This window comes from Budorcas taxicolor, chromosome 15 (assembly GCF_023091745.1).
Source record: "Budorcas taxicolor isolate Tak-1 chromosome 15, Takin1.1, whole genome shotgun sequence".
NCBI classification, from domain to species: Eukaryota; Metazoa; Chordata; class Mammalia; order Artiodactyla; family Bovidae; genus Budorcas; species Budorcas taxicolor.
Window position 1 is genome coordinate 15,352,838 of NC_068924.1, and position 144,179 is coordinate 15,497,016.

The following is a 144,179-nucleotide window of genomic DNA, read 5'->3' on the forward strand; positions in this document are numbered from 1 at the left end:
AGGACATGAGTTTGGGTAAACTCCGGAAGTTCGTGATGGACAGGGAAGCCTGGTGCGCTGCAGTCCATGGGGTTGCAAAGAGTCAGACACAACTGAGTGACTGAACTGAACACTCCATTTATAGTTATTATAAGATATTGGCTATATTCCCCATGTTGTACAACATATTTTTATAGTTAACTTTATATCTGTATTGCTTTTGAATTCATTGTCTTACTTTACATAATAACCTGAGACATAGAGGGGTTTTTTTATCACCATTCGTGATACAGAGAAGTGCGTTAGTCACTTAGTTGTGTCTGACTCTTTGCAACCCCACAGACTGTAGCACGCCGAGCTCCTCTGTCCATGGGGATTCTCCCAGCAAAAATACTGGAGTGGGTTGCCATTTCTTCCTCCAGGGGATCTTCCCAACCCAAGGAATCTGTGATACAGAAAGGGTAACATTTATTCAACATTATGCAGCTCAGAAATGAAAGAAGCAGAATGTGAACCAAACTCAGTATTTTCTACTACATCACTCTTTAATAGACACAAACTGGAAGGTTCTCCCTTGGTCATCCAGTGGTTAAGAATCCCCCTTGCAATGCAAGGGACGCAGGCTCAATTTGGGGAACTAAGATCCAACATGCCACGTAGCAACTAAGCCTGAACACCACAGCTGGAGAGTCCGAGTGTCCCAACGAAAGAGCCTGCGTGACTCGAAGATGGCATGTGCCGCAGCCTAAATAAAATACATTAATAAATGTCCTTAAAAACAGACATAGACTTAATGTCCCCCAAATCCTTTCTTTCCACTTTTTCAGTCTCAATGGTGCCCTGATTCTTATTTCAAACTGTCCCTTCTAACCTCGACTTTTGATTAGAAAATGTAAGGACAATTTTTTTTCTAATTCCAAATAATTCTCTTATCATTGCCAAACCCAGCCCCCTTGGGCTTCAGAAACTGTGCTAAGCCCAATGGGTTCACATCAATCTAGTGTTTTGAACATGTTATATAACGTGACATTTACCCCTTCATGTTGTCTAACAAGTTATTTCTTTTTCCTCCCTAGGGAGAAATTCAATGCCTTTTTCAAAGACTCTGATTAAACAGGTGAGCATCAAGGGGAAACACTGTGCCTCCTCTCTGGATACTGTGGGCATCCCTAACAATGGGGTATTTGGAGAGGTTTTCTGAGACTAAATTAAAGCCTGACTGGATTGCCTTTGTCTTCCAGCTGCTGTGTGGATGGGCTTGGTTTTGTCTTTGTTCTGTAAGAAGGGAAAGCAAACACAAGAAGCCTCGCCTGGGAGATAACACCCAGAGAGCGGGAAATCTTTGATGGTGTGTCTCCCTCTCCACTGTAGTCAGTCTGGGAGCCCATGTGCTTCCCTGCATCCCTTTTGCCGTCATCCTCAGCACACCCTTTGCCTGGACTATGGCAGCAGCTCCTCATTTGTCTCCCATTTCCGCTCTTGCCATCCTCTACCCCCACGCAGCTTCCTACATAGGAGTCAGAGCGATATTTTCAGAACACAAATCTGTATGCGTAACTCTTCTAGTTAAACCCATCAAAGCTTCTCACTGCTTTTTTTTTTTTAAAAAACTAACATTTTATTGGAGCAAGGTTGATTTACAGTGTTGTGTTAGTTTCTGCTGTACAGCAAAGTGAATCAGCCATACGTATACATATGCTGTTTAGCCGCTAAGTGTCCAACTCTTTGAACCTGTGTATCCTACATTACAGGCAGATTCTTTCAGCTCTGAGACATTAGGCAAGCCCAGGTATATGTATGCTGCTGCTGCTGCTAAGTCACTTCAGTTGTGTCCAACTCTGTGCGACCCCATAGACGGAAGCACACCAGGCTCCCTCGTCCCCGGGATTCTCCAGGCAAGAACACTGAAGTGGGTTGCCATTTCCTTCTCCAATGCATGAAAGTGAAAAGTGAAAGGGAAGTCGCTCAGTTGTGTCCGACTCTTATCGACCCCTCTTTTTTTGGATTTCCTTCCTATTTAGGTCACCACAGAGCACTGAGTAGAGTTTCCTGTGCTATGCAGTAGATCCCTATTAGTTATCTTTTATACATGTTCCCATTGCTTTTTGAAAGCAAAAGCCTTCAATCAGTATTTAGGCACTTTGTGGTCCGGCCCCTGCCCACGTCCCCATTCTCGCCTTGCCCAACTCTTTCCTACTTTTGCCTTGCAGCCACATTAGCATAATTTACGCTTTCATGAAGAAGCCAGACTATTCCCTCTGTCAGGAATTCTGTCCCCAGGGCCAATCTTCTCCCGGATAACAATCGGTGACTCTTGGATCTCAGCTTAAATATTACCTCCTAAGAAACCTTCCCAGATCTGCAAACTAGGCTAGGGAGCCCCCTAATAACCCTCACAGAACCTTATACATCTCCTCTGTGATCACATTTTAACTAATCATTTCTGTGGTTGTTTATTTGATGGCTTAGGACCATCCATGCCTGTCCTTTTACAGTTGACTTGAGCTTTCCAGGTGGCACTAGTGCTAAAGAACATGTTTGCCAATGCAGGAGATATAAGAAATGCGGGTTCCATCCCGGGTCAGGAAGATCCCCTAGAGGAGGGTATGGCAACCCACTCCAGTACTCATGCCTGGAGAATCCCATCTATAGGGGAGCCTGGAGGGCTAGGGTCCATAGGGTCGCAAAGAGTCTAACACAACTGAAATGACTCAGCACACACTCATGCACAGTTGGGCTGGTTTCTAGAGGATTCAACAGCCCCAACACCCAAATCTCAAACCTCTTAGGCTTCATGGTTTCTGGAAAGTTCTGAATGGCCAGGATCCTGCTGGTGTCCATAACTTCTGAATTCAGACCAATGCGGGGAAAAGAGGTGGGCAATGAACCAGGATTCTTCCCGAGAAAGCAGAATCTCTGCCCAGTTTCCCCAGAGAACTCTATGTCACAAAGAAATGAGGGAAGGCTCATCAGTAAGCCTCGGGCCTGAGTTTTGTGTCAGCGGAGCACCGTGTTCTGCGGGTTTTTGTCCAGGGACCAGGCATTCCTAAAAATCTCCATCTCCCACTCTCTTCACTGCTGCCAGCGGCAGAGCTGTTCTGTATGACAAGCCATCAGTTCTGGGACAGCCAGAGCCAAGTAAGATCTTCATAAGATTTTGTTGAAGTAGAAGGCTAAAAAAATATATAAAAAATAGGAGCTAGGAATATAGCTAATCTGACCTTTTAGGGCCCATCTAGACAATTACAGATCATTATTTAAAGGAGAAAGTGCTGGTCATTATTTAAAGCAGAAAGTGTGGGGAAAGGAGACAAGTATGAAAAACAAAAACAAAAACACAGTTGTTCATTCCCATTCTGTATTAGTTTTCTGTTTCTGTGTAACAAATTATCACAAACCAACAGCTTAAAACTTAAAATACTTTCCCTAGTTTAGAAGTCCAGGCATGATGTATCTGGGTCCTCTGCCCAAGGTCTCACAAGCCTGGGGTCTCATCTGAGGCTTGGGGTTTCTCTTCCAAGCTCATGTGATTGTGGTTGGTAGTTTCAGGGAGGAAAAAACTTTCCTCTATCCTTCTAGGCTTTTGTGGCTGGTTGAAGAATTAAAAAAATGAGGCACTCACCAAAATGGCTGAAACCCTCACCTTAAATACTACTTTCAGCTAAAGACCAAAGAGGATATTGAAGGTAGTGTTTTGGGACTTCGCAGGGAAGGAAAGCAATTCACATGAAGATGGAAAAGCAAATGTTTGGCAAATAAATGTTTGCTGGACCAGGCAGAGACAATGGGACACAGAATGGACTCTGATCTCTACACCCTGCCTAGAATTTCCCCTGCTAGCACAGAGTCGGACACAACTGAAGCGACTTAGCAGCAGCAGCAGCAGCAGCAGCCCTGACCCATATTCTTTGCAGATATCTGTGGTGATAACTCTATTCTGGGAGCAAACCCTCTAAATCCTTTAGGCAGTTAAGGGGGAAGGTCAAAATTTCTTTCTGAGTCTTTCAGGCTTTGATTGTTTTCAATTCAAAATAACCCACATGCCAAAGAGACATTGGAGGGTGGCCAATTTTGTTTCCCTAAAGTTGAATTCAGTTTTTTTGTAGCTATAGAACTCATTCATTTTTTTAAGGCCAGCAAGGAACAATGAGTCTCTGATTTGTAGACCCGCTTTCATGGACATGGGGAGGGGGGAGGAGAGGGTGAGACGTTTGGAAACAGTAACATGGAAACTCATATTACTATATGTAAAATAGATAGCCAACAGGAATTTACTGTATGTCTCAGGGAACCCAAACAGGGGCTCTGTATCAACCTAGAGGGGTGGGATGGGAAGAAAGATGGGAGGGAGGTTCAAAAGGGAGGGGACATACGTGTACCTATGGCTGATTCATGTTGAGGTTTGTCAGAAAACAAAATTCTGTAAAGCAATTATCCTTCAATAAAAAATTAATTAAAAAGAAAAGAATCCACCTGCCAATGCAGGGACATGGGTTCAATCCCAGGAAAATCCCACATGGCAAGAGGTAACTAAGCTGCTGCACCCCACTTACTGAGTTCATGCCCTAGAGCCCATGCTCCACAACAGAAATCACTGCAAGAGGAAGCCTGTGCACCCCAGCTAGAGGGTAGCCCCCACTCGCTGGAACCAGAGAAAGTCCATGCGCATCAGTGAAGACCCAGCACAGCCAAAAATAAATAAATGTGTGTGTGAAAATGTTTAAAAAAGAAAAAAGAATTTACCTGGTTAGGTCAGACATACCCAGCATAAGCTCTTATTTGATTAACTTAAAATCAGCTTATTAGGGACTGCAAAATTCCCTCAATCTGTGGTTTATAGGTTAGAACCAAGTTACAGCTCCCTGCTTCCCACAACTCAAGGTGAGGGGATTACACAGAAGTGTAGATACCAAGGATAGACATCAAAGGAGGTCATATTAAAGTTCTACCAACCACATCTTTCATTCACTGAGCTTCTGTGGTGTGTGTGTGCACATACACACACGCGCGCTCACAGAAATCAACTTGCTCCAACTCACTTCAACAAACTCAGGGAAATTTGTCTTAAGGAAATAAAGATGCCTTGTGGACCAAGGGAAGTAACGCAGCTTGGCCTGGACAAAAACAGGGATTAGGCTGTGGAATGTTGTAAGGAAAGCTGTGTTTCTCTGTACATTTGCTTCATCATTGTCACTCTCTGTGGACCGACTTTATCTGATCCCCACTTGACTCTGCAGTTCCAAGCCCATGCTGTCTCTGGTGTCCAGTGGAATCCATCTCTCTCTCTCTCTCTCCCTCTCTCCCTGCTGCCCTCTAGTTCTAACGTCTGCTCACCTTCAGAGCAGTCATCTCTGGCCACAGTGGGTATATACATCCCGACCATAGCCGCCATCCATGGTGACCATGTAGCGGGAGAAGAGGGGGTTAGTCCTCAAAGAGGCTGAGGCCCCACTGCGTGGTGTAAGGAATTGTCAGTGGCCAGTCTGCACATTCCCCCATCTTCCTGTACGTGATTTAGTAGCAAGGCTCCTCAGGTCGCAGTGGAGGAGGCAAGAGAGGTTATGTTTAATTGCTAATGTGTTTAAAATGACACTCCCAAGACCACAGCACTTAGAGGAAAAGTCATCCCACGGCAAGAACGCGGGAGCACAGAGGACGTAGGTGCAGGCTCGGAGGGCCCAAGTTAGGGACAGAGCCACAGTCACGTCTGACAAAACCTTTCCTAGAAATGGCTGAGAAAGCGCATGCTTTGAGTAAGTGCACAGAGCAAAAAAGATCTGAGTAACGAAAGCCCTGGAGGAGGAAGGGGATGTTCCAGCACAGACTATACAGCTCAAGTTCTGCTAACAGAGTGAGACTCAGAGAGGGTAATCCAGATGGGGCCTATTGTTTAAACCCAGCCGTGCTGCTTGAGAGCTCTCATCAACTCTTACTTATGAGAAATCAGTATCAGAATCTCTGTGCATCTTACAGCTGGCTTATACTCAGGTACACAGTGATGTGTAAACTGGGGGTGGTCCTTACCTTCGGGTGTGGGTGCATTACCATCGAATCCTCTGTGATTTTCCTATAGTTCCAAGTTAAAGGATCATTCCCAATGTTGTCATACTTGTGTAGACGAGCATTTGATGATCACAACTGATGATCACAATCAAGATTCTGAAGCTCAGAGTGGGCCCAACTAATTAAATACTCCCCAGTTCCATGCTGTTAAAGACCTTAGTTTCAGTGAGGTTTATTTATATCCGGATGTTCTTCCCAGGTGGTACTAGTTGTAAAGAACCCAGTTGCTAATGCAAGTAGACATAAGTAGGTTCAATCCCTGGGTCAGGAAGATCCCCTGCAGAAGGGCACAGCAACCCACTCCAGTATTCTTGCCTGGAGAATTCCTTGGATAGATGAGCCTGGAAGGCTACAGTCCATAGAGTCGCAAAGAGTTGGACATGACTGAAGTGACTTAGCATGCACACAGTGTTCTACATGTTACAAAAAGATTCTCAAAGTTGGAGATTGAACCTGGCTAGTGTTTAAGTTCCACGAGGTGACAGAGGCCAAAACCAAATTATCTCTGTCTTGTGGTGCCAGCACAAATCAATCACATCCTCAAGAAATGTTGGGTTTAAAAAAAAATTATTGTAGTTGATTGACAATGTTGTGTTAATTTTTCATGTACAACAAAGTGACTCAGTTATACATATGTATCTATATATATTCTTGTTCATATTCTTTTCCATTAAGGTTTATCACAGGATATTGAATATAGTTCCCTGTGCTATACAGTAGGACCTTGTTGTTTATCTCTGTTATATACAAAAGCTTGCATCTCCTAATCCCAAACTTCCAATCCTTCTCTCTCCCGCCACCCTCCACCTTGGTGATAAATGTTTATTGAATGAAAAAAAAATTATTCTGGATTTTTGTATCATATAATCATTATAATTATAACCTGCTCTTTGTCCTGGTAGACTGTGATTTTTTTAGAACTGCACAGTCTAGGATGGTCACCATGAGCCACATACAGAATTTTAAATTTAAATTAAATAAAGTTTTAAAATTCAATTTCTTCATTGTAATAGCCACATTTCAAGTGCTTAGTAAGCGCATGTGGCAAGTGGTTCCAAATAGTACTTTCGCATCAGTACAGAGTTTTATTGGCCAGCACTGCTCTCGAAGGCAGAGACTTCCTCAGTTTCCCTCACAGAATCTGTATCAGGGTGCATACATAGTGTTCAACCATCATTTCTTGAACTAATGGCCATTAGACTCTCCTGGTAATCTCAGCCTAGCCTTCATTTCTGCAGGAAGACCCCATTGAGTTCTATGCTGTGCTTCCCCCAAGACTGAGGTGAATCCCTAGTGTGTCAGATTCTGACTCTGACCTCACACAGTACACAAAAATCAACTCGAAATGGATTAAAGACTTAACCCGCAACTGTAAAAGTTCTGAAAGAAAACACTAGGGAAAATCTTCATGCCATTAATACTGGCAATGATTTCATGAATATGACTCCAAAAGCACAGGCAATAAAACCAAAAATAAACAAGTGAGACTACATCGAGCTAAAGCTTCTGCATGGCAAAGGAACCATCAACCAACCATCGACAGTGAAAAGGCAACCTATGGAATGGGAGGAAATATTTGCAAATCATATGCATGGTTTGCAACTATATATAATATGATAAGGGTTAATCTCCAAAATATACAAGGAATTCTTACAGTTCAACAGCAAAGGAAAAAAAAACTCTAATAACCCCAATAAGAACTCAAACAGACGTTTCTCCAAAGAAGATATACAAATGCCCAAAAAGTGCATGAAAAGTGCTCAAAGTCACCAATTATCGGGGAAATGCACATCAAAATCAAGATGAGATATCACTTCACACCTGTCAGAATGCTATAATTGAGAAAACAAAAGATAATGAGTGTTGTCAAGGATGTGAAGAATTGGAACAAAGCACACCTTTTTATGGGAATGCAAAATGGTGCACAGCTGTGTAAAACATTATGGAAGTCCTTTAAAAAAATTAAAAATAGAACCACCATATGTTCCAATAATCCCACTTGTGTGTATTTATCCAAAATAATTGAGATCAGAATCTTGAAGAGCTATTAGTCTCCTAAGTTCATTGCAGCCTTTTTCACAACAGTCAAGATGTGGAAGCAACCTAAATGTCCATCAACAAGCGAATAAATATGATATATACTTACAATGGAAATACTGTTTGGTTTTAAAAAGAGGAAAAGTCTGCATATGCAGCCGTATGGATAAGCCTTGAGGATATTATGCTAATTGAAATAGGCCAATCACAGATAGACAAATATTGCACAATTCCACTTACATGAGGTCTCTAAAACACTCACATATACAGAATAAAAGAGTGGAATGGTGCTCACTCGGCTGGAGAGAGGGGAAAGTGGGGAATTACTGATCAATGGACATCGTTTCAGTTAAGCAAGATTACCTGCTGTTCAACATTGTGCCTATCGTCAAAAATTATTTATTGTACACTTAAACGTTTGTTGAGGGTACATTAACAAATGTGTTCTTGCCACAATAAAATAAAATAACAAGTTTCTGCTTCCTAGAAAAATAGCCCATCCTGTGCAGCCCTGTCCAGCTTCCAGGCTGTAAAGCCCTTGAGAGGTAGGCTGGTGCTAATGACTGTACCTCCAGCCTTTGGCTGAATGGTTGACAGAGCAGAGACACTCAGGCAAATTTATCAAACAAAATTGAGTAGGGAGCGTAAACTGACGGCTTCGAGCAATGTCTTTGCTACTTGCCAAGTTGATAACAGGGTGGGGGCGAGTGCTGCAGGCTGCATCTCTACAGGAGGATGGGACAGCTGTGAGAGGAGAAGCAAGGAACACAATTCACATATAATACCAGTGTGAAGGTCCTCATTTACCAAACGCCTAGATCTCCAAAGCATCCCAGTTTCTTGAGAAGATTTTCCTACCTTTTTGACTTCTTCCCTCTCAACTCCTTACATCTCTAATATTTCTTTTTTTCCCTGTTTGCTTAGGTTTAAAAATACAAAGATTGCAGAAAAATAGCAAACACTTTATATACCTATATTAAGAAGGGTCCTGATAGGAAATACATGGCAAAGGAGTAAGTGAGGTGCAAGAAAACCACAAGAAATGCTGCTGTACCCCAAGCATTCAGGAAACCTTAGCATCTTAAAGGCACAAGATGGGGTGCTGTTACCAGAGCCTGATAAGAGAAGGCTTCCTAATAGGAGCTTTCATTTCTGCAGAGAGGGACGGCGTAGAGGAATGAATACCCAGACTCCTTCCCTCCCATCTCTGCCCCTGTTCCCAGCAGGATGCACCCAGCGGGGGCCAGAGGGCTGGGAAGTCAAGCAGAGGGACCAGCCTCCTGGATCATCAGGGTGGAGAAGGGTAAAGTGTGGATGCAGAGGGCGACAGGGAATAACCCCCACACCCCTCCATCTGGAAGTAACAAGTGGGAACAGTTTGTTATTTTTGCTCCTCATTTTAAAAAAAGAACTTAACAAGATAGAGTTAGGCCTCTTATTTGTTCACCTCAGTATTCCATTCTCCCCTCATCAGAGACAATTTTGTGAATTTGGTGTATGCTCTTTGTGCATATTTTTAACCTTTTTTACCTAAATATAAATAAGTACCGAATAGCATTATTTTGGTTTTTTGAGATTTTTATATATGTTTTCATGTTTTTCATATAATTCTGTGACTTACTTTTTTCATTCAATGGTGTGTGTGCTTCAGAGAGATTTGTACACTAGTATATATGAGTATGGGCTTCCCAGGTGGCTTGGTGGTAAAGAATCTACCTGCCAAGCAGGAGGCATATATTTGATTCCTGGCTCAGGTAGACACCCTGGAGAAGCAAATGGCAACCCACTCTAGTTTTCTTGCCAAGGATATCCTGTGGACAAGGAACCTGGCAGGCTACAGTCCATGCAGTCCCAAAGAGACACAATTTAGCGACTAAACAACAGCATATATCAATATATTTCATCATCTTAATTGTTGAATAGTATTTCACTCTATTTATCTATTATTCTACTGATGGATATTTACCTTGTTTACAATATTCACTCTTCAAATAGTACGGTACCAGGGCTCATAGAATCTGAACATGCTCAACTTTAACAGAAATTGCCAAATTACTCTCCAGAATAGTTGTGTTAATCTATATTCTCACCAGCAACATATGAAGGCCCTGTTTCCCCACATTCTCACTAACTCTCTGCATTTCAGATTTTAATTTTTGCCTACATAATGGCATGAAATGGTATCCCACTGTTGCTTTAATTGGCATTTTCCTGATCATTAGTGACGGTGAGCAACTTTTTCAGATATTTACTAGCCATCTGCATTTCCTCTTCTGTTAATTGCCTGCCTCTATCCTTTGCCTACATTTTACTAAACTAGAAAACTTTTACAACTTTCTTTGTGAGTTGGAAGCCTTTAAGTCTATCTTGGATGTTAAATCTTTGTGTAAAATGTGATGTGCAACCCAAGACACTTCTAATTAGCTCAGGATGAGATTTTATAAAAATTGGAATCAAGAGCTTAACAGGTGAAAACATTCTCAAGGGATAAAAAAAAAGGCAAGGTGGTATTTACTCACATTGCTTCAGGAATTTTTCCCCAACATACTGGATAGTAACAAAGTCTCTAAAAGTCAAAGGGAATGACTGCATTAAATTAAGCCTTGATTATCTTTTCTCCACGGAGTTGCTATTGCCATGTTCCCTGGTTCCAGATGTATGGCATCAAGGGGGGAAATGAAATTGTGACTGTGTTTTCAGAGTGGGCTGTTCTGACTTGACGATATACTTCATGATGACTCGATGCTGCCAGGGAGACATAACTTAAACCACTAAGGTACGTGAACTAAATCCTCCAATTCATCTCGCAGGAACAACTGCTCGAGGACAGGGCTCTCTCTGAAGACTCTGGTGTCAAATTTAATTCAACCGATTCCTGCATCTTGTTCTAGAAGCTGCTTCTTCAGCCAGCAAAATAACTCACATCAGGATGCATTAAGCGGCACCTCTGTTTGAGAAAGGACTGTGCACAGCATTGTGGGGCCATAGGAGTTAGCTCCTTCTAGACTCACTTTGGGAACCTTCTTACCGCATTCCTGTACCTCCCCTCTTTCACTTCCCCCATTATACTGGCATTGTCTGCTCGTGGGTCCCTCTCCCCAGCAAGGCTTTGAGCCAGGGTTTCTCAGCTTCAATACTATTGACAGTTGGGGCCAGATAAATGTTTGACCAGGGGAGGGAGGGGCTGTACTGGTATTTGCAGAATGTTCAGCAGGATTCCTGACTCCTACTCACTACATGCCAGTATCTCTCTCACACACACACAGAGTCACACACACATTGATTGTGTGTGTGCTCAGTCATGTCTGACTCTTTGCAATCCCCTGGACTGTAGCCCATCAGGCTTCTCTGTCCATGGAATTTTCCAGTCAAGAATACTGGAGGGGGTTGCTCTTTCGTACTCCAGGAAATCTTCCCAGGGATTGAACCTGTATCTCTTGAGTTTCCTGCCAAATGTCCTCTGGCAGCCAAATTGCCCTAGTTGAGAAGCCTGTTGTCAGCTCTAGCAAAGCAGCGGCCACATTTTCTTTTCCTCTCTGATTCTTAGCGCCCCAGACATGCCTGGCACCCTGAACCAGACAGAGCTTTGCTTGGAGGGATGAGAAAAGGCTTTGTGTTAGAGAACTACTGGATTTTGATTTTGAAGAATGGGGAGGAATAATATATGTCAGCTGTCTCCTGCACAACTTTCTGCGATCATGGAGATACTCTATATACTTAATAATACAATAAACATTAACACATGTGGCCTTTGAGCACTTGAAATGTGTGACAAGAAACTGGCTTTTAAATTTCATTTAGTTTTAATTACTTTAAATTTCCAAAGCTACATGCCGGGAGCCCGCGTGAGGAGCTCTACCCTTGGCAAAGTCATGAGGAAGGAGGCTCGGCATTACGCAAAGGCGAGATCGAGCCTCAGGAAACTCCCTGTTCCTGAGCATCTACCCCCAAAACCAGGGTCTGCCTACTGTACTGTTTTATGCTCTCACCTATACCTCTGACTCTACGGGGGGCTGACCCCCATTACCTCTCTCGGAGAAGGAGTTAACTTACAGCTCCAAGTCAATAAAAATTCCTGGGTGTGACAAGAGTGTTTCAACTTACAACTCCTCTGAAGGTTATCTAGCCTGCTTGTACAGGTTCGTCCGGCCACATGTGATTGTTTGCAGCCTCCCAGCTGTGAGATGCACGAGATGTTTTGGACTTACTGAAGGCAGATTCTTTTGGGAAGCTGGAAACTGTTAGTATAGTGGGTTGGTTAGGAATTATATTGGTGAAGGGTTTTTCATTTGTTTTGCCAATAATTGCTGCTAATTCCCTGCCCTGGGTGTGACAAGGGTGTCTCAGGTCAAACCTCTCTGCCTGCAGACTACCTTGTGTGACAGGATTATCCATACTCCTGCCACTACGCACATGATTGTTTACTATCTCTCAACCATAAACAGCACAGAGAGTTTGGAGTATTTTGAAAGTCTTAATTAGCATAGGGCTTTTCTCATTGTTGAGTCAATGATTGCCGCCAGGCCTCCATATCCTTAGGCACCTGGGAATATATTAATCAATGTATTTGGAATATAGAAAAGGAAATATAGTAGTTTTTGATGTTAGCAATACTAGACTTTTTAAGTTAATGAATTTTCTCTTTTGTTATAGATCACTGTACTTTGTTATAAGTCACTGTGTCCTTGCTATGTAAAAATGTAACTTTATCACCATCTTAAGACTAAATAGGTCTTAAGGGGAACATTGGTGAAGGGTTTTCATTTGTTGGGCTGATGTTTGCTGCTAAATCTCCATATTCCCTGCCCTTATAATGAATATAACTAGCATATAGGAGAAATAAGTATTAACCTTTAAAATTAATCATGTTGACCTTAGGTTAAATAAATTCTTTTCTTGATTGTAACCCACTACACCCTCACCCTATAGGAATGTAGCTTTATTTGCAGGGTGGTGCCTGGTTTAAGAAAAAACACCCTTGGAAAAAATAAGTTTTTTGGTTATCAGAAAGAAAGGATCATAAAATGTCAGCAGGCCTTATGGCCAGAAGATGATGTAAAACCCCTAAGACCTTTTTTTATACATTTACAAGTGTCAGGTCTGCTGACCCCCACGTGACTCTGTATTCATCCCTATGTATAACAAAAGGTATATAAGCAAACCTAAAAAATAAAGAAATCAGATCAGTTTCTGGAAAGACTGATTCTCCCATGTCGTTCTTTCTTGCTCCCCGTTTTTCTGGCTGAATTCCCATCTGGAGTGTGGGTGCCCGCCATGTCTACTTACTTGCCCCGGTTTTTAAGTTCCATGCGAGAAGGAGCCCAAGGAGGGGCGCCTTCCGATATTCAAGTGGCACCGGTGGCCCAAAGTAGATGGTGCAAATTCCTTGTCTTGGAATTTTATTGGTATCCCATGTAAACCAAGTTATTCAGCCTCTTTTTCTCCTCTAATATTTCCTACTACACTATCCATTTCTAATCTCTCTCTATATGTAATTAAATAAGTTTTTTCCTAGGACGCTGATTCTGTCCCCACCTTCGAATTACCCTGGATCCACCGGGGCTGGACCCTGGCAGCTACATTTGACTAGAAGCTCTCATACTGAACATTGGGTGGGCTTCCCCAGTGGCTCAGACAGTAAAGAATCAGCATGTGATGCAGGAGACCGGGTTCAATCCCTGGGTTAGAAAGATCCCTGGAGAAGGGCATGGCTACCCACTCCAATATTCTCGCCTGGGAAACCCCATGGACAGAGGAGCCTGGCTACAGTTCATGGAGTTGCAGAGAGTCAGATGTGACTGAGTGACTTACATGCACACATACAAGCCCCACTGTAAACACAATTCACCAAATATGAGTTTGGGCTTAGACAGTTCCCCAAATATTCAGTAACATATTTACACTTTGTTTCTCTGATAATTATCCAAGCCTACATCAATATATTGGGTTAGCCAACATTTTTGTTCAAGTTTTCTGTAATAGCTTGTGCAACTCACTTTTTGGCCAATTCAATAGTTTGGAATAAAATGAATATTATCATGCTTCACTCTACAGAGGTGATAAAAGAGCTCACCCCACCCATCACAAAGCAACCAGGGACACCATTCTTGAGGGGCTTGAATGCTGGTAGACTTCTCAGAATCATTCTGTTAATGTAAAAGCAGCCCATCCTTCTATCTGTTCTTTCACACATATTTACCCAAGGAACATGTATTGAGAACCAACCTCATGCCCTCACTGAGATCACAAAAAATATGCAGAACAGTTAGGCAAAGTGTAAACAACTAACTAGAATATATTACAAGGAAAGTGGTGATGGAGTTCTATGTGTGTGCTCCTAAGCGCCTGACATAGATAGAGAAAGGTTAACAGTGGAGCTCATGCTGAGCTGAGTCTTAGAGTTAGAGAACTAGCTGAGTCAGTTTTCTAAACTTAAAGGAACAATATTTTAAAAAAAATGATCCCCTGGAGGCTTCTTAAAAAATAAATTCTCAGGCTTCTTCCTTGGAAATTCCTGGTACAGATCTTAGAGTTTTCCACTGTTAGCAAGTACCTGTGGCAAATCTAGGAAAAAGATGTTAGGAGGATGGAGTCAATAACTCCAATGTGCAGGTAGGAAAATTGTCAAGTCTTGATGCTCCTAATATCTGATAGTGAAAGTGTGAAAGTCACTCAGTCGTGTCCAGCTCTTTGAGACCCCATGGACTGTATAGTCCATGGAATTCTCCAGGCCGGAATACTGGAGTGGGTAGCCTTTTTCTTCTCCACGGGATCTTCCCAGCCCAGGGATTGAATCCAGGTCTCCCACATTGCAGGAGGATTCTTTACCAGCTGAGTCACAAGGGAAGCCCAAGAATACTGGAGTGGGTAGTCTATCCCTTCTCCAGTGGAGCTTCCTGACCCAGGAATCCAACCGGGGTCTCCTGCATTGTAGAACAATTCTTTACAACTGAGCTATCAGGGAAACCCCTGGTATCTGATATGTATCAACACATCATCTGCCATTGAATAAGTGGTAGGAGCTTGAAAACTATGAATTTTTTCTGATATCAAAGCTAATTAGGAAAGTGAGAAATTAAGAAAAGTGAAAGAATGAAAGAGAAAATGAAAGGCCATACCTAAGCCCACTATCTAGACTTAATTACTGTCTGATACTTCTGACAAATATCTCACTTGTCTTTTTCTTTTTTTACACATATACACACAAAATTGGAATAATACTGTACCCATCCTTCTTTTAAAAATGTTGACAGGATGGTACAAAGAGTTCTCATATACCGCCCCCCTAGTACATGGATTGTGACAAATCTTACATCAGTATCATGCATTTGTCATGATTCATGTACTAGTTTGTGTGTGTGTGTATGTGGGTGCACGTGCACTCAATTGTGTCGACTCTTTGTGACTCCATGGACTGTAGCCTGCCAGCCTCCTCTGTCCATGGAATTCTCGAGGCAAGCATACTGGAATGGGTTATCATTTCCTTCTCATGGGGATCTTCCCAAATGTACCAGTCTTGATACATTCAGTCCAGTTCAGTTGCTCAGTTGTGTCCAACTCTTTGTGACCCCATGAACTGCAGCACACCAGGCCTCCCTGTCCATCACCAACTCCGAGAGTCCACCCAAACCCATGTCCATTGAGTCAGTGATGCCATCCAACCATCTCATCCTCTGTCGTCCCCTTCTCCTCCTGCCCTCAATCTTTCCCAGCATCAGGGTCTGTTCAAATGAGTCAGCTCTTTGCATCAGGTGGCCAAAACATGGGAGTTTCAGCTTCAACATCAGTCCTTCCAATGAACACCCAGGACTGATCTCTTGTAGGATGGACTGGTTGGGTCTCCTTGCAGTCCAAGGGACTCTCAAGAGTCTTCTCCAACACTACAGTTCAAAAGCATCAATTCTTTGGTGCTCAGCTTTCTTCACAGTCCAACTCTCACATCCATACATGACCACTGGAAAAACCATAGCTTTGACTAGACGGACCTTTGTTGGCAAAGTAATATCTCTGCTTTTTAATATGCTGTCTAGGTTGGTCATAACTCTCCTTTCAAGGAGTAAGCGTCTTTTAATTTCATTACTTCAGTCACCATCTGCAGTGATTTTGGAGCCCAGAAAAATAAAGTCAGCCACTGTTTCCACTGTTTCCCCATCTATTTACCATGAAGTGATGGGACCAGATTCCATGATCTTAGTTTTCTGAATGTTGAGTTTTAAGCCAACTTTTTCACTCTTCTCTTTCACTTTCATCAAGAGGCTCTTTAGTTCTTCTTCACTTTCTGTCATAAGGGTGGTGTCATCTGCATATCTGAGGTTATTAATATTTCTCCTGGCAATCTTGATTCCAGCTTGTGCTTCTTCCAGCCCAGTGTTTCTCATGATGTACTCTGCATATAAGTTAAATAAGCAGGGTGACAATATACAGCCTTGATGCACTCCTTTTCCTATTTGGAACCAGTCTGTTGTTCTGTGTCCAGTTCTAGCTGTTGCTTCCTGAACTGCATGTAGGTTTCTCAAGAGGCAGGTCAGGTGCTCTGGTATTCCCATCTCTTTCAGAATTGTCCACAGTTTATTGTGATCCACACAGTCAAAGGCTTTGGCATAGTCTATAAAGCAGAAATAGATGTTTTTCTGGAACTCTCTTACTTTTTCCATGATCCAGTGGATGTTGGCAATTTGATCTCTGGTTCCTCTGCCTTTTCTAAAACCAGCTTGAATATCTGGAAGTTCATGGTTCACATATTGCTGAAGCCTGGCTTGGAGAATTTTGATTACTTTACTAGCATGTGAGATGAGTGCAACTGTGCAGTAGTTTGAGCATTCTTTGGCATTGCCTTTCTTTGGGATTGGAATGAAAACTAACCTTTATCATTAACAAAAATCCATATTTCTTTCAAATTTCCCTCATTATTTCCTAATGTTCTTGTGTTGTCCATGATCAGATCTAAGATACCATATTATACTTGGTTATTAGATTCTGTCAGGCTCCTCTTGACTACTACAATATCTTAGACTTTTCTTGTTTTTGATGACCTTGACAGTTTTGAGAAGTACTGTCAGACATTTTTTAGAATTTCCTTCAACTGGGATTTATCTTATATTTTTCTCATTATCAACCTGGGATCTACATACACAGGTATCCTCAACCCAGAATTGACAGCTGTTAGTTACCATTTTATGATATTTGATTCATTTTTAAGAAAAAATAGAATGGAAATTAGATTTTCTTCAGTCAATACCATTTGCAGCAATTTGGATGGATCTAGAGATTATCATACTAAGTGAAGTAAGTCAGATAGAGAGAGATAAATACCATATGATATCCCTTATATATGGAACCTACAATATGACACAAATGAATTTACTTGCAAAGCAGAAATAGACTCACAGACACAGAAAACAACCTTACAGTTATCAAAAAGGAAAGAAGTTGGGGAAAGATAAAATAGAAGTTTGGGATGAAAATATACATACTACTCCTCATGAGAAGAGTTGACTCATTGGAGAAAACTCTGATGCTGGGAGGGACTGGGGGCAGGAGGAGAAGGGGACGACCGAGGATGAGATGGTTGGATGGCATCATGGACTCAATGGACGAGTCTGAGTGAACTCCGGGACATGGTGATGAAAAGGGAGACCTGGCGTGCTGCGATTCATGGGGTCGCGAAGAGTCGGACGCAACTGAGCGACTGAACTGAACTGAACTGATACATAAAATGTAAAATAGACAACCAACAAGGACCTACTGCACAGCACAGGAAACTATATTCAATATCTTGTAAAAACCTATAATGGAGAAGAATCTAAAAAAAGATATAACTCCATCACTTATCTCTACACCGGAAACTAACACAACACTGTGAATCAACTATATTTCAATAAAAATATTTTTTAAAGATGATTTCTGTCATTCAACATGCACAGCTTCAGTCTCACAATCCTCCCAGCCTCAGAGATGTCTTCAATTTAACGTGTAATCTCCCATCTCCACTTTTCCCTTTTATATGTCTGTATGCTCACACCTATACAAGCGGGAAAATATATGGCATTTCACCATATTGAAAATATTTTCCAAGAGTGGCATCATACACATATCATTGTATGTCTTGATTTCTGTTGCTTTCTCTCAAAAAGATTGTTTTTGAGAAAAGATAAGAATTTAAGGTGATGAAAGTGATACTTAATTACATGGTGAGAATCCCTTCACAATGTATACACTTAAGAAACCACCTCAGTGTACATTTTAAGTATCTTATAATTATATTTGTCAGTTATACTTCAATGAAGTTGAACAAAAAAACCTAAATTATTTTGAGAACGATTTATGTAAATTTAGCCTGGTGGGCAGCCGTCTATGGGGTCGCACAGAGTCGGACACGACTGAAGCGACTTAGCAGCAGCAGCAGCAGCAGCAGCAGCAGCAGCAGCAGCAGCTATTGCCTTTAACTGCTGCATGGTATTCTATGGTCTGATGAAGTATATTTTATACATTCTCTTCCTTTAAGGAGACTCTCAAATACAATTACTGGTTTGTAGGGTATAGGCCTTCCAATATGGTTGTATGACTTTACACTCTAAAATAAAAACAATGTTTGTTTCCTTACATTCTCAACAGCAGTTAGTATGAGCAGACTTTTGAATTTTTCCAAACATATAAACTTGAAATTAAACCTCATTAACATTTTATTTCAAATTTTCCTGACTGCTGGTGAGCTTGAGAATCATCTCATATCTTCATTAGTCATTTGGCTCCTTTTACCATGAATTTCTTGTTCACCTTTTTTCTCATTTTTCTATTGAGTGCTTTTTTCTTTTTTTTTTTTAAATTAGCTTGATAGCCTTTTGTTTTTTACATGTTTTGAGTAGTAATCTTTTTCTTATGAGTATTTTACTAATATATTGTTTCAATCTTCTGCTTGTCTTTTTAAATTAGCATCTCATTTGTCGTTAGGAATACATTTTGACATGCTAGAAGCTATAAATTTTTTCAATCTATGTTATTTTATATAATGCTTAAGAATGTATAAAATATATTTCCCTACCCTGTTGTTCAGTCACTCAGTCATGCTAACTCTTTGTGACCCCATGGACTGCAGCACGCCAGCCTTCCCTGTTCTTCACCATCTCCCAGAGCTTGTTCAGCTCATGTGCATTGATTTGGTGATGCCATCCAACCATCTCGTCCTTTGTCATCCCCTTCTCCTCCTGCCTTCAATCTTTCCAAGCATCAGGGTATTTTCCATGAGTTGGCTCTTTGTATCAGGTGGCCAAAGATTTGAAGCTTCAGCTTCAGCATCAGTCCTTCCAATGAATATTCAGGATTGATTTCCTTTAGGTTTGACTGCTTTGATCTCCTTGCAGTCCAAACAACTCTCAAGAGTCTTCTCCAGCACCACAGTTTGAAAGCATCAATTCTTTGGTGCTCAGACTTTTTTATGGTCCAACTCTCACATCCAGATATGACAACTGGAAAAAGCCATAGCTTTGACTAGACAGACCTTTGCCAGCAAAGTAATGTCTCTGCTTTTTAATATGCTGTCTAGGTTTGTCATAGCTTTTCTTCCAAGGAGCAAGAGTCTTTTAATTTCATGGCTGCAGTCACCATCTGCAGTGATTCTGGAGCTCAATAAAATAAAGTCTGTCACTGTTTCCATTGTTTCCCCATCTATTTACCATGAAGTGATGGGACCGGATGCCATGATCTTTGTTTTTTGAATGTTCAGTTTTAAGCCAGCTTTTCATGCTCCTCTTTCACCTTCCTCAAGAAGTTCTTTAGTTCCTCCTCACTTTCTGTCATAAGGGTGGTGTATTCTGCATATCTGAGGTTATTGATATTCCCTCTCCCACCCCCCACGATCTTGATTCCAACTTGGGCCTCATCCAGCCCGGCATTTCATGTGATGTACACTGCTTTGAAGTTAAATAAGCATGGTGACAATAAACAGCCTAGATGTAATGTTTTCCCAATTTTGAAACAGTCCATTGTTACATGTCTGGTTCTAACTGTTGCTTCTTGGCATACAGATTTCTCAGGAGGCAGTTCAGGTGGTTTGGTTTTCCTATCTCTTTAAGAATTTTCCAGTTTGTTGTGATCCACACAGTCAAAGGCTTTAACGTAGTCAATGAAGCAGAAATGGACGTTTTTCTGGAATTCTCTTGCTTTTTCTATGATCCAAAGAATATTGGCAATTTGATCTCTGGTTCCTCTGCCTTTTCTAAATCCAGCTTAAACATCTGGAATTTCACAGTTCACATACTGTTCAAGCCTAGCTTGGAGGATTTTGAGCACTACTTTGTTAATATGTGCAATGAGTGCAATTGTGCAGTAGTTTGAACGTTCTTTGGCATTGCCTTTCTTTGAGACTAGAATGAAAACAGACCTTTCCCAGTCCTGTGGCCACTGCTGAGTTTTCCAAATTTGCTGGCATGTTGAGTGCAGTACTTTCACAGGATCTTCTTTTTAAAATTTGAAATTGCTCAGCTGGAATTCCATCACCTCCACTAGTTTTGTTTGTAGTGATGCTTCCTAAGGCCCATTTCACATTCCAGAATGTCTGGCTCTAGGTGAGTGATCACACCATCATGGTTATCTGGGTCATTAAGTTCCTCTTTCTACACTTCTGCGTATTCTTGCCACCCCTTTTTAATATCTTCTGCTTCTTTTAGGTCCATACCATTTCTGTCCTTTATTGTGGCCATTTTTGCATGAAATGTTACTTTGCTATTTCTAATTTTCTTGAAGAGATCTCTAGTTTTTCACATCCTATTGTTTTTCTCTATTTCTTTGCATTGTTCACTTAAACAGGCTTAAAAAAAAAATCTCTCCTTGCTATTCTTTGGAACTCTGCATTCAGATGGGTATATCTTTCCTTTTTCCCTTTGCCTTTCACTTCTCTTCCTTTCTCAGCTATTTGTAAGGCCTCCTCAGACAGCCATTTACCTTTTTGCATTTCTTTTCTTGGGGATGGTCTTGATCACTGCCTCCTGTATGTTACAGACCTCCATCCACAGCTCTTCAGGCCCTCTGTCTATCAGATCTAATCCCATAAATCTACTTGTCACTTTCACTGTATAATCATAAGGGATTTGATTTAGGTCATACCTGAATGGCCTAGTGGTTTCCCCTACTTTCTTTAAGTCTGAATTTTGCAATAAGGAGTTCGTGATCTGAGCCACAGTCCGCTCCTGGTCTTTTTGCTGACTGTTAGAGTTTCTCCATCTTTGGCTGAAAAGAATATAATCAACCTGATTTTTGTATTGATCACCTGGTAATGTCCATGTGTAATGTCTTCATTTGTGTTGTTGAAAGAAGGTGCTTGCTATGACCAGTGTGTTCTCTTGGCAAAATTCTGTTAGCTTTTGCCCTGCTTCATTTCATACTCCAAGGCCAAACTTGCCTGTTACTTCAGGTATCACTTGACTTCCTACTTTTGCATTTCAGTCCCCTATAATGAAAAGGACATCTTTTTTCAGTGTTAGATCTAGAAGATTTTGTAGGTCTTCATGGATCCACTCAACTTCAGCTTCCTCAGGATTAGTGAATGGGGGATAGACTTGGATTACTGTGATATTGAATGGTTTGCCTTGGAAACGAAATGAGACCATTCTGTCGATTTTGAGATTGTACCCAAGTACTGCATTTTGGACTCTTTTGTTGACTATGAGGGCTACTCCATTTCTTCTAAGGGAAGAAATTTCCCAACTCTAATATCTTAAAGGGCTTCCCTCATAGCTCAGTTGGTAAAGAATCTGCCTACAATGAGGGAGACCTGGGTTAAATCCCTGGGTTGGAAAGATCCCCTGGAGAAGGGAAAGGCTACCCACTCCAGTATTCTGGCCTGGAGAATTCCATGGACTTTACAGTCCATGGGGTCAAAAAGAGTTGGACACGACTGAGCAGCTTTCACTTTGGACTTCCCTGGTGGATCAGATGGTAAAGCATCTGCCTACTATGTGGGAGACTTGGGTTTTATCCCTGGGTGAGGAAGATCCTCTGGAGAAGGAAATGTCAACCCACTCCAGTACTCTTGCCTGGAAAATCCCATGGACAGAGGAGCCTGGTAAGCTACAGTCCATGGGGTTGCAAAGAGTTGGATAAGACTGAGCAACTTCACTTCACTTCAATATCTTAAAAATATTCACTATGTTTTCTTCTGGTTGTTATAATTTTTGTTTTTAATTGTTAGATTTTTAATCTATTTGAAATTTATTTTTGTTTTTCATATAAGATGAAAATCCACTTTTGTTAATGTCAGAAGCCCATCCACCTGGTTCCTTTGATTGACTCCTTAATCCTTTTCTTTCAGACCTGTAATGCCAGCTCCATTAAATAAATGTCCATATATGTAGTGACTTGCTCTGGAATTTCTCATTTGCACAACTGACCTTTATCTATGACTCAACCAAAGCCATTCTGTTTTACTCATTTAGCTTCAAAATAAACTTTGATACAGGGTGGAATAAGCATTCCTTTCTTGTGATTCTTTTTTAGAATGGAATTGGATATATGGTGGCTTTTATTTTGTCACATGAATTTTGAAATAACTTTATAAGTTTTATGGAAAACTACATTAGGATTTTTACTAGAATCCTATTAAAATTTTATATTTATTTGGAAAACAGTTGCCATCTTTACCATACTGAATCTTCTGAATCATGAGTACTGTTTGTATACTTTTAAAAATCTTGTTATATTTTTTCAATACCATTCTTGAAATTTTCTCAGCAAAAAATTTTATGAAGTTTTTATTTTTTCTTAGACATCAAATCACTTTATTGTTAAACCAGAATTTTTTCAGTTTCTTTATGTAATGCTAGCCTGTGAAAATTGGAGAAGGAAATGGCAACCCACTCCAGTGTTCTTGCCTGGAGAATCCCATGGACGGGGGAGCCTGGTGGGCTGCCGTCTATGGGGTCACATAGAGTCGGACACGACTGAAGTGACTTAGCAGCAGCAGCAGCAGCCTGTGAAAATGCTATTTGTTTTTGAAAGTAGTTTTATATGACTTATCCTGTTGAATAATTTTATCAGTTCTGTAGAATTTCTTAGGTTTTCTAAAGAGACAATCATACCAAGCACAAATAACAAGAGCTTTGTCTCTTTTAGATCCATGTATTTCCATTGCTTTATTGGCTAGAAACTTTAATGCAGTACTGCTAAATGCTATATTATTATTACATATTATATAACATATATTGTTTTATATGTATATATATGTATGTATCTGTTATATATACGTATATATATGTTGGAAAAGATCCTGACACTGGGAGAGACTGAGGGCAGGGGGAGAAGGGGCTGACAGAGGATAAGATGGCTGGATGACATTGCTGACTCAATGGACATGAGTTTGAGCAAATTCAGGGAGATAGTGAAGGGTAGGGAAGCCGGAGTGCTGCAGTCCATAGAATCCTAAAAAGTCAGACATGATGTAGCACCTGAACAACAGCGTATGTTATATAATAAATAATAATTATATAGTATTATATATTGTATTTATATATTATATTAGGTGTAATATATAATACAATATTGATGATGTGGTAGTGGATACCTTTGTCTTTTTAACTCTAATAGAAAAGCTTCTAAGCACTTATTTTATATGATAAAATTTATTATGATATGATATATGATTTTGTTAGATGCCTTTTTCCAAGCCAAAGATGTTCAAGTTTTCTTCTGTCTATACTTCATTAAGAATGTCTTTTTAAATCACAAATTAGTTCTAAATTTTCTTAAAAGCTTAGTGGGCATCTTTTCAGTGATCATGTTGGTTGTCTCCTTTAGCTTGCTAATGTGGTAAATGACATGATAGATTTTCTTGAGTTAAAACTTCTAAATGTTCTAACCGTAAGATCAGAAACTATAAAACTCTTAGAGGAGAACATAGGCCAAACACTCTTTGACATAAATCACAGCAAGAACCTCTATGACCCACCTCCCAGAATATTGAAAATAAAAGCAAAAATAAATAAATGGGACCTAATTAAACTTAAAAGCTTTTGCACAAAGAAGAAAACTCTAAGCAAGGTGAAAAGACAGCCTTCTGAATGGGAGAAAACAATAGCAAATGAAGCAACTGACAAACAACTAATCTCAAAAATATACAAGCAACTCCTGCAGCTCAGTTCCAGAAAAATAAATGACCCAATCAAAAAACAGGCCAAAGAACTAAACAGACATTTCTCCAAAGAAGACATACAGATGGCTAACAAACACAAGAAAAGATGCTCAACATCACTCATTATCAGAGAAATGCAAATCAAAACCACAATGAAGTACCATTTCATGCCAGTCAGAATGGCTGTGATCCAAAAGTCTACAAGCAATAAATGCTGGAGAGGGTGTGGAGAAAAGGGAACCCTCTTACACTGTTGGTGGGAATGCAAACTAGTACAGCCACTATGGAAAACAGTGTGGAGATTCCTTAAAAAACTGGAAATAGAACTGCCTTATGACCCAGCAATCCCACTGCTGGGCATACACACCGAGGAAACCAGAATTGAAAGAGACACATGTACCCCAATGTTCACTGCAGCACTGTTTATAATAGCCAGGACATGGAAGCAACCTAGATGTCCATCAGCAGACAAATGGATAAGAAAGCAGTGGTACATATACACAATGGAGTATTACTCCGCCATTAAAAAGAATACATTTGAATCAGTTCTAATGAGGTGGATGAAACTGGAGCCTATTATACAGAGTGAAGTAAGTCGGAAAGAAAAACACCAATACAGTATACTAACACATATGTATGGAATTTAGAAAGATAGTAACGATAACCCTGTATGCGAGACAGCAAAAGAGACACAGATGTATAGAACAGTCTTTTGGACTCCATGGGAGAGGGAGAGGGTGGGATGATTTGGGGGAATATCATGGAAACATGTATAATATCATATAAGAAACGAATCGCCAGTCCAGGTTCGATACAGGATCCTTGGGGCTGGTGCACTGGGATGACCTGGAGGGATGGTACGGGGAGGGAGGTGGGAAGGGGGTTCAGGATGGGGAACACGTGTACGCCCGTGGCGGATTCATGTTGATGTGTGGCAGAACCAATACAATATTGTAAAGTAATTAGCTTCCAATTAAAATAAATAAATTTAAATTCAAAAAAACTTCAGTACATTCTGGGATAAATCATGCTGGGTTATATTTTTAAAATACATTCTACTCTGCTAACCTGGATCTGTTAATATTTTACTTAGACTTTTTACACCAATGTTTATGGTGAGTTTGGTATGTAGTCTGCTTTTTTATACTGTGACTCGCTTGGGAATGAAATTATATTGTCTCATAAAATAAACTGAATGGCTTTGTCTCTTTGTGTACCCTCTGGAACAGTTTGTATAAGATAGGAATTATCTGTTCCTTGACTGTAGCAAAATTCAGCTGTAAATCTTTCTGGCTCTGTTTCCTTTTTAGGGAGGACAGTGTTGGCTATTAATAGTAAGCTCTTGTTATTTTGTTACTACCATATTAGCAGTAGGTAATACTTATGCTGGAGAAGGAAATGACAGCCCACTCCATCATTCTTGCCTGGGAAATCTCATGGACAGAGGAGCCTGGCAGGCTACAGTCCATGGGGTCACAAAGAGTCGGATATGACTTAGCTACTAAACAACAACAAATACTTACGTGGTGCCAGGCCCTTGTTCTAATCTAAGCATTTCAATAGCAAATATAATTGACACAACAGTCTTATGACCTAAGTACAGTCTTTGGGCTTTGGCAGGGAAGAGGCAGAGGGAAGGGGTTGGCCATGTCCCTTGGCTTGTGGGATCTTAGTTCCCTGGCTAGGGAACCTAGGCCGTCAGCAGTGAGAGGGCCTACCTATCTCTGGTCCTAACTCTCTATCTCTGGGGTCCTAACCACTGGAGCACCAGGGAAGTCCTGACCTAGTGTAGTTATTATTCCCATTTACATGTGAAGAAACTTAGGCAAAAAGAGATTAGGTTATCTTGCTGAAGCTCACACAGTAACGGAAGAGCCAAAATCAAGCCCAAGCAGTCTGACTGCAAGATCTATGCTCTTAACCACCATACTATATTAAATTTTTCTATTTCTTTAGGAGTAAATTGTCTTACTTTTCATAGTCCTAGAAAATTACACCTTTCTTTCAAATTTTCAAAAGTATTGGCATAAAGGTATTAAAATAGTCATATTTTAAAATATCTATTGTGATTTTTTATCCCTAATATTGCTTTATTTCTGTCTTCTCTTTTTGTTTAAGTCTAAAACTTTTGTTTATGACTAAAACTTCTTTCTACCAGTCTTTCCAGGCAAAAAGCCAGGTTTTAATTGTAAGATGTCTTGATCTGCTTTAAGATATACAGTAAGTCGTGTAACAGTGACTCAGTATATTTGAAACAAGATTGAGAGTAGCATGATAATTGTTGAAGTTTGAGAAATGAAGGCTCTTTTTACCGTTCTCTACTTTTATCCATTTCTGAAAATTTCTGCAATAAAAAATAAAATAAGCTAAAGAATTAGATTTTGTTTTTCTCTAAAGAATTAGATTTGGTTTTTCTCATAATCCATTGAACTTTTAAATTTGTGCTATTTTTCATTAATATGTAATTTTATATTTATTTCCTAATTCATTCTTTGGGTTTTCTCTGTTCTTTAGCTTTCTCCAGTTATATGTTTACTCAAGTAATTTTTAGTCTTGTTTTCTAGTATGCACATTTAAGCCATACATTTCCTTATAAATATCAATTTGACTTTATCCTTCAGGTCTTTTATTATGTAGTACTCTTTTCTAATTAAAAATATTTTTCCAGTGTGATTTCCTTTAAATTCCAAACTGTTTAGAACAGTGTCCATAAGTGATATCAGCTGTTTGGAATTTGTACAGATTTGCTTTGTGCCTATTGTTAAATCATATGTGTCAATTTTTTTCAGTTAACCTATAAAATTTCTAATGATTTTGCCTTTTTGATCAGTTTTTGAGAGACACATGTTAGAGTCTCTTCATTTAGCTGAATAAAGAAATTGGTAAATTTTTTTCTGTAATTCTTTTACTTTTATTTTTATATTTCAAAATTATACTAATTCATGGCTACTCATTCATGATAATATCTACTTGGATATTTTATTTTGCTACTTTTATAAATATGCACCATCCTTACCTTTAACTTCAAATTCTGCTTTGTTTGATACCAATAGCTTTATTTTGGCTATTTAAATTAAAGTCATCTTTATTTTTTCACTTTCAAACTTTTTTTGTTGTTCCATTTTAGATGTACCTCTTATATATAATATATTGCTAGACTTTTTAGATAAAATCTCACCTTCCCCAGTAATAAACAGTTTTAATATATAGTATATTAAATTTATTTTTGAGTGTATATGTACCATATTTAGTGCTTCTGTACCACATTTTTTTTCTTTACTCTTCCTCTTTTCTTGTCCTCTAGTGAACTGAAGTATCCTGTTTTCTTCCCTTCTACTGATTCAAAGTAATGAACAATATTTTTTTTCCCCCTTTGGCCATGCCATGCGGGATGTGACTATGGGATCCCCATACTATAGTGTCACATCGCAGCCATGTGTGTTTGGCTGCACCGGATCTTAGTTTCTGCAAGAAACTACATTTCTGCAACATAAAGAATCTTTAGTTGCAGCATTCAGTATCTACTTCCCTGACCAGAGATAAAACTTGGGCCTCCTTCATGGGAGCATGGAATGTTAACCACTAGACCACCAGGGAAGTTCCTTTGGATGGTATTTTTATTCTTTTAGAATAAATCTGCATACATTTTAATGTTATTTTCTAATCATGTGTAAAGCTATTATCTCTAAAGAAAGAAAGAAGAAAGTGAAGTCGCTCAGTCGTGTCCGACTCTTTGCGACCCTGTGGACTGTAGCCTACCAGGCTTCTCCGCCCGTGGGATTCTTCAGGCAAGAATACTGGAGTGGGTTACCATGCCCTTCTCCAGGGGATCTTCCCAACCCAGGGATCGAACCTGGGTCTCCTGCATTGGAGGCAGACACTTTAACCTCTGAGCCACCAGGGAAGCGATTATCTCTAATTAGAAATTATCTCTAATCTCCTTCCTAATAAGATAAGGACTTGAGTAAAACCTAAGTGAAATCGCTCAGTCGTGTCCGACTCTTTGCAACCCCGTGGACTATAGTCTACCAGGCTCTTCCATCCATGGGATTCTCCAGGCAAGAATACTGGAGTGGGTTGCCATGAGTAAAACCTGACTTTCTCCTAAATGTTTTCATCTCATTTGGGTTCTTGTTGCCTATAATGGATTCCAACTTTTATTAACAGGAAATAAAATTGTGTTTTCATAGACAGCCAATATTAACTTAAATTTACAACATGTTTTACTAATATTCTTTACTCATCTTTGCTTTGCTCAATGGGTTTATTTTCTGTCATGCTGAGGTACATTCTTTAGTAGTTCTTTCAGCAAGGGTCTGTGGATCTATGAATTTTTTAATTCATCACTCATTCTTCAATGATCATTTAGCCGCACATAGAGTTCTAGCTTCATTAATCTTTTCTCTCAAGACTTTAAAGACACTATTCAATTTTTTCTCATCTATTCTTTCTTTTAATTAATTAATTTATTTTAATTGGAGGATAACTGGTTTACAATATTGTTATGATTTTTGTCATACTCATCTATTCTTAAAATATGAAGTCTACAGGAGGTGTCAGTCCTTCTTTGCAGGCAATTTGCATGTGTATACTTCTTCTCAGGAATGGTTTTAAGATTTTCCCTTTATATTTATAGTTGATGTTCTACAATTTCATCCCACTGCATGAGGTAGGAAGATTTGTGATTTTTTTTTTTTCACTCTAAGAATGTATATTTCGATTTTGGAACATCTGAAGGCATTATCTCTTGAAAATTGCCTCCACCTTCTACCTCATACTTTGTATTTCCTGTCTCTGGAACTTCTACCAAATGTGTGGTGCAGTATCTCATTTTACATTCCACATCTATCTCTCCGTACTCATTTGAAGTGATTTTCCTAAAGTCTGCTTTCCAATTTCTTCATCCTCTGTTCATCTATTTTTAGTCTACTGCTTAACAAGTCTATTAATATTTTTGTTTTGATGCTTCTATTTTTCATTTTTAGGATTTCTATTTGGTTCTCTTTTAATCCATCAATTTTTTTCCAGATTTGGGCAAAAACAGTTTAGATCCTCACTTTACACTAAAATAATCTAGATGGCTTTATAGCATTACAGAAAAAGAAATTAAAACAAAAAAAGTCATATTCATCAAATCTCTAGACAGAGATAGATTTTCTAGGTTTCAAAGCCCACTGTGCTTTCATAATCTTAAAGGAAAACAGTGATAATTTGAATACATAAACCTTAAATCTCTGAAGCTAAAAAAATGCATAAACAAAATTTAAAAGCACATAATAAATTAGAGGCATAGCTACAAAAGTATGCTGCTGCTGCTGCTGCTGCTAAGTTGCTTCAGTCGTGTCCGACTCTGTGCGACCCCATAGATGGCAACCCACCAGGCTCTGCCGTCCCTGGGATTCTCCAGGCAAGAACACTGGAGTGGGTTGCCATTTCCTTCTCCAGTGCATGAAAGTGAAAAGTGAAAGTGAAGTCACTCAGTCGTGTCCAACTCTTAGCAACCCCATGGACTGCAGCCTACCAGGCTTCTCCATCCATGGGATTTTCCAGGCAGGAATACTGGAGTGGGTTGCCATTGCCTTCTCCAACAAAAGTATGACAAAGTATTAATAACTTTAAAATATAAAAGCCTTATAGACATTAAGAAAAATATAAATGGAAAATATAAAAGGCTAATAATAAACATTTTCAAATTGCTTACCTATACCAGTAATCAAATAAATATTAAAAAAACAATCTGGCATCTACCATACTAACAAAGTATTAATATTTTGCCTCTAATAAGAATATATGAAGCTTATGAGCTATATGAGTGTAACATATGACATTTGGAGGAAAAATTGCAACATAAATCAAGCGCCTTGAAACTATTCTAACTTTGAATTTATAAATTTTGGCTTTTAGTAATCTAACCCAAGGAAGCAACCCAAAATACTGTGAATAAAAACTATGCTATCTTCTTATAGCAAAGAAAAATTGGAAACAACCTATCACTATAATAAAGAGAACTATACATAACAGTTTTGCATCTGGGATGAGCAGATGCAAACTATTCTATATAGACTGGATAAACAACAAGGTCCTACTATATAGCACAGGGAGCTATGTTCAATATCCTGAAAAGAATATGAAAAAGAATGTGTGTGTATACATAAATCACTTGTTGTTGAAGTAAATTTTTAAAAAGAGAGGGAAACAAGTAAATTGTTACACCTGTAAAATATTATTCAATTATTAAAACTTACGCTTACAAAATTTTTAACTGAATAGGAAAAAACTCATGTTATAATCTTATGTACAAATGAAGTATATAAAACTATACATATGGTATAGCTGAAGACTAGACAAAAAGCATATATCAAAGTGTTGACAGAATATACTTCAGAGTAGTAGCTGTATTGAAGATTTTTTCCACAACATTGTATTTTTTCCACCACAAATATTCCATAATGAACATCTATTATTTTTTATAATTTTAAAATTAATAATTAAGGGTTTTAAAAAAAAGCTTTCTCAAGGAACTTGATCTCATCTTTTGTTCTTCAGTTGTCCTCACTCTCTCCTTCAAAAGGAGTCCTTTCCTCATCATTCTTGTCTGGACTGTAGGATCTTCTTGGCTGGAAGCAGTGGGTCAAATTGAAGTGAAAAGTTCACGTTAATCCGAGCAATAAAACTCAGGCCTTTGACAGCACTTCTCAAAAGCAGTTTCTACTTCTTGTCTGACATGCTGAAGTTTGTTAGGAAGATTTAAGAGTAAACTGCCATGGAAAATCGCTAACTTGAAATCCAATATTTTTAAAATACGACATCTCAAGGTACATAGTTTTCTTTTAAATTTCAGGTTGTAGCCAGTGGATTCCTAACATTAAGGACCAGCTTATTTTTATTAAAAACTTAAAAACAACATAATGTTCATGGAAGTTGTGACAGTTTGTGTCCTTCAAGAGACAGGCACCAGGGCAGAGTTAGACTTCAGAGATTCATTGTGAGTAATCGGGAAAGGACTACGTCAACGCTGCATATTGTCACCCTGCTTATTTAACTTATATGCAGAGTGCATCATGTGACATGCCAGGCTGGATGAAGCACAAGCTGGAATCAAGATTGCCGGGAGAAATACCAACAACTTCAGACATGCAGATGACACCACTCTTATGGCAGAAAGCAAAGTGGAACTGAAGAGCTTTTTGATGAAAGTGAAAGAGGACAGTGAAAAAGCTGGCTTAAAACTCAGCATTCAAAAAACAAAGATCATAGCATCTGGTCCCATCACTTCATGGCATCTAGATGGGGAAACAATGGAAACAGTGACAGACTTTATTTTCTTGGGCTCCAAAGTCAGGAGGCTGGTGATTTTGCGAATGGTGGATGTGGACTGTGGATGGTGGCTGCAGCCATGAAATTAAATGATGCTTGCACCTTGGGAGAAAAGCTATGACCAACCTAGACAGCATATTAAAAAAAGTTATCACTTTGCCGACAAAGTTTTGAGTAATAAAAGCCATGTTTTTTTCCAGTAGTCATGTATGGATGTAAGAGTTGGACCATAAAGAAGGTTGATCACTGAAGAATTGATGCTTTTGAACTGCGGTGTTGGAGAAGACTCTTTTGAGAGTCCCTTGGACTGCAAGGACATTAAACCAGGCAATCCTAAAGGAAATCAACCTTGAGTATTTACTGGGAGGACTGATAGAAGCTGAATCTCCGATACTTTGGTCACCTGATGGAAAGAGCTGACTCACTGGAAAAGATCCTGATGCTGGGAAAGATTGAGGGCAGGAGAAGAAGGGGATGACAGAGGATGAGATGGTTGGATGGCATCACCGCCTTGATGGACATGAGTTTGAGCAAGCTCCAGGAGACAGTGAAGGGCAGGGAAGCCTGGTGTGCTGCAGTCCATGGCGTCAGAGTTGGACACAACTTGTGAATAAACAGCAACAATTGTGAGAAAAGCCCATGAAGGACAAAGGTGAGAGGAAGCAGGACAAGCAAGGAGAGCATACAGACCAAGATGCCAACAGGGGTCCATGACAGGAGATAGGCAGGAGAAGGGGATGCGCAGGAAGAGCTCCAGACAACAGGGCAGTTCTGAGAAAGCCTTGGTCAAAAGTTTCCATTGTTTCCCCATCTATTTGCCGAGAAGTGATGTGACTGGATGCCACGATCTTCGTTTTCTGAATGTTGAGTTTTAAGCCAGCTTTTTCACTCTCCTCTTTCACCTTCATCAAGAGGCTGTTAAGTTCCCCTTCACTTTCTGTCATTAGGGTGTTATCAACTGCTCCGAGAGCAGTCAAAGAGGACTGCTCAACAATAGAGTCCCATGTTGGGCAGAAAAGACCCGAATCTAGCGCCTCTGTTGTGCTCAGTCAGTGGCAAGAAGCAGCCTGGGGAGAGCCTGCTCTCAAAGTCAGCACTGCGGTGGACCCTGAGTGTAGCAGCTGAAGGTCGTCAGTCATCTGTGGGAGGTGTGGTTCGTGTACTTCATGGCTGCCGTAGAAATGTATTTAAAGTATACTCTCTTCCAGAGTCTCCTTTCCACTCCCCAAATAAAAGCAAAACCAGAAAGCCTTCTCCCTAAAACAGCAACTGGTAGATTGATTGTGTCTAGAGAAAACGTTAGCATTTCCTTAAGCAAGATTTCAGAATCCAGAACTACAGTGTCTGGCACATTACGTGGACCTGTGAGTACTTGTTGCCTAAATTGTGTCACTTGATCCTTTTCTCCTCATAAAGTGTAATAACATGGCATTCTTGATTAAACCCAGATGCCCTAGATTGGACATTTCTAGTCCTTACCACAACCCGACAACATGACACTGTTAGATGTCTTTACAGGGAGATACGTTGAAGCTCAGAGAAGTTAAGTAACTTGCCCAAAATTGTAGAGCTACTAAATGGTGCTTCTGGAATTCAGACCCAGTGCCCTAGACCCACTCTTCTTCAACTCTGGGTAATCATCAGGATCCCACCTGATGAAGATCAGGCTTTACCTCAGACCAATAAAATCACTATGTTTAGAGGTGGGCCCAGGTGTCTGCTTTTTTTTTTTAATAGTCGTTAAATATAGGAAGTTCTGATGTTTCCGAGGTTTAGCACCACTGATTTAATTCAACCTCTTCTCATATTGCAGATAGGGTAACTGAGTCTTAAAGAAGCAAAGTTATTATATCCCTCAGCCGAAAGAGCTGGAACCAAAGTTCAAATGCTGAGTCTCCTAATCCATGTTGCCCTCTGGTAGCTCACTTGAGGTTGGCTATTCTCAGAAGGCTGAGCACTGAAGAAATGATGCTTTCGAATTGTGGCACTAGAGAAGACTCTTGAGAGGCCCTTGGACTGCAAGAAGATCAAACCAGCCAATCCTAAGGGAAATCAACCCTGAATATTCATTGGAAGGACTGAAGCTGAAGCGGAAGCTCCAATACTTTGGCCACCTGATGGGAGGGGTCGACACATTGGAAAAGACCCTGATGCTGGGAAAGACTGAGGGCAGGGGAAAAGGGGACGACAGAGGATGAGATGGTTGGATGGCATCACCGACTCAGTGGACATGAGTCTGAGCAAACTCTGGAAGACAGTGAAGGACAGGGAAGTCTGGCATGCTGCATTTCATGGAGTCGCAGAGTCAGACACTACTGAGCCAAGGGCAAAATCAGAGGACTCAGCTCATGCAACAGTCCTTGTGTGCCCCCTGGTGGGTTAAAATGGTAAAGAGCCACCACCTTGGCCACTATTTAACAGGGTAAAAGAATGAGGAGCTCTGTAAACCTTAGCATTGCCTCATCAACATGCTACATGTAGGTCTGTTCATGCTGGCTGTTACTTAGTGGCACTTTACATCATCATCATACTTAGAAGGAAGAAAACCACATTATCAACACAAAAACACAACTACTCTGGATTTGTACAGTGCCTTCCCTCTGATTGCAGCCATGAAATTAAAAGACACTTACTCCTTGGAAGGAAAGTTATGACCAACCTAGATGGCATATTAAAAAGCAGAGACATTACTTTGCCAACAAAGGTCCATCCAGTCAAGGCTATGGTTTTTCCAGTGGTCATGTATGGATGTGAGAATTGGACTGTGAAGAAAGCTGAGCACCAAAGAATTGATGCTTTTGAACTGTGGTGTTAGAGAAGACTCTTGAGAATCCCTAGGACCGCAAGGAGATCCAACCAGTCCATCCTAAAGGAGCTCAGTCCTGGGTGTTCATTGGAAGGACTGATGCTGAGGCTGAAACTCCAGTACTTTGGCCACCTCATGCAAAGAGTTGACTCATTGGAAAAGACCCTGATGCTGGGAGGGATTAGGGGCAGGAGGAGAAGGGGACGACAGAGGATGAGATGGCTAAATGGCATCACCGACTTGATGCACATGAGTTTGAGTGAACTCCGGGAGCTGGTGATGGACAGGGAGGCCTGGCGTGCTGCGATTCATGGTGTCGCAGAGTCGGACACGACTGAGCGACTGAACTGAACTGAACTTCCCTCTGAAGACTTGCTATATACAATGCCAACTTTAAAGTGTATAAGGTACTCCCTCATCTAAGAACTCTGGGAGAAGTTTTTTAATCTTTTAGTACCTATTATTAAGGTGGTAGAGTCTTATGGTTCATCTCTCAGGCTTTGGAGTCAAAAACACCTGAGGAAAATTCTCCCTTCACAATTACTAATTTTGTAAATTTTGGTGAGCCACATGGTATCTTTCATCTTCAGTTTTACCATCTGTAGAATGGTCATTATAATGCTTAATTCGTACAGTTGTCATGAACATTAAATATGTAGGTAAAGTCTTGGTACTGTGTCTGCAGTGCATTAACTACGAGTTGGGCTGTGAGGAAAGCTGAGCGCCGAAGAACTGATGCTTTTGAACTGTGGTGTTGGAGAAGACTCTAGAGAGTCCCTTGGACTGCAAGGAGATCCAACCAGTCCATTCTGAAGGAGATCAGTCCTGGGATTTCTTTGGAAGGAATGATGCTAAAGCTGAAACTCCAGTACTTTGGCCACCTCATGAGAGGAGTTGACTCACTGAAAAGACTCTGATGCTGGGAGGGATTGGGGGCAGGAGGAGAAGGGGATGACAGAGGATGAGATGGCTGGATGGCATCACTGACTCGATGGACGTGAGTCTGAGTGAACTCCGGGAGTTGGTGATGGACAGGGAGACCTAGCGTGCTGCGATTCATGGGGTCGCAAAGAGTCGGACATGACTGAGCGACTGAACTGAACTGAATCCCTTACACTCCAGCAAAGTTTTCATTACTAGGAAAGATCTCATGCTGGGTGCATTTGGGCCCAGCCTGGACAAACGCTCTCCATTAGGAAGCCTGTGTTTGGCGCCCTCTTATACGATCTGCATTGGTGCCTGCTCTCCCCTCTCTGCTTCTGCAGCCTTCTACACACTCGCTCCCCTGGGAGAATTTGGACTCCAGTCTTTCCTGCATCAAAATATTTTTGCATGCCACCCCTGGGGCATTCACACATAAAAAGGATAGAAGATGAGGGAAAAGCAGCAAAGGAAACGGAATGAGTGTTGGACGCAGCAGGAGAGAAAACAGGAGAGTGTTACCCTAGAGGCCTCGTGGAGTGATGCAAGATGGAGGAAATGACCAACTGGGTCAAATACGGTGACAAGTCAGCAAAGATGAGGACAGGGAACTGACCATCAGATTTAATAAACAGAAGTCACTGCCTCTTTGACCAAAGTGATTTTTGCTGTAATGGTTGTGGTGAAATTCTGTGTGGCACATGAAACTGGAAACATCAGTCATGGACGACTCTTGAGAAGCTGAGAACTGGAATATTTCCTGTCATTTCAATAAACAAGGATGCTACAGTCATCCGGATTCCAGCCCTCCAGGGCACTCAGGAAGGAGAAGAATCTCTGCCATCAGAAGCCATCAGGCTGCAGCCACTCCCTACAGGGAGCCCTGTGAAAAACACAGGATACTGGCCCCAGAGAGCTGAAATGCATATGAAAGGAATGACTTCAGTGAGTCCAGACTCTTGCATCTTCCCATACATAGAAAAGCACCAAATACCTTGAGATATCTTCTTTCTTGAATTCTTAAAAATTAGTTTTGATATTCAGACTACCTGCCCTTTGTTGCAAACCTATTCAACTTGACTCCTCCACCCCTCTCCTCAGAGCAGTTCTCTCGGGGTCACTTGAGATGCCGTCTCCCAGGCGTGAAGTCCTAAAAATTCCCACTGGATAAAACATACCTCCCAACTTTAGGACTGCGACTATTTTTTAAGTTGATGAAATTTCTCTGTAGAGAGGAGCAAAGAAACGAGGTAGGAGCTTGAGGACAAATGTTTCTTTTTTAATATGGAAGAAATAAGAATGTCTTTATAATGCTGATGAGTGGGAAAAATCCAGTGTGAGAGGGAAATTGATGATACAGAAGGGAGAGGGAGGAATGGTTAGAGAAGCATCCTGAATAGACCAGAGGGAACAGGAGTTAGTACACAGATGGAGGGATTCTGCAGGAGCACAGTTTGTTTACAGTAATGAGAGGAGGGGCAGGGTCTATGCGCACAGATGCCCTCAGGTGGGCAGATGGATGGGAGCCTATGCGAGCTCTCTTCTGATGGCACCTATTGTTTAGGAAGCAACAGGAGACAAGATCACAACGAGAGAAGCTGCTACAAAGTGAAATAAAGTTCCATGAGAGAATAAGTAAAATCTGAAAAAGAATACATATATTTGTTTGTATATATGGGCTTCCAGGTGGCACTAGTGGTAAAGAACCTGCCTGCCAATGCAGGAGACTAAGAGACGTGGGTTCGATCTCTGTATTGGAAAGATCCCCTGGAGGAGGGCATGGCAGCCTACTCCACTGTTCTTGCCTGGAGAATCCCATGGACAGAGGAGCCTGGCAGGCTATAGTCCACAGGATCACAGAGTCAGGCATGACTTAAGTGGCTTAGCATGCACGCATGCATATATGTGTAAATATACATGTATAACTGAATCATTTTGCTGTACACTTGAAACTAACACAACATTGTAAATTAACGATACTTCAATCTTAGAAAGAATAAGTGAAATGTTCACTTTTGGAAATATAACGTCAAAGAGTGATGGTGAGGTGGTTTAGGGGCTACGAGTTTTTGCTGAAAACCCTTAGATAATAAAGTTCACATGAAATGTCAACTAAAATTCAAATAACAATAAACACACATGTGATGCTCTCAATTTTCTTTATTTTCTAACAACTACTTAAACCACTCAACAAAACACTCTACAACATAATTTTAAGAAAACTTCTGCAAATTTTCGGGTGGAAATTAGACCCTACCATTAAAACATCACACAAGCACTTATTTAACTTTTTGGTATACCTTACAGGTGATGGTACATTTTAATTCTATATACCACAGAATTCACCCTGAGCACAAAACTCTTTAAAATAAAACAACACATGTGTATACCACGTGGCTGATTCATGTTGATGAAAGGCAGAGATGAGCACAATATTGTGGAGCAATCGTCCTTCAATTAAAAAAAAATAATAATAATAAAACATTTCTTCTGAACCATTTCAGATTCAGTGGCTATGGCCTTTTTTTTTTTCCTCAGAAGTTAAAACTACACTCAATCTGTTTCCCGGAGCCACAGCCTTGAGCTTATAGCAGATTTGTACAGAGTACACCAAGGGCTCCTCAGAATCCTCCACCAGCGATGCCCTCCATTCATGTTATCACAGGTAGAAGAGAGAATTGGCTAATTCCAAACTTGGTTCTTTATGAAGGCTTTGTGCCACTAGGAAGGTCAGCTTGCGTGCATACTGACAGGGAGCTGGAATACTGATTAGGCCCTGAGGAGGAAAATGTATTGATAGTAATTAAGAGGAAAACTTACTCTTCAAAGTAGTATTTTTTCCTGAGGTTTTTTCATCCACTAGTTATACATATCTTAGAATGTGTGTAAATCAGTAAGAACTCACCAACAAAGGGCAACCTTGCTCACTGAGAACTTAAATTCACTGGGCAGGATGGGGGAGCCGAGAGATTTCATAACGCCCGGACCTGTGAGCCGCACACTGAGGGCTGACCTACGTTTCCTACAACTTGAAACTCTGAGGGGCTGCGATCAAATCCTGGCTTTGGACCTTGACAGCAGCTCTGGAATAGAGTCATGCCTATTGTTTTCCCACCAGACACAATATCTGAGTTGCCTTCAACTGTCTCATGTGTAACTGGGAAATAACAATACCCTGATTTCCTCCCAGACTGGTATAAAATAATATATATAGTAAAGTCTTCAAGAAATTATCAATGCTAATGCATTCTAATAGTTACTGGTATTTTATGTCTATGATAGAGTGGGTTTCATCCAGTGTGGACTAAGAAATCATCCATCCACCCATCCATTCATTCATCCCTCCTTTGTGGAAATTCAGGCATTGTGCCAAAGGTGAATCAGGTGACAACTTCCAGGTGGGCACCCCAAGTTCTACTCTACAACTAAGCACAGAGCTGACACTCACCATCCAGTTGTAGTACAGGTGACACAGTTTGAATGTGAGTCTCTGCATGTGGTCGGGCTTCAGGCCATTGTCATCATAAATGACGTTATAGTAGGTGGGATTAACGGTTCCCCGACAGGCCATCTGGCTGATCAAGTAAAAGTCATACCTGAGGGGAAAGGAAGGATTGTGAGAAAGAAGGCAAGCAGAACAGGGCCAAACCTGACCACACATGGTCAAAGCTTTGTTAAAAATAGATTTTCTAACAGACTTGCCATTTCGGCCGTGTTGCTTCTGAATCCACAACAGTGCCAAGTGGTGGGTTCTGCAGATTTCGGCCAGTTTCCGCCAAGAATCGTGGCATGCCCTTCTTCCTGACCACAATCACTGACAGTGTGGGGCTTAAGACCAGAGAGGCAAAGTAAAAATAATAGTAATAATAATAAGAAGAAGACGGAGAGAACTAAAACCAAGCCATGCAGCCTTTTCTATTTATTTATATATTCCTGGTAATTTTAAAATGAAATAAATTCATTCATTCACAAAATGCTGCAAAACAAAGAAAATTAAAATTACCCCTAATCTCCCCTCCTCCCTGAAATATAACCAGTCTTTAAATTAAGGATCATCTTCATTTGTTGCCAAAGTGTGGTATGTCCAATCACTTGACCAATTTCCATCATTGAAAAGGGATAGGGAAGAATGGTTCACCAGTTCAGTTCAGTTGCTCAGTCGTGTCCGACTCTTTGCGACCCCATGAATCGCAGCACACCAGGCCTCCCTGTCCATCACCAACTCCGGGAGTTCACTCAAACTCACATCCATCGAGTCAGTGATGCCATCCAGCCATCTCATCCTCTGTCGTCCCCTTCTCCTCCTGCTCCCAATCCCTCCCAGCATCAGAGTCTTTTCCAATGAGTCAACTCTTCGCATGAGGTGCCCAAAGTACTGGAGTTTCAGCTTTAGCATCATTCCTTCCAAAGAACACCCAGGGCTGATCTCCTTTAGAATGGACTGGTTGGATCTCCTTGCAGTCCAAGGGGCTCTCAAGAATGGTTCATGGGACAATAAATTACAATTAACACTTCTAAAGAAAGCATCTATAGAATTATACACAGAGACAAGATTCTTTTTTCCATTAGCAATCATCTCCCTGTTTCACCTTCACTCTTCTCTCAATTTCTAAAAATGGAAAACTAGAAGCTCTCCTTACTCCTCCAGTCATTGCTTCTGAATCCTGCAAAACACATGCCTGGGAGGGTGGATGGACAGACCACATACACCTTGGGGCCAAATGCTGAATGACCAGGTGTTAAGTGTTAATAGATAAAATCCAAATATTTGCCCCTAGTAGCTCAGTGGTAAAGAATCCACCTGCAATGCAGGAAACTTAAGTTCAATCCCTGCATCTAGATTTCCTGGAGAAGGAAATGGCAACCCACTGCAGTATTCTGGCCTGCGAAATCCCAGAGACAGAGAAGCCTGGTGAGCTACAGCCCATGGAGTCTCAAAAGAGTCAGACATGACTGCAACTAAACAACAACAAATATCTGCCATTATGGGAGAAACCTCCAGATCACCGAAAACTCACTTTAAGCACTTTATCTTAAAAATACTTTATTAATGTTTTCAATCTCGAAACTTTTTAAAAGTTGATGTCATCCTGCAGGAGAACTAACTCTTTAGCATTGTCAGCTGGTATCCTGAGATCCCCAAATTGCATGCTGGTGACTCTTGGATCAGTTAGATTGACCCAATGCAAACCACTTCAGTATTCTTGCCTTGAGAATCCCATGAACAGAATAGAAAGGCAAAAAGAGAGGTACTGAAAGATGAACTCCCCAGGTTGGTAGGTGCCCAATATGCTACTGGAGAAGAGTGGATAAATAACTCCAGAAAGAATGAAGAGACGGAGCCAAAGCGAAAACAATGCCCAGTTGTGGATGTGACTGGTGGTGAAAGTAAAGTCCGATGCTGTATAGAACAATATTGTATAGGAACCTAGAATGTTAGGTCCATGAATCAAGGTAAATTAGAAGTGGTCAAACAGGAGATAGCAAGAGTGAACACTGACATTTTAGGAATCAGTGAACTAAAATGGACTGGGATGGTTGAATTTAATTCAGTTGACCATTGTATTTACTACTGTGGGCAAGAATCCCTTAGAAGAAATGGAGTAGCCCTCAGGGTCAATGAAAGAGTCTAAAATGCAGTACTTGGATGCAATCTCAAAAATAACAGAATAACCTCTGTTTCCAAGGCAAACCGTTCAATATCACAGTAATCCAAGTCTATGCCCCAAACACTAATGCCAAAGAGTTGAAGCTGAATGGTTCTATGAAGACCTACAGGACCTTCTAGAACTAACCAGAAAAAGTGACCAAAAAAAGATGTTCTTTTCATCACAACAGACTGGAATGCAAACATAGGAAGTGAAGTAACAGTCAAGTTAGGCCTTGAAGTACAAAATGAAGCAGGGCAAAGCTTAACAGAGTTTTGCCAAGAGAACACACTGGTCATAGCAAACACCCTCCTCCAACAACACAAGAGAAGACTACACGTGGACATCACCAGATGGTCAATACTGAGATCAGACTGATTATATTCTTCGCAGCCAAAGATGGAGAAGCACCAAAAACATGGCCAGGAGCTGACTGTGGCTCAGATCATGAACTTCTTATTGCCAAATTCAGACTTAACTTGCAGAAAGTAGGGAAAACCACTAGACCATTCAGGTATGACCAAAACCAACTCCCTTACAATTATACAGTGGAAGACACAAATAGATTCAAGGTATTAGATCTCATAGAGTGGCTGAAGAACTATGGAATGAGGTTCGTGACACTGTACAAGAGGCAGTGATCAAGACAATCCCCAAGAAAAAGAAACACAAAAAGGCAAAATGGTTGTCTGAAGGGGCCTTACAAATAGCTGAGAAAAGAAGAGACGCTGAAGTCAAGGGAGAAAAGGAAAGAGATATCAATCTGAATGCAGAGTTCCAAAGAATAGCAAGGAGAGATAAGAAAGCCTTCCCCAGCGATCAATGCAAAGAAATAGAGGAAAACAGTAGAATGGGAAAGACTAGAGACCTCTTCAAGAAAATTAGAGATACCAAGGGAACATCTCATGCAAAGATGGGTACAATAAATGACACAAACAGTATGGACCTCACAGAAACAGAAGATATTAAAAGGTGGCAAGAGTACACAGAAGAACTATACAAAAAAGTATCTTAATGACCCAGATAACCACGATGGTGTGATCACTCACCTAGAGCCAGACATCCTGGAGTCCGAAATTAAGTGGCCTGAACAAGCATCATTATGAACAAAGCTAGTGGAGGTCATGGAATCCCAGTTGCACTATTTCAAACCCTGAAAGATGATGCTGTGAAAGTGCTGCACTCAACATGCCAGCAAATCTGGAAAACTCAGCAGTGGCCACAGGACTGGAAAAGATCAGTTTTCATTCCAATCCCAAAGAAAGGCTATGCCAAAGAATGTTCAAACTACCTCACAATTGCACTCATTTCACATACCAGGAAAGTAATGTTCAAAATTCCCCAAGCCAAGCTTCAACAGTACATGAACCAAGAAATTCCAGATGTTCAAGCTGGTTTTAGAAAAGGCAGAGGAACCAGAGATCAAATTGCCAACATCTGTTGGATCATAGAAAAGCAAGAGAGTTCCAGAAAAACATCTACTTCTGCTTCATTTATTATGTTAAAGCCTTTGACTGTGTGGATCACAACAAACTGTGGAAAATTCTTCAAGAGATAGGAATACCAGACCAGCTGACCTGCCTCCTGAGGCATTTGTATGCAGATCAAGAAGCAACTGTTAGAACCAGATGTGGACCAATGGACTGTTTCCAAATTGGGAAAGGAGTATGTCAAGGCTGTATATTGCCACCCTGTTTATTTAACTTATATGCAGAGTACATCATGTGAAATGTGCCTGGCTGGATGAAGCACAAGCTGGAATCAGGATAGCCAGGATAAATATCAATAACCTGAGATATGCAGATGATACCATTCTCATGGCAGAAAGTGAAGTGGAACTGAAGAGCCTCTTCATGAAAGTGAAAGAGGAGAGTGAAAAAGTTGGCTTAAAACTCAACATTCAGAAAATTAAGATCATGGCATCTGGTCCCATCACTTCATGGCAAATGGATGGGGAAACAATGGAAATAGTGACAGACTTTATATTCTTAAGCTCCAAAATCACTGCAGATGGCGACTGCAGCAGTGATATTAAAAAATGCTTGCTCCTTGGAAGGAAAGCTATGATCAACCTAGACAGCATATTAAAAAGCAGAGGTATCACTTTGCCAACAAAGGTCTATCTAGTCAAAGCTATGGTTTTTTTCCAGTAGTCATGTATGGATGTGAGAGTTGGACCATAGGAAGGCTGAGTGTTGAAGAATTGATGTTTTTGAACTGTGGTGTTGGAGAAGGAGATCCAACCACTCAATCCTAAAGGAAATCAGTCCTGAATATTCACTGGAAGGACTGATGCTGAAGCTGAAGCTCCAATACTTTGGCCACCTGATGTGAAGAACTGACTCACTGTAAAAGACCCTGATGCTGGGAAAGATTGAAGGCAGGAGGAGAAGGGACAACAGAGAGTGAGATGGTTGGATGGCATCATGGGTTCGACGGACATGAGTTTGAGCAAGCTCCGGGAGTTGGTGATGGACAGGAAGGCCTGGCGTGCTCCAGACCATGGGGTCACAAAGAGTCACACACGACTAAGCGACTGAACTGAAGTGACGCAAGGTCAGTGGGGAATGAGAAAGTTTGGCTCTGATAGTTTGAATGCAGCTAAAGGTGGTTTTTCCACTGAGCTATGATGCTCACCCTCCTCTCTGATGGTCACTGATGAGGTCAAGGTTCGGCTCCTTTGAGCCTTGACAGTTGTATGATGGTATAACTCCAGAGAGGAGAGGGAGTGCCATGCACAACTTGGAATATAAGGCTTTCTGAGGATTTTAAGAAGCCATCTTGAGATCATAATCCTTCTCCATTTTCCCGGTTCTAACATTTTTCTTGCACTTACCACTGGATATAATCATGGAGGAAAGAGGACCAAGACATCGAATCTAGAAATCTGACAAGTAGAGGAAGGTTCTTGGTGTTTAGAATGGTCTGATTTCCAAATTCAGCCTTGATTTCACAGCACCCACACTGCCCTCAGCATCTTCCACACACCTGAGCTGCAGATCAGTGCCTGCAAGTCAGAGACTTTCACCCTTGTGTTGATCTGGGCCTCGAATTTGAAACCAGAGCTTGTTTTCCCCCCAGCATGTTAATATTTACGAAGCATCTTTAGCTGCCAGCAGCCCTGCAAGCTTCCTGCTGAATCTCAGTGTCAGCTGCTCTGGAGATTCCTGCCTTCTTCTGGTACCCCTACCCAGGGCCCCCCAAAACTCACAGCACCCAGACCATTTACATAAGACTATCCCAACCACTCTCCAATCTAGGGGTGGTTGCATTCGCATAAGGCAGAAATGGAGCAAAACTTAACTGCACGAAAATTAAAAGAGACAGATGCACATAATAATTTTAATAGTTACGATGAATGTGCTAGAATTGGAAGTAGGAAAAGAGTACTCAACTGATACCTGGTATTTGAACTTGCTTCGGTCACACTGCTCAGCAGTTGTGGGACTTCATAGTCGACGAGTGTCTGGAGCTGACCATCGCCAACACCGTCACGGTACACAATTATTCGTGCTGGCAAACCGTGGTTATTCCTATACCACCTGTTCAGTGCCCCTGCGGGATTTGATGTTAGTAAGAAAAGGATGACTTGTCCGATGCCAACAAAGAATAACATTCCCATATATTTCAATGTTTAAATAGCTTGCTATTTCAGACTGCAGTGAGATAGGGTAATACCTATTTTGGGTTGTTTTTGCAATAATATAAAATTAGATAACTTTCTGGAACATTGCTGCATTTCTGCTATTTAAGGAATCATAATGGCTTCTGTGGCATAATATATACTCAAACTCAGCCTATCTCTTTAGTAAAATTTTAATATCTAAGCAATAAATTAAAATTCAACTTATTCCATAGACATACAAATTCCCCCAAGCCAAATTAATTCTCATTTAGTTTCTTTCAATCTTTAAATCCTCTCAATAAGGAAAAGCCTGGATAATATTATATAACTGTCTTCTCTAATGAGCATAAATATGAAAACATAAGGAAGAGACTTGGCTGCTCCTGTAAAAAAACGTCTCTTCACACCGACTCACCCATAAGTCTTGCTGACAATATGAACTCTGAAAAATTTCCACACACTTTAAGAAACTGCCTAAAGAGCAGAGACTCCTACCCAACAGAAACTTTTCATAACTACTGCTAAAAAAATGACCAGGTTTTGAAGTGAAGAGAAAGTAATATGATAAAATATTTCTTTTCCTGCATATATGGCACCATTGTATTAGGAGAGTTTATGGTCCTGGAGATTAATTTTAGTTTGATAGAAGATGACCATATGTATAAGTCCACTACCAGTACATATCACCAAATGCACCTTTTTGGGAAACAAGTACTTACAACCCCTCAGAGTTTATAGTTGTGATGGTGCAGACTGGGGGCGGGGGGAGTTGTACACATTGCTAGGCAGGGGCCAGCCAGTTTCGGACCTGGGTTGGAGAAGATATGGGAACCCCAGACGCCTCTTTCCACTGCACTCCTCTGTGAGGAGGGCACCCACCCCATCTGCTGTCTTCCCCATTTTCTCCTCCGATGCTACACCTGACCTGCCAGCACCCCCACGCCAGTCCCCCAGGCTTCTCTCCTGTTTCTAGACCTGGTCTGTCACAATCCTTATTCCTCCAGGCTAAGTTTCTTTTGGCCTTCAAACTGCTTGCCAGAGCCACCAGCAGCTACAAACTTTTCTTTCCTCCTGGCTTTCAGTTTTTCACACAGAGACAGAAACGTAAATTCCACAGCGCCTATCTATCAGCCTGAGTCAGGCCACAGCTTTGGGGTCTCCAACTAGGTGCCAACTGACTCAGGGAGACTTCAGGAGTCTGTTTCCACCTGTCTGATCTGCTAGAAGCTTATGGACTTTGGGTCTGAAGGAGCAGTCCGTGGAGCCCACCCCACTGCTATGAGTTTAGTACCGATCATGAACACTTTTAAGCAGTCTGCAACATGAGCTGTTGTTCTCTGAAGAATACAGCGGGAAAACCACCTAAAGTAAGCAAAGAACCAAAGTAAAGTTCACCTTTGAAAGTTCTGCTATCAACATGCATATGTATTAAATTAAGAAGTAGACATTATAGCTAAATCAATGTTCATAACTTTGTATACACTATATGATCACTATTATATTAAAATGCTCTCCCTCACCCCCCTCCCACTCAATAAAATTTACTGATACTAGAAACTAAAGCATCAGAGGTCTCTGGGTTCAAGTCTTGGCTGGTAAATTCACCAACTGTGTGACTTTATTATATGAACCTAAGCTTCAGTTTCCTCATTTGTGCCAAGGAAATTTACAAAATAGTAATATAGTTAGTGGGCTCCCCAGGTAGCTCAGTGGTAAAGAATCTGCCTGCCAATGCTGGAGCCACAGAAAACTTGGGTTCAATCCCTGGATCAGAAGATACCCTGGAGGAGGAAATGGCAACCCACTCCAGTACCCCTACCTGGACAATCCCATGAACAGAGGAGCCTGGCGGGGTTGCATGGCTCCCCATGGGGTTCCATGGGGTTGCAAAGAGTCAGATGCGACTGAAGTGACTTAGCATGAAAGCAGTTAGTATCTCATAGGGTTGTTGTAAAAATTAGATAAAATACCCAAAGTACTTGGTTCGGCACTTGGTACATAATAAGCACTGATTAATATAGGTCACTACATTATTAAGGAAATGTATTAGTTTAGCAGTAGACTTTCTACTTTCAAATTATTCAAATATTTCTCAAAGATAAACTTCATTTCTATAGGTAAGCTTTGGGGAATTGAAATCTTAACATGATTAACTTAATCTAGACTTCAGAAGCAAGTTCTCTTGCTAAAATTATTAATTAAAAGCACTTATAACATGAAGATAATGACTTAGTGATACATAATATCTCCATTTCTCTAGTTCTCTAAAAATGTGCAATAATCATGGTGCAATTAGAAATGTTGCTAAGAAGCCAGAAGTCCCTTAGGTGTTTGATTAAGGAAGTGACACTCAGAACAGGGATCTCATACAACCCGGAATGAAGTTGGAGGCATGCAAACTGTTGCTTTGTCTGTTTCCCACAATCCCAAATATATACCTGATCACAAATTTAATGGAGTAAATCAAGAGCTTAATTCTAGGAAGAAAACCTGTTGCAAACAGCCTCAAAACACATTGTTTAGTTATAAATACTGAAACAATTCTAAGAACTACAATTTAACATGTACTATGAGTCAATGTTTAATGTGTTCTCCCTCATCCTGCGTATGTTTGCTTTTTCCTAAAGATGATGTATTTTATTTCTTATTTATTTATTTATTTTTGGCTGGGTGTCTCAGCATATGGGATCTTAGTCCCCCAACAAGGGATCAAACCCGTGTCCCCTGCAGTGAAAAAGCAGAGTCTCAACCACTGAACCACCAGGGAAGTCCACTGCCTATGTTTTTAAAAGCTGTGTAAATAAACAACCACCATATCAAGTTTCTGTGACTATTAAAAATATTAACAAGCATGTCTTGAACATTTACACAGAATAGGTAAGCTGTAGATCAGGATATAAGTCCAGGCAACCTGATTCTCAACTGCGTGACATCATGAACGCAAACTTTCTAGTACAGAGCATATAAGAAATAGCCTGTCTTAATGTACATATAAAAATAGTTTTTTATTGAAGCTAAATTTTACTCCAATATTACCCATCACATTTATATATGTGAATATAATTTGTGACCACAAGTGTTCATATTTTAAAAATGAGTGAAGAATACAAACTATTCCTTGCTGTATAGCCTTTAGTTAAATCAAACTAAACTGTAGTAAAAGTCCAAACAGTTGAAGACTATGATAGGGTAATTTTAAAAGTACCTGGTGATTCTGGGGTTAATACTGGCCACAAATCCAACCACCATCGTTCCCTGGCTGAATGCATCTTTACAGACATTGATACCAACCACCATCAGGGACTTTAACTGTAAAATTAGATTTTTCATGATTTAATGGAATGAGGTATTATTTTCCCAAGCAATGACTTAATATGCAATTTTTAAAAGACTCTCTGTGGTCATGAAATTATTTAAATTAAACTCTGCCAGGGAGATCAAGGTCCAGATGAGGCAGATTATTAAACTAGAAACCAGAGAAACTTAAAGACAGAGGGAAGAGTATAGTACATACTTTGATTAAGAGACACACTGCAAAAAAAATGGCCAACCACTGCTGGGGTAGGCAAGGGCCACCGAAGGCTTAAGGGTTCCGGTAAAGCGGTCAGTCCATCATTTATCCCTTGCCTCAGAGCTGAAGGAATTTGAAGGGAAATTCCATTCCCCATTCTTTAGCTCTCCAAGGAATCATCACTTGTCTGCATGCCTCCAGGAGGAGCAGCTGAGGGTAACCTCGTATATCCTGATTAAGGGAACAAGCAATGGGCTCTCATTCCTGTTTCATCACTTCCTTCCACAGTGCCCATAGTTCAGGAAAGAGAATAGCATTTTTTCAGTTCCCAACACAAACTGGAGGTTTACATCACAGGCGCTGCTATTTCCTTAAGCTCTTGGGAGTGTCGGGGGAGAGGCGTTCCATCTAGGGTGCAAGGGTCCTCTGCAAGGTAGTGCCCTGCTAAAAGCAGGGAAAGGCAGGGGCCACAGAACCCAGATTTTAAATGATGGCTCCAAATCAAGTCCCTCCAAGTCGATGCCAGACTAGATTCTCTTTCGTGAAACAGTCTGCTACCAGCTTGACTAACGCGCCACGAGAACAGGGGCCACAACTCACCCTCCAGACCTTCCCAGTGGCTGGTGTATAACGGAACCCAGAGCAGACAGACAGATAAACAATAAACTGACCCAATAAACAAACAGTGCAAATATTTCCAGAATCACATGAAAATATCTCCTACTTTGATTCACTTTTTAAAATTCATAACTGATTGGTGGCTAAAAGGAAAAGAGAGGCAGTTCCTCACCGGGATCTCCACTGCCCAGAGCTCACCCCCGAGTTTACAGATCATTTGCATGGCAATCTTGGTGGTGACACTCAGCATCATCCCCTGCTTATTCAACGTCTGAGCACGCACACACTGGCTGGGGACTGGGCAGTCGGAGCTCAAATATTTTTTAATGGAATCATAATAGCTCGTCTGAATAGAAGGCAGAATACACATCACCTAAAAACAAAACAGACAGCACCAATATCAAAAAGAAGAAAGCCAATTTACTTATGTTGAGAGGATGCTTTAAAAAACAACGAATTTCCAAAACATCTTTCGCCCTTACACTCCCAAGAAGCAAACAGCACACCTACAGTTCTCTTAAATGGGCTTTAAAGAGAAGACAATGAATCTAAGCCTTTTGAAATGCCTTCTCATCAGCCATCTGCTCTGCAAAGCCCCCCTCCAATCCTGCCACCTCCTTGGGCTCTTCCTTCCTCTCTGCTTCTCTCCTGATGTGATTCGGTCAGTTTCCTCAAATTCCCTTCCAACCTAGCTTTTCCTCCAGTTATCTCTCTTCTTTGCAGTGACCCTTCCCTGTGGCTCTCCAGCTCCCCACTCCCAACTCCCCAACTGCATCCACAGACAAGCAAAGTGGAGAATTCCCTTAAATTGTAGTCTTTTCCCCATTAGGCACTGGACATCCGAAATTAAAGAAGAAACAACAGTTTTTGTTTTTGTTTGTTTACTCGGACTTGAATGTAGGGTATGACAGGAGGGAAAATAAGGAGAAAGACGCTTCAGGTGCCCTGGTCAATTACAGTCTTCTCTGTTACTGCCTACACTTACCATCAGGTATTTCCCTCACAGAAGGACCTCTCCTGGCCTAACTCCATCTCCTTCCTATCTTTTATTCTCTACTTTCAACCACCCCCCATCCCCCAAATTATAGAAAAGATAGGCACTGTCATAATCAACAGAAAACAAATATAGTGACTTTTTTCACCTATAGAATTGTTCCATATCACAACATCAAAAGCTAAAATTATCTACACTTAATCATATAAAGCAGAAGAAAATATTTTTAAAGTACCAGAAAAATTATCTTAGGGGCCTTCCTGCCTTGCATCCCGGGAATTTGGGGCTAAGCAAGGAGTGGCCCAATGGGAACCAGGACCATAAGAAGGTGAGAGCCAAGTGAGACTGGTTACACACCAGCGATGAGAAGTAAGCAAGTATGTGGAGAATAATAAGGGCCATGCTTCTCACTCTCAGAGATAAGAGGTACAGATATGGAAAGGGAGAACCATCTCCTGTGGCACTGGGTTGCAACTGGGGACCTGAACACGTTTCATATTTAAAATTTGATAAAATATCTTAATATATAAATAGATACATACAGTAATAAAATAGATGCAAGTGTTCTTGTATATATACGCACACCCATGCAACAATGGTAGTTTAGTCGCTAAGTCATGTCCAACTCTTGTGACCCCACAGACTAGCCCACCAGGTTCCTCTGTCCATTGGATTTCACAGGCAAGAATACTGGAGTGGATTGCCATTTCCTTCTCCAGGAGATCTTCTCCACTCAGGGACTGAACCCACATTTCCTGCACTGCACGCAAACTTTTCACTACTGAGCCACCAGGGAAGCCCATGCACACACACACACACACACACACACATATTTCCTAGCTTTGCCCATTGGGAAAGCCTAGGGGCCGTGACATCCCAGTATAAATAAGCACACCCAGTGCCCAGATCTTGGTTTGTGATACTGATCTCTTCCAAAAGGAGTCAGGGCTCATTGGAGAAATATACAATTCCAGAGTTGGGCAGAAAAACTTAAATTAACCTGGAATATCTTACTGTGCCAGACAGTAAGGAAGTGTTCCAAGAAAGATAAGAAAACATCAAAAAGACAGAAGCCATATTGAATGGAGTTCCTACTGGCAAAACCAAGGACAATTTGGACATAGGGCCTCAAAGACTCAGACACGACTGAGCGGCTGGGCTTATGCACATAGGCTGTAGGAATGGATTCAGACAAGAATTATCAATGGACTCTAATGCTAGTGGGTGAAGTTGGATGAGGAACAGGATATTTACATAGTCTCAAAGTATCTCCCTACCAAAAAAAAAAAATCCTAATTACCAAAAAGTGTAACTTTATAAAGAAGAAGCTTGACAGAAACCACCTAGTAATGAAGTACCCCTTGGTAAGAACACAGACTCATTCCTGTGATATTGCTGCCCAAAGTGCATAAACTTAATTTAATGATAAAGAAACAGTAGACAAACCCAAAGTGAGAGACACTGTATAGAATAACTGGTCTATTATACTCTTAAAGACTGGAAGGTCATCCAAGTCAACGGAAACTATGGAACTGTTACAAACTGAAGGAGAGATTAAAGAGAAAAGGCAACTAAATGCAATATATTGGATCTATTCATTAAGGAAAACATTCTCAGGACAAATGGAGAAATGTGAATGGAATTGGTAGATAAGCTGGTTGTAGAGCTCCCTGATTTTGATGGTTGTTCTATGGTTCCCTAGGAGAGTGACCCTGTTTGTAGGAAATGTGCGTAACTGTATTAAAAGGGTAATGTGCATCATGCCTGTAACTTACTCTCAAATGTTCAGGAAAAAATGAATAAATAAGATAGGAAGGGAGGAAGGGAAAGAGGGAGGGAGAGAGGGAGGAGAGGAAATGACAAGAAAATGACAGTAAACATAATCAAATGCCAATAATCGGGGAATCTGAGTGAATGGTATATTAGAGTTCTTTGTACTATTCTTGCAACTTTTCTGTAAGTTCAATTTTTCATTTTAAAGTGAAAAATAAATGCTCTTAGAGTGAGAATTTCTTTGGTTTAATAACATCCTTATGTTGTATGGAAATACAAAAAACCTCGAATAGCCAAAGCAATCTTGAGAAAAAAGAATGACCTGGAGGAATCAACCTGCCTGACTTCAGGCTCTCCTACAAAGCCACAGTCATCAAGACAGTATGGTACTGGCACAAAGACAGAAATATAGATCAATGGAACAAAATAGAAAGCCCAGAGATAAATCCACACACCTATAGACACCCTTGCCTGGAAAATCCCAAGGACGGAGGAGCCTGGTAGGCTGCAGTCCATGGGGTCACTAAGAGTCGGACACAACTGAGTAACTTCCCTTTCGCTTTTCACTTTCATGCATTGGAGAAGGAAATGGCAACCCACCCCAGTGTTCTTGCCTGGAGAATCCCAGGGACGGGGGAGCCTGGTGTGCTGCCGTCTCTGGGGTCGCACAGAGTCGGACATGACTGAAGCGACTTAGCAGCAGCAGCAGCATAGACACCCTTATTTTTGACAAAGGAGGCAAGAATATACAATGGATTAAACACAATCTCTTTAACAAGTGGTGCTGGGAAAACTGGTCAACCATTTGTAAAAGAATGAAACTAGATCACTTTCTAACATCACACACAAAAATAAACTCAAAACGGATTAAAGATCTAAACGTAAGACCAGAAACTATAAAACTCTTAGAGGAGAACATAGACAAAACATTCTCCGACATAAATCACAGCAGGATCCTCTATGATCCACCTCCCAGAATACTGGAAATAAAAGCAAAAATAAACAAATGGGATCTAATTAAAATTAAAAGCTTCTGCACAACAAAGGAAACCATAAGCAAGGTGAAAAGACAGCCTTCAGAATGGGAGAAAACAATAGCAAATGAAGCAACTGACAAACAACTAATCTCAAAAATATACAAGCAACTCCTGCAGCTCAGTTCCAGAAAAATAAATGACCCAATCAAAAAATGGGCCAAAGAACTAAACAGACATTTCTCCAAAGAAGACATACAGATGGCTAACAAACACATGAAAAGATGCTCAACATCACTCATTATCAGAGAAATGCAAATCAAAACCACAATGAAGTACCATTTCATGCCAGTCAGAATGGCAGCGATCCAAAAGTCTACAAGCAATAAATGCTGGAGAGGGTGTGGAGAAAAGGGAACACTCTTATCACTGTTGGTGGGAATGCAAACTAGTACAGCCACTATGGAGAACAGTGTGGAGATTCCTTAAAAAACTGCAAATAGAACTGCCTTATGACCCAGCAACCCCACTGCTGGGCATACACACCAAGGAAACCAGAATTGAAAGAGACACATGTACCCCAATGTTCATCACAGCACTGTTTACAATAGCCAGGACACGGAAACAACCTAGATGTCCATCAGCAGATGAATGGATAAGAAAGCTGTGGTACATATACACAATGGAGTATTACTCAGCCATTAAAAAGAGTACATTTGAATCAGTTCAAATGAGGTGGATGAAACTGGAGCCGATTATACAGAGTGAAGTAAGCCAGAAAGAAAAACACCAATACAGTATACTAACACATATGTATGGAATTTAGAAAGATGGTAACGATAACCCTGTATGCGAGACAGCAAAAGAGACACAGATGTGTAGAGCGGACTTTTGGACTCTGGGAGAGGGAAAGGGTGGGATGATTTGGGAGAATGGCATTCTATCATGTATACTATCATGTAAGAAACGAATCGCCAGTCTATGTTCGATGCAGGATACAGGATGCTTGGGGCTGGTGCACGGGGATGATCCAGAGAGATGATATGGGGTGGGAGGTGGGAGGGGGGTTCAGGATTGGGAACTCATGTACACCCGTGGCTGATTCATGTCAATGTATGGCAAAACCAATACAGTATTGTAAAATAAAATAAAGTAAAAATAAAAATTTAAAAAATAAAATAAAAAAATAACATCCTTATGGGCAAATTTTTGTGGAAAGAGATAGCTAACTAAACTGCTCTGTGTGAGATATGAATAGCAAGGCTGGCAGCTGGGATGAACAAGCCAGGGGAGTAAGACAACAGCTGGGGCAGAGAAGCACTGCAGTGCAGTGAGAGGCTGAGCGAACATTTCCAAGACACGGGAAGGGTTGAGAGATCCTTTACGAAAATATAAGTCAATTTTAACTTGTCTGGAATGGTGGTATGTGATGTAATCGTGCCTTGACCCCAAACCCTCAGCAAAGTCAGCTACACAACACACACACAAACACACACACCACACACACACTCACCACACACACACTCACTACACACACACCACACCACATACACACACTCACCCCACACACACACATACACACACACACGCACACACTACACACACACCACAGACACACACTCACCACACACACATACCACACACACATATATACACTCACCACACACATGCATTCACCACACACACACACTACACATACAAACTACACACACACACCACCACACACAGCACACACATATGCACTCACTACACACACACACCACACACACAAACTATACACAGCACACACATATGCACTCACTACACACACACTACACACACCACACACACACACACACACCCCACACACACACACACACACCCCACACATGCATATACACACACCACACACACATGCACTCACTACACACAGACACCATACCACATACACACATACTCACTACACACAGACACCACATCACACACACACATACTCATGACACACACACATACACATCACACACACATGCACACACTACACACACACCCTCCACATATACACACACCATATACATATTCACTCACTACACACACACACATACACACACTCACCACACACATGCATTCACCACACACACACCACACCACACACACACATACACACACTCACCACACACAACATGCACTCACACACACACACGATACTTTGGTAAATGAAGCAATTGTGGGTATCCCTCAGGGTGTTATAAAGCAGAAGGAAAGGGCACCCATGAAGGGGGACAAGAATTCAGGGGAAGAGGAACATGGGACCATAGGTGACGTGAAAACTTACACCTTCCAAGAACCCCCTGAAACACGAGAAGAAAACTGGGTGCCCCAACACTTATGGGATAAGATGAGAGTCGATTTATCTTAAACCTTAAGTAAAAGATGACCCCCACCAACAAGCTGAAAATATGCAGATATCCAATAAGCTGACAAAGGGGTAGGCACTCAGCCGTGTCCAAATCTTTTCGGTTCCCATGGACTGTAGCCCACCAGGCTCCTCTGTCCATGGGATTCTCCAGGCAAGAATACTGGAGTGGGTTGCCATTCCCTTCTCCAGGGGATGTTCCCGACCCAGGGATCAAACCCACATCTCTTGTGTCTCCTGCATTCGCAGGCAGATTCTTTACCACTAGTGCCACTGGGTTAAAAAGTAATATTAGAAATATGAAAGGAAAATAAAATATCTGGTTAAAATACCAAGATTAATACTTTATTGGCTGTTTGGGGAAAGGCACAGCAATTTGAAAACATGTGGGAGAATATGTTCAAATTCCTTCTTTCAAGACTGTTAGATATGAAGAAAAATAAAAATTATACCTCAAAACACAAAAAACTATCCTATACTTACCAACTGAACCTCGTATTTAACATACTTCTGTATAGCGTGAATAAATGCAGCTGGATTTTCTTGTACTTTTATGCTACATAAAAAGATTAATTTTGAAAATGTATAAATTTTAGTAGCACATAATCATATAGCCTTAAAAATAATAGCAGTCGATTTTTATAACAGACTATCATTTGAGGGAAAAAAAAAAATCATTAAACTGAAACCTTTTGCATCTAAAATTGCTTCTCCCAAACAAGATATGCCAGAAACATTTAACTACTATTTTTATTAACACAAAAAACAGGTTAGTGAAAACTAAAATTTTCTCCATTGTATAGAGTCCCCAGAGATTCTATCTAAACCACAATTCTGTTGTTCAAAATGGAATTGAAGGCGTACTTTTGAAACTACAAGTCTCACTATCAAACGTCTGAAACAGAGTTCAAGTTAAATCGGGACTAAAAATTCTGTAATCTGAATCTCCATGGCAACTCTAAAATAAAAATCATCAGATTATTGAGATCAAGATATCCAGTTAATCTGTATGATTCAAACTAAAAGATTTTTTTTCCTTGTGGCACCTTGCATGGAGCCTGGAATATCTAGCCTTGATTAATCAATCAATCAGTGGACAAGTACTTATCAACTACCTGTTCTGTGGCTACAGTATATTAGGGGCCAGAGGTTACAGAAAATGATTCCACTCAGAGGAATTCATAGATCTATTTTCTTGACATGGGTTCAACCTCTCATATGTATACATGCTTGGAACGGTCCCAGTGCCCAGGGGCCTTTTAAAGCTTCCCACCAGGTGGCAGGACCACTATCTGCCTCACGCTGGTTACAACAGGAGTGACCAGCAATGCTGTTTCAGACGGGAGAAACTACGCATATAAATATAATGAGTAAATAGATACGTCACAGGAGAGGAAAAAGGATGGAATAAAATATGAGCTTTCAAATAAAACAGGCCAAGAACAGAACAAGAGCACAGACTTGTTGGAATCCGGGTGAAAAAGAGCCTGTGATGCCAGTCCAGGTCTGAGACTGAAGCTTCTTTCTTTAATCTTTTCCTGGCTTCTTACCTCATGGGTTGAGAGAAATTAGAGCAGGTGAAACTCAACCCAGGCGATTTGTTAACAGATTTGATAAGAGAATTCTAAACGAGAGTGTAAAATGAGACTTCGGGAACAGCTATGGTTTACAACAATTCTTGCGCTGATGATGTAATGAATTAGTAACCATGTATTTAAAGAATAACTCCCCACCCTGGCAATTAGGACATTTGCGCCTCCACTACAACAAAGAGAAATAAGTATCTGTTCTTTTTTTAAGCAATGAAGTAAGGCGTGACCAACTTTGTGGCTTTTCTAAATTGAAACAGTATTCAGCTTTGAGTGTGATTGTATATGAATGGACCCCTTGCTAAATAGAAAGCGTCATATTTATCTCATCCCATGCAAATAGCATAGCATTTACTATGTAGCAGTAGATACTCAACAAATGTTCAAAGGCTAAATGAATGACCTGGTTCTATCAGCAAACTATCTAGATGACTAATCTTATGCCACAGGAACAGAAGAAGAAAACTTGTTTCAGATCTATTTTTACATTAAATTTTAAATTATAAAATCTATCAAATTAGTCAGGAAATGCAACTTTTGTTAATATCCTGACTGCTGTTAAGTTTTATAAACAAGTGATATGGAGGAATTAAGAAAAAAGCTGAGAAGGCAATATATGGATTTATTAAGAATTCATATCTCAACTAGTACTGGAAAGACATGAGGTAATGAGACTACTGCCTAGGAAGAATTATGAAAATAAAGTTTTACAAAAACCAACATAAAATACATCTTAACTGGATAAAATTTTAATCATTGCCAACTCTATGTATAAATATTTTCTTGGGACTCTATAGTAGGAAATTTTACTGACATAAAGAAACATTTGTAGCTCTTTCAGCCATTAACTGCTATTACCTTTCTAATCAAACCATATTAACATATTAAAAAAATGAGAATTTTCAGCATCTTCTCACATTTTGGGGTGATCCACATTAAATCCCATGGGACTTCCAACTCTTCTCAAGCAGTTCAGAAAGTTCTCTGTCACACTTTCAGCTCTGTTACTACATATAACCAGCCATTTATTCAAAGACCGTGCACTTAAAACCTTGCAAGTTCGTATATCCTTGGACCAGTCAGCTGCAGAGGCAGGTTGACACTGAGAAAAATAATAGAGAATAATTAAATAAAAAAGATAATATGGAGATATTTCATGTTTGTCATAACAGAACAATTCAGTACAGTTTGCTACTCACAGACTTAAAACACACATATAAGTACTTCACATCTGAACACAACACACACTTCTTGGGACTGGAGGCAACTGAATGACACCCCAGGTCAACCCTTCCTTGCCTGTAGATCCTTGGCAAGTCCCTTCACCTCATGGGGCTCTGCCATGGCAAAGGCAAGTGTCCGGTTCAAATCTCTAGGTTCCCAGGAATTCCCTAGTGGTCCAGGGGTTAGGATTCCAAGCTTTCACTGTGGAGGACACAGGTTCAATCCTTGGTAGGGGGGCTAAGACCCCACAAGCTGCACAGTGTGACCAAGAGGAAAAACAACAACCCCAAAAGCAAACCCCACACAAATCTCTAGGTTCCCTTCCAGCTCTAAAAGCCTAAGATCTTTACTACAAAGGCTCATGTGAGTGACTGTCCAGTTTGTTCTCTTTGCTTTAGGCATCTAGAAGTCCTAAGTGGGAAATGCTGATGACTGACCTTTCAGGTCACCATACTGAGATGAACAGACCCTACAATTAAGACTACACATTATACTAGGAGTAGCTATATTCAGAAGCAAAGATGAAGCCAAGACACAGGCCCCTATCTTATTCTTAGACACTTCCCCAGGTGACCAGGAAAAACAATCTCCCGACATTGAAGAGGGCAGACTTCAGACTACTCCCCAGCCTTCTGAAATCAAATCAAAAGTCCCTGGTGTGTGAGCCAGGAAGAACCACTGGTAGAATTTAAAAGGACACTGTAAGCTAATCCCTTGCTACTCAGAGTGTCGTCTTGTAGCAGCACTGTCTCCTGAGAGCTCGTTAGAAATGCAGTCCTGGGCCCCATCCCAGGCCCACTGAACCAGACTCTGCATGTTAACGGGTTCCCCAGTGATTCGTCCGCACAGTACTGTTTAAGAAGCATTGCAATCCCCTTGTTTTACAGACTGAAAAGAGACGGCTGAAAGTGGTTATGGAGCCAGCTGGCAGCAGTGGACTTGACTTTGCAGGCAGGGCATTTTCCACCAAATGCTCTGACTACCCGGCCCCAACCATCCTCCCAGTGCCATGTCACAGAAGGCCAGGCAGGGGCTCAGCTTCAGGGGATAACCTTCACCTAAGAACCAAGGGGCAAGGTTCGGCTTCCAGAAGGGCTCTGTCTCGAGCCAGGATTCATTCTTTCCTGTTACAGCCAGTGTGAGGAGAACCACAGCCCTCTCACTTACACTTTCACCTTTACCAGCTGGGAGGTGACTCAGGACACACACCCAAGGCCACTCTGAGGCCTGTCAACTTTTTCTGTACTCAGTTTCTCAAAGTGAAAGTCGCTCAGTCGTGTCCGACTCTTTGTGACCCCATGAATCGCAGCACGCCAGGCCTCCCTGTCCATCACCATCTCCCAAAGTTTACTCAGACTCATGTCCATCGAGTCCGTGATGCCATCCAGCCATCTCATCCTTGGTCATCCCTTTCTCCTACTGCCCCCAATCCCTCCCAGCATCAGAGTCTTTTCCAATGAGTCAACTCTTCGCATGAGGTGGCCAAAGTACTGGAGTTTCAGCTTCAGCATCATTCCCTCCAAAGAAATCCCAGGGTTGATCTCCTTCAGAATGGACTGGTTGGATCTCCTTGCAGTCCAAGGGACTCTCAAGAGTCTTCTCCAACACCACAGTTCAAAAGCATCAATTCTTCGGCGCTCAGCCTTCTTCCCATAGTCAACAAAAAAGTCCAAAATGCAATGGATGCAATGTCAAAAACGACAAAATGATCTGTTCATTTCCAAGGCAAACCATTCAATATCACAGTAATCCAAGTCTACACCCCTATCAGTAATGCTAAAGAAGCTAAAGTCAAATGGTTCTATGAAGACCTACAAAACCTTTTAGAACTAACACCAAAAAAAGATGTCCTCGTTATTATAGGGGACTGGAATGCACATGTAGAGAGTCAAGAGCTACCTGGAGTAACAGGCAAATTGGGCCTTGGAGTACAAAATGAATCAGGGCAAAGGTTAATGGAGTTTCACTAAGAGAATGTACTGGTCATAGCAAACACTTTCTTCCAACAACACAAGAGAAGACTCCACACATGGACATCAGCAGATGGTCAATACCGAAATAAGATTGATTGTACTCTTTGCAGACAAAGATGGAGAGGCTATATACAGTCAGTAAAAACAAAACCAGGAGCTGACTGTGGCTCAGATCATGAACTCCTTATTACCAAATTCAGACTTAAATTGAAGAAAGTAGGGAAAACTGCTAGACCATTCAGGTGTGACCTAAATTAAATCCCTTATGATTATACAGTGGAAGTGAGAAATAGATTTAGGGGATTAGATCTGATAGACAGCGTGCCTGAAGAACTATGGATGGAGGTTCATGACACTGTGCAAGAGGCAGTGATCAAGACAATCCCCAAGAAAAAGAAATGCAAAAAGGCAAATGGTTGTCTGATGAGGGCTTACAAATAGCTGAGCAAAGAAGAGAAGCTAAAGGCAAAGCAGAAAAGGAAAGATATAACCATTTGAACGCAGAGTTCCAAATAACAGCAAGGAGAGATAAGAAAGCCTTCCTCAGTGATTAGTGCAAAGCAATAGAGGAAAACAATAGAATGGGAAAGACTAGAGATCTCTTCAAGAAAATTAGAGATACCAAGGGAACATTTCATGCAAAGATGAGCACAATAATGGACAGAGATGGTATGGATCTAACAACAGCAGAAGATATTAAGAAGAGGTGGCAAGAATACACAGAAGAACTATATAAAACAGATCTTTATGACCCAGATAACCACGATGGTGTGATCACTCACCTAGAGCCAGACATCCTGGAACGTGAAGTCAAGTGGGCTTTAGGAAGCATCACTACAAACAAAGCTAGTGGAGGTGATGGAATTCCAGCTGAGCTATTTCAAATCCTGAAAGATGATGCTATAAAGTGCTGCACTCAATATGCCAGCAAATTTGGAAAACTCAGCAGTGGCCACAGGACTAGAAAAGGTTAGTTTTCATTCCAATCCCCAAAAAAGGCAATGCCAAAGAATCGTCAAACTACCACACGACTGTACTCATCTCACATGATAGCAAAGTAATGCTCAAGATTCTCCAAGCCAGGCTTCAACAGTATATGAACCATGGACTTCCAGATGTTCAAGCTGGTTTTAGAAAAGGCAGAGGAACCAGAGATCAAATTGCCAACATCTGCTGGATCATCGAAAAAGCAAGAGAGTTCCAGAAAAACATCTATTTCTGCTGTACTGACTGCCAAAGCCTTTGACTGTGTGGATCACAATAAACTGCGGAAAATTCTGAAAGAGATGGGAATACCAGAACACGATACCTGCCTCCTGAGAAATCTGTATGCAGGCCAGGAAGCAACAGTTAGAACTGGACATGGAACAACAAACTGGTTCCAAACTGGGAAAGGAGAACATCAAGGTTTTATTGTCACCCTGCTTATTTAACTTATATGCAGAGTACATCATGAGAAATGCCAAGCTGGATTAAGCACAAGCTGGAATCAAGATTGCCAGGAGAAATATCAATAACTTCAGATATGCAGATGACACCACCCTTATGGCAGAAAGTGAAGTGGAACTGAAGAGACTCTTGATGGAAGTGAAAGAGGAGAGTGAAAAAGTTGGCTTAAAACTCAACATTCAGAAAATTAAGATCATGGCATCTGGTCCCATCACTTCATGGGAAATAGATGGGGAAACAATGGAAACAGTGACAGACTTTATTTTGGGGGGCTCCAAAATCACTGCAGATGGTGATTGCAGTCATGAAATTAAAAGACACTTGCTCCTTGGAAGAAAAGCTATGACCAACCTAAACAGCATATTAAAAAGCAAAGACATTACTTTGCCAACAAAGGCCCATCTAATCAAAGCTATGGTTTTTCCAGTGGTCATGTATGGATGTGAGAGTTGGACTGTGAAGAAAGCTGAGCGCTGAAGAATTGATGCTTTTGAACCGTGGTGTTGGAGAAGACTCTTGAGAGTCCCTTGGACTGCAGGGAGATCCAACCAGTCCATCCTAGAAGAGATCAGTCCTGGGTGTTCATTGGAAGGACTGATGCTGAAGCTGAAACTCCAGTACTCTGGCCACGTGATGTGAAGAACTGACTCAGTGTAAAAGACCCTGATGCCGGGAAAGATGAAAGGCGGGAGAAGGTGATGACAGAGGATGAGATGGTTGGATGGCATCACCGACTTGATGGACATGAGTTTGAACAAGCTCCGGGAGTTGGTGATGGACAGGGAAGACTGGTGTGCTCTAGTCCATGGGGTCACAAAGAGTCAGACAAGACTGAGTGACTGAACTGAACTGAACTATACTCGCCATGGCATTCTCCAGGCCAAAATACTGGAATGGGTACCCTTCCCTTCTCCAGGGGATCTTCCCAACCTAAGGATCAAACCCAGGTCTCCTGCATTTCGGGCACATTCTTTACCAGCTTAGCCACAAGGGAAGCCCAAGAATATTGGAGTGGGTAGTCTATCCCTTCTCCAGGGGATCTTTGTGACCCAGGAATTGGACCGGGGTCTCCTGCATTGCAGGCAGATTCTTTACCAACTGATCTATCAGGGAAGCACCAGTTTCTTAAATCCAGTTTTAAAAAAGCAGTTCAGCTGAGAAGTCGCTGACACAGACAGTTCTAACCTACCCAATATCACCTCTAGGGGGCGGGTTCTCCACTTTAGTGCCCCTTCTATGAAGGGGGGATTCCCAGGTGATGCTAGTGGTAAAGAATCCACCTGCCAATGCAAGAGATGGAAGAGATGCGGGTTCGATCCCTGGAGTAGGAGGATCTCTGGAGCAGGAAATGGAAGCCCACTCCAGTATTGTTGCCCGGGAAATCCCACGGACAGAGGAGCCAGGGAGGCTAAAGTGCAAAGAGTCGGACATGACTGAGCACACAGTACTCCTATGGAGATCTGATTCTGGGCCAAAATATGCAAACAAAACTCTAACAAGTATGATTACCTACACATCATGAAACAGACCATTTAAAATATTTCACATCTCACTTCACGTGTAGAACTAAAACTGAGCTTCTTTTTACTGACTCCTGACCAAGATCTTAATGGGGGTGTACATTTTAGGACTTGACACTGTTTTGTGTTTAAAGTAATTTTTCCTTAGCTTCTCCAGCAAGGATTTTGTTTATTTGAATAGATTATCAGAAAGCAATAATGAAAAAAAAGAAACCCCATCCTGCCAAAAAAAAAACATTTGCTGCTCAATCATTAATTTCAATATGCTGACTTCCCTGCATCAAATAAGGGCAAGAAGAACACCTCTAAAAATGAAATGAAATGTAGCTCACTTTTAAAACGGGCAAAACAGAGGATGTACAATTTTTGCATATAATTAGTTCATATTTTTTTCCCCAGTGGAAACCCCAGAGAGGCAATGATTTGTCTCTCCAGGTTTCTGAATGCCTCTCTGCCTAACTGCTATGGCTAGGTGAGCTCTGGGAGAATTTCTTCATGTTTATGCCAAATGAGCAGCATTCTATTTTGGGGAAAAGAAAGAACTCTGGTATCAGGAAACAGGCTACTGGAATTAGCCTCTACCAGTTAAAACAACGTTTTCAGGTACCACAAATTTTTTAAGTGATATAAGAGTACAACAACACCCAATAATAGTTTATAACTTTTGATTGCAATGGCGTGAAGTACCATTTTCTAATGCATCTTTTATTTATTTATTTTTGGCTGCACTGGGTCATCACTGCTGTGTGCAGATTTTCTCTTGTGGTGGCAAGCGGGGTCTACTCTTCATTGCAGTGCGGGTCTTCTCATTGAGGCAGCTTCTCTTGTTTCAGAGAACTGGCTCTACAGCACGTGGGCTTCAGTAATTGCAGTATGTGGCCTTAGGTGCTTCACAGCATGGGGAATCTCCCCGGACCAGCGATCGAACCTGTGTCCCCTGCCTTGGCAAGTGGATTCTTAACCAAAGGACGACCAGGGAAGGATCTGGTAAATCCATCTGTAAATGTGACACCATATCACACTAACCTAAATCTGCTGGGTGCCACTAAATCCTTGTGGCACCTTAAAAAGGAAAACAGAAGGTCTTGGGGTTTAGGACAAAGGGAGGGTGGGGAAATATACTGTGCTAAGTCAGTTCAGTCATTTCCAGTGCTTTGCAACCCAATGGACTGTAGCCCACCAGGCTCCTCTGTCCATGGGATTCTCCAGGCAAGAATACTGGAGGGGGTTTCCATGCCCTCCTCCAGGGGATCTTCCCAACCCAGGGATGGAACCCACATCTCTTAACATCTCCTGCATTGGCAGGTGGGTTCTTTAATACTAGTACCACCTGGGAAGAGGCCATGGAGAAAGCAAATGAACATTATATTATAATCCCACTCTGACTTAAGATCAAACTGACATACATTCAAGAAAATACTTTTAAATGAAAATAAAATCACAGAACTTACTATGTGGTCTTGCATTATTATTTTTTCTGCGGGTGCAATGCGGCCAGTCAGAGACATCTGGCATCCAAAATGCAGCCCCCAGGTCTCCAGCTCAAAACGAGCATCCTTGTTTCTGTTGACAGAGTTGAGTCTTAAGCATTAAAAATGCTTACTATCTAAAAATTGTACTCATTAGACATAAAATCATGTTAATTTTTCAGAGACTGATTTTTATAGGGTTCCTGACTTCTATTTCTATTCACCATTTTTCTCTGCTCCAAGGAATTATAGGGAGGACTGCACCGATGGGGGACTCCAAGGGATGGAAAGGCTCCAGTGTGGCCCTCCAGTAAACAAAATGGGCAGTTGAGCCAAACAGTGTCTGCATATGTACTCAGTCACTTCAGTCACGTCCGACTCTTTGTGACCCTATTGACTATAGCCTGCCAGGCTCCTCTGTCCACAGGATTCTCCAGGCAAGAATACTGGCTTGCCATGCCCTCCTCCAGGGGATCTTCCCGACCCAGGGATTGAACCTGAGTCTCTTGCATCTCCTGCATTGCAGGTGGATTCTTTACTACTGACTCACTGAAGAAGCCCCGGAGCCAAATAGATCAGGCTTCAAATACAAATTCTGGACCTTGAGCAAACTCTGAAATCTTTTAAAGCCATGGTTTCCTGATTGACAAAATGTAGGACTAACCTAGCTATTTCATAGGGGTAATGAAAAGGTTAAATATGGCAATATACACACACAGTGCCACCACACTGCCTGGCACATGCTAGGTGCTCAGTATAGGTGAGATATGATTCTTGATAACAAACATCAATAAAGAGATTTTGTGGAGCATCTGGATGTGGAGATGTCCCCATACCTCTGGAAGTCATCCGCAAGCCTGGCCAGGTGCTGCTGCCTTACCAAAGGATCGAGACGAGTTTCCTTAGCCACAGCCTTCATCAGCTGGAAATCAGAGGTCGCCTGGCCAGGCATCCCTATACATTGTGAATGAAAACAAAGTGAAAAATGAGCAGTCCACACTGTAATCCAGCCCATCTTAGGCACAGAGAAATAAAACTCTGAACTTAAACTGAATCAGATTCACCATCTGACAGCAATGCAAGCCACCTTTTCATTTAAAATGTTTTCTAGTAGTCACATTTAAAAAGAGCCAGAAAGAAACAGATGCAATTATTCAAACAGTATATATTATTTAACTGAGTATATCCAAAATATTATCATTTCAACACGTAACCAATATAAAAAGTGAGTTAATCAGATAGTTTCTCTTTTGTTTCACACTACGTCTTAGACGTCTAGTCTGTATTTTTACACTTCCGGCACTGCTCCATCCAATCCCTCAGTTGCCCTAGTCATGCGCGTCAAGTGCTCAGTGGCCAGTATGGCTAGAGACCACCAAGAGGACTATGCAGATGTGAAAGGCCAAAGGATCACTAAGAGCGTTCATCCCTCTCTGCAATGAGGGTATCCTTATTAACTTCTCTAATTGCAGGATAAACGCATGCACATCAAATTCATTCGAGCACCGTAAGTGTAAGATGTACAAAGTCCTCCCATCTTAGTCTCACCCTGGTAATCAGATGAACATGATTAAAAGAATCTTAGATAGTCTTTTTTTTTTAATTCTAGTGTAGAGTGAAGATTACCTTCTGGAGCTCATGCAAAAAGAAAATAAAGAGTATTTTGGCACCTCTCAAAGAATACACCTGAAGAAAGTTAAATCACACGATTTCCTAGCCTGCATGCGTGCTAAGTCGCTTTAGTTATGTTCAACTCTTTGAGACTCCAGGGACCGAAGCCCTCCAGGCTCCTCTGTCCATGGGACTCTCCAAGCATGAATACTGGAGTGGGCTGCTATGCCCTCCTCCAGGGGATTTTCCTGATCCAGGGACTGAACTTGGGTGTCTTACATCTGCACTGGCAACACCTAGCCTAGTGAAGTTCAAAAACAGGGGGAAGATAGCTTGGTTTTAGGAAAACATCTAGCAACCAATTTAATGTCAAAGTAACAAATGGAATACACAAGATAAAGGAAACAGATAACCTTCACGGTGCTGACCAATTTCCAAAGGGCATTCTACCCTCCCACTTCCTCTGTGATCAAATAGATTACCTAAGAGTCATCCTCCCTGGGTTAAATTAGAGCTCTGGCACTCATCTAACTTAAGAAGGTTTTGCCCACTGCAAAGTGTCACAAGAACTTGAGAGAGAATAAAATACAAACATTACCCGTTAGAAAGCAGAGTTCGGGAATCAGGTGGGCCATCTGAGCCTCAGAGTTGTCATTTTTCTTGTTTTTCAACAGACTAACAAGAACTGGCTGGTTCAGGTCAGATAAGGTAATATCATATTGCTACAGAATACAAGATTAATGAGGGAAAAGTTAATATGGAAACATTATACAATGAGCATCCTTGCTTAAAAGCAACAAATGAATAGATAAGAAAATCTTTTCAATAGAAGAGAAAAAAAAGTCCCCATGGTAACCTACTCATGTCTACTCCCTTCCTGGGACATATCTCTTACATCTCAGAGCCAGCTTCATGGTTTTAATTTTTACCTCTTATAATTCAATACCATTTTTTTCCCAGTCATTTTCTCGCTCTCTTCTGAGTTTCATCCAGAGTCGTAAGCTGGATGAAATCCACAGTACCATGACCAGCGCAGCACTGCCGCTGGAGCCTGAGGCCAGCTGACCCATGTGCAACTAACTGGCTCTGGCACCTGTGTGCACTGTGCAAATATCATACACAAGTCGGAGGCAACAGTCATACTGAGTCAACCTCAGACTTCCCCAAAGAGCATCACTGTCCTTACTTTCCAGGACAGTATGATGTTACAGGGAAGTAGCTTTGAACTCTGACAAACGTAAATCTGGTGCACAGATAGTCTATCTACTTGGACCATGACGCTGGGGAAGGGGCTTACCTTTCCTCCTCTATGAAATGAGGAGAACAAGAGGCCAGACATGTCCCGTGTAAACCACTAGCTCGGTGTCTGGTTTATAATAAGTCCTCGGCCATCATTAGTTCCTTCCCCACCCCCTTTCCCTTCATAAACTTGAATTTCAACATTCTCACCTTGCCATGAGTTCATTTACCTTCCAAAGGCAAAGTTTCCATTAACACCAGTATAGCTTACTCAACACTGATGACAGAACGATTGGAATTATAATTTACAAAATGCCTGGGGACCACGTGATGCTGACATCAATAATTATAATGCAGGAAGCCAGCAGTGAGCGCTTCTCTCTTCAATAAAGACTTTAAGTCATTAAAATAAAAAACAATTCAGGAAACAGCAATTTAAAGTGGTGATTACAACAATGCTATGGCTGAAAAGCCTGGAGAAGCATTGGTAGAAAGAGTTTTTATACATGACTTCATTAATTCACATCTTGTGCTTGCTATACTCCAGCGACTGAAGGGAATACAAATAAAAAAGAGGCACAGTCCCTGCCTTTACACATGACTACATTATCTACAAAGCAAGGTAGATCAGAAGCACAAATAATACATTGATGCTAAGCACTTATATTTTTCCTCATTTAGTCTTTTTTTTAATGGATGAGTACTGTGTTTTTTTAAATTACACTATAATTGATTTACAAGGTCATGTTGTTGTACAGCAAAGTGATGGAGTTTTAGATAGATGTTCTTTCCAGATTTTTTCCCTTATAGGTTATTTAGTATAGTTTTTTTTTAATACTAAATATAAAAATATTTAGTATACTTCCATGTGCTATATAGTAGGTCCTTGTTGGATACCTACTACATATATATTAACAGTAGTAGTGTATATGTTAATCCCAAACTCTTGTTTTATCCCCCACTTCTCCTTTCATAACCATAAGTTTGTTTTCTATGTTTGTGAGTCTATTTCTCTTTGGTAAATAAGACCCTTTCCTCACTTACTCTTAACAACAGAGTATGACTGTTGCGTGCTCTGTCATGTCTGACTCTGCAACTCTATGGACTTCAGCCTGCCAGGCTCCTCTGTCCATGGGATTATCCAAGCAAGAATACCAGAGTGGGTTGCCATGTCCTCTCCAGAGGATCTTCCTGACCCAGGGATCGAACCTGCGACTCTTGCATTGGCAGGCGGATTTTTTTTTTTAACCACTTACCCACCTGGAAAGCTCTTAACAACGGGACTGTGAGTCAAATACTATTATCATCTTCTTCATTGATGAGGAAACATCATTAGAAATTAAATAACTTCCCAAGGTCATGTAACGGAAAATTAGCTCAACCAGGATTTATCACTTAAGACTTGTGAGCCTCTGCTTGTTACACCGCTCAAGGCTGGGTCCCTCACAAGGAATAGGGAGCAAGGTAGTGAAAACAATTTATGGCTGGTAAATCAAGGAACGCTTCATGAAGGAGGCAGAATCCAAGACAGCACCTTGAAGAAAATGCAGAAGTATTATAAGTTCTGGGAACAGCTCAAGCAAAACTGGGACATATTCCAAGAAGAGAGTATTCTACTATTTACCTGGAGTATGGTTAAGAATTCTACCCACTATGCTGTGTAATCAGGTGAATTTTACTGTCTCTCATGCCCTGATTTTCTTAGCATGTGGCAATAATTTTTGTGATAAGATAAAATAGAGAAGTATAAAGGTCAATATCAAGATGTCTTCCAGTAAAATTACAGGCTATAAAATCAATACACAGACATCACTTGCATTCCTATACACTGACAATGAAAAACCAGAAAGAGACATTAAGGAAACAACCCCATTCACCACTGCAACAGCAACAACAACAAAAATACCCATGAATAAACCGACCTAAGGAGACAAAAAACCTGCAGAAAACTATAAGACACTGATGAAAGAAACCAAAGACAACACAAAGACAACACAAAGATGGAGAGATATACCATGATCTTGGACTGGAAGAATCAATATTGTGCAAATGACCATACAACCCAAAGCAATCTACAAGTTCAGTGCAATCGCTATGAAACTACCAATGGCATTTTTCACAGAACTAGAACAAAAAACTTCACAGTTTGTATGGAAACACAAAAGACCCCAAATAGCCAAAGCAATCTTGAGAAAGAAGAATGGAACTGGAGGAATCAGCCTTTCCAACTTAAGACTATACGCAAAGCTACAGTCATCAAGACAGTATGGTACTGGCACAGAAACAGAAATACAGACCAATGAAACAAGGTAGAAAGCCGGGAGATAAACCTATGCACCTATGGGCATCTTATCTTTGACAAAGGAGGCAAGAATACATCATGGAGAAAAGACAGCCTCTTCAATAAGTGGTGCTGGGAAAGCTGGAAAGCTAAATGTAAAAGAATGAAACTAACTTCCTAACACCGTATACAAAAATAAACTCAAAATGGATTAAAGACTTAACTGTAAAGCCAGAAAGCTCTTGGAGGAAAATATAGGCAATACACTCTTTGACATACATCACAGCGAGATCCTCTTTGACCCACCTCCTAGAGTAATGGAAATAAAAAACAAACAAATAGGACCTAACTAAACTTAAAAACCTTTGAACAGCAAAGAAAACAATAAACAAGATTAAAAGACAACCCTCAGAATGGGAGAGAGAAATAATTGCAAATGATACAACTGACAAAGGAGTAATCTCCAAAATATATAAGCAGCTCATACAGCTCTATATCAAGGAAACAAACGGCCCAATCAAAAATGAGCAGAAGACCTAAACAGACATTTCTCCAAAGAATACATACAGATGGAAAATAAACACATAAAATGATGCTCAAAATCACTAATTATTAAAGAAATGCAAATCAAAACTACAATGAGGTTATCACCTCACACCAGTCAGAATGGTCATCAAAAAATCTACAAACAAATACTGGCAAAAACCAACACCAAAAAAATTAAAACACAAAAAATAATAGAAAAAATTAAAACATTATGGCTGAAGTGAAAAACAGGATGTCTTCCACTTTGAGAGTAGACTATATGGTAATTTATCATTCCTCTCCTGGGACAAAGAGGAAAGCATTCTAGAAACTGGTGCCATTTTCTTTCACTTGCTCCCTAATTACAATAGATATGCAGGGAATCACAACTCATTACAAAGAAAGTGAGAAGGATTTTTATCATGATTCCCTTTTCAGAACGTCACAGGTTCTCAAACACATCAAAGAAAAATGAATTTAACCATGCAGGAAAAATCCCAAATGTTTAACCAACTCTGTGTTTAATAAACACTAATGGAGAACACTTTTTTGCACAAAATGCTTTGCCAAATGCCCAAAGCTATATGTGTTCTGTAAGGACAACTGACGGAGAAGGCAATGGCAACCCACTCCAGTACTCTTGCCTGGAAAATCCCATGGACGGAGTAGCCTGGAAGGCTGCAGTCCATGGGGTCGCTGAGGGTCGGACACGACTGAGCGACTTCACTTTCACTTTTCACTTTCCTGCATTGGAGAAGGAAATGGCAACCCACTCCAGTGTTCTTGCCTGGAGAATCCCAGGAACGGGGGAGCCTGATGGGCTGCCATCTATGGGGTTGCACAGAGTCGGACATGACTGAAGTGACTTAGCAAGGACAACTGAATGAAGCGGACAGGGCGAAGAAGAAGAAGGATAAAAAATGATTTGCTGAGACACAGAATTCCCAAGGAGAGACAGGCGTGGGAAAGACAATGAATTCAGTCTGAATTTTGTTCGTTTGAGATGCCTGCAGGATACTCATGCAAATGCAGCCAGAAAATGGAGAGGCGGATATAATTTAGGAAGGAGGGCAAGACAAAAATATTATATTGGAAGCTATCTCAGAATATGAAGAAAAGGTCCTCTGCAAAGGGGCCGTGGTGAGGTACAGAATTTCATGTTTGGGAGAAGTTAAGGGGGAAAATGTTGAAGGAGGCTGAGAAAAAACCACCTGAAACCCAGTGGGGAACCACCAGGGATGTGCCGTGGGGCCAAGGCCAAGGAAGAGGAGTTCAGCCCACAGGAGCTGTCACTAGCGTCCGGAGCCACCAAAAGCTCCTTCGAATAAGGTCAGTAGCTGACTTTGACCTTGGAGAGCTAGTTCCATAGCAGCAGAACTGGATACCAGATTGCTGAGGCTTCCTGAAGGAAGAATGGAAGAGGTGCTTGGAGCTAGTTTAGAGGACCGTCTAAAGAAATAAGCTAAGAAGGAAAAGGAAATCATTTTTCTTGAAAGTGTAGAAAGGTCAACACATTTGCTTTCTCTTTCTGTTTGTAAAACAGTGGTGAGATTTTGGAGACAGAAATATGACTGAATATGCAATGAAGAGAAGGCGCCTCTGAAAGGGACTGAAGTTGGACAGTGGAAATGGGGAAATTCTCATCACTGTGAACCCAGCTCCCAGAGTCAGCACGAGATTTCATCAGTAAGTGTTTGAGCACCTACTAGATGCTAGCCCTGGGTGTCCAGAAATCAAGAGCTCAAAGTTGAAGAGGGAGAGTCGGACCATTCATATCCTGCCTGTGATAACTGCAAGAAATTAAGTACAGAGAGGGGACCTGGGGGAGAAAGTCCTAGGGCTCCCTTGACTGCTAGGGGAATTTCCCTCGCAGTCCAGTGGTTAAGACTTCACCTGCCAAAGCAGGGAGTGTAGGTTGGATCCCTGGTCAGGGAGGTAAGATCCCACACGCTTCAGAGCCAAGAACTCAGAACAGACGCGATAGTGCAACGAATTCAATAAACACTTTAAAAATGGTCCACATAAAAAAAATCTTATTAAAAAAAGAGTTGACTGCTGAGCTGAGTCTTGAAGGGTGTTCAGTAATTGGCCAACTGTGAATGGTGTCAAGGACGAGGAAGCGGGGTGTGAGAAAATGCACAGGGGAGTGATGGGCTTGAGGAACTATGAACCATAAGCACAGTAGAACCTTCCAAGAAAACAGGATGGTATGAGATGCGGCTCAAGAGGCGGGCAGGAGTCAGACCATAGCCCTTCCCCGAGTGAGGCAGGAGGGAGATGAGGCTGAAAGAAGAAACAAGCGCTACCTGCTTATAGTAATCCACGTAGGTGATCTCAGCGCCGTCCCGCTTCCGGAAGGTGTGTGTGGGTTTCACCGACCAGTCGATGTCATCAATGCGATAGGTTTTATTATTGTATCTGGCAAATACAAGAAATATTTTAAGTTCCTCTCTGAAATCCTACAAGGTAAGTGGCTAGTTCACTACACTTTAATTCAAAGTGCTATCTTCCAGAATTTCAGATATTATGAAAGATAATAACTCAAGAATAGTCACTTAAAAAAAAAGATAGCTTTTATCTAAGAGCGTTGATGAACTCTTCTGTTTATGAGAGGACCCCCATATCGCAACAAAACCAAAGGAATAATCGCTGGCCCACCATCTGCTTTTCTCACTGAGAGACACTGTCTGTGTGTGTGTGTGCACGCATGTGTGTGTGTGTGCGTGCACTCAGTCCTGACTCTTTGTGACCCCATGAACTGCAGCCCGCCAGGCTCCTCTGTCCATGGCATTTTCCAGGCAAGAATACTGGAGTGGGTTGCCATTATCTTCTACAGGGGATCTCCTCAACCCAGGGACTGAACTGGCATCTCCTGTATCTCTTACATTGGTAGGCAGGTTTTTTACCAGCTGAGCCAACTGAGGCATGCCCAGGAGACACTGTAGCTTCAGGTAAATCATGCTTAAATGTTCAAAAGCTGAAGTATGGCTCCAAACCTTCCTGTCAGCTTCTGTTTTCAACTCAGAATTTTTGAACTCCCAGCTAGTTTTTCTCATAAAAAAAAATCCTAAGGAGGCTGATGAACCATGCTATTCTGGCAGCCTGACTCATCTTCCATCTAAGGCTGACCCTGGGCAAAACTGCAAAACAGGTCAGCTAAGATCTTTCTAAGCTCTTTCTCCCCTTCATCAGGTACCATGTGGCCTGGAACATCTTCTCATGCCAACCCAGCCGTGGGACAGAAACCTCCTTGTCACTTTTCTCCTAGGCTCTCAGTACCTTGCAAGCTGACTTGGAAATAGTGTGGTAAGCTAATTCACAGAGCTCATGACAAGAGGATAAAGGGAACTCAACCAGTGCTACCTCTCTGCTCTACAACCCAGGAAAACAACTTCAAGTGGAAATTGCAACCCAGACTCGGAGAAGGCGAGAGGGTCTTCCGTAAAAAGTGTCCATGGGCTGGCAGCAGTGTAGAGTGGACTTTTGTTCCTCAGGAAGTCACCTAACTGTCCATGTTTCATTTGCTTCAATGTGCACTGAGGGCAAATTATACACAGACACAGCGAGAGGCTTGAAAGTCCTCAGCCATAAGGACCTCATAACTTTACAGTGAAAATGAGACGCGGACCTGATGCTCTGTCTTGTTGCTACCGAACCAAAGTTGGGTCGGCTTGCCCAGCACAGTAAAGCCAGTCTCCTGACAGCAGGTTGTGGTGAAGCAAAGTGCATCAGACTCTGCTATGTGGGTACTTCAGAGAGGAGCTAAAGCAGAGGATATGGGGCAGGGGTCTGCCCGGGAAGGCCCCACAGGGTCCTGCTCAGTTACACGGTGATGTAATAAAATGAAATAAAAGGGCCCTAAAGAGGTGATGATAAGCACTGGGTTTCCGGAGCAGCATAGAGCAGAGAAATGAATAATTCCAGCTGAGTGGACCTTCGAGTGGACTCTGTGGGAGCAGAAATCTCAAAGGCAGAAATAGAGGCAGGGGACCCAGGCAGAGGGGCTGGAGCAGCAAAGTGCAGACCGCTGAGGGTGAGGGGAGTGTACTGGAGGAGGTAAGGAAGGACCAGGAGAGACGGCGGGCACCCAGCACACCCCTCCAGGGAGCCTCAGCTCTAGGCAACTGACAGCAGGGAGCAGACTCATCAGATCTGGGCTCCGGCCAGTGCCTGCAGCTCTTCCTCTTCCTACGTGGCATACATAATGTATTCTCTAGAGGAAAGTCTATTTAAAGGCAGGCTTTTACCTTGTCAGGACAATGAGCCCAATCAGCTGTTTCTCACACGTTTCGGTAAAGCAGGACACGCTACTTTTGCGGCAGAGATCTGTCATGAACTCCAGAACTGTCTCATTCCGGAGTATTTTGTAACTCACATCAGCACTCAACAGGAGTTTGCTTTCAAACTGTGATACAGAAATGGCGAACCCAGGCCAAAGGGACAATCTTCAAAAAAATAAAAAAATTTTAATAAATAAAAATTTTTAAATAAATATTTTAAATGTTATATCAGGATAACAATAAATGTTTTAAAATGGTGACTTTATATTCTAATTCTCTCAATTTTATGAAACAATTTTTCTTTAAATCCGATTTCTTTCAGCGGCTGACTTAACACTTCAGCTATTTCCAGCTGGAGTGTCTTTAAACATATGAAGTGAAGTGAAGTGAAAGTCACTCAGTCATGTCTGACTCTTTGCAACCCCATGTGGAATTCTCCAGGCCAGAATACTGGAGTGGGTAGCTTATCCCTTCTCCAAGGGATCTTCCCAACCCAGGGATCGAACCCAAGCCTCCCGCATTGCAGGCAAATCCTTTACCAGCTGAGACACAAGGGAAGCAAATAAGGGGAAAACTTAAACATGTATTTAGGATAAAATACATTTCTTTAGAGCTTCGTTTCTGTTAACTGGATAATTCTTTGCTAGGGGCTGTGAACTGCAGAGTGTGTGTGTGTGTGTGTGTGTGTGTGTGTGTGTGTGTGTGGTATGGTGTGCTCAGTCATGTCTGACTCTTTGTGACTCCATAGACTCTAGCTCACCAGGTTCTCCAGGCAGTGTGTGTGTGTGTGTGTGTGTGTGTGTGTGTGTGTGTCTGTGTGGTGTGGTGTGGTGTGGTGTGCTCAGTCATGTCTGACTCTTTGTGACTCCACAGACTCTAGCTCACCAGGTTCTCCAGGCGAGTTGCCATTTCCTCCCCTAGAGGATCTTCCTGACCTAGGATCCCTGGGTTTGATCCAAACCTGCATCTCTTTCATCTCCTACTTCACAGGCAGATTCTTTACCACTGAGCCACCGGGGAAGCCTGGGCATTGCAGAATGTGCAGCACACCCCTGGCCCTCTACCCACTAGATGCCAGCAGCCACTCCCATGCTGTGACAACCAAAAATATCTCCAGATATTTTCAAATGTCCCCTGGGGAGCAAAATCGCCCCTGGCTGAGAGCATAGCTGTTAAGACTGAAGTATTTATGGAGGGATCTGTCCCAGCATGCAAACATCTAGGTTCAAAAAAGCACACTGATTCAATGGCGAAGACAGTGACGAGACTTCACAATGAGAAAGAAATAATCTAAGTGACGTCACATATGGACACACAAGAGAAACTGCAGCAGTGGCTACATCTCCTTTCCATATTTATGAATATCATAGTCTGAAGTCTTGAATAAGAAAAAGTGACAGGAGCTGGCAAGAAAGAACAATTATTTTTTTTAATCATTTCAGTTGATATTTTTGTGGACTTCATTGACTGTGATACTAATGCAAGAGTACTGGAGTGAATAACCATTCCCTTCTCCAGGGGATATTCCCAACCCAGGGATCAAACCCCGGTGTCCTACATTGCAGGCAGATTCTTTACCATCTGAACCACCAGGGAAGCCCCAAATATCAGCTTCAGGACCAGCATATGCACTACCACTGAGAGAAGCTGGGATCTGGGGCCTTTTGCTGCAATACTGGCACCTGGACAAACATCTCCTCGAGCAACAAAATGCAGTGAAACTATCATGGACTAAAAGTAACTGGATGCGTGCACAGTTGAGGCAAACTATGGACAATAAGATACAAAAATGTACCAAAAAGCCAATTGCCTCTTCTGAAGAGCTGGGAGCAAAATCAGGGTACTGTGCATGCCCACTACACTCAACACCACCAAAGGGATGGGCAAACCACCTAAGCCAACCCTCTGGCCCGACCTCTGGACATATCCCTACTTTCACCCCACATAAGCAATCAGCTGCTCCCCTCAGTGAGTAAGTGAGCAAGGGAACCTATTACTTGTTCTTGTTCCTCCCTGTTGCAGCAGGGTCCCTGATAAAGCCTTGCCTGAATTTTCTGTCTGGTCTCTGATCAATTTCTATTGATTAAGGAGACAAAGAATCCTGGTTGGTAACAGTACCAACGACAGCTCGTCACAACACTGGACCCAAGAATTTCTAATCCAGGTGGAGACATAAGTGACAGGGTGAATGATTAGGTGTTTTATACAGAACAGTGTGACCCACTGAACCAGCACACAGACACCCTGCCCTTTTCCTCCACCTGGCAGAAGCCAAACACCCTGCATCCATTTTCTATCTTTTATATACAGACTTTCCTCGACAATGGGTTTTTATCTTCACAAACCCATCATAAGTTGAAATATCCTCAGTTGAAAATGCATTTAATACACCCAACCTTTTCTTCAGTAACCTACTGAACATCAGAGCATCGCCAACCTTGTATGCTCAGAACACTTACATTAGCCAACAGTTGGATGAAATTATCTAACACAAGGCCTATTTTACAATCAGGTGTTGAGTATCTTGCGTCATTTACTGAACACTGTACTAAAAGTGAAAAACAGAATGGTTGTATGGGTTCAGAAGGGTTGTGAGCGTATCAATCGTTTAGCCTCGTGATGGGGCGGCTGCCTGGGTGCTGTGGCTGTGGCAGCTAACCGTCATCACCAGATAGTACCATACTGCGTATCGCTAGCCCCGGAAAAGGCCAAAATCCGCAATTCCAAGTGTGGTTTCTGTTGACGGTGTATTGCTTTCACACCATTGTAAAGCCAAAATGTCATTAAGTGGAAACATCTGTATTTCTCCCTTTGGGTCACTGGTTGCCTCTGTTTTGGGCTCAACCACATGTTTTGGAAAACTCAAGACCACCTTCGCTGCAGTCTCTACTTCCTAGTTTAGGATGAAGATTTTGCAACTGTTCCTAATGGTTCTATCATTCACTAGGGCAGCTTAGTTGGCTTGGGTATCTGACATCTTTTACCCAATAATTTCCTACCTACCACCCTGGCTGTGTTAACTTTCTGTCAGCCAGAAAACAGAGCCCACGTTATGAGGCATAACATAAGAGAGTTTATTCTGCTCTCATGATTACTGTCACACACAGGAAGCTCAGTTTCTAAATTCTAGGATTTATGATAATGATCTAGCACAATAATATAAGAAAACAGACTGCTACCTTTTGACATTCACCATTCTATTAAAAAAAAACTTGAAAATTAAAAAAATCCATTACTTTTCTTACCACGGAGTCTCTCAGAGGAGGCATAATGGTATAATATTGCATCATAAATGATACTGCTCACATTATAACAATTTCAGAGTAACAGAAAACATAAATAAACCTACTTGTGCTGGGGAATTTCCACTGGCTCAGAAGGCTTATAGAAGTTCCGTCCAATTTGGTACATGGATAACTTTTTTAAGATCCTGAAAGTATATATATTTTAAATCTGTGTTAAACATCTGTCTATAACAGTATACTTCTAAGTTTGTTACCCATGCTGAAATAAAAACTAGTAGAAAAGGCCAGAACTCTTACTGTTATAATGCTGAAAGGTTAGCTACTGTATATACCTATGAGGGTATATACAAGAACAATCACTCCATATTTGGGAATGACACAATTGAAAATAGTTCTATTCTTCTGGGTTTAACTGCAAAAGGAAGTGGTCCCTTAGCAGATATGACTGTGACGGTAATATTCTGGTTGCCATGGCTGAGACGAGAAAAGCCATGTCCACAGGCTCTTCTGGCCCCGTTCTTATTTTGAAATGAGGAAGCCGTTTCCTCTTTCTTTCCTTCTTTTTGTATAGGTAATTAATTTACAATGTTGTATTGGTTTCAGTGTACAACAAAGTGATTCAGTTATATATGCATATTCCTTTTTGGATACTTTCCCCTTATAGGTTATTACAAGATATTGAATACAGTTCCCTGTGCTATTCAGTAGGTCCTAGTTGCTTATTTTATATACGGTATTGTGTATATGTTAATCCCAAATTCCTAATTTACCTCTAACTCCCCATCCCCTTGGGTAACCATAAGTTTATTTTCTGTCTGTGAGCCTATTTCTGTTTTGTAAATAAGTTCATTGATATCATTTTTTAAATTCTACATACAGGTGATATCATATATTTGTCTTTCTCTGGCTTACTTCAATGAGTATGATCATCTCTAGGTCCATCCATATTGCTGCAAATGGCATTATTTCATTCTTTTTAAGACTGAATAGTATTCCATTGCATATATGTACACATCTTCTTTATCCATTCATCTGCTGATGGACATTTACATTGCTTCCATGTCTTGGCTATTGTAAATAGTGCTGCTATGAACACTGAGGTGCACATATCTTTTTGAATTAAGAGTTCTTACTAGGTATATACCAGAAGTGGGATCGCCGGATCATACAGTAGTCTATTTTTAGTTTTTTAAGGAACCTCCATACTGTTCTCCGCAGTATCTGCACCAATTTACATTCCTGAGGAGTTTGTTTCTAATGAGTCTATTCAGGCTCCTCACTGCTACCAAATGACAAGGCTGCCTCTTCAGCGACTAACTCTGGCTGCTTTTGGAACGTGACACATTACTATCTGAAGCTGCCCTGTGCATTGGGGAAACAGAAGAGTTTCAAGTCTGAAAACAGAGGTTCCAGTTGTGTGCTTTTTGGCTACCCACAGTCACCTGAGCCTCAGTCTCCTTATCTGTAAAATGGGGAGTTTAATCATACCTGCCTCAGGGCAACTGAGTAAAGATCAAGGAAACTCTAGCACCAGAGAAAGAGCTCTATCACTACAAAGCCTTCCAAATGTCAGCTGACTTAAAATAATCAGGGCGGCACATGCAAAAATGGATTCTGAAGAGTGTTTTTTACAGTGCTGAGCTGAGATCCAGATAAGATCGGAAGACACCTGCCTAGACTTCTGACTAGAATTAGGAATCAGTGTTATCTGTGTGATGGAAATTCGTCTATGTGTTCTACTCAGTAAACCCAAACTCCTCTCATCCTGTCCAGAGCAAAGGGCTAAAATCTTAGGTTTTTAACATATCACCTAGTGATCTACACCAACAGCATGGAAAACAGGGGTTCTCAAGCTTCTGAGCTCCCATCTGGGAAGCTTGCCAAAAATATGGATTTTTCAGGCCCCACTCACAAAACTGTGTTCACTAGGTCCAGTGAGGGGCTAGGGAACCTGCATTTTGTCAAGTTGCACCTAACACCCAAGCTGATGCTGAAGCAAGTGATCCTCAGGTCAGTCTGAAGAACACTGAAAAGCTTAGTGACAACCTTCCTCTGTCCCCAGGGACAAGTGGGGAAAGGAAGGGGTCTGAAAGCATTGAAAGCAGATGGTGATGACCTTTCACACCTAAAACAAATCAGCCAGGAGAAAAGCCACTCCTTCAGTTTACTGACCCAGTTTTTAAGTCTGGGGATGGAGGCTGGGAGTGGGTACAGGAAAAGGGCAAAGGCACCTGCCTTGGTCCCCGAGACATCACAACCCTTGAGGCCCTTGTCTCAACACAGATGATACTGAATAATGACAGAGGTGCCAGTTCAAGGCTGTGATGGGCTGTGGTGAGTATTACTGCAGTAATACACAGAAGTACACAGAAAACTGCCCTGAAGAGGACATTGCTGCTGGCACACCACCTACAAAATTGCAAATACTTTTAATACCCAGGCTCTACGTGGAAAGGCATCATTGGCCTAAATTAAATTCACATTTGAGGCACTTTACTTTTTGAAGATGATATTGAAGACCTGGATGCACACAGGAGAACTTGCCGGCAGCTCTCTCGTCAGAGTGATAGTCATCTTTACAGTCTTGCCTCTTTGGGTTTCACTTGACAACTCCGTGACCTGGAAAAAGAAGTACTTAAAATGGACTCTATAGCTTATCCTCCAGTGCACAGAATGTGGCTCTGCTAAAGCCGTCAAAACTTCACAAGCTCTACCAAAAACAAAGCTGCAGCTGTTAGTGATGGGAGTGATAATGTAATCATCGGGTTACGTTTGGAAGGTTTTTTCCTCTGTATTTTGCTAATCCCAGAAAACCAACACATTTCTCCGGTCTCAGATTTCTTAATTGAGAATCAAAACCAGACTCAAGGTTCAAAGATTCAATCCAAAGAGAATTCAGGAATAGGGTTCTTGACCTTTTGGGGGGAAGGGGAGGTACAGGAAAATAGGTCACAACCTACTTTGAGAGTCTGATGAAAGTTACAGACATTCTCCCAAGAAAATGTCACGTATTTGAATACCACAGCAAGGCATATCATGTACCCATTTATAGGAGTTCATGGATGCCCAAAAGCCTACTAATAAAGTGTCCTGCCCATCTGGGGGATTCCAGCAATAAGGAATCTGCCTGCAATGCAGGAGATGCAGGAGACGTGTGTTTGATCCCTGGGTCAGGAAGATCCCCTGGAGTAGGAAATGGCAACCCACTCCAGTATTCTTACCTGGAGAACACCATGGACAGAAGAGCCTGGAAGGCTATGGTCCATGTGGTCACAAAGAGTCAGACATGACTGAGGACGCATGCATATTGCACATTGCCCACTTTGAGTTCATGGATTTCAGAAAGAAGCCTCTCAAAAGTTCATTTAAAAAAAAAACAAAAAACAACAGAGGAGCAGAGGAAAAGAAAGCAAAGGATAGAGAACAGACCATAGGGAAAGTAAATGTGGAAAGAGAGAAGAAAACCGTGACAGTTTAGACAGGAAATCTGATTTCATTTTTAAAAGGCCTAGAGAAAGCCCTAGAGTTCTAATAATCTGGAACCACATGCTAACAGTATAGTGAATGCATGAATGGGTCTTTATACCAGGTGCCTAACTAAATGTAAAGCTCCTTAGACCAAGCAAGGCTCAGTAGAGATTTTTTTTGGAATAAAAGAATGAATAGATCAGCCAGTAGAATCAATGGTCAAGGATTTTTCAGAAGCGTGAGGAATTAGAAGAGGCCAGTTCATTAGCAGGCATTTATGTATTTTCTATAGTGAAAGTGTAGTTTTAACGGCTTTCAGGCTGAACCAAGAATGTAGGGCAGGGATGGAAACAAACAGAAATGCATCCTTTCACAAGTGATGAGATATTTCACTGAAGTGTTTCTTGCCTCAAGTAAAACTGTACAAAAGTCTGGGACTTCCTGGTGGTCCAGTGATTAAGAATCTGCCTGTACGTGGAAGGAGAAGATGATCTTTAATGATAGTAATACCCTTGAAATATGTCATTTAAGTATGAGACTATACTAGCAGGCTATCAACATCTGGTCATGGGACAAAATATTGAGGGACCAATAAGGACTTAGGATGAATGAAAATGTTTCTAAATTTATAGATCCAGATTTTACGTGTTCTTAAATCTAATCATATGGTATAATTTTAAAATTTCATATTCAGATGAAATAAACACTCAGGTAGCTCCTATAAATCCTAGAATTTCATAAACCGACAAAGGCTCCAAGAGTGTTCAGAAAAGCACTTCTTGAGGAAATTCACAAAGGTTCACAGCGAATCTAGAAATTTATATTTATGCTCTAGCTGTCATCCTGTTCAAGATGCTGAACTAAAATGATTACACTTTCCAAGGGACAGAAGCATCAAGTTTTAATTCAATACTCTGCTTTAGCTTTTCATACAGAAACTGGTTCTTTTTCTTTGTAATAATTTTACTATTGCCTTAGAACAAAGCATATGATAAAAACCTCAATATTGGTATTTTGATTTTAGGACTAAAAATGGGAAGGTGTAAAAAAATAGATATGAATCATGCAATTGCCATATCCAAAGGTCATAACCATTCAAAAATATCCTTAAGATTGATGTACGCATGTGTCCTCAGTTGCTTCAGCCATGTCCAACCCATTGCGACCCTATGGACTATAGCCTGTCAGCCTCCTCTGTCCATGGGGTTCTCTAGGCAAGAATACTGGAGTGGGTTGCCATGCCCTCCTCCAGAGGATCTTCCCAACCCAGGGATGGAACCTACATCTCCTGCATTGTAGCCAGATTCTTTTCTGCTGAGCTACCAGGGAAGCCCTAAGATCGACATCAGTTCAGTTCAGTCACTCAGTCTTGTCTCACACGGACTGCAGCACACCAGGCCTCCCTGTCCATCACCAACTCCCGGAGCTTGCTCAAACTCATGTCCATTGAGCCAGTGATACCATCCAACCATCTCATCCTCTGTCGTCCCTTTCTCCTCCTGCCTTCAATCTTTCCCAGCATCAGGGTCTTTTCCAAAGAGTCAGTTCTTTGCATCAGGTGGCCAAAGTGTTGCAGTTTAAGCTTCAGCATCAGTCTTTCCAATGAATATTCAGGACTGATTTCCTTTAGGATTGAGTGGTTGGATCTCCTTGCTGTCCAAGGGACTCTCAAGAGTCTTCTCCAACACCACAGTTCAAAAGCATAATTCTTCAGCGCTCAGCTTTCTTTATAGTACAAATCTCACATCCATACATGACTACTGGAAAAACCATAGCTTTGACTAGATGGACCTTTGTTGGAAAAGTAATGTCTCTGCTTTTTAATATGCTGTCTAAGTTGGTGATAGCTTTTCTTTCAAGGAGCAAGACTGATATAAGTAACTGCTATTTCATATGATGGAACAAGTCATGAAAAATGACAGTTTTAGAATCAGGATTGATGTAAAGTCAATCCTTTGGACAGATGAACAGAATGCACAGGAGCGGAAAAAAAAAAGTAAATTTAAAGGTCTGAGGCCACAGGGTAAACGCTGTTTCTTAAACTCTTGCCTATTTTGGGAAAAGTTTAAAAAAGATTCCTCTCTCAAGGACACTTTGCCTTGAAAAAAAATTGTCAAAAAAGCAGTATTTGTATTACAGCTCTTCTTTCTGAAATGCCTGACCAGCAGCTTCTTAATTAGGAAATCAATTGCTGATGAGGTCTTAATTAAGAAGTCTTTTGCTCTCGGGCATGGGAATAGGAAAGAGAAAAGGAGCAAGTGACACACTTATTCCAGCTGTCATGAAAATCAGCTAACCTCTAAAATCTATATGGGGGAGTATAAATATATGCATGTGTGTGTTTAAAAATTAACCATACTATACCTTTTCTTCTAGCTTTTGTGAGAGAAAAAGGATGACACCATCAAATGCTTTTGCTTTGTTGGAGAGTTCCCTGTGACTATAAAGCAGAGCAATTCTCAGCCTTCTAGATTCTATATCCGGACTATATGTCACATGATACTGGTATAGCTGCCAGTCCTGGGGCACGTCTAAATTAAAGAGATTTGTGACCAGTTTCACAGGTATTCCACTGGAACCTGAAAAAAACAAATAAAAAATATTTTTTAATGAAAAAAAACGCATCATGTTCATATTAATCACGGCATTCAAAAATTTATGTGCATATGCATAATTGCTGCTGGAAAGCAAGGACTTTTGTTCAGTGATACGAAGTAAGCTTGAGTAACCAGCAGCCTGATAACCTTACATGCATGCATGCTAAGTCACTTCAGTCGTGTCTGACTCTTTGGGATCCTATGGACTGTAGCCCACCAGGCTCCTCTGTCCATGGGATTCTCCAGGCAAGAATACTGGAGTGGGTTGCCATGCCCTCCTCCAGGGGATCTTCCCAACCCAAGGATGGAACCAATGTCTCATGTCCCCTGCATCAGCAGGCAGATTCTTCACCACTAGAGCCACCTGGAAAGCAGAGTCCTACAAACAAAAGGATCACACTGGCAAAGCAGGCCTCATAAGAATCAAAGAGCAGGAAGTGACCTTGTTTGGGGAGAAGAGAAACATCTGAATTCAACTACCCTAGAACTCTTTCCAAAGACTGCCTTCCCGCTGATTCTGTGCAATTCAAATCATTCAAGTGAAAATTTTGTAACTGAGCAAGACCCCATGGGGCCTTCCTGGGACAGACCCTTCTTCCATTATCGTCTGCTTTCGCTCCTCTCTAAGTACCTAGATAATAGTATCTAGTGCACATTTCCTGAATTGTTTTACAGATGCTAAAACCCCCACCCAACGAAAGAAGTTAACTATGTGATGACCATGATCATGTAGCTTCTAGACCTACTGACACCTAAGGATTAATAGGGCTTCCCAGGTGGCTCAGTGGTAAAGAATCTGCCTGCCAACGCAGGGGACATGAGTTTAATCCCTGGGTCACAAAGATCCCCTGCTCCAGAATTCTTGCCTGGGAAAGCCCATGGACAGAGGAGCCTGGCTGGCTATAGTCCATGGGGTTGCAAAGAGTCGGACACTGAGCGACTGAGCATACACACACACCAGGAAGTTTGGGCTTTCTGAGCATTAGCTGTCCTAGACTCCTTGTTCAGTGCCTCATAATAAACACTGCACTTTCCCTAACCGCAACCTGGTGTGTCTGTAGATTGACTACTGCGCGTGGGTGAGGGGACCCATTTGGTTTGATAAGTTTCAGATGCTGCTCTGAAATTATAGGGCTTCCCTGATAGCTAAGCTGGTAAAGAATCTGCCTGCAATGCAGGAGACCTGGGTTCAATCCCTGGGTTGGAAAGATCCCCTGGAGAAGGGAAAGGCTACCCATTCCAGTATTCTGGGCTGGAGAATTCCATGGACTGTGTAATCAATGGATCCTTGTACAGTGCCTCACAATAAACACTGCAATTTCCTTCACTACAACACAGTGTGTCAGTAGACTGACTTTACTACACGTGGGTGAGGGGACCTGCTTGGTCTGATAACAGCTTTAGATGCTGCTCTCAGATTAGAAAGAAACTCTCCAGTTTTTACCATGAATATAGCCCCGCACCCCATTCTCTTGGAAATTCAGATAATAAAACGTTCACCATATTTCAGAAAATATTGAAACACTACAGTCAGTGGTTAGATGGCTCTGTAAGCCCCTGAGAAGGAACAGAAGAAGAAATTTCACATCTTCCCTGTGTGAGAACAGACAGGACTCTGGGCTTCTGTTTTTTGCAGGCATAGGAAGGCCATGTGAGCTTCCCGGAACTCCAGGCCCTACAGAACTTTTATTCACCTCCTCAAAATCTAGAGGACAGGGACTTCCCTGGGTCAGTGGCAGATTCCAGGTCCCAATGCAGGGTACCCGGGTTCCATCCCCGGTCAGGGAACCAGATCCCACACACTGCAACCAAGAGTTTAGACGGTGAAGGTGAAGGTGAAGTTGCTCAGTCGTGTCCGACTCTTTGCGACCCTGTGGACTGTAACCTACTAGGCTTCTCCGTCCATAGGATTCTCCAGGCAAGAATACTGGAGTGGATTGCCATTTCCTTCTCCAGGGGATCTTCCCGCCACAGGGATCGAAACCGGGTCTCCCGCATTGGAGGCAGACGCTTTAACCTCTGAGCCACCAGGGAAGCCATGAGTTTAGAGGTCACACCCAAAGATCCTGAATGCAGCAATGAAGACACCCAGCACAGCCGAAGAATAAATACACATTTTAAAAATTGTTTTAAAAAACTCTACAGGACAAATTCAGAGATGGCCGTGACACAGTGGTCTGTGCCCAGGATGCTGTAAACTCCACCAGGACAGACTCTAGGAGGGCACAAAGTAAATACTCTCACATCTCCTCCGATGGAATTATCCAGTGTTCGCCTTACAAGACAGAATTACCAGTCACTGTTTTGCATTTCTCATGGAGGAAGTGGAAACATGAACCCTGAAGTCATGAGGATAAAAGAGTATCCTCTGTACCTTAGGAAATATTCCCTCAGTTTTGACATGTGTATTGACTGAAAAATAACACACAACTTAAAAGATGAGAATTATGTTTTATTCAGTGGGCAAAACTGAGGGCTTAAGCTTGGGATACAGCATCTCAGATAACTCCTGAGAGTCTGCCTGTAAGGAGGCAAGGGAAGAGCCAGATAGGAGTTTTTGCAACAAAGACCAGGGAGTCGGAAGCTCTAAAGATGATTGTAATTAAAGAAAGCCAGACATCCTGTGTTAATGACTTTAGCACCTTTCTATGTATGAAAGTGACAGTGTTAGTCACTCAGTCATGTCCAGCTCTTTGCGAACCCCGTAAGCCACCCCAGCTCCTCTGTCCATGGAATTCTCCAGGTAAGAATACTGGAGTGGGTTGTTGCCGTTCCCTTCTCCAGGGGATCTTCCTGACTTAGGGATCAAACCTGGGTTGCCTGCATTGCAGATGGATTCTTTCTACATGGGAAGATGCAAAGGTCAGGGTTTACTGAAATCATTTCTTTGCCATGCACCTCAGCTACAGGGGCCAGTATCCTATTCTTTCCCACCCAAAGTCTCCTTAGGGTACACTGTTGGAGAGTGGCTGCAGTAACTGAGGGCTTAGCAGTGGGCAGCCTCATCCTTAATGTAAATTAACAACATCCTTAATTTACTGATACAGTAGGCAATGCTTTTTTTCATTGACATGTGTAAATACCCAGTAGGAACAAGGAATCATTGTGCTATTTTATTCAAAGGAAAGCTTTTTTGTCACTGTCCTCCCAAAGGCCATGCCAACACATTTTAGCTGCTCCTATTAATGGACAAAGAGAAGTCATCTACAATGTCCGAGTGGGCAAGCAACCCTTTGAGATGACTTAACCAAGTGTGTTCAAACTGTAATCCTGTCTCATTAGTGCTCCAGTTATGAAAATAAGTGAGGCAAAGCATCACATTTCATAGAAAGACTAGGATAAAACAGATGGATCCAAGAGCCCTGCCACTGGAAGGGCAACACTGCCGCATGAAACTTTGTTTCAATTGTGTTTGTGCAGTGTGTGTATGATGGATAAGGATTTATCTACTTATGTTTGTTGCATGGTTTGAAAGAGTTTGCAAAAGACGGATCTGCAGGCTTTCTGCATCACTGAGTCTTAACTTTTGGAGGGAATTACAAAGTCTTTTGAGGATCCTATAAAAACAGTAGGCCTACTTTTCCAAAACTACACATAAAATTTTAGGTTGCAATTTCAAGGGTAAACCTAGAATCATCGTAAAGAATTCCCCAAACAGGCTACATTTTTCTTTTTAGAGCTTAAGTCCAGAAAGGTTATTTTTCCCCGTATAAGAAAAAGTTGAGAAAGGGACAAAGCATCTTTGCAGGCCCCTACCTCAGAGGTAAGGAGAAAATGTTTTCAATGTATGAAATGTAGTTTTACAGAAAATGTTATTCTTCCTATTCATAAAAGAGATAATTAAGGCTAAAACAACGAGTGTCTAGATAATGTTTTTGTTTGGTTTGGTTTTTTTGCCTTTCTTTTTCTATAGTTATTTTTAATTGATCGATGACTGCTTTCCAGTATTGGTTTGATTTCCGTCATACATCAACATGAATTAACCGTAGGTATACCTATGTCCCCTCCCTCCTAACCCTTCCTGCCACCCTTAGATAATGTTTTAAATATAGCAGATGTTCAATACGTATCTTTGAAGTCAAGATATGAATTTATTTTAGATCTGGAAATTAAAATTCCTTAAGCAAGATTTGGTAATATTAAAAAGAAAGAAAGGTAAGTAACACGAAGAGTGAGTACCTGTTTTGCAGTCTCTCACATGGGCCAGTTTCTCTCTGGTACAGACAGACAAATCCATGACGTCTCGTCTGACTTTCCCACCTCTTTCCTTGGAGGTACATCCAGAATCACTCGAAGATATACCACCAGCATCTAAAATATGAAGAAAACACCATCACATCTCATATTTCATGCTAGTGATACTGCTTACAACTATTATATAAAAAGTGCATCTAGAACCAAAACTCAGATTTTTGTGGCTTTTAATAAAACTGACCGATATTGCTGAAAACAATGGGGAATGTACAGAAGTCTGAGGCCTGAAAATTGAAAATTGTGAAGGAAGCATGGTATGTTTTCTTAAGAATAACAGACCCTGGGTTAGTCCCACCTCATATAACATATGGGGCTGCTCTGATTCTCCTCTTGACTAAGGAGGAGGCTCTCTCCCCCTACATTCTGCTCCATGCCCACTGTTGGAGGGTTGGTCTCCCTCCTGTAGCTCTTGTATAACACCTGAAGAATTACAAATTAAGACTGTCCACATCAACTTCTGCACAGATTGAGGCTGAAAATCTCCCAACTTTCCCAACCACAGGAAGAGAAATGCCCAGAGGCTGTCATCAGTTTTTATGTTAGAGTGTTCCTCTGAGAATGAAAGTCAGCACTTTACCTTGGGGCATGTCAGTGTTTTAGGATCTAGAAAACATGAAATTGAAATCTATTTCCAGATGAATATTTTCTTTGTTAAACGAGTATAGCGATGCTGATTTTGGATATAACTTTGACACTTTGAAGATAATATGAAAATATAAATTTTACATCACAAAATTATTACTACAAAGTAACATGACTATTAATATACAAATCTCTTTCCTTTGATATAGTCATGATATGCAACTACCCCAAATGGCACTACCCATTCACCCAAAACTGCTGTCCATACCCTTTTCAGTGGAGTCGGAGTCTTCCAGGAGAATAACATAATTTATTTCATTTTTAAAAATTTGATTATTCTTGCTAATTATCCATATAACTTACTGTTCAAATACTGTCTGGTGGTTTCTAAAAATTCAGTCTACCATAGATGCTGGGAAAGACTGAAGGCAGGAGAAGATGGTTGGATGGCATCACCAACTCGATAGATATGAGTCTGAGCAAGCTCCGGGAGTTGGTGATGGACAGGGAAGCCTGGCATGCTGCAGTCCATGGGGTCGCAAACAGTCGGACACGACTGAGTGACCGAACTGATAGAATGGTAGTTGCCAGAGTCTGGTGAAAATCGTTCAGTCGTGTCCGACTCTTTGTGACCCCGTGAACTGTACAGTCCCTGGAATTCTCCAAGCCAGAGTATTGGAATGGGTAGCCTTTCCCTTCTCCAGGGAATCTTTCCAACCCAGGGATCAAACCCAGGTCTCCTGCATTGCAGGCGGATTCTTTACCAACTGAGCTATCAGGGAAGACCACCAGAGTTTGGGGGGAGGGGCAAATGGAGAAATATTGTTAAATTCGTACAAAGTTTCAATTTTGCAAGAGCAGAAAGGGTCCAGAGATGGATAATGGCAATGGTTGCACAACAGTGTGAATATTGTTAGTGCCACTGGACTGGGCACTTCAACATTGTTCAAACGGTCTATTTTACATTCCACATATCTTACAACAATTTTTAAAAGTAGAAATATTCAGTCTACCCTCAACGGATGAACAGTTTCCATCACTTGCTAGTCACAAGGATGTGCAGCAGATGCGGAAAGAAATTCTCAAAAAAAAAGCTGGAATAACACTTGCATAATGGCAACAGGGCTGGAGTTACGAGACCATGCATTTACACTGTCTAAGTCACTTGGTCTGCAGTACTCTATCACAGCGGCCCTGGGAAACTAGCCCGCTGGGCAGCCAACTCGCACTGTGTGCTATGGGCCATTTAGCGTTGCATGTCGACAGGTATCTTGAGGTCAAATCTGGATCTGCAGGGAAGAGGGCTACCATCAAAGGGTGATGTCTACCACAGGTGGGAAAGGAAGACAGAATGGGAAACAGGCACGCCAGGTTTCTACCATCTCTGCAAGGCAATAGTATCAACATTTGTATGTCATAAAGAATTTTTAAAGATTTTTTTCAAATTTATTCAGTAAGAAATAGAAAGAAATCAGAAAAACTCGCTTCCTAATGTCTGGGGGTTCCCAGCTGCCGAACACTATCAGGAAATTCAGTGGCAGATTCTGTGTTTGGAGGTCTCAAAGAAACACGACAAACACAGAGGGATGCTTCAAGGAAAGAAGACAGGATGCTCAAGAAGTGAATCTGCTGCTCAAAGGCTTGGTTGAGTCACTCCTATTTCATTCAGATGGGATGGAACTGAATGGAACAGACGGAGCTGCACTTACATTTCTGTGACATCCTGCTTGTTCTCGCACAGTCACTGCTAGAGGATGCTTCATTATCAATTAGCACAATAGATGGAGGCTGAAATGAGTAAAGATATTTGGTCAGAGTTAAGATATTAAGTCATAAACTAAAACCTTATCACGAGATGAGAATGAGAATGGCATCATGTCCTATGTCACTAGAGTACCATGAGCTAGGAAAAGAAAATGTTTGCAGGTAAGATGCTTGAGAGAGGAGAAAAGACTGCCCATTCTAGAAAAGAAGATAAAGCAGAGCTACAGTTTTCCCCATTCATTAATCTTTGATTTCAATGCTAACTGTGAGCCAGAGGCCTTTACCCTCCAGAGGCAAAGGTGTGAGCCTTGCACCCAAAAGTGAAGCTCAGTCGTGTCCGACTCTTTGGGACCCCACGGACTGTAGCCTACCAGGCTCCTCTGTCCATGGGATTTTCCAGGCAGGAATATTGGAGTGGGTTGGATTTCCTTCTCCAAGAAGGTCATCAAATGGAAGGTGGTACAGGTGGTCACAAGCTTCCCGGTGACAGACGATAAAGAATTTGCCTGCAATGCAGGAGACACAGGTTCGATCCCTGGAGAAGGAACTGGCAACCCACTCCAGTGCTCTTGCCTGGAGAAATCCATGGACAGAGGAGCCTGCTGGGCTACAGTCCATGGGATCGCTCAGGGCTGGACACGACTGAAGCAACTAACACACACACACAGATGATCAAAGATCTCACATTTCTGTAGCCCTCAGACATAGGGACTCTGATGAGAACCAGTTTGTAGCAAGAAAATAAACTGAGCCCAGAGGATCTGGGCCACCAGTCTGATGATGACACTCCTGAAAAAAACTGGTCCAAAACTAGTTCACAAAACAGATGAAGAGAACCATTAATATTTTCTCTTTACAGTAATTCTCTGTTGAAGAAGGTATAAATCAGTCTACTTTAAAAAAAAGGGAAAAATCAACAGAAGACCTCTTTATGAAAGTAAAGGCATAATAAAGACATACTACTCACACAGCACTTCTGGTCTAAGATGTTACTCCAAATACTAAGTTTTTGCTAAGTATTGCTCCAAATATTAAGTGTAACATCACTCAGAAATTGCAGATATGCTTTTCAATTCAACCAAGCTGCCTAAGTTTAATAAGAAGCCCTATGCACAGTGGCTGATTCTAAATTTCTTTTTTTTTTATTATATTATTATTATCATTATTATTTTACTTTACAATATTGTATTGGTTTTGCCATACATCAACATGAATCCACCATGGGTGTACACGTGTTCCCAATCCTGAACCCCCCCCTCCCACCTCCCTCCCCGTACCATCCCTCTGGGTCATCCCAGCGCGCCAGCCATTTGTGTTTGAAACTATTTCTTTTTTATATAAATTAGGGAGATGGGTCATATTAAGTTACATACCAAATAATAGTACTTTTAAAGGTACAGTCTTTTTCACCAGGAGACTTGCAAACGAATAAAGTAATTAAAACTCAGAAAACAGAGAAGAGTGATCCACTCGCCTCCCACTTTCAGTCTTTTTCAGCGGCCAAAACATCTACATTAATATCTTACTCGGATAAGCTTCCCAACGGGAAATACATATACATATATATGAGAAACCCTGGAAAGACTCAAAGTTGAAAGAGAAGAGAAGAGAAGTCGCTGCTTTCCAGCAAAGAGGGAAAGAAATGTGCAGAGAAAGGCAGTGTCCACGGAGGAGCGGAGGAAGGGAGACAGCTCAGCTGGAGGCCCCCGGGCACGCCCCACCTCCGTGGCGACGGGGCTCCGGGCCATGCCCCGTGCCCTCCCGCGGGCGCGGCCGCTCATGTCCCCGCGGAGCCCAGAGGCAGCCAAGTCTCCCTGAGGGCGCTTCTTCATCGGCGTCCAGACAGCACAGCACCAACGGGGGCGGAGGGGGTGGATCTACGCAGACTCGCAGCCGCAGCCGGGGCTCCCGCGTGGGTGGAGCTGGGCGCCCAGAGGGGGCGGGGAGCGCGTGGGCCGGAAGGGGTGGGAGACTGCAGCCAGACTTTTCTTTGCATCTGCCGCTGGATCATGGAAAAAGCAAGAGAGTTCCAGAAAAACATCTATTTCTGCATTATTGACTATGCCAAAGCCTTTGACTGTGTGGATCACAATCAACTGTGGAAAATTCTGAAAGAGATGGGAATACCAGACCACCTAACCTGCCTCTTGAGAAATCTGTATGCAGGCCAGAAAGCAACAGTTAGAACTGGACATGGAACAACAGACTGGTTCCAAATAGGAAAAGGAGTACGTCAAGGCTGTCTATTGTCACCCTGCGTATTTAACTTCTATGCAGAGTACATCATGAGAAACGCTGGGCTGGAAGAAACACAAGCTGGAATCAAGATTGCTGGGAGAAATATCAATAACCTCAGATATGCAGATGACACCACTCTTATGGCAGAAAGTGAAGAGGAACTAAAAAGCCTCTTCATGAAAGTAAAAGACGAGAGTGAAAAACTTGGCTTAAAGCTCAACATTCAGAAAACGAAGATCATGGCATCTGGTCCCATCATTTCATGGCAAATAGATGGGGAAACAGTGGAAACAGTGTCAGACTTTATTTTGGGGGGCTCCAAAATCACTGCAGATGGTGATTGCAGCCATGAAATTAAAAGACGCTTACTCCTTGGAGGAAAAGTTATGACCAACCTAGATAGCATATTCAAAAGCAGAGACATTACTTTGCCGACTAAGGTCCACCTAGTCAAGGCTATGGTTTTTCCAGTAGTCATGTATGGATGTGAGAGTTGGACTGTGAAGAAGGCTGAGCGCCGAAGAATTGATGCTTTTGAAGTGTGGTGTTGGAGAAGACTCTTGAGAGTCCCTTGGACTGCAAGGAGATCCAACCAGTCCATTCTGAAGGAGATCAACCCTGGCATTTCTTTGGAAGGCATGATGCTAAAGCTGAAGCTCCAGTACTTTGGCCACCTCATGAGAAGAGTTGACTCATTGGAAAAGACTCTGATGCTGGGAGGGATTGGGGGCAGGAGAAGAAGGGGACGACAGAGGATGAGATGGCTGGATGGCATCACTGACTCGATGGACATGGGTCTGAGTGAACTCCGGGAGTTGGTGATGGACAGGGAGGCCTGGCGTGCTGCAATTCTGGGGTCGCAAAGAGTCAGACACGACTGAGCGACTGGACTGATCTGAACTGAACTGCCCCTCCTCGCATTTTTCCAGCTTTCTAGTTTTTGCCCATCAGATGTGTATATAAGGTTGCATCACACTTTTTTGTCTGTGTTATCTGCTCACTTCTGTTCCTGGCTTCTTGATGTCTTTGAATATTTCATGTCAGTGTTGTTTCTGAGAAGTATCTGATTAGCCTACTGGGGCATTGGGAGAATTCATTTAAAATTAAATTAATAGAAAAATGTGCAGAAATGCTTTAAAAAAAAAGGGGGGGGGTAGCCATCTCTTCATCTATGTGATAGATGTGAGGGTTTTCTGTTATTGTTCTGTGAATTGTCTGTTTATATCCTTGGCTGTTTTAAATTGTACTTCTCATGTTTTTCTTGTCATTTGGAAGACATTTTTTCATAACATAGCAAATACCTACTCTTGATTTATCACTTGTTAATTTTAACCATGACGTTCTTTATCTAATCAAGTCTTAATTTCGATGTAGTCTAATCTACTAATGTTTTATTTTATTGTTTGTGCTTTTCAGGTTTTCTTGAAAGAAAATTTTCCCTGCCTTGAATTTACAAGGACTTCATAGGACATTGTATTTCCCTGGTAGCTCCTATGGTACAGGATCTGCCTGCAGTGCAAGAGACCTGGGTTTGACCCCTGGGTTGGGAATATACCCTGGAGAAGGGAATGGCAACCCACTCCACTATTCTTGCCTGGAAAATTCCATGGACAGTCCATGGGGTTGCAAGGAGTTGGACATGACTGAGGGACTAACAAACACTTTCACTTCTTTCACTTTCATATGACATGTATTAATTTTATGTTTTCTAGTCACATAAGCTACCTTGTATCCTTTAAGAATTTATTTATATTTATACACATAAATATTTATTTATATGATATGCATACTGTGAGGTAGGGATCTAACTTTATCTCATTATGGCAAGCTGTTTACCCCTAACATCATATATTAAATTTATGTAATGGTTTCTGGAGGCATTGTCAAGAAATAGCAAATTTCCATATGTATCTGGATCTGATTTTGTGTCTTCCATTTCTATTCTACTTATATATATCTGCTCAGAGAATCAATACTTTACCCCTTTAAAAGAATTTTAATGACTTTAGCATTTACTTAGTTTTATTTTTTGGCCACACTGCATGGCCCGTGGGATCTTAGTACCCCAAGGAGGGATCAACCTGCAGCCCCTGCGGTGGAAGCACAGGATCTTAACCACCAGACCACCAGGGAAGTCCCAGGACTTTACCTCTTTTAATTATTGTTTCTTTGCTGCTAAGTCACTTCAGTTGTGTCCGACTCTGTGCGACCCCATAGACGGCATTGTTTCTTTACATTACTCCCAAAATCTGGTGGGGTTAGTCTTTATTCTTTGATATTTTTTTTATTTTCTGATTTATTTTTTGCAAACTATATTCTTCCATATAAGTTTTAAAATAAGTTTGTCAAGCTTCTTTAAAATTCCTGATTAATTTCCAGTGGGTATTGTATGGAATACATAAATTAGTTTGAGAAGAACTGTCACTCTTATAGTGTTATATTTCTTCATTTATTCAAGTGTCTCTTTATATCCTGTAATAGAATTTAACTTTTTTTTCATAAAAGCCTTGTATATTATTTAATTATGGAAACATAGTTTTATTAGTAGTTTGAAGCATATCTTTTTTCATTATGTTTTCTAATTGGTTATTATTAATATAGATACAGGATATTGATTTTTGTAAGTTGATATTGTTTATCCGATTTGCTGAACTCTTTAGTTTATATAGCTTGTCCTTTGATTTCATTAAGCTTGCATTTAGATGATCATGTCATCTATGAATAATAGTAATTTTATCTCATCCCTTCTTATTCTTATTTCTTTTACTTGTCTTATCATGTTTGTCAAGTTTTCCTGTATAGTTTTGAAAGTGACTGTGATAGCTGATATTGTTTTCTTCCTGACTTTAAGGAGACTGTCTGAAATGTTTCCATTCTGAGTTTGCCATAAATATCAGGTTTATAATCTTTCACATTTTAAGGAAGCTCCTCTCTAATCTTAATTTTCAAAGATTACTTTAATCATGAATATGTGTAGAACTTTATTAAATACATCTATGGATGTATTGAAAGCTTGTGCAGAGGTTATAGACTGCTTATTGTATAGATACTTTATTGAATTTATTTATTTATATATTTCACATCAGAATATTCTTTTATTAAGTTGTCTTGGGAAACCATTAGCCCTGAGGGCTGGCAGTGCAAGAGGTATAGTAGCCTTGGACAGAGATGACCAGTCTAGTCTTGGCTTAGTGAAGCCACTGTAATAAATATGTTTCTTTGAAAATGAATGAGTCTGAAAGTTGTGAATGATCATGAACTGCATGTTAAAAAAATAAGGCAGGTGAAGAACAGAATCTAGACAAGGAATCTACTTTTGAAAAATCTGAACTTTGTTGTGAATATAAAAATAATCTTTACGTAATGTTTTCCAAACTGACCACCTCAAATAAATTTGACTTGTATTGATGTGAGAACACTAACAGTGACAAGAAACGCTGAGAACACCACAGACAACTTCAAACAGTCAAATCCTTTCAATTTTCCAAATAGTAACTCATTATGAAATCAAAAATATTGATTATTTCCAATCATCATCTGCATTTTCAACTCTCTACTATAATTATTCTAATAACTGACATACAAATTCACACTGTGACCTCCACATATGATTTTTAACGGCACTTGTGTATTCCCTGTAACCGGGAATTCACAGCATGGTTACAAGCACACATGGGCTTTAGAGTCCTAAAGATTAGAATTTATATCTTAACTCCTTCAACCCACTAGCTTTCTGTCTAAAGAACATGTACTTAATCCCATTTAGCCTCAGTGTCTTCAGCTGTAAAATGGAGATAAAGGTATGCCAGGATTTCTCAACCCTGGCACTATTCACATTTTGGCCCAGATAATGCATTATTTGGGGAGAGGGGGACCTGTCCTATACATTATAGGATGTTTAGTAGTAATCTTGGCCTCTACTCACTAGACACCAGTGTCTCTTGTTATTGTGAGAACCAAAAATGTCTGTAGACACTGACGAATGTCTTCTGCAGGGTAAATTGCCCTAGATTAAGAACCACTGAGGGTTCCCTGGTGGCCCAGTGTTTATGAGTTAACTTGCCAATTCAGGGGACATGGATTTGATTTCTACTCCAGGAAGATCAGATATGCTTTGGGGCAACTTAGCCCACGTGCCACAATTACTGAGTCACCTCTCTAGAGCTGATGTTCTGGAACAAGAGAAGCCACCAAAGTAAGAATTCTGAGCCCTGCAACCAGAGAGTAGCGCCCACTCATCACAACTAGAGAAAAGCCCATGCATAGCAATGAAGACCCAGAGCAACGCCCCCCCCCCCCCCGCCAAAAAAAAAAGACTTTGCCTTCCAGTGCACATGGTGTGGGTTCAATCCCTGGTCAGAGAACTAAGATTTCGCATACCTCACAGCTGAAAAACGAAAACCTAAAACAGAAGCATTACTGTAAAAAAATCAGTAAAGACTTTAAAAATGGTCCACATCAAAAAAAAAAAAAAAAATCTTAAAAACACACACACACACACACACACACAAATGAAGACCCACCAAGATATGGCTACCCCTCAAAGTTGTTTTGACTGTTTTGAGGATTAAATGAAATAATAATAATGACAGTGTAGTATGTGGCATGTAATAAACATTGAAGTTCCAGTACTTTAGCCACCAGATGCAGCGTCAACTCATTGGAAAAGACCCTGATGCTGGGAAAGATTGAAGGCAGGAGGAGAAGGGGACGACAGAGGATGAGATGGTTGGATGGCATCACTGACTTGATGGACAGGAGTTTGAGCAAGCTCCAGGAGATGGTAAAGGACAGGGAAGTCTGGCGTGCTGCAGTCCATGGGGTCACAAACAGTTGGACACGACTGAGCAACCGAACAACAATAACAAATTGTATAATTAGTTATTATTGATACCAGAGAGTAGGTTCTTGTATCATGGCATAAAGAATTCAAAGATAAGAGAAGGAGGTCAGGAAAGCAAAATGAGAGTTTATATAGGTGATATGCTCTTAGGGGAAAGCAGGCAGACTCAGGTGAGTGGCTGTCCTGAGCTTCTTTGGCAGGTGGGTTATGTGGATTGTAGAAATGAAGACGTAGAATATTCACTGGGGAGGCGAGGTTTTGGGAGTCATATTCCCTGATTTTCATCCCAGCTCCACCTTCCTGAGAGATGCAGGAATTTTTGTTCTTATTTAGTCTTGACTGGAATTGTCATGGTGTCTAGAGATTCCTGCTCTTCCTTGTCCGCCCAGGGATCCCCACTGACCCCCATTGTTTGCAAGGCATGTGGGTTCTTGCCATTTGGCCCATGTCCCCTTTCTCTGCTCATGTCTAGCTAACTGCCTTCTTTGACATTATTATCATAAGCACGTGTGAGGAACACATTTTACAAAAGTTTGCTTAATATAATTTCTGCCATGTTTCATATCTGTGTCAAGTCTGTTTATGTGCACATACTGGCTCATAATGTTCCCAGTGCTGGACAAGTCTTATCGTGTGCCACCCATCACATTCTCTTCTGCCCACCTTTTAGCTCCAGCCCTTGCTGTGGTGATCAGCTACACAGTCTAACCTCAGCTGCACCATACCTCTCTCTCCCCCCAGCTTCTATCCTGGGGCTTCTCTGCTACTGCAGGATACCCACAGGAACTCACCCAGCCATTCCAACAGAGGAGCAAACCTGGAAGTGTGAAGAAGTTCACATCTCATGTCACACTTGGCCAGTGTGTCATGGGAAATGATGGGTAAATACTCCCTTCTCCATCCATTGGGCAGACTGTTTTGTGGTGCCTTCTATGGCTTCACAGAAGGTTCGAGTGGGGTCAAGTATCAAATGTCACAGTGGTGGCCACCTGGTAATTCACTCTTCTGTGGACTCCATCCTCCCTTGTTTCACTCTTCCTTCTCCCTCTCTACTGTGTCTTGCAATCACTTCCCTAAATAGACTACTTGCATGCAAACCCTTATCTCAGGTTCTATTTTGGATGGAACCTAGTGTCAACTGAAACAAAAAAAGTACAGTTTAACAGCTGAGAATTTGTTTTATATAGCGGTCTTTCTGCAGACTTCAGGCCTGGGAGGCAGTCTCTCAGCTCAGAGGGACTGCTCCTAAGAGAAGAGGTATCAAGAGTCTGTTCAGTTCAGTTCAGTCGCTCAGTTGTTTCTGACTCTTTGTGACCCCATGGACTGCAGTACTCCAGGCTTCCCTGTCCATCACCAACTCTCAGAGCTTGCTCAAACTCATGTCTGAGTCGGTGATGCCATCCAACCATCTCATCCTCTGTTGTCCCCTTCTCCTTCAATCTTTCCCAGCATGGGGGTCTTCACATCAAGTAGCCAAAGTATTGGAGTTTCAGCTTCAACATCAGTCCTTCCAATGAATATTCAGGACTGATTTCCTTTAGGATTGATTGGTTTGATCTCTTTGCAGTCCAAGGGACTCCCAAGAGTCTTCTCCAATATCACAGCTCAAAAGCATCAATTCTTTGGCACTCAGCTTTCTTTATGGTCCAACTCTCATATCCATACATGACTATTGGAAAAACCATAGCTTTGACTAGATGGACCTTTGTCAGCAAAATAATGTCTCTGCTTTTTAATGTGCTGTCTATGTTCACAGTTTTTCTTCCAAGGAGCAAATGTCTTTTAACTTCATGGCTGCAGTCACCATCTGCAGTGATTTTGGAGCCCAAAACAATAAAGTCTCTCACTGTTTCCATTGTTCCCCCATCCGTTTGCCATGAAGTGATGGGATCAGATGTCATGATCTTAGTCTTTTGAATGTTGGATTTTAAGCCAGCTTTTTCACTCTCCTCTTTCACTTTCATCAAGAGTCTCTTCAGTTCCACTTTGCTTTCTGCCATAAGGGTGGTGTCATCTGCATATCTGAGGTTATTGGTATTTCTCCCAGCAATCTTGATTCCAGCTTGTGCTTCATCCAGCCCAGCATTTTGCATGATGTACTCTGCATATAAGTTAAATAAGCAGGGTGACAATATAAGACTTGACGTATTCCTTGGAACCAGTCTGTTGTTCCATGTCCAGTTCTAACTGCTGCTTCTTGACCTGCATACAGAATTCTCAGGAGGCAGGTCAGGTGGTCTGGTATTCCCATCTCTTGAAGAATTTTCCAATTTGTTGTGAGCCACATAGACAAAGGCATTGGCATAGTCAATAATGCAAAAGTAGATATTTTTCTGGAACCCTCTTGCTGTATCTATGAGCATTCTCAAGAGTCTGTGTTCACTGAAACTATTCCTTTGATATGCCCCTTAACTATTTAGGGCCACTATCCTGTTCTTTGGGCCTCACTGGTGGCTCAGACAGTAAAGAATCCACTTGGGATGCAGGAGACCCAGATTCCATCCCTAGGTTGAGAAGATCCCTTGGAGAAGGGAATGGCTATGCACTCCAGTATCCTTAACTGGAAAATCCCTTGGACAGAGGAGCCTGGCAGACTGCATGGGATTGCAAAGAGTTGGACACGACTGAGCAAGGAACACACACGCTGACTTCATGGCTGTTACATTCTATGTTTACTGATATATCAGGCAACATTTTTCTCTCTTTCTCTTTTTTTAGGCAACATTTTTTATTCAAACTAGGCTAGCCTCATTCAGAAAGCAAATGCAGTATTTATTCATTTAAAACATGTTTCATGCGCACTCTGAACACAAGCACTGGTATTTGAATTTTATCCTGCCAGTCAGTTGTAAAGTTTTTCAGTTATTTTTCAGTTTTTCAGTTATTCATTCCAGTAGTTGTAGCTTGAATTTTTGAAATGATTTTTATTAGGAAAGCCCTGCAAACAATGACAACCTACTAGTACAGATATGTGGTTGAATACCTGTGAAATTAGTGTATTAGTGGTGTTGTCTTCTTTGGACCTTATTTCAACACTTTAAAACTAACACTGGATTAATTTTTAACAGTCTCATTTTTTAACTTCTTATTTTTAAATGTATTACATTTACAGAAAAGTTGCAAGACTAGCCCAAAGAACATTTCACCAAGGTTCACCAATTAATATTTTGATGTATTTATTTTATTCTTTTCTTTTCGTGTTGAAGCTAAATCTGGCCTCTGTGTCCCAAGGTCAAATTAAATCTTAGAGGCAGAGATTTAGGTGAAGTTCAAAACTGAAAGAATAGCTTTAGTGCTTGGCCAGGCAAAGGGGGTCACAGTGAGCTAATGCCCTCAAAATTGTGAATCCCCCCAACTTGGAGGGGATAGTGAGAAGTTTCACAGTAAAGGCTCAAAGAAAGCATGATCACTTGATGGACATTCTTCTGATTGATTGGTGGTGAGCTAAGTGGAAATCAGCATCATTAACCTTCTGATTCCAACCAGCCTGGGGTCTACAGCATACTGTCCTCAGCCATTAATTTTTTCCGTCTAGTAGGGATTTCAGTATCTGCAAGACAGCTCAAAAATTCTTGTTGTGTGAATCCCTTGATGGGGAACCAGGACCTTGTCCCAGGGCTGCAATATTGTTTCACTTGACTTTGTTTCTCCTTTGTCTCACATCCCCTCTTCTTCCCTAATTTACAGCTTCTTCTGTCTACCCATTGGAACTCAGGAAAGTCATGCTGAATGAAGACTATTTTCTGTAATCAAAGAAATGGGGGAATACAGAAAAGCTTTGTGCCCAGGAGCCCCATAGGGCCCTGCTTATTATCAGTGTGTGTGTGTGTGTGTGTGTGTGTGTGTGTGTGTTGCTGACCCATTTACAAAGTATCTGTAGACATCACACCCTTTGATCCCCTAATATTATTGTGTGTTTGTTAAGAATAACAATATCTTCCATTTTTCTTCTTTAACTACCAATCCAATCCCCAAATGTAACATGGATAAAATACTGTTGTCCAAGTATCATCAATACTTAATTTAGACAATGTTTCCCAAATGTCCTTTAAAACTTTCTTTTTTTTTCACTTCTCCAGAGTACAGTTAGGTAAGGGTAACACGATGCATTTGGTTGTTATGCCTCAGTCTTTTCCTTTTATTGTCATTTTTTAACCACCCCATGTGGCGTGTGGGATCTTAGTTCCCCAACCAGGGATTGAACCCACCCTTGTCCCTTGTATTGGAAACATGGAGTTTAGCCACTGGACCACCAGGGAAGTCCCTGTCTCAGTCTTTTATTTGTGACGTGAACTGCCTCTCACTGTCTCTCCCTCTCTCAGCAAATTGTAAAAAATACACTACTGTCATTACTAAAATATCCAGAGAAAGAAAAATTCCCACTATGTATGTTAACTGCTTAGCCACTGTGATGGGAATCTTTCCAAAACATTGCATCTGCCTCTTGGTCTGCAGTGAATGCTCTAAGGCCAATGAACTCCTTCTGGAGACACAAACTGACTCGCACTGAGTGTCCCATGCTGCAGAGGTATTTTTTTAATCTCTGTTTGCCCTGTTGTGCTCCAGGAAGGATTTAAGAGGCAATGGAGCCCCACTCCAGTACTCTTGCCTGGAAAATCCCATGGACGGAGGAGCCTGGTAGGCTGCAGTCCATGGGGTCACTAAGAGTCGGACACGACTGAGCAACTTCACTTTCACTTTTCACTTTCATGCATTGAACAAGGAAATGGCAACCCACTCCAGTGTTCTTGCCTGGAGAATCCCAGGGATGGTGGGGCCTGGTGGGCTGCCGTCTATGCGGTCGCACAGAGTCAGACACGACTGAAGTGACTTAGCAGCAGCAGCAGCATACATGCACAGGATAAAAAAAAAAAGGAAAATGTTTACAGTGGAGAGTGTCTCTATTTCCTAGTCCCTACCCTAGTTCTCTAGCCATAAGCTTTACAGACTTCCTTCACCTAAAGCACTCCTTGGTTGAGAAAATCTGTCCAACAAGAATTTGCACCCCAGTGATTTCAGAGCATCATTTTGACTTTCCTTGGCAAAAAGCACCTTCACCTTGGTGGGCTCCTTTTTCACTTAAAAGATATTTAAAATTTTATCTTAAAACTTAGATGATATAAAGATGAATATATCAACATTATATATTAGAACATTTTCTTGGAATTCAAATTTTTCCTTTTCCAATTTAAAAGAAATGAAACACTTTCAAGCACTCCCCCCACCAAACTCTTGTGGGCCTTAGACACTATGCTTCCTGCATCTATGCCTGAGGCAGCCCAACTCTCAAATCCATACGCATTTGCCAAATTGAGGGATTTCATGTGGAGGCATACTCAGGTCCTACATGAGGAGAGTTAGGGATGGTCCCTGACTCCCACCAGAAGTTCACAGAAGGTGGGTGAGGGTGGATCCCAGGCCAAAGATTAATAGTCAAGGGCAGATGTGGGTCCTCCAGGTCAGATTTCCTTTATAGCAGTCCCCTTGGTGTGAGCTGTATGTCAGGTTATTTTCTTTAATTATGGCAACTTTTTAGTTTTGTTGATTTTCTCTGTTGATTTCTGGCTTTTGATTTCATTGATTTCTGCTCTAACTTCTTCTGTTTCTTTTGGATATAATTTGCTATTTGTTTTCTAGTTTCTTAAGGGGGAAATTTAAGTGATTGATTTAAGATCTTTTTTCCTTTCTAATATATGTGTTCAATGCCATAAATTTCTCTCCAGCACTGTTTTCACTGCATCCTACAAATTTTGATAAATTATATTTTCATTTTTATTTAGTTCAAAACATTTTTCAATTTCTCTTGAGGTTTGTTCCTTTACCCATGTATTATTTAAAAGTGTGTTGTTTAACCTACATGTATTTGGAGATTTTACAATTATCTTTCTGCTACTGATTTCTTCTTTATTCCCATTGTGGTTGGAGAGCAGACAAGGTATGACTTCTATTGTTTTTAACGTGTTAAGTGTGTTTCATGACCAAGAACGTGGTCCATCTTGGCGAATGTTCCATGTGAGCTTGAAAAGAATGTATATTTTTCTGTTATTGGATGAAGTAGCCTATAGATGTCACTTATGTCCAGTTGATTGATAATGCTGTTAAGTTCAGCTATAGCCTTATAATTTTCTCCCTACAGTCTTCCATTTCTGAGAGATGGATGTTGAAGTCTCCCACCATGAAAATGGATTCATTTATTTCTCTTTGCAGTTCTGTCAGTTTTTGCCTCGTGTAATTTAATGGTCTGTTGTTAGGTGCACACACGTTAAGGATTGTTGTGTCTTCTCTAGAATTGACCCTTTTATCATTATGTAATGTGCTCCTTTGACACCACCCTTATGGCAGAAAGTGAAGAAGAACTAAGAAGCCTCTTGATGAAAGTGGAAGAGGAGAGTGAAAAAGTTGGCTTAAAGCTAAACATTCAGAAAACGAAGATCATGGCATCTGGTCCCATCACTTCATGGGAAATAGATGGGGAAACAGTGGAAACAGTGTCAGACTTTATTTTTGCAGGGCTCCAAAATCACTGCAGATGGTGATTGCAGCCATGAAATTAAAATACACTTACTCCTTGGAAGGAAAGTTATGACCAACCTAGATAGCATATTCAAAAGCAGAGATATTACTTTGCCAACAAAAGTCTGTCTAGTCAAGGCTATGGTTTTTCCAGTGGTCATGTATGGATGTGAGAGTTGGACTGTGAAGAAAGCTGAATGCTGAAGAATTGATGCTTTTGAACTGTGGTGTTGGAGAAAACTCTTGAGAGTCCCTTGGACTGCAAGGAGATCCAACCAGTCCATTCTAAAGGAGATTGGTCCTGGGTGTTCTTCGGAAGGAACGATGCTAAAGCTGAAACTCCAGTACTTTGGCCACCTCATGAGAAGAGTTGACTCATTGGAAAAGACTCTGATGCTACGAGGGATCAGGAGCAGGAGGAAAAGGGGATGACAGAGGATGAGATGGCTGGATGGCATCACTGACCCGGTGGACAAGAGTTTGGGTGAACTCTGGGAGTTGGTGATGGACAGGGAGGCCTGGAGTGCTGCAATTCATGGGGTCGCAAAGAGTCGGACATGACTGACCAACTGAACTGAACTGAACTGAATGTGCTCCTTTATTTCCAATAACTGTCCTTGCTTTGAAGTCTGCTGTGTCTGAAGGAAAAGTCTACCCACTCTAGTATTCTGGCCTGAAGAATTTCATGGACTGTATAGTCCATGGGGTCACAAAGAGTCAGACATGACTGAGTGACTTTCACTTCACTTTACTGTCTGAAATTAATACAGTTATGCTTGCTTTTTGAAATTAATGTTAGCGTGGTACAATTTCCTCCATCCATTTAACATTTAGTCTATATATGTCTTTATATTTAAAGCAGGCTTCTTGTAGACAACATATAGATAGTTGGATCTCATTTTTAAAAAATCTTTCAGACAGAGTCTTTTTAATTGATGCATTTAGACTATTGATGTTCAGAGTAATTATAGGCATAGTTGGATTAATATCGACCATGTTATATCTACTGTTTTTTTTTTATTGCATTCATTCTTTGTTCCTATCTTTGTCTTGTACACTTTCTCTTTTTTTTTTTTTTGGTGTGGTTTTAACATATTTTTATTGAAATATATCTGACATGCAACACTGTGTATATTTAAGTCTTCCCAGACGGATCAGTGGTAAAGAATCCACTTGTCAATTCAGGCGATGAAAGAGATGTAGGTTCTATTCCTGGGTTTGGAAGACCCCTGGAGGAGGAAATAGCAATCCACTCCAGTATTCTTGCCTAGAAAATTCCATGGACAGAGGAGCCTGGCAGGCTACAGTTCATGGGGTCTCAAAGAGCCAGATATGACTGAGCAACTAGCACTAGTACTATTGCACACACACAACATCTTTTGTATCTATAACTCATTGATTGGCTAGTAGATTATTTCCATATCTTAGCTATTGTGAATAATATTGCAATACATGTAGGAATGCATATATATATCTTTGATATCTTGGTTTTTAAAAAAATTCCCTTGCGTATATACCCAGAAATGGAATTGCTGAATTATGTGGTAGGTTTCAAAATTGGCATAATGATCTCTCTTTGTTTCCAAGACAAACCATTCAATATCATGGTAATCCAAGTCTATGCCCCAACCAGTAACACTGAAGAAGATGAAGTTGAACGGTTCTATGAAGACCTATAAGACCTTCTAGAACTAACACCCACAAAACATGTCCTTTTCATTATTGGGGACTGGAATGCAAAAGTAAGAAGTCAACAAACACCTGGAGTAACAGGCAAATTTGGCTTGGAGTACGGAATGAAGCAGGGTAAAGGCTAATTGAGTTCTGCCAAGAGAATGCCCTGGTCATAGCAAACACCCTCTTCCAACAACACAAGAGAAGACTCTACACATGGACATCACCAGATGGCCAATACTGAAATAAGACTGATATATTCTTTGCAATCAAAGATGGAGGAGCTCTATACAGTCAGCAAAACCAAGACCGGGAGCTGACTGTGGCTCAGATCATGAACTCCTTATTGCTGAATTCCGACTTAAATTGAACAAAATAGGGAAAACCACTAGACCATTCAGGTATGAGCTAATCAAATCCCTTATGACTATACAATGGAAGTGAGAAATAGATTTAAGGGACTAGATCTGATAGAGTGCCTGATGAATTATGGACAGAGGTTCATGACATTGTATAGGAGACAGGAATCAACACCATCCCCAAGAAAAAGAAATGCAAAAAAGCAAAATGGCTGTCTGAGAAGGCCTTACAAATAGCTATGAAAAGAAGAGAAGTGAAAAGCAAAGGAGAAAAGGAAAGATATAAGCATCTGAATGCAGAGTTCCAAAGAATAGCAAGAGGAGATAATAAAGCCTTCCTCAGCGATCAATGCAAAGAAATAGAGGAAAACAACAGAATGGGAAAGACTAGAGATCACTTCAAGAAAATTAGAGATACCAAGGGAACCTTTCATGGATAGATGGGCTCAATGAAGGACAGAAATGGTAGAGACCTGGCAGAAGCAGAAGATATTAAGAAGAGGTGGCAAGCATACATGGGAGAACTGTACAAAAAAGATCTTCACAACCCAGGTAATCAAGACAGTGAGATCACTCACCTAGAGCCAAACATCCTGAAATGTGAAGTCAAGTGGGTCTTAGGAAGCATCACTATGAACAAAGCTAGTGGAGGTGATGGAATTCCAGTTGAACTATTTTGTAACCTAAAAGATGATGCTATAAAAATGCTGCACTCAGTATGCCAGCAAATTTGAAAAACTCAGCAGTGGCCACAGGACTGGAAAAGGTCAGTTTCCATTCCAATCCCAAAGAAAGGCAATGCCAAAGAATGCTCAAACTACTGCACAATTGCACTCATCTCACATGCTAGTAAAGCAATGCTCAAAATTCTCCAAGCCAGGCTTCAGCAATACGTGAACTGTGAACTTCCAGATGTTCAAGCTGGTTTTAGAAAAGGCATAGGGACCAGAGGTCAAATTGCCAACATCTGCTGGATCATTGAAAAAGCAAGAGAGTTCCAGAAAAACATATATTTCTGCTTTATTGACTATGCCAAAGCCTTTGTGTGGATCACAATAAACTGTGGAAAATTCTGAAAGAGATGGGAATACCAGATCACCTGACCTGCCTCTTGAGAAACCTGGATGCAGGTCAGGAAGCAACAGTTAGAACTGGACATAGAACAACAAACAGGTTCCAAACAGGAAAAGGAGTATGTCAAGGCTGTATATTGTCACCCTGCTTATTTAACTTATATGCAAAATGCCTCATGAGAAATGCTGGGCTGGAAGAAGCACAAGCTGGAATCAAGATTGCTGGGAGAAATATCAATAACCTCAGATATGCAGATGACATCATCCTGATGGAAGAAAGTGAAGAATTAAAGGGCCTCTTGGTGAAAGTGAAAGAGGAGAGTGAAAAAGATGGCTTAAAGCTCAACATTCAGAAAACTAAGATCATGGCATCCGGTCCCATCATTTCATGGCAAATAAATAGGGAAACGGCAGCTGACTTAATTTTTCTGGGCTCCAAAATCACTGCAGATGGTGATTGCAGCCACGAAATTAAAAGACACTTACTCCTTGGAAGGAAAGTTATGACCAACCTAGACAGCATATTAAAAAGCAGAGACATCACTTTGTCAACAATGGTCCATCTAGTCAAGGCTATGGTTTTTCCAGCGGTCATGTATGGATGTGAGAGTTAGACTATAAAGAAAGCTGAACACTGAAGAATTGATGCTTTTGAACTGTGGTGCTAGAGAAGACTCTTGAGAGTCCCTTGGACTGCAAGGAGATCCAACCAATCCATCCTAAAGGGGATCAGTCCTGGGTGTTCAATGGAAGGACTGATGCTGAAGCTGAAACTCCAATACTTTGGCCACCTGCTACAAAGAGTTGACTCATTGGAAAAGACCCTGATGCTGGGAGGGATTGGGGACAGGAGGAGAAGGGGACGACAGAGGATGAGATGGTTGGATGGCATATTGACTCAATGGACATGGGTTTGGATGGACTCCGGGAGTTGGTGACAGACAGGGAGGCCTGGCATGCTGCAATTCATGGGGTTGCAAAGAGTCGGACATGACTGAGCAGCTGAACTGAACTGTGATTGGTTATTTTCAATTTTTTGAGGAACCTCAATATTGCTTTGCATAGTGACTGAACCAATTTAAGCTTATACCAACACTGTGCAAGCATTTCTTTTTCTCCATACCTTCACCAGCATTTGTTGTCTCTTATCTCCTTGATGATAGCCATTTTAACAGGTGTAAAGTGATATCTCCTTGTGGTTTTGATTTTCATTTCCCTGATGATTTATGGTGCTGAGCATTTTTTTATGTACCCACTGACTATTTGGGTGTCTTGTTTGGAAAAATGTCCTCTGCCAATTTGAAATCAAATTGTTTGCTTTTTTATTATTGAATTGTATGAGTTTTTAATACATTTGAATATTGACTCCTTATCTGAATATGCTTTGCAAAAAATCTTTTCCCATGGATGCCTTTTAAATTTGTTAATTATTTCTTTTGCTATGCAAAATGTTTTAAGCTTGATGTAGTCCCATATACTTTTGGACCAGTATCATTCAGTTTTTATTACTATGGCTTGATAATTTTGTTTTAAATCAGGAAGTGTGATACCTCTGGTTTTGTTTCCACCACAGTGCTTTAGTTATTCAAGGTCTTTTGTAGTTTCATACAAATTTTAGGATTGCTTTTTCTATCTCTCTGATAAATACCATTGGTATTTTGATGGGGATTCTGTTGAATGTATAGACATGCTGCTAAGTCATCTCACTTGTGTCCAACTCTTTGTGACCCTCTGGACTGTAGCCCACAGGCTACATGTCCATGAGGTTCTTCAGGCAAGAATATCGGAGTGAGGTGCCATTTCCTACTCCAGAATCTATAGATAGCTCTGAGAAATATGGACATTTTAACAGTTCTAATTCTTCTGATCCATGAACACAGAATGTTTTCCATCTGTGTCTTCTTCAGTATTTTCAGCAAAGTCTTATCAGTTCATTTTAGGCACTCAGCCATGTCCATCTCTTTGTGACACCAAGGACTGCAGCACCAGGCTTCCCTGTCCATCACCAATTCCTGGAGCAGGCTCAAATTCATGTGCGTTGAGTCAGTGATGCCATCAAACCATTTCATCCTCTGTTGTCCCCTTCTCCTTCAATCATTCTTAGCATCAGGGGCTTTTCCGAGGAGTCAGTTCTTCACATCAGGTGGCCAAAGTGTTGGAGTTTCAGCTTCTGTATCAGTCCTTCCATGAATATTCAGGATTGATTTCCTTTAGGATGGACTGGTTGGATCTCCTTGCAGTCCAAGGGACTCTCAAGAGTCTTCTCCATCACCACAGTTCAAAAACATCAGTTCTTCAGTGCTCAGCTTTCTTTATAGTCCAGCTCTCACATCCATACATGACCACTGGTAAAACTATAGCTTTGACTAAACAAAACTTTGTCAGCAAAGTAATGTCTCTGTTTTTCAATTCAAAGAAGCGAGCGTCTTTAATTTCACGGTAGCAGTCACCATCTGCAGTGATTTTGGAGCCCCCCCAAAATAAAAGTATGTCACTGTTTCCACTGTTTCTTCATCTATTTGCCATGAAGTGATGGGACCTGATGCCATGATCTTCGTTTTTTGAATGTTGAGTTTTAAGCCAACATTTTCACTCTCCTCCTTCACTTTCATCAAGAGGCTCTTTAGGTCTTCTTTGCTTTCTGCCATAAGGGTGAAAGTGAAGTGAAAGTGAAAGTGAAGTCACTCAGTCGTGTCCGACTCTTTGCGACTCCATGGACTGTAGCCTACCAGGCTCCTCCCTCCATGGGATTCTCCAGGCAAGAGTACTGGAGCGGTTTGCCATTTCCTTCTCCAGGGGATCTTCCTGACCTAGGGATCGAACCCAGGTCTTCCGCATTCCAGGCAGATGCTTTAACCTCTGAGCCACCAGAGAAGCCCAAAAGAGTGATGTCATCTGCATATCTGAGGTTATTGATATTTCTCCCAGCAATCTTGATTCCAGCTTGTGCTTCATTCAGCCTGGCATTTTGTATGATGTACTCTAAGCGGGGTGACAATATCCAGCCTTGACATACTCCTTTTCCTATTTGGGACCCATCTGTTTTTCCATGTCCAGTTCTAACTATTGCTTTCTGATCTGCATACAGATTTCTCAAGAGGCAGGTCAGGTGGTCTGGTATTCCATCTCTTTCAGAATTTTCCACAGTTTTTTGTGATGCACACAGTCAAAGGCTTTGGCATAGTCAATAAAACAGAAATAGATGTTTTTCTGGAATGCTCTTGGTTTTTCAATGATCCAGAGGATGTTGGCAATTTGATCTCTGGTTCCTCTGCCTTTTCTAAAACCAGCTTGAACATCTGGAAGTTCATGATTCACGTTTTGTTGAAGCCTGGTTTGGAGAATTTTGAGCATTACTTTACCAGTATGTGAGATGAGTGCAATTGTGGGGTAGTTTGAGCATTCTTTGGCATTGCCTTTCTTTGGGATTGGAATGAAAACTGACTTTTCCAGTCCTGTGGCCACTGCTGAGTTTTACAAATTTGCTGGCATACAGAGTGCAGCATTTTCACAGCATCATCTTTTAGGATTTGAAGTAGCTCAACTGGAATTCCATCACCTCCACTAGCTTTGTTTGTAGTGATGCTTCCTAAGGCCCACTTGACTTTGCATTCCAGGATGTCTGGTTCTAGATGAGTGATCACACCATCGTGATCATCTGAGTTATGAACCTATCCTCTTCTTTCTGAACGTCCCTCACATCTCCCTCCCCATCCCACCCCTCTAGTTTGATACAGAGCCTGTGTTTGAGTTTCCTTAGCCATACAGCAAATTTCTGTTGGCTCTCTGTTTTACATATATATGGTAATGTAAGTTTCCATGTTACTCTTTCCATACATCTCACCCTCTCCTCCCTCTCCGCATGTCCATATGTCTATTCTCTATGTCTGTTTTTGCATTGTTGCCCTGTAAATAAATTCTTCAATAACATTTTTCTAGATTCTGCATATATGCATTAAAATATGGTATTTATCTTTCTCTTTCTGACTAACTTCACTCTGTATAATAGGTTCTAAGTTCACCCACCTCCTGAGAACCGACTCAAATGCATTCTGTTTTATGGCTGAGTAATATTCCATTGTTTATATGTACCAAAACTTCTTTATCCATTCATCTGTCAATGGATATCTAGGTTGCTTCCATGTACTAGCTATTGTAAATAGTGCTGCAATGAACAATGGGATACATGTGTCTCTTTCAATTTTGGTTTCCTCAGGGAATATGTCTAGAAGTGGGATTGCTGGGTCATCAGTTCAGTTCAGTCACTCAGTCATGTCTGACTCTTTGGAACTCCATGGACTGAAGCATGCCAGGCCTCCCTGTCCATCACCAACTCCCGGAGTTTACTCAAACTCATGTCCATTCAGTCAGTGATATCATCCAACCATCTCATCCTCTGTCGATCCCTTCTCTTCCCGCCTTCAGTCTTTCCCATCATCAGGGTCTTTTCAAATGAGTCAACTCTTCGCATCAGCTGGCCAAAGTATTGGAGTTTCAGCTTCAACATCAGTCTTTCCAATTAATATTCAGGACTGATTTCCTTTAGGATGGACTGGTTGGATCTCCTTGCAGTCCAAGGGACTCTCAAGAGTCTTCTCCAACACCACAGTTCAAAAGCATCAATTCTTCAGTGCTCAGCTTTCTTTATAGTCCAACTCTCACATCCGTACATGACCACTGGTAAAACTATAGCTTTGACTAAACAAAACTTTGTCAGCAAAGTAATGTCTCTGCTTTTTAATATGCTGTCTAGGTTGGTCATAACTTTTCTTCCAAGGAGCAAGTGTTTTTTAATTTCATGGGTGCAGTCATCATCTGCAGTGATTTTGGAGCCCAGAAAAATAAAGTCTGCCACTGTTTCCACTGTTTCTTCATCTATTTGCCATGAAGTGATGGGACCAGATGCTTTGACCTTAGTTTTCTGAATGTGGAGCTTTAAGCCAATTTTTTCACTCTCCTCTTTCACTTTCATTAAGAGGCTCTTTAGGTCTTTTTCACTTTCTTCCATCAGGGTGGTGTCATCTGCATATCTGAGGTTATTGATATTTCTCCTGGCAATCTTGATTCCAGCTTGTGCTTCTTCCAGCCCAGTGTTTCTCATGATGTACTCTGCATATAAGTTAAATAAGCAGGGTGACAATATACAAACTGGACATATTCCTTTTCATTACTCTAGGAAGTGGGTCATAGAGGATCTTGCTTCGATTTATGTCCTCGAGTGTTCTGCCTATGTTTTCCTCTTAGAGTTTTATAGTTTCTGGTCTTACATTTATGTTTTTAATCCATTTTGAGTTTATGTATGGTGTCAGGAAGTGTTCTAATTTCATTCTTTTACATGTAGCTGTCCAGTTTTCCCAGCACTATTTATTGATGAGTCTGTCTTTTCCCCATTATATATTCTTGCCTCCTTTGTCAAAAATAAGGTACATGGGTGCATGGGTTTATTTCTGGGCTCTCTATCTTGTTCCATTGATCTATATTTCTGTTTTTTTTTTTTTTTTTTGCCAGTACCATACTGTCTTGATGACTGTAGCTTTGTAGCATAATCTGAAGTCAGGGAGATTGATTTCTCCAGTTCTATTCTTCTTACTCAAGACAGCTTTGGCTATTCAGGGTCTTTTGTGTTTTCATATGAATTGTGGAATTTTTTGTTCTAGTTCTGTGAAAAATGCCATTGGTAATTTGATAGGGATCACATTAAATCTGTAGAGTGTGTTTGGTAGCATGGTCATTTTCAAAATGTTGATTCTTCCTACCCAGGAACATGGACTATCTCTCCATCTGTTTATATTGTCTTTGATTTCTTTCATTAGTGTCTTATAATTTTCTGTGTACAGTTCTTTTGTCTCCTTAGGTAGGTTTATTCCTAGATATTTAGTTATTTTTGTTGCAATGGTGAAAGGGATTGATTCCTTAATTTCTCTTTCTGATTTTTCATTGTTAGCATATAGAAATGCAAGTGATTTATGTGTATTGATTTTGTTTCCTGTTACTTTGCTAAATACACTGATTAGCTCTAGTAATTTTCCGATACTATCTTTAGGGTTTCTATGTCCAGTATCACATCATCTGCAACAGTGAGAGCTTTACTGTTTGGCCTCTTTGCCCGGTCTTTCTCTGTAGCTCCGGTCATTCAGACACTTAGAGGGCTCCTTTGCCTGGGATCTTTCTCTGTTGTTCGGTGCATCAGGCACATAGAGGGGCCCCCTGGCTAGGATCCTATTCTGTAAAGTGCGTCAGGCATTTGATGGGCCAGCCTCTCTGTTGTTCAGCTGCTGATGCTGGTGTGTGGGGAGACAGAGGCTATGGTGATGGCTCCACCCCCTATGTGTGACAGCACTATCGCCTTGCTTCCATGGCTGCCTGGCTGTCCTCCACCAGCATTTCCCACCACAATCTCCTTCCTCACATCCCCTTGATCTGTCTTTTCACAGTCAACAGCAGCCCTTGCCTTGGGTTTCCTCTACAGTCCCTAAACTCCAGATCATAGCCACTGCACCTTCCAGGGGACCTGTGTCCCTGTCCAGGGTGTGTATGGCTGCAACAAGGACTGTGTGATTCTCATCCCATTTATGCTGCCACAGATCAGCTGTTTCACTCTCAGCCTTAAATGTTTCTCCTCTGACTCAGATAATTGCCTTGATGTGGGGATCGGACCCCTGCTTCAGTTCCCCCACCCACCGAGGGCAGGTCCAGTCCTACTAACACTCCTGTTTTCCCCCTTGTTCCTTTGTCCTACCGAGTTTTGCATGGTTCTGTATAGTCTTTGCCACTCTCAGCTGGTGTTCTGCATGCACTTCTGTGTCTGAAGGTGTATTCCTGAAGTATCTGTGGAGAGAGATGTACTCCACATCCACCTACTCCTCCACCATCTTGTTCTCCCTTTCTCTCCTTGTTATTTTTTGGAACTCTGCATTCTGATGGGTATATCTTTCCTTTCCTCCTTTGCCTTTAGCTTCTCTTCTTTTCTCAGCTATTTGTAAGGCCTCTTCAGACAACCATTTTCCTTTTTGCATTTCTTTTTCTTGGGAATGGTCTTGATCACTGTCTCTTGTACACTGTCACAAACCTCCTATTCCATAGTTCTTTGGGCACTCTGTCTATCAGATCTAATCCCTGGAGTCTATTTGTCACATCCACTGTGTAATTGCAAAGGATTTGATTTAGGTCATACCTGAATGGTCTGGTGGTTTTCCCTAGTTTATGCAATTAAAGTCTGAATTTTGCAATAAAGAGTCATGAGCTGAGCAACAGTCAGTTCCTGGTCTTGGCTTTGCTGACTGTATAGAGCTTCTCCATCTTTGGCTGCAAAGAGTATAATCAATCTGATTTCAGTATTGACCATCTGGTGATGTCTGTGTGTAGAGTCTTCTCTTGTGCTGTTTGAAGAGGGTGTTCGCTATGACCAGTGCGTTCTCTTGGCAAAACTCTGTTAGCTTTTGCCCTGCTTCATTTTGTATTCCAAGGCCAAATTTGCCTGTTACCCCAGGTTTCTCTTGACTTCTTACTTTCGCATTCCAGTCCCCTATGATAGAAAGAGCAGCTTTTCGGGGGGGGGGGGGTGTTAGTTCTAGAAGGTCTTGTAGGTTTTCATAAAACCATTCAACTTCAGCTTCGTCAGCATTACTAGTTGGGGCATAGGCTTGGATTACTGTGATATTGAATGGTTTGCCTTGGAATTTTGTTGTATACATCATTCGCTTCCTTGGTTAAATTTATTTCTAAGTATTTTATTGTTTTTGATTGTAATTATAAATGGGATCGATTTTTAAATTTCTTTTCCAGATGTTTCACCATTTGTATATGGAAATGCAAGTGTACGTTGCATTTCTGTACTTTGATTTTGTATTCTCCACCTTTACAGAAATTGATTAGTTCCAATCATTTTTTGGCTGAATCTTGGAGATTTTCTCTATAAAAAATTATGTTGTCTGCAAATAGTAATAATTTTACTTCTTCCTTTCTAATGTGGATGACTTTTATTTCTTTGTCTTGCCTACTAGACCTAGTTAGGACTTTCATTACCTTTCTGAGTAAGAGTGGTGAGAATGGGAATCCTTGTCTTATTCCTGTTCTTGGACGAAAGGCTTTCCATTTTCCTTCATTGAGCATAATGTTAGCTGTGCATTTGTCATATATAACAGATATATCTTTATTATATTGATACATGTTCCTTCTAGGAGAAGGGAATGACAACCCTCTCCAGTATTCTTACCTGGAGAATTCCTTGGATGGACAGAGGAGCCCAGCTGGCTAAGGTCCACGTGGTTGCAAAGAGTCCGACACGACTGAGCTACGAAGCACAGCACAGCACGTGTTCTTCCTATACCCAATTTGTTAAGGTTTTTGTAGTGAAAGGACATATTTTGTCCAATGTTTTTCTGTGTCTGTTGAGATGATCATGTGATTTTTATCTTCCTTTGATTAATGTGATCTGTTACTTTATCAATTTGCATATGTTGAACCATTCCAGGGATAAATTCCTCTTGATCATGGCGTATAACCTTCTAATATGTCTTGAAGTTGGTTTGCTAATATTTTGTTGAGAATTTTTGCATTCATATTTGATCAGAGATATTGGTCTATAGATTTCTTTTCTTGTGGTTTCCTTTTCTGGCTTTGGTATCAGGGTAATGCTGACCTCAAAATATGTGTTTGGAAGTCTCCCTTTCTTCTCAGTTTTATGAAAGAGTTTGAGAAGGATTGATGTTAATTCTTCTTTAAATATTTGGTCAAATTTTTCAGGGAGCCCTCTGGTCCCAGTTTTCTGTGGTGGGACACAGTGATTATTGATTGAATCTGGTTATTAAATATTGTTATATTCAGATTCTCTTTTTTGTCTTGATTGAGTCTTGATAGGTTGTGTATTTCTAGAACTTTACCCATTTCTTCTTGTCAAATTTATGCAAGTTGTTGGCTAATATTTGCTATTAGTAGTCTTATTTCTGTATTAGTATTTCTATTAGTAGTCTATGTATTTCTGTAGTGTTAATTTAATGTCTCTTCTTTCATTTCTAATTTTATTTGTATTTTCTCTCTCTTTCTTAGTTTAGCTAAAGCTTGGTCAATTTTGTTTATCTTTTGGGGAAAGCTCTTACTTTGTTGGTCCTATTGTTTTTCTGTCCTCTATTTCATTTCTCTTTACTCTGATCTTTATCTTTTCCTTCCTCTGCTAAATTTGAGCTTAATTTATTCTTTTTTTCTAGTTTCTTGAGATATAAAGTTAGGTTGTTTATTTGAGGTATTTCTAATTTTTTTAAATTTATTTGTTTTTAATTGGAGGATAATTTCTTTATAATATTGTGCTGGTTTCTGCCATACATCAAATTGAATCATCCATAGGTATGCATATGTCCCCTCCCTCCTGAACCCCCACCCCATCCCACCTATCTAGATTGTCACAGAGCACCAGGTTGGAGCTTCTTGCATCACACCTCAAATTCCCATTGGCCGTCTACTTTACACAGGGCAAACAAAGTATATGCGTCAATGCTACTTTCTCAACTCGTCCCACCCTCTCCTTCCCCTACTGTATTCACAAGTCTCTTTTTGTCTCTATCTCCATTGCTGCCCTGCAAATAGGTGCATCAGTACCATATTTCTAGATTCCACATATTCGCATTAATATATGATAATTGGTTTTACTCTTTCTGACTTACTTTACTCTGTGTAATATGCTCTAGGTTCATCCACCTAATTAGAGCTGAATCAAATGTGTTCCTCTTTAAGGGAACGCACATGTGTGTTAAGTCACTTTAGTTGTGTCTGTGACTCTGTGGACTGTGACCCACCAGGCTCCTCTGTCCATGGGATTCTCTAGGCAAGCATACTGGAGTGGACTGCCATGCCATCAATTAGGGGATCTTCTTGACCCAGGGATCAAACCTGCATCTCCTATGTCTCCTGCATTGGCAGGCAGATTCTTTAGCAATAGCATTACCTGGGAAATCCTTTATATGGCCGAGTAATATAAAAATATAGAATTCTTCATAAATTTGAAAAGCATCCCATGTTCACTGATTAGAAGACTTAATGCTAAGCTAAGATGGAAGTACCTCCCAAATTGATCAATAGGTTGCATGCAATCCCTATCACAATTCAGCTGGCTGTTTGGGCATCAGTTGTAGACATTTTAAACCATTTTTTAAATGTAAAGCATATGTTTGATCCAAAGGAATGGACTCAAGTGATTTCATTTGGAAAAAGTGAATTGCTTACAAATCTACAGTGTATCAGATACTATTTGAAGTTCTGGAGATTAAGCAATGACTAGGACAAAATCTCTGCCCTTCTGGTGATTTATAGTCTGGCTATATCATTTTTAATGTATAGTTTTACTCTTTGTGGTTATCAAATCTGTATTTTTATGTTTAACAAAAAGCAACATTTAGCATAATTTTTTCCTTTTCATACTTCAAAATTTTTCAACATTTAGTTCTGAAATTTATTTTCACTTATGAAAAAATAATTGTTTACCAGTCTCCTTTATCTTATATTCCATTCTTCAGTCTATTCTGAAGTTTCTGTTTGTTTATTTCACTGTGCCAACACTACAGTTTCTTGACTCGCGCCCCCTGCAGTGTGAGTGCAGGGTCTTAACTGCTGGACCAACAGGGAAGTCTCTACAATGTTTTACTTTTAATGGGTTTATAATTTGCTTTAATATCTATCAATTAGGGAATTTTTTACTATAATGAAGTGGTTCAAATACCATTCTAACATAGTTACAATTTTCTAACTTTGACTTTTTTTCACCTATACCAGAGTGTTGTGTACTGTCCTCTGTTTTTATGTCACTCACATCATTGCATTTCAAACTAAAGAACTCCCTTCAGCAGATCTAGTGGTGGTGAGCTCCCTCAGCTTTTGTTTGTCTTTAAAAAAGCCTTTATTTCTTCTTCATGCATAAAGGATAACTATGCCCGATATAGTATTCTTGGTTGGCGGCTTTTCCTCTTTTGACACTTTGAATATGTTATTCCACTCTCTCCTGGCCTCAGCAGAATTTCTTCGGAGAAATTCACTGATATTCTAATGTGATCCTTTGTAGGTAATTTTCTTTATCACTATTTTTTGACAATTTCATTGTAATGCATCTTGGAAAAGGTCTTTTTGCATTGAGAAAACAGGTGTTTTATTAACTTTATGGATGTCCAATGCTTTCCCCAGGTTTGGAAATTTCTCGTCTTCAAATAAACTTTCTGGGTCCTTCTCCCTTTCTTCTTCTGGTAAACCATCTATACTTTTATCTATATTTCCAATCAAATTTGATAAATCTTGTAGAGTTTCTTCACTTTTTAGAAACCTAATCCTCTCCCAACTGAATCATCACTTATTCTTTCTTCCATCTGATCTGCCCTGTTACCTGTGCTCTCCAATACATGCTGTATTACATTCATTGAATTCCTCAGTTCCAGAACCTCCGTTTGGTTCTTTTTTATAACTTCAATTTCTTTGGGAAAGAATTCCTGTTCAATAATTTTATTCCTGAGTTCATTAAATTGCCTGAGTTTTCTTGTAGCTGGTTAGATTTCTTCATAACAGCTATTTTGAATTCCCATTCTCTTAGGTACCAATATTTGGTGTCTTTAAGTTTGGTTGCTAGAGAATTATCATTTTCTTTTTGTAAGGAAAATTATCATATTTCCTTTATTTTTCATAGTGTTTGATAGAAGAAGAGTTATGACTAACTTCGATAGCATATTGAAAAGCAGAGACATTACTTTGCCAACAAAGGTCTGTCTAGTCAAGGCTATGGATTTTCCAGTAGTCATGTATGGATGCGAGATTTGGACTGTGAAGAAAGCTGAGCGCCGAAGAATTGATGCTTTCGAAGTGTGGTGTTGGAGAAGACCCTTGAGAGTCCCTTGGACTGCAAGGAGATCCAACCAGTCCATTCTGAAGGAGATCAGCCCTGGGATTTCTTTGGAAGGAATGATGCTAAAGCTGAAACTCCAGTCCTTTGGCCACCTCATGCGAAGAGTTGACTCATTGGAAAAGACTCTGATGCTGGGAGGGATTGGGGGCAGGAGGAGAAGGGGACGACAGAGGATGAGATGGCTGGATGACATCACTGACTCGATGGACGTGAGTTTGAGTGAACTCGGGGAGATGGTGATGGACAGGAAGGGAGGCCTGGCATGCTGTGATTCATGGGGTCGCAAAGAGTCAGACACGACTGAGTGACTGAACTGAACTGAACTGAACTGATAGTATAAGTTTCTGCTTTCATACTGTTTACATTGGTTCTTACATTTCAACAGGCTGACAATTAGAAACCTTCCCTGGTGGCTCAGACGGTAAAGAATCTGCCTGCAATGTGGGAGACCTGGGTTTGATCCCTGGGTTGGGAAGACCTCTGGAGAAGGGAAAGGCTGCCCACTCCAGTATTCTTGCCTGGAGAATCCCCTGGACAGAGGAGCCTGGTGGGTCCATGGCATCACAGTCAGACAGGACTAAGCAACTAACACTTTCCAACTTTCAACCTTTGCATTCCAGAAGGTGGCGCCATTGCTCATTTAAAAAATTTCTATTGAGCTGGTTCTAGGAGCTGCACTCAAGGGCACACACAAGGAACCCTCAGCAGAATGCGGAGAGGTGTGGCTTTCTCATCTGGGATTTTGGGGGTGCCCACAGGCCTCACAGGGTACTTCCAGAATTCAGAGGTAGACATCCTGCTGAAGGCTCCAAGCATACAGCAAGAAATGTGTTCCTTCAAGGCCCTTTGATATTCTTATCTGACTCCTTCCCCTTTCTTCTCTCACTCCAGTCACAGATGTCTGTCCCTCCTCAGAAATCTGAGCTCTGTTAGAGAGAAGTGGGTCCCTCCAGCTACAAGGAGTGCAGTCAAGCAGTCTGTCTCTCACCACTTTTGCTTTCCACCTTCTCTGCTGGAGAGGCAGCTGCTGCAGGGGCTCAGTGCCCAGCGTGCTGCTGTGTCACCCTAGGGAAGGGGATTGCCCTTTCCTCCCTCTCCTCTGCTGCCAAACTCATCTCTGTCTTGTGCTGATGGCACGTCAGGTTCTCCCAACAGGCAAGCTGGACCTCCACAAAATATCTCCTGTGGGTGTCTGCCCAGCTTTGCACTCTCCCGGCTTCCATTTTCCCAATTACAGTGAGTAGGGTGGGGCAGGCTTACTGACTCTGATTTGCAGCCCCCTCCAAGGTCCTGCTTGGGTGCTAAGTCGATTCAGCCATGTCCAGCTCCGCGCAAGTCCATGGACTGTAGCCCTCCAGGCTCTTCTGCCCACGGGGATTCTCCAAGCAAGAATATTGGAGTGGATTGCCATGCCCTCCTCCAGGGGATCTTCCCAACCCAGGGATCAACCTGTGCCTCTTATGTTTCCTGCATTGGCAGGCGAGTTCTTTACTACTAGCCCCAGCTGGGAAGCCCATGGCGTCCTAATTTACTGCACAGAGACTCCTGTTCAGTTATCAATGTCCAATTAATTGTAAATCAAAGGGAAGAGAAAAAAAGAACAACTCAAACCACATGATGCTGATGTTGCTATACTTCTTATGCTTTGATAGGATTTTAATAACCAGACAGGTGTCTCTATGTGATCATTTGTTTTCTTATTCTTTTTACCAGAGATATTTTAAAGATAAGCATGAACTGGACAAGGTTCTATCATTTGTAATATTGAAAAATAAGTCCCAGGCATGCATTGAGATACTAAACTGAGCTAGCTGCCCTAAAGAAGTTGCTAAAACCCTGGCTAATTGGAACTGGCTGTTTGTCTTCCATTTTCTGACTATGACAGACCCATCTGCCCGCTGGAGAAATACTTACTCAAAACCTTGTGACTAGAAATAAGATTTTAGGTGGCAGTCCAACCCTGGCAGTCCAGCTGTTGAGACTTTGCCTTCCAATTGCAGGGGGTTCAGGTTCAGTCCCTGGTTAGGAAGCTAAGATCCCACATGCCTCGTGGCCAAAAACCTAAGACATAGAATAAAAACAACATTATAACCAATTCTATAAAGACTTTAAAAATGGTCCACATCAAAAAAAGAGGCACATGACTACTCTAGAGGTAGTGTTCCTCCTTCCCCTGAGTGAGCTCTCCCTGGCCAACTAAGAACAGGTACACGAAGCAAATAGCCAAGAGTAATGACATATTCATACGCAGATCTGCCCACAAACAACAGCTCAAGGAAGAGGGCCTTGCTCATCTGAGTTACTATGCCTCTATCCAGCAGCCATAGCATCCTCTTCTAAAACAGTTTCTTCAAAGACTTTTGTAACTAGTTTCCCTGGCACGGGTTCTTTTCAACAACCACATCCCAGACTTTGTCAGGGTAGTCAAGGCTACTTGACCTGTCTCTCTTTTCCCTGGTTTCCTGGTATCTAGGGCTGCTGTGTGGCAGTGGGTTCCTGAGCCAAGAAATTACAGCTCCAGTAGTAACCCAGAGGAAGCTGGTGTCTTACTGGGCTACTTCTGCATTATTCCATGACTTAGGCCAGAAAGATCTAGGACATACTCTTTCAGCATGTCCACCCTTCCTGAATTAAATTCCTTCCTAATTTAAATAAATATAGAAAGAAATACACACATGCACAAACATACAGAAGATAAATCCTTTCCTAATTAAAACACCTTATTTTTTTAAAACCCAATTCAAATGTCTCTTCCTTTTTGAAAGCTTCTTGCATCTCCAAGAAAACATTTTTCATTCTTTAATTTCGTTAACATTTCGTATCTTTTTTTTTTCTAGTGCTGACCACAATAGTTATTGGGCTTCCTAGGTGGCACTAGTGGTAAAAAAAACTCACCCGCCAGTGTAAGCGACGTAAGAGACCACATCTTGGATCCCTGGGTCTGAAAGATCCCCTGGAAGAGGGCATGGCAACCCACTCAAGTATTCTTGCCTGGAGAATCCCCATCAACAGGAGAGCCTGGCAGGTTACAATCCATGGGGTCACAAAAGAGTTGGACATGACTGAAGCAACTTAGCATGCACGCGCAATAGTTATTGGTAAGGCTGTCTTTTCAAAGTTATTGAATCATGAGTTCCTCCAGCACAGGAACCAGTCTGGCTTCTAATACCACCCTAAATTTAGAATAGTTCCTTAAATACAGTAAACGATTAATAAACATTAGTTTAAATACTTGAATTGGAGTTTGGCTTTTAAAAGTGTAAAGATTTGTTGCAGAAGAAAGCAGAAACTTAAAGAAGACACAGCCTACAAAAATGGCAATAGGGGAAAAAGCTTAATTGCTTGGTCATGTCTGATTTTTTGCGACCCCATGAACTGTAGCCCACAGGGCTTCCCCGTCCATGGAATTCTCCAGGCAAGAATAGTGGAGTGGGTTGCCATTTCCTTCCTGGGAATCCAACCTGCATTTCCTGCATTGCAGGCAGATTCTTTATTGTCTGAGCCACCAGAGAAGCTCGACAAAGGCCATAACAAACAGAAAAGGAAACACAACTTGCCCTCATGGAACACAAATAAGGAACACTGATTATCCTTCTGTTCTCATCAACAACAACAGAGATTCTTCAGTTCAGTTCAATTCAGTGGCTCAGTCGTGTCCGACTCTTTGCGACCCCATGAATCACAGCACGCCAGGCCTCCCTGTCCATCACCATCTCCCGGAGTTCACTCAGACTCACGTCCATCGAGTCCGTGATGCCATCCAGCCATCTCATCCTCTGTCGTCCCCTTCTCCTCCTGCCCCTAATCCCTCCCAGCATCAGAGTCTTTTCCAATGAGTCAACCCTTCACATGAGGTGGCCAAAGTACTGGAGTTTCAGCCTTAGCATCAGTCCTTCCAAAGAAATCCCAGGGTTGATCTCCTTCAGAATGGACTGCTTGGATCTCCTTGCAGTCCAAGGGACTCTCAAGAGTCTTCTCCAACACCACAGTTCAAAAGCATCAATTCTTCAGCACTCAGCCTTCTTCACAGTCCAACTCTCACATCCATACATGACCACTGGAAAAACCATAGCCTTGACTAGACGGACCTTAGTTGGCAAAGTAATGTCTCTGCTTTTGAATATACTATCTAGGTTGGTCATAACTTTTCTTCCAAGGAGTAAGCATCTTTTTATCAAGACTATAGGTTCTGGTTCAACGACCACATAGATGGATCCTTCGCACGCCTCCACCAGTGGACACATAAAATCTATATATGGAATAGCTATATATGGAATAATTGACACTAAAAAACAAAACCAGGAACTGAAAGTAGCTGAGTGACATCTGTGCTTTGGGCAAACTGGGAAATACCCACTTCGAAGTGGTCAGGAGAGGCTGAGACACAGTCCTGCCATAAACCCCACCCCTGGCACGATCACCCACAATCAGGAGGAAACTCTCACAAACTCAGGATTCTCCCTGAGGAGTGAGGGGCTTGAAACCCACAATTGGCACTCTAATTTTTAAGAAGTATACCTGAGAGACAAGCCCCTAAAATATATAGCTTTGAAAGTCATGAGACCTACAAGGAATAGAGAACTGAGAATCTGTTCTTAAAGGACTTGCCCACGCAGATTCGCCCATCCCAGGACCCAGCACAGAAGCCGACTGAAAGGTGCCCAGACTTTCTGTGAAAGATGCTTGTTTGCTCAGCTTACACCATTAGCCTGAGGGACAGGCATCTACTTCAACATACATCTTAGGGGCCTACTGAAATAGTCTCCAAAGACAGAGCTTGGTGTGTGCCATTTTAGCGTTCTCTTTCTGCTCTGCTCTGTAATAGCTTGCTAGTTATTGTTTAGTCACTAAGTCACGTCTGATTCTTTTCTGACCCCACGACTGTAGCTCACCAGGCTCTTCTGTCGATGGGATTTTCCAGGCAAGAATACTGGAGTGGATTGCCATTTCCTTCTCTGGGGGATCTCCCTCACCCAGGGATTGAACGTGTATGTCCTGCTTGGTAGGCAGATTCTTTACCACTGAGCCACCAGGTACCACCTCGAAAGGAATTTGTACCCTTGCGTTGTGCCTGGGTTTTTATGGCTGGGGCTTAGTGTGAGATCTTTGATTACTTGACTCCAGTGGCCAGCAAAGCTTTGAAAGGTTGTTGCTGAACGAAAAGATGCCAGGATTCTTGGCCTCCGGAGGAGAAGAATTCAATGTGGGGCCAGAGACGAGGTTTGATAGCTCAGAGCTTTTGTGTAATAAAGTTTTATTAAAGTATAAAGGAGATAGAGAAAGCTTCTGACATAGGCATCGAAAGAGGGCAGAAAGAGTACCCCCCTGCTAGTCTTCAGCTGGATGTTATATATTCACTAACAGTCAGTTAATGAAAGAAAGGAATGTCTTAAAACTCAGAGTGGCACCAGGCCCCTCACCCATAAGATGCATTTTGGGATAATCTTGACACCAGACGATTCATCCTGGGCCGTAAAATGATTAACTTGAATCGTGTAGAAGGACAGATTACCATAAAAATAGTTTTGTTTACATAGATTAGGGAAACAATATCTGAATATAACATACTGTTTGTCAAGTAGGTTCTGAGCCATTAGGCGGAACTGACTTGAAGACAGAGTTTGGAGTAAATCCATAGCACATTAGCATAGTTTAAGAAGAAAAATGCATTGGTTATCTCAAGGTTTGAGAATAGTTAACTTCAAGTGAAACCAGGCGTTATTATGGCAACATAGTATTTTAAGAGAAACCTCCTTTTAAATTTGTATAGAGAAGAAAAAAATATCACTAGTTTGTTTCCTCCTGCCCCTTAGTTCAGTTCAGTTCAGTTGCTCAGTCGTGTCCAACTCTTTGCAACCCCATGAATCACAGCACGCCCGGCCTCCCTGTCCATCACCAACTCCCGCAGTTCACTCAGACTCGCGTCCATCGAGTCAGCCTGCCCCTTAAGAGAGATAAAAATGTCTGACACTTGTAGGCTATTTCCTCCTTTTGGAGACCCCTGGCCTTCCCGCCTGTTACCCTCTCAGCTTCAGATTGTGAGTCCCCTGGGGCTGTTACAAACAGAGGGGCAGTTCTTAGCTATCTACCACCTGCAGGTAGTAGCACAGGCTGCTTATTGAAATACAGGCTCAGCCTTTCTGTGAAAGAGGCCTATTTGCTCATCCTGGAGCTTTCGCCTGAGGGGCAGGCTTCTGGTTTGGTACACATTTACAGGCTGCCGAAGTCTGCAGGGACTGGGGCTGCTGGGTGCTATCTTGGTATTCTCCCTGGGTCTCACTCCTGGGCTTTCTTGGTGGTTCAGACAGTAAAGAATCTGCCTGCAATGCAGGAGACCTGGGTTTGATCCCTGGGTCAGGAAGATCCCCTGGAGAAGGGAATGGTTACTTCAGTATTCTTGGCTGGAGAATTCCATGGACCAAGGGGCCTGGTAGGCTACAGTCCTTGGGGATCACAAAGAGCTGGACATGACTGAGTGACTTTTTTTTTTTGAGTCTTACTCCATACTGCTGATGTCTCCCAGAGAGGAGCTTGCACTGTCATCTGGAGCTCCACTTTAGTGGCTGCAGCCCCGCAGACACTTCTAGATGGCCTGGTTCTGGTGGTGAGTGGGGCGTATGCTTATGGATCCCACAGGATTGTAACCAACAGGGAAAGAGCTTTTTAACGGCTAACACCTTCAGAACTCAGCACAGAGGCAACAGACTGAGGGAGGAGCCCCAAGGCCTGTTAGCCTTTCTGCACAGCTGTGGCCTGAGGGCCAGGCTTCTAATCAAACACACATCTAAGGGCTGACTGTAAATCCATCCTGAGACCTCAAAGGGCAAGTCCTATGTCACAGTCTTCCTCCTCTGCTGAGTCCCAGCTGCTGGTACATATATCTGGTGCCCAGCTGTGTGTGTGGGGGGGGGAGGGGGGTGTACTTCCCTGGAAGATGCCCCTTGATTGCCTGGATCAGGTGGCCAGTAGACCCTGTGTTCATGAACTCAGGAGGATGGTAGCAAAGAAAGAAACAGTTCCAAACTGGCCATCACCCCATCGCTCAGCCCACAAGGAGAACACAGAAATGCCCGACTCCTGTTGCAAATTAATTCATCAAGAAGGAGCACTGTTGAGGAGCGGCCAAGGTGGTGGAGTCAGAGGACTTGAGCTCACCTCCTCCCACAGGCACACCAGAATGACAGCTATCTACAGAGAAACTATTGATAAGAAAAACCAGAAGACGGGCAGAATGGGCATAAAGGATCTTCTACAACTAAAAATATAAGGAAGGAACCTCAACAAGACAGGTAGGTGGGGTAGAGTCATGATATAGTCATGTCTGACTCTGCGACCCCGTGGACTGCAACCTGCCAGGCTCCTCTGTCCATGGAATTCTCCAAGCAAGAATCCTGGAATGGGTTGCCATCCCCTTCTCCAGGGATATTCCCCACCCAGGGATCAAACTTGGGTCTCCTGCATTGCAGGCAGTTTCTTTACCATATGAGTCACCAGGGTGACCCACAAATGGGATGATAATTACAACTTTAGAGATTCTTCCCAAGTGACAAGGAGTCTAAGCATCTCTTTGGGCTCCCCAGCCTGGTGGTCTTGCACCAGGAGGAAGAGACCCCAAACTGTTTGGTTTTTAAGGTCAGCAGGACTTATTTAGGGAGATCCATAGGGCTGTGGGGAATAGACGATCTCTCTTAAAGAGCACACATCAAATCTCACTGCTCTGGGACCTAGTACAGAAGCAGTAATTTGAAATGAACCTTGGTCAGATCACCATAGGGCTTCCCAGGTGGCACAGTGGCAGAGAATCCACCACTTCTCCTGCATGAAACACAATTTTGATCCCTGGGTCAGGAAGATCCCCTAGAGGAGGAAATGGCAACCGATTCCAGTATTCTTGCCTGGAAAATTCCATGCTCAGAGGAGCCTGAGCATGGGGCTGAGTCTATGGGGTCGCAAAGAGTTGGACGGGACTGAGCACACAGACACTCACACACACAGATCCACCTGCTGATTTCAGGAAGCCTTCCAGAGAAGCAGGAAGCAACTGGAACTCATTCTGGAGACACAGACACTGGCAACAGTCATTTTGGGGGTGCTTTTTCTACCACACGGATACTGGCCCTGGCAAGTGCCATTTTGGAATCCTCTCCCTAGCTTATTAGCATTGGGATCCACCCCCAACCCTCACCAGCCTGCTGGCGCCAGTACTAGGATGCCTCCAGCCAAGCTACTAGCCAGGTGGAGATATAGTCCTGCCCATCAGCAGACATGCTGCTTAAGAACCCCTGAGCCCACAGCTGCCCCAGACCTGGCCCTTTAAAACAAACAGGTTTGTTTTGGAACAAGAAGGATTTTAGAGTCAGGTAGAGTCATTTTCATTTTCATTTGAAATCATTGACTCATGAGTGTAAGCAAACTCTGGGAGATAGTGAAGGTCAGGGAAGCCTGGAATACTGCAGTCCATGGAGCTGCAAAGAGTCAGACATGACTTAGCCACTTAAAGACCAAGAGTCATTTTAGAGTTCAGTTACTTAAACAATAGAGCTTCAATTTCCATAACTGAAGGATCGAATATTACAATCTATCTTGTATAGTTATTGTGAGAACTAGAAATGATACACACAGAACTCCAATAAGATTATTTAATGTGCAGTAGAAACACAAACACAAAAAATGTTTATCATTCTTTTATTTCAAAGCAAAAATGGCAAAATGATTTTTAACAACTGATTGTGGATTCCTGGTGCACTGTCACGAGGACAGTATTAGTTTGTGATTTGACTCAAGATCCATGACCCAAGGTCAATGAGAAATCTCTGCCATGGGCACAGTGAGAGAAGCTGCCATCTGAATCACATTTTACTGCACTCTTCCAGTTAGAACTCCTATTTGAAAGGCTGCTGCTGCCGCTAAGTCGCTTCACTCATGTCGGACTCTGTGCGACCCCATAGACGGCAGCCTACCAGGCTCCCCCGTCCCTGGGATTCTCCAGGCAAGAACACTGGAGTGGGGTGCCATTTCCTTTTCCAATGCATGAAAGTGAAAGGAGGGAATAGTAAATAGAGAGAGTTAAAGTAAGTACAGTTCCATGAGCTCTCCTGAATCTATGAATCAATCACTGAATAAGTTCAAAGAATTGACAACTGTTAGCTAAAAAAAAAAAAAAAAAAATGTATTTTACAAAAATCTGGAATAGTGTCTACTACCCACAGGCAAAGTCAGAAGGCAACTAGCTATGGAGAGGAGATGAAAATCTTAAAGAAATAGGGGGCTATTGCAAAAATGAGAGAGAGAGAGAAATCAGTGTCAAAGTACTAGAGATGAATATTTACTGATGGTTTTATAACTGGTTCCCACTGTACTACCTGGGACATGCTTAAAGTAGAAAAGTATTTGCAAAATACTACTTTTTGAATCAACAGGACAGCAAATATCAAAGCGGGCAGCTGACACCAGAAGCCTAATTACCATACCTTTGCTTTTCCTTTAGAATATATTTATTGCAAATATTCTCTACTCTTTTTGCCTGGCATTCATAAGGGAGAAGCATAAGCAATAGCTCACCCAAACCATTACAATTACATCATCAATTATATCACAAAAGGCAGTTAACTTGAATGCAATTGCTATTATTATTATTTTTGGCTGTGCTGGATCTTCGTTGCAGTTCCTAGGCTCTTCATTGCTGCCCCCAGAGTTTCTCTGGTTGTGGCAAATGAGGGCTACTCTTTAGTTGTGGTACACAGGCATCTTGTTCTGGTGGGTTTTCTTGTTATAAAACACGGGCTTTCGGGTACCTGGGCTTCAGTAGTTGCAACACACATGCCGAGCTGCCCCATGGCATGTGGAATTTTAGTTCCTGGACCAGAGATCAAACCCATATTCCCTGAATTGGCAGGCAGATTCTTAACCACCGGACCACCAGGGAAGTCCCACAATTTTTTTTTAAAATACAACTTTATTTTATTTCGTGGCTGTGCCTTGCAGCTTGTGGGATCTTAGCTCCCCAACCAAGGATCCAACCCATGTCCTCTGTAATGGAAGCTGGGAATCTTAACCACTGGACCTCCAGGGAAGTTTCTGCAATTATGTTTTATTACAAATATTACAATAAAGAATAGATCTATCAAAAAAAGATGTAATGGGTTATTAATACCATTCTAAGTAAATTGACAAAATTAAAAAAAAAACTTTTATTCCTAGTATGGTAAATATTGCTTGATAAAACCTACATAAACAAAATTATCCTTAGGGTACTACCACATCATCCAGCAACCCCACTCCTGGATATATGGAGAAAACCATAATAGAAAAAGTACATGCACTCCACGTAGCACCCCATGTAGTTCACTGCATCTCTATTTACAATAGCCAGGACATGGAAACAACTTGAATGTCTAGCAATGGTGGAATGGATAAAGATATACTGGGAATTCCCAGGTTGTCCAGTGATTAGGGCTCTGCACTTCCACTTTAGGGATCACAGATTTGAACAAGCTGCTACTGACGACCAAAAAAAGAAAAAAAAAACAGTGTGGTATGTATATACAATGGAATATTATTCAGCCATAAAAAGAATGAAATAATGCCACCTGCTTTAACATGGAAGGACCTCGAGATGATCATACCAAGTGAAGTAAGTGAGAAAGACGAATATCATGTGATATCACTCAAAGGTGGAATCTAATTTTTTAAAATGTTACAAAGGAACTTACTTACAAAACAGAAACAGACTTACAGATATCAAAAAGAAAGTTATGGTTACCAAAGGGGAAACAGGGAGGAGGGGTAAATCAGGAGCTTGGAAAGATAATCAACTAGGACCTACTGTGTAGTACAGGAAAGTCTACTCAATATTCTGTGATAACCTATATCACAGAAAAGAATCTAAAAATGAATGAAGATATGTGTATGTATATTGGAATCACTCTACTGTACACCTGAAAATCAAGTATATTTCAATGAAATTTTTTTAAAAAAATTATCCTTAGGGTTCTCACTAATTCTTCGAGAAGGAAACGGGAATCCACTCCAGTATTCTTGCCTGGAAAATCCCATGGACAGAGGATTCTGGAGGGTAGACTACAGTCCACGGGGTTACAAAGAGTCGGACTCGACTGAGTGACTAACACTTTCTCGCTGAGACTGTATAGATAATACTGAACCAAAATGTTTTGAGAATGATGAGTCAGCTCCTGGGGCAGGACTCAGGGTGACAGTGTGACAAAGAATATTTCAGACAGGAGGAGAGGGCTCAGGGCGAAGCCCCAAGGCCCCCCTGGTGTGGGTGTCAGGTCTCAGGCTTCAAGGGCGGTGTTTCCGACAGAGGAAGCTCAGTGCTGCGGTGTCCCCGTCTCCCAGGAGTTTCATTTGTTCTTCTCACAACCTGTGTCGGATCGTCCTGCTAGAGTATTCACCACTTTGCCCCAGGTCTTAACTCCCTGTCCCATTTCTGGGGCTGTCAATCCGGGTCACCAAAAGTGTTAGTCGCTCAGTCGCGTCTGACTCTTTGGGAGCCTCTGGACTGTGACTCGCCAGGCTCCTCTGTCCATGGAATTCTCCAGACAAGAATATTTCTCCAGGGGAATCTTGCCCTCCCAGGTATCAAACCTGGGCCTCCTGCGTTGAAGGCGGGTTCTTTACCGACTGAGCCACCCGGGAAGTCCAGGGTCACCGAGGGTCCTGGTTAAAAGTCCGCACCAGCCAGGACCGATTGTCCCCAGACCCCCAGGATCCCTATTACGGCGCCCCAACCTTTCCAGTTGCTGCCCTGTGGAGGGGGGATGGTTGCGGGGAGCCCTGGTACTTCAGGTGCCTGAACACCCGCGCGGCTCCTACAGCCGGCGGAGAAGGTTATCGCCAGGTTGCAGGTCACGATCCGCGTCCCCGCGGGAGGGGCCCCAGGCATCTCCCCCTAGGTTTCCTTTTAAGTCCAGAGTTCAGTCACGGCCGAGACACCGCCCCGGGGGCGGGGCTGGCGTCAGGGCGGGGCTATGTGGCCGTAGCTGGCCCTTGGGGCGGGGGCAGGACCTCAGAGCCTGCAGGGGATTGGTGGAGGCGGTTTGACAGACGCCTCCTCCGCGGGGAACAGCGTTCCCTGGCCCCGAAAGAGGGCGCCGTCTGGGGTCGCGTAGGGCAGGTTGGCTCGTGCCGCCTGCGCGAGCGAGAAGCAGCCGGTGAGGCAAAGCGCCACAGGAGCTATTTGGAGGGGCCATGCTGCGTGGACTGGTACCCCAGAGAGCTGGAAAATCCTACTGGAAGGAGACGCTGAAGCGGATCTCCCCGACCTCCCTCTGGGCTGACGCTAGCTTCCCACTGGAGGGAAAAGTGAAATCAGCGTCAGAATACAGCCCTCCTTCCGGTCTGTCTAGACGTTTATCTTCTGTACCAGAAAGTGCCTGGCCCAGAGGGCCCTCCGTTCTTTCTTTTTTCTAATTTTGTTTTTCTTTTTTCTCATACATTAAAGTGAGGGTCGCTCAGTCGTGTTCGACTCTCTGTGATCCTATAGTCCATGGAATTCTCCAGGCCAGAGTACTGGAATGGGTAGCCTTTCCCTCCTCCAGGGGATCTTCCCAACCCAGGAATGGAACCCAGGTCTCCCACATTGCAGGCGGATTCTTGACTAGCTGTGTTACAAGGGAAGCCCAAGAATACTGGAGTGGGTTGCCTATCCCTTCTCCAGCGGATCTTCCCGACCCTGGAATAGAAAGGGGGTCTCCTGCATTGCAGGCTGATTCTTTACCAGAGTTAATTTCTCATACATTAAAATCAGCTCTTTCTGATGTACAGTTTCATAAATGTTGACACATGTATAGATTAGTGCAACTATCACCACAATCCAATATGGAGCAGTTCCTTCACCCCGGAAACACTCTCTCAGCTGCCCTTCTGTATTCACATCCTCCCCCACCCAACCCCTAGCACCCGCTGATCTGTTCTCCATCACTACGGTTTTGACTCTTTGAGAATGTTGTATAAACAAAATAGTTGGGCTTCCCGGGTGGCTCAGCGGTAAAGAAACTACCTGCCAAGCAGGAGACTGTTTGATCCCTGGAAGATCCCCTGGAGAAAGAAATGGCAACCTACTTCAGTATTCTTGCCAGGGAAATTGCATGGACAGAGGAGCTTGGCAGGCTACCATCCATGGGATCTCGAAAGAGTCAGACACAACTTAGCCACTCAACAAAAACAAAAATACAATATAATTTTTGATATTGGCTTTCTTTAAAGGACTATTAAGGAATACAGTCTCTCAGGATGGAGGGAGAGATGGTCCCTGAAACGACTGATCAGAGGTTCCTTTTAACCCTAGCCAGCTGGCTTGGGAACCAGGACTTTCTTTCTCAAGGCCTATTCTCTACCTGAGAATGCCTTTGGAGGCCTCATACCAGCATTTTTAAGTCATTCACCCTCTACCCAGATCAGGACCAGCAGTCTCTATTCTCTTTCTTAGAGACCTGGGGTCTCCTACCATGGGCTCTCACTTTAATCTGAGAACTTTCCAAGGAGCTGAAGATTAACCCAGACTCCCCAGTCTAGGCTGATATCTGGGTTTTCTGCTTCTTCCTTCTAAACCGATTGTCCTGAACATTCTCAGGACAGGCAGGAGTGCCTAGTCAATGTCCAGTGTATCCTGGGCTTGGGTGTGGTCACTGCTCAGCTGGCTCATCTTCTCTGCTCCTTTGTCCTCGTCCCTTCAGTAGAGCCTCGTCCCACTTGCACCTGTGGTCACAGGGGCTTGACTATCACCTAGGCCCTGTCTTGTTTCCAGGACCATGGACAGTGAGGGCTTCGTGTAGCTGGGTCAGCCTAGGTTCATGCCTGGGTCCTGCCCCCTGACTCCCACATTTTGTGTGTTCATATTTTTCCTCTGCAGTATTTCTTTGGATTATGCCTGTGGTTTTTCATGTTTGGAGTTCAGGTGTCTTTCTCCTGTGGGTCTGCCATCTCTCTGACAGAAGCAGGACTCATTTTGCCAGTCATTGTCCCCACAAGTCTCAGGGCAGCCCCTGCACACAGGCATCTCTGTGAGATTGAAATGAATTCCAGACTAATCCAACTCTTGCCTTATTTAGGGGTGTTCCCTGGATTTTTCTTCTCATTCTTTACCAATGTATTTTTGAAGACAAGCAGAGAAGAGAGATCTGATAGTTTCTCAACTTAATTAAATTCCTCTTGGGTTTCTATCTTCTCTGCAACCTACACCTTCTCTCTGCCTTAGCTCTAGTGATCTGATTTCTGGCTCCAGTGTGAACTCCTGGATTTATTGCTTCTGATTTTGACTCACAGTTGGTCAGAAAATGGGACCTACAAGCCTAGGCTTGTCTTTTCTGAAAAGAGAAATATAAATGAATAGAACTGTGCGCTGTACTGTGCAGGAGGGTTGGTGTGGGAGGGAGGTGCTTCGTGGAGGGAGGAGAAGGCAGCACTTGTGAGAAAAGTACAGATGGCACTGATGTCAGTGTGAGTGGCTGCTGTACCGTAGAGCTGCCTCACAACAGTATTTGGCCTAAGGCTACATTAATAAAGATATTACCTCTAGAATAGGGAGGTGCTCTACACTAATCATTCATTCAACTGATACTCGTTGGGTGTCAGATATATGACATGGTATTTTTTGCATGTAGGAAACCTCAGTGAACTGAAAACAAAAAAACATTACTGACCTTGTGGGGCATGTTCTATTGGTAAGAAGCAGGCTATACCATAAGCATAGTAAATGGGCAAGGGCTTATGTTAGAGGCTGTGTAGTATTTTGAGGAAGGTGACTCAGTATAAATGTGTGGGAACAGTGTAGCTGGCTGTTTTGCTGGTGTGGTCAGTGTGGTTCTCATTGATAAGATGACCACTGAGAAAAGATTTGAAGGACATAAATTGTCCAAGAGGATATCTAGGGGAAGTTCTTTCCAGACAGGAAAAATCTCCAGTGCAAATGCACCAGCGCAGGAGTGAGTCTGTGTGTTCAAGAAAAGCGAGGAGGCTCAAGTGGCCAGAGCAGAGCGGAACTGAGATGAGGTCCGATGTCTGGATCATGTAGGCCTCAATGATACTAGAAAGATTTCGACTTTTCTCTGAGTAAGACATGAAGTTACTGGATAGTTTTGAACAGAAGATGGATCTAGTACAACTTCTCTCTAGAAGCAGTGGCCAGTAGTCTGGCCACTGCACAAAATGGACAGGTGAAGGTTGAGTGACCTGCAGAGGAAACTGTAAGATGCAGTGTCCAGGCTGGAGATATTGGTTGCCTGTCTGGGATGTGAGCAGGGAAAATAACAGAAGGTGACAGAACTCTGGATATATTTAAAGATGGACTTTACAGCATCTCCTGATGGATTAAATCTGAGAAGAAAGAATCAAGGAGGATACTCAAAGCTTCAGGCAGTATGAGTAGAAATATAGGAGGACTTCTGTGGAAATGGTGACATCATAGGCATCTAATTTAGTAAGGTTGAAGCTAAGATGTGATAGTCACTCAGTCATGTCAAATTCTATGCGACCCCATAGACTGTAACCCACCAGGCTTCTCTGTCCACCAGAATTCTCCAGGCAAGAATACTGGAGTGGGTTGTCATGCCATGGCCTGCTCCAAGGGGTCTTTCACACCAAGGGATCATATCTGGGTTTCCTGAATTGCAGGCAGACTCTTTACCATCTGAGCCACCAGGGAAGCCCTGAAACTAAGTAATCTATTAGAAAATACAAGTGAGGTTAGCAGTTGGATACAAGTGTTTAGGCAGATATCCTGGCCGGAGAAATACATTTGGGAAGTGATACCACATAAATGATATTTAAAGCCTTGAGAAGGGAGAGAAAGAAAAGCTGAGAGGGAGAAGCAAACTTGCCAAAATGTTAACATCTGCTATATCCAGATGAAGATACATTGGTATTTATTGTACTATTGCAACTTTTCTAAAGGTTTTAACTGTTCACAATAATAAGATGGAGAAAGAAAAGCAAGCTAGGTTTGATTCTAGCTTCATTTTCATGTACAGTCTTGGTAAGAAATAAGTAAAATTCCATTGAATTTAATATGCTGAAATAAATTAACTTTGGCTTTAAAATAAAAAAGCCTTGAGAATGGATGAGGTTAACCAAGGGAGTAATGACTGTAGAGAGAAAGGAACAGGGCTGAACCCTGGAACTCCCCTGCCCTGTGCTGAGGGATCTGATCAGACCACACACCAAAAGCAGACTGCGCAGTTCTGACGTCGCGTCTACAGGGATGATGACTAGGGAGTCCCAAATGTTAGTGCGCACAAGAATCACCTGGACATCTTATTAAGATCTGGATGGTCTAAAGCAGAGCATGAGATTCTGAATTTATAACAAGATGCTGATGCTGCTGGTCTTCAGGTCACGCATTTAGAAGCAAGAACGTAGACCAGAATTCCCGCATGGCTGTGCATCAGCCTCCTATGTAGGCCTTGTTAAATGATGTGTTCCTGGCTCCATGCCCTACATTCCAAGATAGGGGGTTTGAGGACAGGCCTGAATGTTTTGTAATAAACCCACAGGTAATCCAGCCAGATTGGGATCCAGGGAGCTCAGAGATCAGAGAGCACTCAGGGCAGGAAGGGGGTCTTAAATCAACACGGAAAATTTTTTTCCAGAGGGAAAAAAAAGACAAGATGTATGTTGTTTTCTCTACTGTGGGGTAGAGGCAAGTGGAAGATTTAGGAAATGGTTATCAGCTCAGCATAAAGAAAAATCTTATGCTAACTCAAGTTGCTAAGAGTCTAGATCTTAAATGTGCTCCCCACAAAAAAGAAATGGTACTCTCCCGCGCCCTGGGGCGCTCTTCTCCTGTCTTTGGATAGATTTGCCCTCATGCCTCAAAGATGGATTTTCCTGCTATCTTCTAAATAAAATAGAGCTGTAACGCTGAGCTGTAACACTGATGTGTCTAAGAGCTATAACATGGCCCATTCGAGACCTGAGAGCTATAACACGGTCTATCCAAGACCTGAGAGCTGCGACATGCCAAGGAGGCTTTAATGTCCGTCACTCCAAATCTTTGTTGTGACGAGACAAAGAATCACACTCGCGTGCCATCTATGGTACCGTGACTCGGATATAACCTGGCTGAAACAACCTCTGCGTGGAAGAGGCCAAGCACAGCCAGAGCCCAACTCAGTGAAGCTCCCACAGTAGAGGCGGAATGCGAAGAAAATCCACCGCAGGGGAAGGCCCATCGTGCTGGAAACCGGGACAGCGGAAAGCCCACGCGGCCCAGTCTCAGATCCCAGAAGACCTCCAGTTAAGAAACCTTGGACCACTGGACAAAACCCCGAGAAGGATTGTCAGAAGATCCTCGGACCAATCCTGAGGAAATCTGGTACACTGATGGAAGCAGCTTTGTCTTGGATGGAAAAAGAAGAGCCGGGTCAACAAGCTACAACATACAGTACCAGTTCAACAAAGATGTAAAACTACAGCCGACCACAGAAAACATCACACACCCTTAGACGGACACCGCTATAAGGACTCTGAGGCTTGAGACTAGCAAGAGGGGGAGGCCCAATACCCCTCGCCGCCCCAGTTCACCAGGAAGTAGCCAGAAAGACCTTGACGCCCCTATTCCCAAATAACTGGGCCTCCCATCTCTTGAGGGGGGAATGTTAGGTATGTAGAACAGAGAAAAGGAGTCCAAAATGGCGGTGGCTACAAGACAAGGAAGGGAAAAGCCTTCGAAAATGAAACAAAAGAAGGTCCAAGGACCTCAGGTAAAACCAACAACACTCCTGGCTGGCCCAATTTACATAGGACAGGCCCAGGGAGAGATAAACATATAAATAGAAGAGCCAAAGATCGACGTGCCCTCACGCCTCAAAGATGGATTTTCCTGCTATTTTCTAAATAAAATAGAGCTGTAACACTGATGTGTCTAAGAGCTATAACATGGCCCATTCGAGACCTGAGAGCTATAACACGGTCTATCCAAGACCTGAGAGCTGCGACATGCCAAGGAGGCTTTAATGTCCGTCACTCCAAATCTTTGTTGTGACAAGACAAAGAACCGAGGAACATACACTCGAGTAACAATAGTATAAATGATTCACCCAAATGAATGCACGTTTCAGCATGAGCTGCACATACTAGAGAATGCCATTTCTGAATCTAAATTGGTTCAAGCTGTGGACCTCAATAGCATTGGCCAGGAGGGATGGTTCTGTGGAACCCACACAAATAACAAAGGATCACATTGGTTGTAAACAGAAATGTAAACAGGTAATGTTTAGGTGTTGGGACCAAAAAAATAGCTCTTCCACCCTCCCCACACGGTCCTGTATGCTTCTAGAACATTTTATGTATGGGTTTGTTTTACAATAAATAACAAACTTTAAAAAAAAAAAAAAGAAATGGTAATAATGTAACATGAGACAGGTTTTAGCTAGTGCTATGGTGGTAGTAATTTTGTAAAATGTAAGTGTACGAATTAACATTCCCACCAACATTGTAGGAGGATTCCCCTTTCTCCATATCCTCTCCTGCATTTATTGTTTATAGTTTTTTAGACGATGGCCATTCTGATTGGGGGCTTCTGATTAGGGGCTATTCTGATTAGGTGGCACTAGTGGCAAAGAACCTGCCTGCCAATACAGGAGGTACAAGAGATGCAATTTCGATCCCTGGGTCGGGAAGATCCTGATGTTTTTATATTTTTTAATATAAAAATATTTTCATATTTTTATTTTATATTTTTTACATTTTATCTATTGTTGCCTGGAGAATCCCATGGACAGAGGAGCCTGGCGGGCTGTGGTCCATAGGGTTGCAAAGAGTCAGACACGACTGAAGTGACTTAGCACACATGCATTCTGATTGGGGAGAGGTGATAACCTCATTGTAGTTTCAATTTGCATTTCTCTGATAATAAGAGATGCTGAGCATCTTTTCATGTGTTTAATGGCTCTCTATGTGTCTTCTTTTGTTGGGGAAAGAAATGCTCAAGAAGGAGAGGATATATATATATACATATAGACAGATAGATAGATAGGAGAAGGAAATGGCAACCCACTCCAGTATGCTTGCCTGGAGAATCCCAGGGACTGGAGCCTGGTGGGCCACCGTCTATGGGGTCACACAGAGTCGAACACGACTGACGTGACTTAGCAGCATATATATATATATATATATATAATTAAGACTGATTGGTGTTGATGTACAGCAGAGACCACCACCACACTGTAAAACAATTACCCTCCCCCCCCCAAAAAAAAGCAACAGGTTATACATCTTAAATTTACACAATGTTATATCTCAATAAATCTGGGGAAAAATCTCAGAATCCTTGCTCTTTGAGACTATTCCCTACATGAATTTCTCACTTCTTGTGTGAACAATGGATTCCAAATTGTTCTAATTGAAGCATAAGTGAAAATATATGTGTGTATATATAAGGTGGTGGTTTAATCACTAAGTCATGTCTGACTCTTGTGACCCAATGGACTGTAGCCTGCCAGGCTCCTCTGTCCATGGGATTCTCCAGGCAAGAACACTGGAGTGGTTTGCCATTTCCTTTTTCAGGGATGTGTATATATACACATATGAATTGGGGCCTTTATTTATTTCAGGGAAAGCCATAAAACAGTCTTAAGACTACATAGCTAAGAACTGGATGCAAAATCTCACCCCAGGTCGGGTCCCACAAAGGCACCACTGCCCATGCTGTTAGGCCCAGATGCCAGTGCTCACACCACTGACTCCCCTGATGCTGGACACTGTGCCTTGGCCCTAGGACAGCTTTCTCTGTTGTTCCTGACAACTGGATAACACTATTGCCCCTCCTGGCACCTGTGCCAAATGCATTCTGCACTGTCCCAACCTGTCTGTTACCAAGTCCTGAGCCAGAGAACTGGCATGTGGTCACCTGCCTGTGAGGGCTTCATGTCCTGCCCATTTGCAAGAACGCTTGGGAAAGTGAGATTTCCTCTCTTGTGCAAGGAAGTGGTCTCTGCCTCCTACCAAGAGTCTTTAAGTGTGCAAGTAAGTATTAAATTATCCAGTGTGGGAAGAGGGTACAGGTTCTGGGGATGAGGGGTTTGGTTGGATGAATAAGTGACTAATAAATGACATCTTCCAACGTATTTTCCTGATAGTCTGTTATTGGGTCCGCCTTTGGCTTCTGCAGTTTATATTCACAAATAAGTGGACAAACATTGTGGAATGATGAAATGATCACTCAAAATCTTCTTTTGCACCTTGTCCCTTGCTAGGATTAAAAAACTAAGACCCATAACACTTCAGATATCTGTCATGTCTGACTCTTTGCGACACCATGGACAGTATAGCCTGCCAGGCTTCTCTGCCCATGGAATTCTCTAGGCAAGAATACTGGAGTAACCATTCTCTTCGCCAGGGGATTTCCCTGATCCAGGGATTGAACCTGGGTCTCCTGCATTGCAGGCAGATTCTTTACCATCTGAGCCACTGCAGAAGTCCATATATACATATACATACATATATATGTATATATATATATGTGTGTGTGTGTGTGTGTGTGTGTGTGTGTGTGTGTGTAGAGAGAGATTTCATATTAAATTTTATATTTTTACATGCACATATTTCTGGGAAGAGTATCTGTAACATTTACCAGTTTTTATGTGATTCCAGCAAAAAATCATCCTAGTTTTGACACCATGCTGCTCAATCTCTGGTCTGTGAAGAGCTAATAAATAACCTTTGTAGCAGATTCAGTGACATGATATAAATGGTCATCTTTATCTTGGCAATTGTCAATCTGGGGCAAATAAGGTAGAAGTTTACTAGCTTATATTCACTTTCAGTACTTGTATGTATCTTATTTTAGGCTGACAACAGTTGACAAACCAGCACTGGCTTGCAGAACACACAGAGGAGCATTGGTTTAGGTAGATTTATATTTCAGTTCTTATATCCTGATACAAGATAAATAGCAGAAATGAAAAAAAAAAAAAAGGTTAATTTGGGCTCCATTTCCAGTTACATGATAGGTTAGGTTTTAAAGCTGTCTTATACACTAAAAATGACTAGAAATAATAGACAAAATATAAAAACATCCAGAAGAATGAAAGCAAGAAAACAATCAAGAGAGTAATCATTTAGACCAAAAATATCTATGTGGTTATAGAAAAGAAAGAAAAGTTGTTTTTATCCTTAGGGCATTTGCCAAATCTGAAAAAATCTTAGCTTTTGTTTTCTCAAGCTCATGAGCTATAACAGACAGGAAATGATACCTAGAGCTCAACCACATGGGGAACATATGAGGCATCCTCTAGCTGAAAATCTGGGGAACCAAGACTCACGTGCTCAGAGTAAGGGTGAGACAAAACAAAACCTGCTGTGTCCTCTAATACAAGAGTATTATAAGAAAATTTGCCTTTTGAGGCAGCAAAAAAAAAAGAGCAAACAACTGTTTTTTAAGATTTGAAACCATGGGCTAGCCTTCCTATGATTTGCAGTCCAAATCTGCTTTACTATTTTGGGCCAAAATAACCTCAAGCCCTGACTTTATGTTATAATGGCCCTGGATTTGTGATGACCTAAAAAAATGGAAGAAAGAAATAAAATTCTCTACAGAAATCGATAGGTACCCTAAGTGTCAAAGAATTGGCCAAATTATTGCACCAGGAGAAAGAGCAACTCATAGCAAGAAATGTATGGAGGACAAATGGGATAAAAGACAGTGATTGAAAACCAGTATAATAAAATACAATTTATTTATATTTTAAGGCAGGAAAAGAAATTATTTAACATAAATTTCTCCTTATTTGTTCGTTTGGGCCTTCTCCCTCCCTAATATACACCGTGCATCTCCATTATACATTAACTAGAGCCCAATCCTTTACACATTAACCAGAGCCCCTCAAGGATGGGAGTGCCTGCTAGTGCTAGCAATGTAACTTCTTAAAAGAATATTGTTTTTCCCAGCTGTGAAGGGGGTCATGGTGACTTGCTGTTCGCTTTGTACATGTTTACCTGAACCATGTATCCTTGGTGAACTTTATGTAAAACATCAGTGTTGAGTGTGACCCTTTGTCTCAATAATGAATATGATTATGCCTTTGATGTCTAACAAGTGGAATGGTTCTCAGAATTTTCTGAGAACCTGCTTCCCAGGTTGTAATACTCAGTGTGGCTCAAATAAAATGTGCTTTTTCTTCTTACCTTGAAAGTTAATAGAGTTTCCATTGACAAGGAGAAAGAATAGGTAGTCAAAAGAAGCTCATAAAACTTCAATATTGGAATTAGGAAACACAGAACATAGCATAAGCAGAATTTTATATAAATATATAATGCAAATATATATTATGTGGTGGTGGTGGTTTAGTCGCAAAGTCATGTCTGACTCTTGCAATCCCATGGATTGTAGCCTGCCAGGCTCCTCTGTCCATAGGATGTCCCAGGCAAGAATACTGGAGTGGGTTGCCATTTCCTTTTCTAGTGGATCTTTTCCACCCAGGTATTGAACCTGTGTCTCGTGCATTGCAGGCAAATTCTTTAGTGCTGAGCCACACATGATATAAAAAAACCACAAAATTGAAAATGCCTGCAGGAAAAAAATGATAAAAGCAAGAGCAACTACTAAGAAACTAACTCAAACATAGTGAAAGATCATTAAATAAATATTTTGAAATTATAGTATAATAATATACTTAATAAAAAAATCAGCAAAAGAAAATTAGAGGGAGGGAATACATGAGAAACACAAAAAAAACAAAAAGTAAAATGGCATCATAAATCCAACTGTACCGGTAAAAACATTAACTATAAATTATTAACTAAGTCAGTCAAAGTGCAGAAGGTTAACGGAAAGCAAAGTTCAACTACGTTGTCTACAGTAGACACACTTGATTCCATTAATAATATATTAAAATCAAAATCTAAAATCTGAGGTATATCTTTTTCTATGGAAAAATATACATCAGGCAAAAGGCAATCACAAGAAAGCTGAGGTGGCCACGCTAATATTTGACGAAAGAAACTGTAAAAAAATACTAGTAGGGATAAACTGGAACATTTTATAATGATACAAAGAGAGTGATCAAAAAGATAAAACAGTTATAAACATATACATACCTAATAAGTAAGCACCAAATACATGAAAACAAAAGTGAAATAAAATGTTTAACAATTAGATTCTGCTCCTAAGTAAAAAGGTATGAAAGCCACCTATACAGTCTTCTCCCTTACTTTTGGGTAAGAAACTACCTAAACAATCCTATACAGAAGATTAAAGATTGAAAATGGCAATATCCCGTCCACCTGCATTTCAAGGTAGCACTTAGTGGGAACAAGTGGCCTCGGAGTTCACGGGAGTCAGCCACAGCTCGGCAGTGATAAATGGTGTGACCTTAAGCAGGCAACTCAACCGCTTAGGTATCTGTATTATGAGGATCATAAACGTTAACCCCAGGGCTTCCCTGGTCTTCTAGCAGTTAAGAATCCACTTGCTCGTGCAGGGAACACTTGTTTGATCCCTGGGCCACAAAGATCACACAGGCTGTGGAGCAACTAAGCCTGTGTGCCCCCTACTGAGCCTGCACCCTAGAGCTCGTGAGCAGCAACTGCTGAAGCCTGCTCAGTAGAGCCCACACTCCGCGACAGAGATGCCCCGAAATGAGAAGCCTGCACACCAAAGGAAGAGTAGCCCCCACTGGCCGAAACTAAAGGAAGTCCTCAGGCAACCACAAAGACCAAAATAAATAAATAGATAAATCTTTAAAAACAAAACCAAGTAATATGAACTTGTAGTTAAAAAAAAGTGTAAACCCCCATGGGGTGACAGAGGATGAGATGGTGGGATAGCATCAATGACTGAATGAAAATGAGTTTCAGCAAACTCCTGGAGATAGTAAAGGACAGGGAAGCCTGGTGTGCTGCAGTCTATGGGGTTGCAAAGAGGCAGATATGACTTAGCAACCAAACAACAACAACCCCCAGGGAGTGTTGTGATTGTAAAATGGGATACTGTGTGTGGGAAATGTATGTGAACCAGCTTAGTTGGCCATACAGCAGGTTCAATAAAGTTCACCTTCTCTGTGCTCCCCTTCTCATTTAGGACAACACTATACATGTATTCTTCCTGTGAAAGGAACTTCTTTCTTACCCTATGGTGTAGAACTAGCTTTCTCTTACTCTAGCCCTGGCAAAGATTTAAAAAAAAAAAAAAAAAAAAAAAGGCAGGATATCACTCTGAACAATGAGCCCCTTCATGTGTTATGGAAAGTCACTCTGTCTGTGGGGTACCTGTTTATTTTCTGTTCCCTTCGTATGTTGGCATCTTTAACCCCAGCAACTAATCAGGTCCTAGTACTTGGCAGAATATTTTTTGGATGATTGAAGATGCCTGAAGAGTATGAGGAAACTCCCCTTCGCTTTTTCTTCTCTGGTTTATTATGTCCCATCACTTCACACTTTTCCACAGAACAGTTTTATTCCAACTCTTTAATTATGTTTTTCAAATGGCTCTGTGATTTTGGCAGTTATGAAAGCAGAATACTAACATAAGACAAACTCATTTATTCTCACACATTATAACACATAGAAGTAAACTGAAATCTTGCTTAGTTCAACAGGCTCACTGTCTGGAGTCTAGGTCCTAGACTAGTATGCTCAATAAATAAAGCAAGATATTATATCCATAATCCCAAAGGAATGTAAATAGAATTTCAAGCAGAATGGCAGGGTTGCAAAAGCTGATGTCTAAATAATCGTGGTTTATGGTATATGCTACATGCTTTACAGACTTCAGTTCAGTTCAGTCGCTCAGTCGTGTCCAACTCTTTGCGACCCCATGAATCGCAGCACGCCAGGCCTCCCTGTCCATCACCAACTCCCGGAGTTCACTCAGACTCATGTCCATTGAGTCCGTGATGCCATCCAGCCGTCTCATCCTCTGTCGTCCCCTTCTCCTCCTGCCCCCAATCCCTCCCAGCATCAGAGTCTTTTCCAATGAGTCAGCTCTTCACATGAGGTGGCCAAAGTACTGGAGTTTCAGCTTTAGCATCATTCCTTCCAAAGAAATCCCAGGGCTGATCTCCTTCAGAATGGACTGGTTGGATCTCGTTGCAGTCCAAGGGACTCTCAAGAGTCTTCTCCAACACCACAGTTCAAAAGCATCAATTCTTTGGTGCTCAGCTTTCTTCATAGTCCAACTTTCACATCTGTCCATGACCACTGGAAAAAACATAGCCTTGACTAGATGGAACTTTGTTGGCAAAGTAATTTCTCTGCTTTTGAATATGCTATCTAGGTTGGTCATAACTTTTCTTCCAAGGAGTAAGCATCTTTTAACCTCATGGCTGCAATCACCATCTGCAGTGATTTTGGAGCCCCCCAAAATGAAGTCTGACACTGTTTCTACTGCTTCCCCATCTATTTCCCATGAAGTAATGGGACCAGCTGCCATGATCTTAATTTTCTGAATGCTGAGCTTTAAGCCAACTTTTTCAATCTCCTCTTTCACTTTCATCAAGAGGCTTTTAGTTTCTCTTCACTTTCTGCCATGAGTGGTGTCATCTGCATATCTGAGGTTATTGATATTTCTCCTGGCAATCTTGATTCCAGCTTGTGCTTCTTCCAGCCCAGCGTTTCTCACTTTACAGACTTCCTAGGTAATAAAAGACTTGGTAAATCTTTAAAGAAGGAAAAGACAGAGTATGACTATTTCTGAGTGCTACAGAATACTCTCAATTATTTTATTATGAAATAATGAAAAAAGTTTAGAATTTTATTAGTCATTCTGGAGGACTGCTGGCAACTAAGTGCTCTCAGA

The 144,179-nt window shown here is 41.6% G+C and overlaps 1 protein-coding gene and 1 non-coding gene across 2 annotated transcripts; both read right to left on the reverse strand.

Annotated features, from left to right (window-relative positions):
- Window positions 1–28,031: 28,031 nt before the first annotated feature.
- Window positions 28,032–28,103, reverse strand: TRNAW-CCA (transfer RNA tryptophan (anticodon CCA)). The gene has a single exon. It is a non-coding gene; the product is annotated as a tRNA-Trp (tRNA).
- A 9,799-nt stretch (window positions 28,104–37,902) lies between these two features.
- On the reverse strand, window positions 37,903–91,629 carry PIWIL4 (piwi like RNA-mediated gene silencing 4). Its single transcript, XM_052653195.1, has 20 exons — window positions 91,516–91,629; window positions 89,794–89,872; window positions 87,428–87,559; window positions 83,016–83,230; window positions 79,681–79,802; window positions 77,288–77,368; window positions 73,906–74,103; window positions 71,965–72,076; window positions 66,212–66,335; window positions 64,839–64,956; window positions 63,985–64,096; window positions 57,285–57,469; window positions 55,262–55,334; window positions 48,818–49,018; window positions 47,722–47,825; window positions 45,808–45,878; window positions 44,293–44,446; window positions 38,946–39,071; window positions 38,692–38,839; window positions 37,903–38,019 (listed from the first exon to the last, which is right to left on the reverse strand). Exons 1-20 carry the CDS (start codon window positions 91,627–91,629, stop codon window positions 37,903–37,905), a joined length of 2,586 nt encoding a protein of 861 aa, XP_052509155.1.
- Window positions 91,630–144,179: the final 52,550 nt, after the last annotated feature.

Coding starts and splice junctions, on each gene's coding strand:
- PIWIL4 (XM_052653195.1), bottom strand. CDS start 91,629: ATGAGCGGCCGCGCCCGCGGGAGGGCACGGGGCATGGCCCGGAGCCCC. Junction 74,104..77,287: donor GTGGAAATTCCCCAGCACAA/GTAGGTTTATTT, acceptor ATTTTTTTGAAG/ATTGTCCCTTTGGCCTGGGT. Junction 38,020..38,691: donor ACCTGTACTACAACTGGATG/GTGAGTGTCAGC, acceptor TTTCCTCCTCAG/GGCCTAATCAGTATTCCAGC.